Raw genomic sequence first — 122819 nt, 5'->3', positions numbered from 1 at the left:
CTGACTGTACCTGTGTCTTATAAACAACATCCCTGACTGTACCTGTGTAGTATACACACTTTATTCTACATCCCTGACTGTACCTGTTACTTATAAATAACATCCCTTACTGTACCTGTGACTTATAAACAACATCCCTGACTGTACCTGTGTAGTATACACACTTTATACTACATCCCTGACTGTACCTGTGCCTTATAAACAACATCTCTGACTGTACCTGTTACTTATAAACAACATCCCTGACTGTACCTGTGACTTATAAACAACATCCCTGACTGTACCTGTGTGTTATAAACAACATCCCTGAGTGTACCTGTGACTTATAAACAACATCCCTGACTGTACCTGTGACTTATAAACAAGATCCCTGACTGTACCTGTGACTTATAAACAACATCTCTGACTGTACCTGTAACAACATCCTTCTTCGACCATAATTGCATCGAAGAACAAAGTAAATTGTTTGAGAGTGTGTAGGTGGAAGCTGCAAGAATAATTAAACTTTTTATCTTATTAAGAACATTGTCATATGTTTTTGTATCAGTCTCTATCTTTCCTTTCTATTTTAAAAAGTGTTAACACACCGTATAACAAACGTGCAACGGTGGGTTGGGGTCAGGAATCCCGTCTTTCCATCTTTAGTGACCAAAATATACATAAGATTAATAAATTTATTGATTTTACTTTGTAGGACATTGCATAAAATTAGCTGAATTAAGTTGAAGCTTTTTTATATAAAACTATAAAGCCTAGGAGCTTCTTCGCTCCCCACACTTGGTCTTGGTCTCCAACCATATACCGCCCCCTTTCATGTTCAAGATTCCCATATCCACCACTGATATGTGCCCATGCATGCTTGCTAAGGCATATTCAACTGATTTAGACTGATATATAGATTTTTGTAATAGAATTCTGGCACTGGAATGGTTGAAAAAATTACTAATTCCAGTGACGTAGCATCTTCTTTGAAAGAGGAGGCCAGCCAGAAAAAAAAAATTTACTAAAAAAACAGTCCTAATTTTTTTTTTCAAGTATACTACATTACCCGTAGTGGACTATACTTCAAGGAAAAAGTGGGGACGGGGCTGTGCTTTCCATGAACATTAAATTTTCTATGGTTTATACATGTATATGGGAAAAGAGGGGGGCTGATATTATGTGCCTGAAATTCGTCCTAATCAATGAGGAGCCCCCCTTCTCTTACCAGTAATTAAAACACGGTCGTCAACATTCATTATATACCAGATATACAGCTTTGAGATAATTAAAATGTATTTTTACTTCAGGTAATGAATTTTTGGAATCAACATGATGGAGAGTTAACACAATATAAAGATGTTTTTAAATCACGTAAGAAAACGTTGACATAACTTAATAATATATCCACATCACGGAATGGAGTTTTGACATAATGTAATAAAGTGTTCATATAATATAAAGATATGTTCACATTATGTTATATACTTTTTACACCACGTAATAAAGCACTGACATGAATGCAATTTTGACCTCGCATATTAAAAAAATGAAATGATGTAAAAAAAACATTCATTTCACGTAATAAAGTTTAACACAATTTAAACACATAGTCACTTAACAAAATGGATTTTTTACTTCAAGTTATGAAGTGCTGACATAATAAAAGAATGTATTTACTTCATGTAATGCAGCATTGACATGATGTTACATGTAAGATATTTTCACATCATATCATAAAAAATGACATAACGTAAAGATATGTTCACATCTTGTAATGATAAATTGACATAATAAATGCATAGTTGTATGCTATAAGGCAGTGATGGCGTTCCATAAATATGCCTCACTATGGAACGCCTGGACAGTCTTATCATGAGAAAATTAAATTAATGATGTGCATTATTAGTTACACAGTCAGTTAGTGACCTAATACGGATTCATACAGGGTGTGAAATGGAAATCCGTATTAGGCGAGTCGAAGCCGAGTCCCAATACGGATTTCCATTTCACACCCTGTATGAATCCGTATTAGGTCACTAACTGACTGTGTAACGAATTTATCCCGCTGAAGACCTTTTTTCAATATAAAAAAAATATTTGTGCATATTATGAAAATATTAGTTTTAATCCAATAACAATCAACATAAAATATCGTTACAGTTACAAGAAATTTAACTAAACTACCTACGTAAACCGTTTCTTAGCGGGTGTTGCTAAAACGCGGAACGGAAAACGGAACGGAAAGCGGAACGGAACGGAAAACGGAAAATAAATGTCAAGGAAAGAACCTTGATTCGATATGAATCAGACATAAATAGCAATATTCATGATGAAAAAGTCATATTTAATGAAAAATTAACATAAAATATGATATATTTCTGAATTATGCTCCTCTCATAACATGTACATGCGATGGTCAATAAAATACATACTAACTAAGTGTAAACCACTTTTTATTTTCGCGTAATTACGCGAGACAATGCGTTCGCGAAAATTAAAGCATTACTTACGATTATATAGAGGAATAACAACTATTTTCGTGAAAATTATGTCTCGCTTACAAAGAGTCAATGACAACCTCGCGAAAATTTAGTGATCTACAGTATCCATCTGTCAAACGTTTCGTTCAAATCATTTTTTTTTTTCAGAGAATGCTTATTCATAAATAAAAAATCTTTTATTGAAAAAGACGGAAGGAAAAAAGACTAGTAGTATGTATACATACGAGTATCGGTAAAGACAAATAAGAACTGGTTTTGACATACTGGTATACACATTATGCCGCATACATTGGCGAATCCGGGAATCTTGAAATGGGGAGGGGGCAGTTTGGGGTCGGAGTAGGTTCCCTCAGTCACACACATAATAATTATATTGGTCACAAAAAGGACGGGGGTCTTTCTCCCCTTGAAATCCATGAGTGGCATATGATATGCATATTGAGAAATTCAAATATGAATAGCTGCAACATAAGAAAACACGTTTTATTGGGTCATTCACCCCACCCCCCAAAAAAGAAAACACACTTTAATAACTTAATTAAACATATGGACGATATATTAATTTTACTACAGTAAAGATTTACAACTCCATCTATCCAAGATTTTAATTGATAGCAAGCGATTCTAACTTGTATAAAATTTTAAAAACCAGTTTTACAATCGAAGTGTTATCCGGGCTTGTGGGAAAGGGGTGCTCTAATAGTAATCTTATTATAGAAGCGATTATTATCATTAATATTATCAATTATCATGATTTATAAAGATAACAAATATTCCCCCAACTGTTTTCCAGACATAACCTTTATACTATTGAAATGATCATTGAAATCTCCAACACTTTCTGTCTGTTAGTATGTGTAAGAAAATAATACTGAAAGAAATTGGAGCTATGTCATTACTTTGTCAGCGCTTTTCGTAAGAGACTTAAAATGATTAATTAAACTTTTATTGATCATGGAGGGATTAAATATATGTATAAGATATATCGTTTCTGAGAAATTTATTTATTTTAAATGATTTAATCTCAAATAATATAATCCGTTTTCCGTTCCGTTCCGCTTTCCGTTCCGTTTTCCGTTCCGCGTTTTAGCAACACCCTTTCTTAGCCGCCATTTTTATTTACAATAACAACGCTTCGAACGGAATCGCGTGCCCGATTTTCATATTACGCCTCGACGGAGACGTAATATGGAAACGGAGACGTAATACGGAAAATTTCAGGGCGTCACGTGATTAGCTTTTATCCAATCAGTAATCGACAAATTTGTCTGAAGCGGGATAATCATAATTATGTGATGTGCTTTCATCAGTATATGATGTGCTTAATTGTCATTATGTGATGTGCTTTTGTCATTACATGATGTGCATTTGTCAATAATTTAATTCTGGTTGTAACATTGTATTTGATTGGATAAAAAAATTCTTTTATATTGTATAAAATGGGTTGCCTACGTCACAATGACTTGCGTCAGAAACGTATTAATCCGCTGACGTTACATTCAAATTTTGTACAAATTGAAGTCATTTTGTTTGTACAATCATCGTTTTTTCTTACATCAAATGAATGAAAATTAAATTATAAGGAATGAATTTAATAGCTACCCATTTTATACGGTATAAACTGGGTTGGAACAGTTTAAGCTTTTTTTATAAACCGCTTCGCGGTTTATAAAGCGTAAACTGCCCCAAAACACCAAACAATAACAGAGCTTTCGCCCTGTTTACAAAACTGTGTACATTACACGAGTATGCTCGATTTGATAAACTCTGTACACAATTGAATGAAGATACTTGTGAAGGAGTTTTGCTTTCTAACATTTCTACTCTGAATAAAATTATTCTTCTGGATTTAAGTTTTAATGTTTCTCATTAATACACAACAAGATTGGCATTTTCCTAAGGATTAAGAATAAAGTTAAAATTTGTGAAAGTGAAAAGATGTGTCAATCAAACCCGCCAAAAAATTAAAAGTTTCAGTAAATTTTAAATGAAATAAGATTTTTACTTAATTTTTGTGTGAAAATGCCATTGAAATATATAATTCGTGATATTATACAGAAAAAAATTAACTTCAAATCTGTGTCCAAGTACCTTTAATCCGTTTTCAAAAAATAAAATGTAGTTGAAAATAATGTTCGTAAAAACTAATTTTCCGTCCAAAAAAAAACTCTTTTAATGTATGCAATCTCCCAAAGTGGTTCATTCTACCTATTCCCACTTTTTGAAAATCAGGTAGAAAAAGATGATTTTGGGTGGGAATAGGTGGAATTTTTGTGTAAACAAATAATTAACTATGAAAACATAATTATAATTACTGTACAAACATTGATTAATAAACACCTATTCGAATAGAGGACAGGTATTTATTGAATTACAAATGAAATTTTTTACTTATATTTGAAAGAAAAATCGATTTTTAATAGAATTAAATTATATTTTTTCTCCGTTAATTTTTTCTCTCGAAAACCCACCTATTTGAATGCTTTTTTCAATATTTTTTTATCTTAAATTAAGATATTAAGGTGCTTTTTCTTGTAAGACATTATTATTTCAAAAATCCAAAATAAATTATATTTTCTCATTGATCTATGTTTTCATTATTGTCTGTCTTAAAATGTACTAAATACAGGTAAATCTAAAGAGCAGTTGTAATTAATCTAGTTACTGTAAAAACAAATTAACTATCTAAACATCTATTGTTATTTGCAAGTGGGAATAGGTGGAATTGAAATTTTTAAAAAGTTGGAATAGTATCATGTTGTAAATTTTGAATTTACTGGGGGGAGGTTGTAAATGTTGCATTTACCTCCTCCTAGTAAATTCAAAATTTACAACATGATAATAGGTAGAAGACACTCCCAAAGTGTGAAAACAAGTACGTAATTAAGATATCACTATCCGTCACTCTACACACTGACAAGATCGATAATAATTCATAACATAATATTAAAACATAGATTTGTACAGGTAGAGCCGTGAATGCTGTTTATAAAAAATAGTATAGCCATGGATGTTGTTTATAGGACAAATGTACAGTCAGGGATGTTGTTTATAACACACAGGTACAGTCGGGGATGTTGTTTATAAGACACAGGTACAGTCAGGGATGTTGTTTATAAGGCACATGTACAGTCACGGATGTAGTTTATAGGTCACAGGTACAGTCAGGGATGTTGTTTATAAGACACAGGTGCAGTCAGAGATGTTGTTTATAAGACACAGGTACAGTCACGGATGTAGTATAAAGTGTGTATACTATACAGGTACAGTCAGAGATGTTGTTTATAAGACACAGGTACAGTCGGGGATGTTGTTTATAAGTCACAGGTACAGTCAGGGATGTTGTTTATAAGACACAGGTACAGTCAGAGATGTTGTTTATAAGACACAGGTACAGTCACGGATGTAGTATAAAGTGTGTATACTACACAGGTACAGTCAGGGATGTTGTTTATAAGTCACAGGTACAGTCAGGGATGTTGTTTATAAGTAACAGGTACAGTCAGGGATGTAGTATAAAGTGTGTATACTACACAGGTACAGTCAGGGATGATGTTTATAAGACACAGGTACAGTCACGGATGTTGTTTATAAGTAACAGGTACAGTCGGGGATGTTGTTTATAAGTGACAGGTACAGTCAGGGATGTAGTATAAAGTGTGTATACTACACAGGTACAGTCAGGGATGTTGTTTATAAGTAACAGGTACAGTCAGGGATGTAGTATAAAGTGTGTATACTACACAGGTACAGTCAGGGATGTTGTTTATAAGTCACAGGTACAGTCAGGGATGTTGTTTATAAGACACAGGTACAGTCAAGGATGTTGTTTATAAGACACAGGTACAGTCAGGGATGTTGTTTATAAGTGACAGGTACAATCAGGGATGTTTATAAGTGACAGGTACAGTCAGGGATGTTGTATAAAGTGTGTATACTACACAGGTACAGTCAGGGATGTTGTTTATAAGTCACAGGTACAGTCAGGGATGTTGTTTATAAGACACAGGTACAGTCAGGGATGTAGTATAAAGTGTATATACTACACAGGTACAGTCAGGGATGTTGTTTATAAGACACAGGTACAGTCAGGGATGTTGTTTATAAGTGACAGGTACAGTCAGGTATGTAGTATAAAGTGTGTATACTACACAGGTACAGTCAGGGATGTTGTTTATAAGTGACAGGTACAGTCAGGGATGTAGTATAAAGTGTGTATACTACACAGGTACAGTCAGGGATGTTGTTTTTAAGACACAGGTACGGTCAGGGATGTAGAATAAGTGTGTATACTACACAGGTACAGTCAGGGATGTTGTTTATAAGTCACAGGTACAGTCAGGGGTGTTGTTTATAAGACACAGGTACAGTCAGGGATGTTGTTTATAAGACACAGGTACAGTCAGGGATGTAGTATAAAGTGTGTATACTACCTAGGTACAGTCAGGGATGTTGTTTATAAGTGACAGGTACAGTCAGGGATGTTGTTTATAAGGCCCAGGTACAGTCAGGGATGTAGTATAAAGTGTGTATACTACACAAGTACAGTCAGGGATGTTGTTTATAGTGACAGCTACAGTCAGGGATGTTGTTTATAAGACACAGGTACAGTCAGGGATGTAGTATAAAGTGTGTATACTACACAGGTACAGTCAGGGATGATGTTTATAAGACACAGGTACAGTCAGGGATGTAGTATAAAGTGTGTATACTACACAGGTACAGTCAGGGATGTTGTTTATAAGTGACAGGTACAGTCAGGGATGTTGTTTATAAGTGACAGGTACAGTCAGGGATGTTGTTTATAAGACACAGGTACAGTCAGGGGTGTTGTTTTTAAGACACAGGTACAGTCAGAGATGTTGTTTATAAGTCACAGGTACAGTCAGGGATGTAGTATTAAGTGTGTATACTATACAGGTACAGTCAAGGATGTTGTTTATAAGTCACAGGTACAGTCAGGGATGTTGTTTATAAGTCACAGGTACAGTCAGGGATGTTGTTTATAAGTCACAGGTTCAGTCAGGGATCTTGTTTATAAGGTACAGGTGCCTGTAAAATAATTTGTCTATACAAGACAGGTTGCCAGTCAGGCATGAACGAGAATTTAGAAATTGTAGAGTTGTCAGGACAGGTACAGTAGTGGAAGTTTCATCACAAGCAATATTAATTTAATAACGATTTCGAAAGTTATAAATATAATTATTTATATAGCACCGCATTTCCTTAAATATGAACAATGGTTTTTCTACGTACCATATACCATGTATTTTCAATCACAACGCGGTTATATATCGTCCAGTCAGGATGTCAATCATTTGTGGTTCCATGCATGTTATATATATAATTTTTTTCTCTTTTTAGAATTTTTTCTGATTTTCTTGTAACCTATTTTACAACTTGCTACCTGTGTTTAGTAAACTCTGTGTACTTAGTTAGCACATATAAATGAAGGTTTTTGACAGGAATTTTTTTTTTCACTACATTAGATTTCCCGTGTGGCACTTGAAATGTTTGTTAATTATTAACACATTTAATTAATTAAAACGCATAGATCAGTAAATTCCATCCGCATATACATGATTCGGTTTATAAATGATTCATCATTCCAGCACTGAGAATAAAAGTAGGATAATCATGCCGCCAGCGCCACCACCATCACTCCTTAAAAAAAAATGATATACCCAGCTCATATTGATCTCTCATCATATATTTTTAAAAAAGCTTTTATTAATACATCTGTAAATTTTTGGATCCTTCCCTCAACACTGTTGACAGCGTTTGTCTAATACATGTATAAACATTAGCGTTTAATAGCGTTTTGATTGAATTCAATCTACATCTATACCGTAGAAAGTCCTCAGAAATTCTTCTCAGATTACTAATAATAAGACACACTTGCTGTCATGGAAGTTAAACAAAGTATGTAATCTATCATTATTACTGTGCAGCCAGGTGTTGTTAATCAATCGCGGGCATTCGCGGCTAGTTATCAGGACGCTTTGGCGATCACAGCCCTCCACAACGTAGATTTAATTGAAACCAGAATTTTTTTTCTTTCTTCCATATTAACACATTGATTATTTTCATTCAAAAAGCATCCGTAATATTAACGAGATATAATTTAAGTGTTGGTTAATCCGGAAATTTTTGCTCTGACTATTAGTGAACAGGTACAGTCGTGGATGTCCGGTACCAGCAGTGCCGAGTACAGTCGCGGATGTAGGCTGACAGACACTGATGCATAGAAAAGGATTTTTCTGTGTTATGAAATATTTTATCATTATTTCCAGTTTTTGAAGTTAAGTTTCAGTCAAAGAATTAACATGGATTATCTTATTAACATTGATATTGCTCGATGGCAAATATTTCATTGGATTGAAACAGATCGGGCGAAATCGTCACCTTCAATTCATCCATTGAACTGTTGATTTTGTTGATTTCTTTGTAGTTGTTGTTGATATATGTGATGGTTGATGTTGATATATGTGATGTTGACTTTGAAAATCATATCATATAATGTAAATCTTAAGCAGCACGAATGAGGTCAACCCAGCGTGCTACTTTTCCCGTCAGGGAGGGCACAGCTTATGTTGATGTTGGGGGTATGCCAGTTTGCCGGCTGCCCCACTGTTGTGTAGACCACTGTGGACAATACCTGCCAACTCGAATAAAACATTAAACTTAAATACTTAGCATTTGTTTATAATATATAGGTCTTTGATAAGCAACATTTAGAGTATACATGTATTCTCAACTACGGTACATATCATTAGATTTACGTGACAAATTCTACTGTTTCTGCTGCTCTGAAAATCTTGTCTCTGATTTTTCAATTTTAGAGTTTTTGTTGGTCAGGCATGTACCAGTAATGACCTACATTGACATACGCAAGTAACACTGATAATAAATTAGTCAATGAGAATTATGCTGAGTTGAGTTTTTTTGGCAAGGTACAGGATAAAGCTTGATAAGTTCTAAAACATATTGTTATACAGCATAAGATTTGAGGATGCCATCACATAATATGATGAACATGTTCCTATTATATTTGAACTTTGACATCTCAGACACAGATATCTTGAAGACAGTGGGTACAAGTATGTTGAAGTAGGTTGGAATTCAGCTTTCACTTGCCTGGTTTCAAACCTAAAATATGGCATCCCTTCTCAACCTGCAATGGTAAATAATTCCTGCACTTTCCAATATACACTGATTTCAAGCTAATTATTAAATGTGTATGTAATCCTTTAGAAAGTTATTCTAGTATAATAATTCTTCTGTTACTGGACAGGTATTAAATTTTGTTTGAAAAAAAAAAGAAATAAGCAAGGTTTAAATTTAGATATAAAACTGAAATATTTTTTAACAATTTAAGGACAGATGATACAAACAAACTTTTGTCAAAGAATTTGAAAATAACAACTTGGGTCATGTTTAAATCAGTAAAATTAATAACTTTCTTCAAGTACTTTTTAATTTTTAATTCATATTTGCATAAAAATGGAATTTGAAGTGAAAAATATTTGTATAGATTAATAAGGATAGTTTCAAGAGGGCAGACTTTTGAACATCACAGAAGGTTTACAATTTCTTAATATTCTAGAAATTTATTAATAGCATCATTAATTTGCAAGTAAATTATGCCAAAAAATATATACCAATCCAGGCATCCATTTTTTATTTGTATCATCTGTCCTTAATTTACTTTCATATTTTAAGAATGGTTACCTTGAAAAGAACAAAATCTAGGCTGTCCACTTTCTTGCAGAATGCACTTTAACTTCAGTCATGCATTATTGCAGGGAAAGCATTTAAGATATTCAAAGCTGAAATAGCGATTTTTCATTTTTTAGATTGTTTTCAAAGCAAAATAAATAAATAATAATAATAAAAAAAAAATAAATGGAAATTTTAGTACATGTGCTCATCAAATGGATTCATCAATGTAATTATGCCAATAATAAATGATAAGAATTTTATGTCATCAAAATGAAGATGTGAACTTTGTGCTGATATATTGGATCTTTGTCACGCCCATGGTTTCTGCAGAGTAGGCTAAGCTGCAAGGCGAGTTGCAAATTGTAGGGGGAAAATATCCTTGTGTCATTCGCAGCTGTATCACATCCAAATCATTTTTTATTAGTTGAATAACTTCAATCTTTATTCACCATGCACTTTTACAATTATGTCTTTATCCGGAAAATCATTTCTTTCATATCTTACTGTTACACACTCCCAGGCTAGGAGTATCAATTGTAAACTCTATTTATATAACCATTAATTATCAATTATCTAATGAGAAATGGTAATGAAATTGAAACATAATATCAACAATTGATACTTAATTTAAAGCAAGTTTTTAAAACATTTTACTCGCGATTTTATACATGTAATCATTTATGAATTATTTTACTGGACAAGTAAAAAATAACGACTCATTTCCCCATGTGACATCGGCCGCTGCTGCGGCCGATAATAACATCAATGAAAGAAATATATGGAAATAACGAACAGTATTCAAGCTCAAAAGTCAATTAAAAAAATATAAATCTAAAAACAATGATAAAATTGCAAAAATTCACCATATTCTTTATTTATTTACATCTTAGTTTAGAAACAATAGATTAATTTTAAAATTTTTCGTGAAAGCTATGTATGGCGTTTCTGAGCTAAACGAAATATGTAATTAACGACGTTCGATTCTGATATTTAAAGTCTTAAACTGTTTTTGCCAATAATATTTTTAGTTTCTACATACATAGCTTGATTAAAATTCAAATCAAAAAATGGGGATCAATATGCTTCTTTTGGCGTTACAGTACATTTAATATGACCTTTTTGCACTGAAATTTGTGTCTTCATTAAAAATTACATCTTCGACGTTTTCCCTGCAATATTTTTATCCATTTAAAGCACGAAACAAAATGAACTCTAAGTCTGTTTAAAAAAAGACACTTTAAAATGTGACTAAGAAAATGTTTCAAATTGTTTCGCATAATCAATTATTTGACCTTTCTGCACTAATAAAATGTGATTTTTCTGGCATTGAAAAATTAATAAGCAAAAAAATTATCTTAAAGTCTTAAACTTTTTCTGATTTTAAGCAAATAGGTCAAAGTTATCTTGAATATTTAGAAAAGAACATCAAAAGTGGGGGTATATGATGTAAATTTTCAGATATTACTAAAAAAGTGTCCATTTTACGTTAAAATTGGCTCAATTTCGTCCCTGAATTTCAGAATACATTTACCATATTTGTCACACTTTGTTGATAGAATTCATAAGAAAAAATTTAATAGATATTTTAGAACCAGCATAACACATTTCACTGCAAAAAACAGCTTTGTGTGCCACCAGCATGGAAAAATAGGAATTCAAAATTAACAGTATTGTTATAGTTCAAAAGGGAGAAACTGATCATTTTCGTCTCAAAAACCTTCCGTCTCAAAATATAGTCCCTAGTTTAATTCTACTTGAATGGAATCTAATCGCGGTTTTTTCATTGAATATACTTCAATTTACATTGTAGAACTCAGATTTAATGTTAGAACTTAAAAATGATGCAGAATTTTATAAATAAACGACATGAGCAAATCCACTCAAAAGCTCAGGATCGAACGTCCTTAAGTGTAAATTTACATTATATTTGTTCATCATCATCATCATCATCGTGCTTTACACCCTGTGGTGTGTAGGGCAGCAACAAACTTCCTCCACTCTTGTCTATCCTGGGTCAGCCTCGTAAATGATCCTCAGGTCTGGTGCATTGCTTTTATCTTGCTTTCAACTGTCTTTCGCTACTATGTTCTAGGCCCCCTCTTTCTTTTTACCCTCTTGGGTCCAATGCAGTGCTGTTCTAGTTGTTGACTGGGAATGTTTTCGGAGAACATGTCCAATTCATCTCGATCGGCGTTTGGTAATGATGGTATCCATGTCCTCTTGTTAACATCTGCTCAGCAGCTCTTCATTTGTTATCTTTTCGGGCCAGAAAAACCTGAGTATTCGGTGAAGGCAGGTGGATTTGAAGAATTGTATTTTGCTAAGATCTTTCTCTGTTATTCTACAGCACTCCGATCCATAAAGGAGAGTTGATACAACACAGCTCTGGTAAAGCTTCAGAGCTTCAGTTTGGTGCTGGTGCTGTACTGTGCAGACCTCCAGATGTTATTTATTTCTCTAACCACTCTCCTGGCTTTGCCCTGTTTGCTGTGGATGTCCTCCTTTGTGCCGCCCTCTGGAGTAATGACACTACCCAGGTAAATAAAGTTATCCGTCGGGCGTAGTCCCTCACCATTGAACAGGAGCAGGCAATTCCACATTAAGTTAACATATTATATTTGTTATTTCATTCAAATCAAAATTGTCACCGATTCTGAACGTAAATATCTCCATGTTCCTATAGTAAGAAATAAAATTGATTTTAATCTCTGTCTGATATTTTATAAAATGCCGAGTCAGAAAGAAATCAAATTTTGTTTTAAATCTCTGATATCTATGATATGCGATTGATTTAAATTGTGTAATTTTCAGGGAAGTCCTATCTTTATATAAAGTAACAAAAAAATATTGAAAGATCATTTTAATTTTAATTAGTCTGAACTTATCAAAAATACGCCATATTTGACTTTAGATAAGTTTACAGAGCACAATAGATGATAACTTTAAAGATGTATTGATGATATAAGTTATTAACTAAATTTGATCGACTCAATCTTTTCCGTCGTCATTTTCCCCTATTTATATCGAGTGATTACTATCACCTAAACCTGCTGTTAACATGACTCAAAACGCAAAAGGATTTTTCTGATTTTTTTTTAACCGAAGCTGGCTTAAGAGAAATAGGAGAATATAGAATATATGTACACTGTTATATTTCCAGAGGTCCGTGTGTGTGCCCTTTTCACAGATTTGTATTTTTTAAGGTTCATTGATACTCTGAAAAAAGAGATAACTCTTAATGACAGAAATGTTTATCATTCTTTTGTAAATTTGCCAAGTTGAAGTGTCCTTTTTGTCCAATTTATAAAATGCATTTCTTTTGGAAAATCATTAAGGTTCAAGCAACATTTTATATGAGTGAGCAGAGGGTTATTTTAACCCTAAAGAATTTTTGTGATCGATTACTATTTGTTATCTCCACCCGTTTTATTTGTACATGTCAATGATGCTTATTAATGCATATGTTAAGAACATTTACATTTGGACTTTGGAATGCACTTAAATTTAAAATAGATTATGACAACATCAACCTTAGAGTTTAGTGCCATGTTGAAGTATGTTGAAAATTTGTAGGAATTTTGACGACAGCAATATATAAGTGTGTTTTTTAATTTTATTATCTTATGATAATTTATGAACGATTAATTAACAATAACATTTGATATATTTCATGAAGGATATGGAGATAACGAACAGTATTCAACATCAAAGTTCATAAAACAATACAAAATAGGAGCAGAAGAAACACAGCCGGACCTCCAAAACATCAGATGTGGGCTCCCTGTCATGACAAGGAAATAACGGAAAATTCAATTCGGGGTATAAATAATGGACTAACAATTAGTATGAAAAACGTCAGTCAGCCTTTGACTCAATGATAAATTGTGCTGACGACGTATTTGCTGACAAGGTTACTGTATCGACCATAGAATTTACGAAATCATTACTTTAAACGAGACTGCTGATATTCTTGTTTCATCAACATGTTTGTCAAAAGTTACTTCTTTTTAGAAATTGTACATACATAGAGCATACTCTTGCGTATCGAATCAACTGAGATATATAAACTCCGTATACAGGTGATGAAGGTACTAGTACCTAGTATATTGCAGCATAAGTAAGGAAAGTTGACGATTGAAAAGTTAAAGTCATCTCGTTTATCATATAGCTTGGTTGTAAGATTGCCATTAACATCTTTTTCAAGTAAAATGTCTAAGTATGAAACAGATGTGTCAGACTCTGAGTTATCATTTATCTCAAGCTCACCTGGATATATCGTATCCACACAGAAATGGAAATTGCCATTGTTAATAGACAATACGTCGTCGATATATCTAAATGTCGAGTTGAAGACCACAACAAATGTTTTCTTCTTATCACGCATAAGAGTTTGCAATAATTCTGCTGAATTTGAATACAAAAAATAGGTCTGCTTATAATGGAGCGCAATTGATACCCATGGGGATTCCAATGGATTGTTGAAAGACCTGATCTTCAAAAACCACATACATGTAGATATTGTCAATCAGAAACTCAAACATCTTTTTGATGTCAGCTTCAGAGTACTTGTGTATTCAGAATGTGTTAAAACAAAATAATTTTGCAAATGACCAATGACCAGGTATGTATTTACTAGTTCCATTTTCATTGAAAAAGCATCTTCAGAAAAGACAGTTCTCATACCAAGCTTATCTCTAGTCAACTATGCTTTGTTCTATGATTGCGTATTTAAACATAAGATTATGGCTGAATATATCTGCAACATTAATTTTTAGATTAAATATTTCCTTCGATTCAAAATCTTTTTATATCGTAATCGTTAAAATGTCAGTTGTCCGATATAACATTTTCAAATTATTTTTTTTCCAATTATGCTTTTGAATTTTTATTTCAAAGAAAACTGACATGCATCTTACTTACAAAAAACACCACAAAATTGGTTTAGAACGCGGCTAGAGATCGCAAAAATTATGACTAAAAGTACAAGTTTAGAAACAAAACATTTATCATCGAAGATCACGGATATCCACACGTGACACGAATACACGGGTACATTCTGGTAGACCACAACATTGTGTCTCGTGACACTCTTTTTTGATTCTGACCATGTAATGCCTGGTATATTTTCTGTTGTTGGAATATGTATAAGAGACTGCTTTATTTGTTTATCTTAAAAAATAGGCGTTTGTTAGCCGACATCTTTTTGTGTCTTTATGATACGGAATTTATTCAAGACTTGTACATGAGAAGAAAACATTTGCTCAGACTTTTGACTCACACTTACATATACACCGACGATGTATATCAATTTATAACAGTTACTTCCATTCATACGTCGATTCAGTATGTCTCAATGAACTTATAATAAATGACAACAGAAAGTCTTACACATCCATCTGTTTCATATTTGGACATTTTACTGACAATAAAAAATATATGACTAACAAGATGACGTCATTATGCTCTTCCTTCATCAGCATTCTTCATCAATGAGGTAATATCTCTCTACCATCTGTATAGTGTGTTTACATCTCCCAAGCTATTTAATACACTAGAGCATGCTCCGAGTCCAACCAATATTAAAACCTAGGCAGGCTACTGACAGATAAGTTGATGTTACAAGGATTTCAATAACGTTAGCTTCATTTAAAGTCAGAATTTCAATTGTATCCTTGGGGGGGGGGGTTGATGTTGATGCTCAATGTTCCGTCGACCTGAGCAATATATGGGCCTCACGGCGGATGTCAGGACAGGGAATACTTACTCCTCCTAGGCACCGGATCCTACTTTTGGAATTTTGCTGGGGTCCGGTTTTTGGGCCCTTTTCACTGATTGGTATTGTTTATATTTTTTCCTGAATCGATCATGTATTGTTCTCTTCATGTGTTTTATCATTAAAATGGCAATACAATGCCAAGTATTGAAAGGTAACTTGGCTCAAATTTGGACATGGTGTAAATTAACTTTTAGTTATAGCCTCTACAATAGTATTTATAGCTAATATTTCAATGAGAAAACAAATATATTTCTTTAGCTTGTCCAGATTCATCCTAACCCTTTCAGGAAGGATTTATTTCAAATCTATATTTGACGGATTACTGTATGTTTTTCAGCAATATGTATTTTGTTCGAGTCAAAAATTACACAGAGTCGAAGCTCAATAAAAAGGTAAAATAACAAACAACGATCGATTACACAATCCCTACAAACAATGTAAATCCGTGAATAGGACAAAACCTCACTGGATAAATTGAGTCGATATAATGCAGTATTGAGTTCAGTGGATATATTGAGTTGATATAATGCAGTATAGAGTTCACTGGATATATGGAGTCAATATAATACGGTATCGAGTTCACTGGATATATGAAGTCCATATTATATATTTATTATACTTTCATGTTAAATACTAAGATCTGATTGGTTTAGACGCAGTTAACAATCCGTTCTATTACCCTCAGCCTTAGCAACGCATGTGACAACGGGTAACACAACGGTAATGCCACATGCGTGGATATTATGCGCGTACGGTTCACCGTAGAATTCTCAAAACGTCAGTTGCGCGTTTGAAAGAACTGGAATAAACTTGACGTCAATAAAAGCTTGCGTCCGATGTAGCTTACTTGAAAACAACAAACGACAGACGAAACATAATTGCGAGTGCAGAAATAACGAAACTTTACATGATAAAAGACTCTTAGAGTATCAAACAAACAATAAAAAGGTCAGTAAATCTTTTTAGAAGTAGCGAGGAGTTTGAAAGCTTTCTAAACGTGAACGTAAAGATGATCGACGATTTTTTTTGCTGACTTTATTTAAGAAGACATTCAGTATAATAAAATAAATGATTGCTAGTTTTGGAGGGTAACAGTTGAAATTGCCACCCCTCGGAAAATGAATATGCTATAAACAGTGCACTTGCTGGACACGGCAACGGATATTTGAAAGTTTTGTTTAAGCTTTACTTTCTTTCATGATTGAATCTTTAATTACAGTTTATATGACCACTTTTCATTGCCTAGTTTCATAATGAGAAGCTGGAAAACAAGTGCTATTCGAGACACTGCATTTAAAATGATTCATGAATGGTAAAGAATCAGACTGAGTAAACTAGAGTGAAATTAAACGCTTCATTAAAGCTGTTGTAAAACTTGTTAAGAATCCCAAAGTAATATTCACTGAAATATGTGAAATTAATAGCAACCAATGTCTGTTTTATAGACACATGTGCATTTGGTTTTCAATGAAGAAAAATGATATTATCATAAATGGGCATCAAAAATGGGCGACAAAGACTTACAACAACCAATGTACTCTTTGGCAAAATTCAACAAATTATCACTGATGATGCTTGATTAACATTAAGACACTATAGCAAAATTGATAGGCATCATTTTGGGGATAGTTTACATTGTTTTAAAGAAAAATTTGTCAATAAAAAAGATTAGTATTCAATTGTCACCCTTTGTTTTGAAAAATGAGAGAAAACGATAGATCGTGTAAGAATATCTTAACAATTATTTTAAAAAATCAAAAATTGAAGTTATCCACGTTTGTCTGAAATTCAAACAGATAGTGAAACTTCAATCCATTGCTGGTTGATATACATGTACTTTTGACTCGTTATCTCTATATATTCCATTTTCAATACATACTTGAGACCTTTTTACGGTGACCGATTTACATAAACTTTGAAGAAACTAAACTTGAAAGTAATTTGCACAAGATATATGACAACTAATGCCTAAACTTAAGAAAAACAGGAAGACTGCAGCTTTAATTCGCTTAATTTTCGGATATTGATGGCTCATGTATATTTAAACTTCATGTTAAATTGTAGATGTGATATAAGCACCCTGATACATACATCACATTACAACTTTAATAAAATGGCTTGTAAATTACACAATTTTACCACTTAGACCCATTTACTGCTATAAATATACATCAATGTCATACGGCACATGCGTAACCATGCAAGTTCGAGAGGGTTTTTAAGATTATTTAGATTTTAAGGAATCACCTGTATATTAAAGTAGCCTCAAGTTAGCACATCAGTTTGTAATGAACATTTCTTTAAAAATGAATTTGTTCAGTGCGGAAATGATTTAAAACAATGTTCATTAAATATCAACATTTTTGAATGGAATTTTATTTGTTTTTGGTTTTCTTTAACTTGAGATAATTATGAAGACAAAAATATTTGATAAAAAATTAAATTCTTTGTTTATTCTTTAAATTTGATATTCTGTGAATCAACCCCCCCCCCGGATACAATTGAATACAATTATTATTCTTTATCGTAAACTATACTAAATATAAAAGCATGGGAAGTACACAATAAAAAATGTAGCTCAGTAAAATTTCTTTACAGTTACGTAATCCATCTATTTTTTTTTTAAATTTGAACCATGTTTACAGTGTGAAGTAGTACAATGAAAAGAAGACATACAATGGTTCATATGTCATAAAATTTAGATTATTGATTTCTTTCACTTTATAAAATCCAGACATTAGTCTCTTGCCGAAATGAAAGAAAGTGTCAAGTACTACTTACTTACAAACAAGCACAGTCATTCACAGAATGAAAGAGTTCACTTCACGTTATCTTATCGTAGTCCAATTTCTGTGCACTTCACGTCGCAATTTTTGAATTCAAAGTAGAATTAATATTTGGATTATTTGTTTTATGTTTTTAGATTATATGAGTAACATAGTGAAAAAATAAAATAAATTTAAAATACTGTAAAAATATTTCGATGTAAATGAAAATGTAGCAAGTTAAGGCAAAAGTAAAACACACTCTCACACATATTTGTAAACTTTAAAAATTTAAGTCACAATACAGTTTAAAAAAAAATCAGAATATAAATGTTATTCTAAAAGGAAACAAAAGTTAAATAAAAAATAATAATAAAAAACAACATATGGAATATCAGATATAGTGGACTATAAATTCATACAACACCTCTTTTTCTAGTATATACAGTGGTATTTTAAATAGATATTTTTATCGTTTGTGGTCTTCTATAGTGACTCAAGGAGTGAAAACCAACATGTGGCTCCTCCGAATTTCTTTTCATGAGTCCGACATCTTCAAACTTCGAATAATGTAACGTTGAATAAGTGTCTTTACCAGAGCTCACGCTATTAGACCTGAGATTTTTCCATTCCATTTGGGGTTCTGCTGAGGTCTCAGGGTATACGGTATTTGATATTTTACGAGTCAGTTTAGGTTTGGCATTTTTCAATATTTGGGCGCGAATATGTTTGTTTGGCTTGCCCAAATGCTTTCGTATGTCTTGTAATAGCATATGTTTACGATTTGCAAAGTCTAATGTAAATCTTAGTCCCAGAAATGCTTTAATTGGACTGATGTTGAAATCTCGAGGACGTAGCTGTGCGTAATTTATAATTATAATGTTTTTCAAATTCGGCTTCTTTTTGAAATTTTCCCACATATACCGCCATTCAAGACTCTGCCATATTCCATCACTGGTCTCTCCCATGGAATTCCAGGATAATAAAACGATGAAATTTCGACAATTTTCGACATGGTTGATAATTTCCTCTTCTCTCACGTTTCCAACGAGGCTATCCTGAAGAGGAAAGAACACGGAGTATCCTTGTCCTCGTAAATATGGAAGCAGAACGTAGGCGGTCCACCTGACCTGCTGCTGATCTTCCTCACAAACTGTGACGTAAGCGTCAGTTTTGTACCGTAAATTGTTTTTCCTAGATTTGCATGGATTCTTTCTTAGAAGATAGATTTCATAGCGGTAGTAGTAGCAAAGAGCGAATCCGCCGAAGAGTAAAAGTGTGACAATGGCCAGGGAAAGCACTATGTTTCGAAGAAAGTGGTCTTCATTACAGTTAAGAGATTCGAAGTCAAAGTCCATAACTGACACATGACCTGAACTTGTTGCACAGAAAATATTTGACATGTTTGCGCAATGGTTTCTTTTTCGAGCGGATAACCAATTTGGTAGCCACTCAATATGACAGTTGCAGGGTACATATACGTGTCCAAGGTGTAATTTGCAAGGATCTTGGCTCTTGAAAGAAGATGGAATACTCCTGAGTTTGTTGTCTTGCAACCTTATGCTGATGTTTTTATTTATTGACTGGGCAGCCTTTTCTGTTATTTTCTCTATTACATTACCCGAAAGATCAAGATGGGTAATTCTATTCAAATAGCTCACAAAATTTAACTCCTTTATTGAATTATTAGCCAAAAAGACTTGTAGATCATCGTACGGTGGCAAGTGTTTTGGAAGATGAGTAAGGCCCACGGAGTTACAATCTACCACCGTCCGATCTTGACTTGGCTGTCTAAAGCATTTGCAAGAGGTGGGACAACTATTGACAGGACTGGAAATGTTACAGATCAGCTCGTCTAGACCGGACTTGTTTCTAGCCACCATTTCTCCTATCGACATACCAGCAAGGTTTGGCGGAGAGTCGCACGTGAGGTTGAAATAATCCCGCCACAATCTGTCAATCCAGTGTCTTGCCTTTTGTAAGTAAGGTTCCATGTTGCAGTCACAGCTCAAGTGTGCATTTCGGAGATCAAATGCATAATCAAAAAACTTTCCAAGCAGCGTTAAGTCAGTGACGCCTATGTCTGTAAAGTTTATAAAATGTCGTAGAATGTTATGACTTAAATCTACGTATCCCCCGTGACCGTAGGAAATATTTTTATTTATTTTAAAAGATTCTTCGTTAACAATCTGTTCAATTTGATTGTCATTATACTTGAGAGTACAGAAAGTCTTTTCCATCACCATATTTGTACAGTCCAGATGCCGAAGTTCATTATGACTAAAATCGATGGTGAAGAGTTCAACAGAGTTCTGGAGGATCGTATAGGGCTCAATATGATTTATCAAATTATATGACAGATCAATCGTCCTGAGTGAGGACATCCCCGAGAAGGTGGAATTTAAAACGTAGGTTATCTGGTTGTGAGAAAGATCAAGCATATCTAGTTTAGGCAAACACGAAATGTCAGTTACACTTCTGAATGCATTATATGAAAAATTAATTTCAACGATATCGGCAAACAAACACATATTATTTGGCATGAAAGCCAAAAATCCATGTTTGTGAGTTACTCTGATAAATTGTTCATAAACCATGTTTTCTGGCTGTTTTGATAAAATCAAAGCCTTTCCCCTTCTTCCAATGTATTCAATCTCCAAGTTTATCACACCCCTTGTGTCTAGCTGCCAGTCAGTCATGGCTTTGCAGCAGCAGCAGGCTTCCGTCTTTTTATCAGCTCGGTCTTTACAAAAATTTGGACAATACAAATTTGACCGACTGTTATTGGATTTTGTCGTCCACTCGAAGTATCCCGGAAATGCAGATATCACAAATACATTCCAGACTAAGAATATATAATTAACAGATATACCACATAATGTCTTCATTTCACTTGATTTTTTTTTTTTTACATTAATGCACTTTTTTTCTATACATTGAATTATTTTTGTCCCATCTGTACATTCCAGACCTTTGTCACATAACCTGGTTCGTATCTCCTTTTAAATGCCCCACGAAACCCCTGCTGTTTTGATCTTTTGTGTTTGCCAGTATCTGAGTTATGTAAGTTTTACAATAAGCCAAAGAGTTGTTTCTGATAAAAGTTTTATAAACCAGGTCTTGACATAGCATTAATACACGACAAACTGTGATTGGTAGACATGTTCTTTTCTTTTCAAATACGCTTTTGTTTATATAGTTTGTAAGCTTCCAAACCACATAGCTAGTAAAAGAAACACTGTATTTTGCACGATTTCAAAACTAAAATTCATTTTAAAATAGTGTGTTTGATGGATACTAAGATGCCTCAAATTTAAGGGGAAAAAGTTAGAGACTTACTCTTCAAGCACGTTTTTCTGTTTAGAAGTATATGTTCCGATAAGAACTAAATATTAAAATAAAAAAATGAAAATAATAATTACAACTTATTCGTAATTTTCTTATTCATTTATGCAAATATCTAGTAATATTAACGGTCATTTTAAAAGTTATTTTTCCATGTTTTTATCTTAACGATAGATAAACAGTGAAAAAAGCCATTAAAAACAAACAACAACAAAAAAAACAACTTTTGGTGTTTCAAGCTTATCATGACACGTAAAATGTATATAAATTAGATCGAAAAATATCGGGGAAAATGACTTGGTTTAGAAATTGTTCTAGCATTCTAGATAAAAGAAAAGATATATGACTTATATGTATAACAGTTAGGTTTACAGTAAATAAATTAAGCTTTATTCAATGAAAGTGTCAAGTAAATCAGTAACACCCAATTTCGCCCTTTACTTCAAACATGTGGCCTTCACTAAACTTACAATACTATGTATTCGTTTTGCTCAATTTATAAAGATTTAGTTAAATTCTGGATAAGTATTCAATTGCATAAATTAAGTAAATTCTGACATACAATTGAAAAAAAAAAGATGCCTTTCACAAGGGAAGTAAAAGTAAAAAAAAATGTCTTAAAAACTAGACTTTTTAATGTACCCACTATGTAATTATTGTAGTGTTGACAATGGTAAATTTCAAGTAAAATGTGATTTCAAATAATATTTAATTAAATGAAGTTCACTGTAAACCATTCATAAAAATGACAACAAAACATATTTTAAACATGTCTGCGTTGAACTGAGATTGGCTACGAAATCTAAACCATATGCAGAGAAAAAAAAAATGTTATGATGCTAAAATTTAATTTTCGCACAATATCCGATGAAACATATGGAAATAACGAATAGTATTCATGCTGAAAAGTCCATAAAAAATTCAAAATAGGAGCAAAGCAAACACAGACCTCCAAAACATCAGAGGTAGGATCAGGTGCCATGGAGAAGTGAGCATCCCCTGCCGACCCAACACACCCGCCGTGTGCTTCTTGTCTTGATCGGGAATAACGAAAAAATCCGTCTTCAACTCAGGGTGTAAATCATGGAGTAATACTTAGCATAAAAAACGTCAGTCAGCATTTGACTTAATGATAAATGTATTTGTTGAATTGTATCGATCATAGAACTTACGAAATGATGACTTTAAACGAGACTGCTGATATTCTTGTGTCATCGACTTGTTAATAATAATTTACCATTTTTGTACAATAAAAATGTACATACGTAGAGCATGCTCTTGCTTATCGAACCAACTGAGAGATATAATCTCTGTATGCATTTATTGCTGCATAAGAAAGGGAAGCTGAAGATTGAAAATTAAGTTAAAGTCATTGCGTTTATAATGTTTGGTTGTTAAATAATCATTAACGTCTTTTTCAAGTAAAATATCCAGATATTAAACAGATGAGTCAATTATTATTCGCGAATTTTGAATACACGAAAGTAATGCATTCCTTGAAATATCGCATTATTTTTTTGTACAAGTTAGTTAAGGTTTAATTTTTGATAGCAAAATGATACTTTGAATTTCAAATAAATGGAACAAACAAATAAAAGGTGGTTTTTTTTTTTGTTTGATCAGTCTAATGTTTTACCCATAAGCATATTTTGAATTCTTTGGAAAATGCTGAAGTAACATAAAATCGCATGTGATGAAGGTATATTGCTGCATAAGAAAGAGAATCCGACGATTGAAATGTTAAAGTCAGTGCGTATATAATGCTTGGTTGTTAGATTCCAAATGCTGAAGTAACATACAATCATTTCAGCTTTAGATGTTTGTTTGTGTCTAAGATAAAACATGAAATTGTTGGTAAGATAGGAAGTTAACTAATGTTTAACTGGCTTGTTAGAATTTGAGAGAGATTAAAGGCTTTATTTAGTCGGTAAGTCAAACAAGAAAATTCGATAAGAGCTTCTCATTTTCATAACTTTGAAACCTGGATTCAAAATAAAAAAATCCCCTTCGTTTTTTTTATTAAGCCACTGATAAAATATCTGGCACGAGAAAGATATAATTTTAGAAAAAAAAGGAACATGCAATTTCATTTAACTTACTGATATATAGTCAAGGTCGTTTATCTAGTTTATCTTAATTGTTTGTTACCTTTTCAGTGTAATTCAAATATTTTCTTTTTTACGATTTTAACTGGTCCTTATTTGGGGGAATAAAAAGAAAACAGTTAGCATTTTTGTTAAGTTTTCCGCGATGGATTATCCTAAATCAAGTGTTATCCCGAAAAAAATCATTTAATTCGGTATCACTTGCCCTTTGTAAATCCTGGATCAAAGGTACAAGACTTTTACCCAATTGACATACCATACAGATCAAAGTTTCTACGACTTTTGTCCACTTGAATATTTTTAAATTTTATCTTTAACTCCTTTAAAATAACCGAAGAAATAATTGACGTGTTTTCTTAAACTTAAATTGACGTGTTTTCTAAAGCTTTAATTTTTAAAGAAATTAAAAAAACACTCAATGGCTAAAAAGACAATTCATACAAGGAGCTCTTGAAGAGGACAAATGGAAAAAGTGATGGCAACGAACAGTGATCGTTTAGAAAAAAAAAACATAAGTTTTACAAATCTGTGAAATAAAACATCAAACCCTGCCTTCTAGATATTCCAGACGTATAGGATCAAGTGCCCAAGGAAATATAAGCTTCCTCCCTGTCGACTAGTCTCACCCGCCATGGGCCCAATTTATTAATCAAATTAACAGAATATTCTGTAGCCAAATCAGTATTTAAAAAGACAAAGGTCTTACAAATGGTACGGAATATATCAAACGAAATACAAACCAATAAAAAGCTATCAGGATCATTTTAATAACTAAAAGAAAATACAAAATGAAACTATTAAAATCCTTGCAACATAACTTATTTGTCAGTATTCTACCTCATTGTTAAAACTGATCATACTCAGAGCATGCTTTTGAGTATCGAATTTGTTGGGGGATGTAAACCTTTTATACCGGAGAAAATGGAATATTACTGCATTATTAAGGCAAAGTATGAGTTTGATTGTATGTATAAAGTCCCTTCGAGAATTTTTCACTCATATTGAAAAGCCACTATTTGTCAGTTCAGGGCTACAAATTTAGAGATGTACTTAACACTCTCGGGTCTTGATCAGTGATGGATCATTTTAATGCTATCACATATTGCGTCACGGGAACTTGGTATAAATGGTCTCATCCGAAATTCGAAACTGCCACGTAATGATCAATTCCTTACTCCGCGACTATACAGCAGACGCTCTCATCACTGCACCACGCAGGCAACAAGAATATTTGATAACTAGTATCTCGTTTATCATTCAGTTTAGTACTTAGTTAGCCTATTTTGTCTTTAGTATGTTGACATCCGAATTTGACAAAAATTTTGCAGACAAGTGTATTTTATTTCGAGTTCTCTTGAGTCGATATATGAATGGAATTAATGTAAATATTGTTAATTGATGAAATGTCGATATATCTAAGTTGGGAGTTGAATTCCAATTTTGTTTTTATAAAAATAAATTCTGCTTCCTAAGAATATAGAAATCGGCTTTGAAGGAACACAATTATTGTCGATTGCAATTTCAACAGTGTGTCTGAAGACATGTACTACACTGGTGTTGTTAGTGAGGAACTCCAGCATCATTTTCAATTTCAGGGGTTGTCCGCGCGGCGCAGTGGTTAGAGCGTCTGCTCTAGAGTCGCAAAGTAAGGAGTCGATCCGTACGTCGCGGGTTCGAATCCCACTTTGGGACGTGGAGACCTGTCCTTCGTATGAGACCGTATAAACCGAGGTTCTGTGTCGCAGTAGGTGCTGTCACGAAAAAGATCCCTCACTGCTCAATGGCCCTAAGTGCCGCATACAGGATAAAATGTGTAGCTCTCCACCGGCAAGTGGTGGCGTCTCCATATATTGAAAAATTCTCCAGAGAGACGTTAAACAACAATCAATCAATCAATTTCAGGGTAATTTGAATAATAGTGTTTTAACTGAGTAATTCTGTTGATGACTAAACACAACTTTTTGGACGTTGCATTTTCACGAGGTGCTTTATAAAACATTTATTTATTTAAAAACGTTTTTGTCTGAAATTGATCATATGAACTCCGACAACTCGAATATCCTTGGAAAATGATGTCAATTTGGAAACAAAATTATGCCGATATCAAAATGCCACACACATAGAAAAGTGCTACAAATTATGCACTCATTTAAATTGTTTCTGATAATAATGGCGAAAAACAAACTTGACCCATGTAAACTTCTTGAACGATTTGTGAACTTTCCATTCAGAAAGATAAAGAGACACGGTAAAGATGATTAAATAGCATAAAATCCACCCAATTAACCTGCATGCATTCTTTCAGTCCTTATATGTCACCTGCAATGATTACATTTGGTCATATCAAAATAAAAAAAAAACCAGTTAAATGCTCATGCCAGTATTATCGAGTATTTTAAGTTGAATAAATTCTACTGCGCGATTTCATCGAAGTAGTAAAAGAATAAAAAAATTAAACATTATGCCTTTTTTCTCTTCAATCACTGACAAATTCGTGAAAAGCATTATGAGATCCATTGAAGTGGCAAAAAAACCGTAAACAATGTATTTTTGGGAGTTGAACTAAGTTCAATCTCCCATGGTCATCACGCATTTAACATGCGCAGTAATTTGTGTTGATTATATAGAGCCGAAAGCGAGGCTACTGTGTCACATTTACTCCGATGATATTCAACAGAAAACATGCATAAACATCCGCCACAAATAGTTCATGTCATTTTGTCCTGAATTGATCTAATTTTCATAATGGTATACGTAATGATAAAGTAATCTTATTTTGAATATTAGATTTCGTTCAAAGTAAAACTAAATTATAAAGAACCTCAAAAGTTTTTCGTAATGGAACTCATTTTTAGTGTAGCGTCATACACTGAAAGAGATACGAATGATAACTCTACATACTGACGGCAAGCGGTAAATCTAGTCTTCCCGACGCCCGACGGTACCGGATTTTTAGCAATTTCTTTTTTACCGGTGCACAGAATTTATTCAAACTTTTCATGAACATTTTCTTGGTTTAAATGAATTCATTAATGCATGACATGAAAACTTTAGGAAACATTTGTATTTATTACTAAATCAGCAGTATCACCTGCCAAAAATCTAGTACTCTGTTATAAATGTTAAACCCAAAGACGGACACCGATGTTTTCGTAAAATCGCGATTAAAAAAAACAAAATGAAGTATATTTTTTTTTAATAAAAGGAAAACCTCATTTACATACCAGATAATTTGTACGCACACAAACTCTCACATATACCACTACTTTTATGTTTGGTCATAAAATATTTGTTTTTAACTTGGTATTGCTTTTTTCTCTCCACAATATTAAAAAAGATTAAGATCTGACGTACTCCATGTATCATGTTCGTGTAATTGAAATACATTATATTCACAGAGAAGTTTTATATAACAAACATTGATATTATTCCTGCGAAACTGAAATTTTCATAAGACATGGGTAAAGGTGCCAAGGAAAAATATATTACAAATTTGAAGACTGTGAGCAGTGAATTATATAAATGATCAGCCGCATTTAATATGAATATTCGTTCAGTGGTGTAAGAGGATCCTGAGTTGCGGATCAGAGATGGGTATACCTAAAGCGTAACAAACAGATGGACGGAAATCCCGATTAATAAATACCCTCCCGCATTTCAAGCAGGGGGTATTAAAAAAGGACTAATGTAGGCAGGCAAGCATTATGGTCCATGCATGTTTTTGCTATTTAATGTCTCTGAATGTCTTTCTCAAGATTGTTGCAACTCAAAAAATCTTAAACAGTTGTCTGTATTTGAAATAATAGTATTGTTCACTCAACTTCCCGATCAAATATTTTATTTTACACCATGTTCAACTCCGATGAGTGCTTTCAGTACTTTGATTTTTAAAAAGGCATCACGTGTGTAATATGAAACCGACAAACAATGCAGGGCAAGTCATCTTTCAATATATACTTCTATCAATTATTTTAACAACAGTCATCCCACTATTAAAGAAAGATAAACACTGTTATCTTGATCATATAACCATGTGTACCAAGATTTACTTAGCAAGAGAAGAAGAAACAAATACAGTTTCTCCATTGTTTGCCAAAAGCAAAACTGTCAGTTAAGCCATTATGAGATGTTATATACTCTGTATGGTTTATTTAATTTGAAATAAATTGGTTTTAATACGTCATTTTACATGTACTGGTTCAAAAATTAAGATAAGTTGTATAAATGTTGCCAATGTCACAATGACTTATGTTAAAGCGTTTCAATCCACTTGTCATTACTTTTAATACATATTCTTAATTTGAAAGAGAAATTCACTTAATTTACTTAATTTCAATATTCCATGATTTCAAATTAAATCATAAGAAATGAATTTAATAGCTACCCATGTTATGCTGATATAACTTTGGTTGAATCAATTTACGCTTTTCTATAAACAGCTTCCCGATTAGAAAAAAGCAATAATGAAGTAATGTTTATTTTAAAATTGAACATTTTGGACAGTAACCTAGGAGTTAGGAGTTTTACCTTCAATTACATCGATTGGACACATATTCAAGGAAGAAAAAATACTTCTTAGTGATGATGTTTCGGAACTCAGCAGATAACAGGATCGCAAGTTAAACTTAAGAGGCATCATTAGAAAATACGCACTCGACGACATGCCGTGGTAATGCCATATTTCCAGCAGTGGCCAAAAGCATCAGCAGCAGAGAGGCGTACCATGCATGAGTTCAGGCAAAAGTACAGTGCATTATGAAAGATCAACAGAAAGCAAGATCAATAGAACAGGTGAATCTGGATTGAGTGGGACTTACGGTCACCTACCGAAGCCGGAATAAGACGAAGGACAAGATTAGAATTTCGTTCATGCTGAGACTGAGGTCAGTGTATAAAACACTCCAATCTCCTGTAATTTTGTTACAGCTCGGACTAAGCGAAGATCCAAACTGCAGTCAGTGTGTAATAGAAGGAGCAAGGCGCATATAATCTCAGGATGCAAAGAAACGCTGACTCAGGAGAGATATAGATGGCGACACGATAAATTCTCTCAAGGAGTTGGCTAATGTGTGGAAGTGGAGTGGAAGTTGAGAGTGAAGGAAACGACCAACAATGACGGTTACAGTTTGTAAGACAGGTTGAAGCAACGGCTGACACAGGAGAAGCAAGACAGACATCAAGGTTGGATAGAGGTTTTAACTGCGACCTCAGAATGGATCTAGAAAGGAAATTATTTTCTCACACATGGAAACCAACCTACGACCATACGCAGTATTAGTGTTCCAGCATTTGAAGATTTTGGTCGTAATAGAGCTGACCGTGTCTTGGGAATAAAATTGCAAGGAAAAATGAGAGAAAGAGCTTTGAATATGCAGACCTCATTGCAGACATTAAGAATAAAGGATGGAACGTCTGGCTATTTCCAATGGAGGTCTACTGCAGAGGTTTCCCAGGGCAATCGGTCTGCAAGCTGCTTGAATGAGTAGGAATAGCAAAAAGAGCATGCAAGACAAGTAACAAGAATCTACAAGAAGCAAAATTGAGGTCATCCTGCTGGATATGAAACAACCTAGATTATCTGTGTAGAAGTCAAGAATCATAAAGAAGTGGATTGGCAACCACTGCTGACCCACTTACAGGAGAATGGTGTGGTTTATGGTTTCAACATTCGCTTAAGTTTGGAGACTGTCTGATGATAACCCAATAAGCGATGACCAGGTGGATACTTACATTCAGCGAAGTTCATACAGACAGAAATCAAATAATACAGTATTTTAATATAGCATATATTTTATGTTAACTAAAACATGTTTCAATGACTTTCTTTGCTTTAAGCGATAAGCATGTTTTTATGCATAAATAAAATGTTTGAAGGCAAAACAACAGGAGGCATCAAAAACATATTTCTTTAAAATACTTAAACAATCAGATCTACAAAAATGCGTGGCAATCATTTTCCACGTGTTTTGGAAACAAATTTTAATCTGCTGTTGTGTTCAACATGTTTCAATGGAGCATCAAAACATACGGATGACAAGGAATCTTCTATGGCAGGCTGAGGTGATTTATTGACGTAAATTAGAGCTGCAATGACCAGTGCGATTACGCAGAGGCCCGCAACACCTCCACCAATCAAACCATAAAGCAGAGTTTTATCCGCTCCAGTAGGTAACTCTTTCTACGTAAGAACAAAAACAGCTGATACATGTAATTTACTTTTTCTCTAAATGTTGTTGTTTAAAAAGATATTAATATTCAGTATATCTTACCTTTTCAAAGGATGGGCTTGGTTTCACAAGAAGTTCGAAGTTATCGACCGTGGTATTAAAGATATTTCCGCCAGAGAAATCGAAGGATTTGCTTTTCATATTGCCTCGTACATCTATAGCAGTCACTCGTGTAAGGTATGAACAACATGTTCCGCTGAAGAAAAGATGAGGAATGCCACATAAAATATAGAAGGAAAAGAAAACAAATTATTTCAATGCAATAAATACTGAGATTATCCAGAATTTTATTTAAAAGTTGTATAAACAAATAAGATCTTAAATGAAGTAAAATGGAAATCCGATTGCAAATACCTTAATGTAGCTATATAGGAAGTTGGAGTATTGTTGATATAAGAAAAATTAACATTACTGGGTGTCGCATAAAGTTTGCTCATGTTGACTTTAAATTTAATATCAAGAACAGTTGTCCACTTTTGCTTTGTACAGTTATAGTAATTCATCATGTTCTGTTTGCAGTCGTCTGTCTTGTTAATCTCCATGATTTGTGGCGGTTCTATCTTAGTAACCTATCAAGAAGAATTATTATTAATATAATAAAATTAGACGAATAAAAAAATCTGATCACATTCAACTCGGAATCATACCTCAAGAGTCCTTTTAATTGTTTGAAGTGTTGTTGATCCAATATTTAGCTTTACGGTCAATAGCCTGAAAAAATAGCACAATACAAAAATATTGTTTTAAGCTTGGTTGTCTGCTTGTCCTCCGTCTATCAGAAAACCATGAACAGACCATAGGTTCAAGAATGATTACAGCGCTTTATAACTTATGTACTGTTTGTTGTGCCTATAACATAAAAATACAGCAAGATCTTGACTAAAAAGACAGACTGAATAGAGCAGAAGTGCTGGGGAATGAGATAGTGATAATGAATAACCGTGCATATGGTATTCATTCATACTTAGCATGATATAGTTCATCCACTAAAGCCATGTTTAAATCTTCACCTCATTCGTGTCTCAAAAATTATTTCACTGGTCAATGCCATAGTAAAATGGTGTACAAATCAGGGGACATTGATTAGATGTGAAACGGTGAAGATAATAGTAATAGACCAAAAGAAAACATTTAAGAAGGAAAAACACGGACCCTTAAGTGAGAGATGAGATCAGGTGACTATGATGAGTAAGCATCCAATGTTAACTGGTCACACTTACCGTGTGCCCTGTGTATTGATTAGAAAGGCAGAACATTCTTTAGTTAAATTCAGTACAAAAACCAGGGCTAACAATATCTATGAAAAATTCAAATATTATCGAATGAAAGGATATATTTGTTAACAAAGTCAATATACATGGCATATATGTACTAATAAATATTAATTAAATTATATAATTTATGACCATGAAATTTTGTTCATTGGTAACACATCGCCAACACATTTGTAGGACTCCAAAGTGCGATGGGCGACATTTTTCAAAACAAAGTGCGATGGTCACTGAAAACAGTCCGAGTGATAAACAAAAGCCATGTTTTTACAATGAATCACTATTATAATTTATAATTTTCAAATATTAAGAATAATTTTTAATTGTATTTTTACACGAAATCTATTAACAAAAACGTCTTATGACGTCAACTTTTATGCAACTGCGCAAAAATGTAACTGATTAATTTTTTAAGCAATATATGTAAATTACGAAAAACTAGGGTTGTTTAAAAATAAAGTACAAATAAACATTAAATGCAAAGATCATGTTACCCTCATCTTTTAGATATAGGTGCGAAAACTAACACTTATCAGTCAAAAATGTTTATGTTAAAACTATAAGCTCCAATGTTAACTGGTCACACTTACCGTGTGCCCTGTGTATTGATTAGAAAGGCAGAACATTCTTTAGTTAAATTCAGTACAAAAACCAGGGCTAACAATATCTATGAAAAATTCAAATATTATCGAATGAAAGGATATATTTGTTAACAAAGTCAATATACCGACTAATAATGACCATGAAATTTTGTTCATTGAAAACACATTATCAGTCACATTTGTAGGACTAGCCCTAATAGCTCCCCGATGGTGGACACACCAAACGCAATAAGCAATATCAGTAAAAATGTAAGAATTCGATGCCACGCCATGCCTAAGTCCGATTTGTTTAAAATAATTTAATTCTGTTTGTATTCTTGTCTCTCATTGGTTGATTTCCAAAAAGGAACGCATAACATTTTGTATAATTTTTTGGATGTCACCCCCTTGACAACCAGCTGAATCATCTGTATCCATCAATCCCCTCACAGTCCTTCGGATTCCGAAAAATTCCAGATTTAATGAATGTACCTTTAACTTCAAACAGTTGAATACCGCGCGTTAGCGCGGTTTTTACCTCCCCTTTGCTTCCCATCACTTCCGTTACTACGGTGTGTTATTGCGCGGTAAATTTGAACTAATAAAAACAACACAATTTTACATCCCCAAATTATTTTAAAATTAAATTATAAGAAATGACTCTAATTTACATTCTCTAATTTTCCTTTTTCATAATTTCTTATTTCGTTTCTTAAATGTGAATTTAGCGCCCTTAAAACTGCCGTAATTAATAGATGTAAGAGCCGTTTGTGACGTCAAATGACGTTAAATGACGTTGCAAAGTTAAATAACGCAAACAAACATTGCGAGGAAAAAAAATGACAAATAAATTCTTAATGCACATTACGTTAATTTTTTCGTTAATTTTTCAGCGTTGTAGTTTTTCATTAAATTGAAATAAAACATTTTACATTTTGGTATTCCTTAAAATCTCTCGAAAATGCATGTAGTTCCTAACCCTGTATTCTAACGAATGGTGACAAGGTTTCGCCCTGTTATAGCTTTGAACGTCGTGGATTTCTAATGGATTTCATAAGGAAAATTACACTGAATGTAAATATTGGATTTTGAATGCAGGACAACGTCATGACGTCGGACTATTGTGACGTCATGAACGTTGATTGTTCCTTCGCACCATCGGACTTTGGCGTGTCAGACCATCGCACTTTAGCGTCGCGCGTCTCATAGGAAACGAGCCATCGGACTTTCGCATGACCATCGGACTTTGGCGTCCGTAAAGACAGCGTGCCATCGGGGTTTGGCGCAGACCATCGGGGTTTGGCGAGACCATCGGACTTTGGCGTCACCATCGGACTTTGGAGTCTTACATATTTAATGTCAAATTGAAGGCTACAGCAAGCGGTTCCTTCAACTCATGTAGAAGCTTTCAAAATTAATTCTGCTTCATAAAAATATAAAACAGGTCAGCTAATATAGGAGCAGAAGCAGTGCCAATTGGAATTCTAGTTTGGATGAAGACATGGTTTCCGAAGACCACATAAATGTTGTTAAAGAGGAAGTCCAGCATCCGTTTAATATCAATAATATCAACTTCAGAGTACCTGTGTGTAAAATCAGTGAAATTTTTAATAAATTATTTTGTTGATGTTTAATCAGAGAAATAGTCCCCCATGAATCTTGCTTCTTTGACGATTTTTGAGCAGTTTAAATTGTAAAATGTTGAATTTAAATATGTTATAAAAAGTGAATTAGAATAATAGTTTTGAAGTAAGAGGTTCTGTGTGAAATTTTCTGAAATGCTGAAGAGTGACATACCTTAACAGCAATTTATATTTTTGTAAGGAGTAAAAATAGGAGGCTTAGGAAAGCTTTGTTTGATCCAACAATGTATCTCTGTTTCTAAGGATTTTTAAGAAACTCAATATAGGTAAAATAGAGCGAACTCACTTTGGCTGACTGGATTGTTTAAAGTTTTAAATACTGAAATGCAATTTCTAAAAAAAAGAAATTAAAAGACTGAACTGCTAGCATAAGTTAGATTTAGACCTAATCCTTTTGCTGGCCTTAAGGTATCATGATTCATGATCTTTACAATAAGCTCAGGGAACTAATGTCAACTCTAATAATCTTGTTACTTTAAGTCAATTTTGAATTATCACTCTTTACACCATCACCATATACTCACGCTAATGTATCTGATGAGCCTGTCAACCTAATGTTTATTTCTTGACTGCTGTGAGCACCTACTGCCACACTGTGGAGGTAGCTGGATACAAATCCAGGAGGGACGGAAGAAGCACTCACACTAAAGGATTGACTTGTACTTCCTGTGTTTGATATGTTTACCTTCACAACAGTTGATTTTCCAAGGACTAGTTTTTCTGCAATTATTATTAAAATGGTATGTTTATATTTCTTGACTAATAGACTCTACTACATTATAAGTTAATTCTGTACTTGCATGGTAATCAAACAGTACACCAAAAGTTCAATTTTTTTCATTCAATATAGAATATAATACATGAATAAGTATTTATTCTGTATTTGTTGCATGTAAATTATAAAAGTATAGTCTGAAAAATACTAAATCAAATGGCGTGGACTTTGTGCTAGAGTATTAATCATCTGTTTTCTTTAAACTAACACAATGTGTACATGTAATTTACTTTGAATATGCACAATATGAGGTTAAGTTTTAATATTTAATTTAAACATTCAAACATTTCTATTATCTTCGAAGATGATGTCACTTACAATTATAAAAATTACATAAAATAAAGATGACTAACCTGGTTTTGATGAGAACTGTATACTGCCAGTGACGGGAGTGATAATGTCTGATTTCTCGCGAGTAAATATATGAGAATTCAAACTACCGTTGATGCTGATAAAAAACTCCTGAAAATGTGTCCATATAATTCAAATACTATAGTATATTATCAGATATATATTTGATTACAAAGAAAAGAGATGTATTTAAAAAAAAAAATCATTTCTAAATATTGACTTTGTCAGTTTTGTTAATCACCATCCCAGTTAAGCATGGGGTTATACCTGCATTGAATCTCGTGCAGATTCTGTCCTACTTCTTTGTAAAACTATATCGTGTTTGTGTAGAAAGGTGAGAGTTTATATATAGTATTTTAAGACATCATCTAAGAAATACCTCAGATGTAACGATATAACTGGCATATAGAACTCGACTGGTGCCACTGTATGTATCCTTGACCGGAAGTACGTCAAGAACGGCGCCGTCTGGTTTCTTTAGTATAATATTGGTAACACGTGCTGCTGCAGGTAAGCCGGTCACTGTTACACTGATGGTTATTTTGGATCCTGAAATTTTTAATCCGTTTATCATTTTTTCTTCCACAAAGAACACAATATTTTCTGTTAAATTCACAGAAGAGACAGATTTCATTCACTTTTTATTTCGGAGAAAGTAATTTTATTTCAGTTTTTATATTTGCATGCCGTTAAAAAGTTACCAGTAATTGGACTCGTTCCACTTATAGGGTACTGTATTCCATGTACATCTTCCATAAATTTGTATGTAAAATCTATATTTCCACTTCCGCCAACTTTCACTTTCCATGTGCCAGCTCCATTGTTGTGCAGTTTCCACTTTCCCGGGGGAGGATTCTATCAAAATTATTCCGACATGTTTAGAAATATATACAATTATGAAATACAGATACTCAATGTAAAAGAGAATATTTCATCTATTTTCATTCACATTATTCATAAGAATTAGTGATTTGTAATAAATATAAAGACATATATTATGCTAAGGTTTAACCTTGACTGATATAACAGTTGTGCTCCCTATCACGTCAACAGACGAGTTGCCCGAAAATATTTGTTGAGTTCCTACAAAAAATATTAAGGTTATATTGAGTATTGATACTGAATCTATATTTTTTGTACGAAAATGTCATACGTGTTGAAGTTTTACCGCTTGGACGATCAAGTTCGACGTCTGAGGCAGACGATAACCCTTCTATCCGGACCGTCATTAGTGATAAATCCGTATCCACGGCTACTGTGTGCACGGAACCAGACGACATTTCAAATGACGTCACTTCTAAAGAGCTTACACCCATGTTCTTCTGTAAGTAAATCGTAGTCTTTGAAATAAAAAGAAACCTATACATCGGCAATTATTTGTCTTTGAATTCTGAATAACTTTTAAAGCTTGTATCCAAGCTTCAACATCAACTTAAGGATATCCGATCCTCAGCTAGGAAGGATAACTCCAAAAATTCATATTTAATTTTAAATGCATCAAAATGAAGCTAGAAAATGAAATTTTTTCATGCAACAATTTTCATTTTATTCATCTTTATAAAATTCAAGGCTTTTCGAAGTCTTCGAAAAGGCCTTTAAAAAATTGACATTTATACCCTATAAAAGGAAAAAAAGTAATACAGTTTTCATGAAATAAGATTTTCTTGAATCCAGCCTTAGATACAAATGATTATTAGCATGATATGAAATAATAAGTGACTGGTGGTGTCTTGCAATGATGGCAAAAGCCTATTACACTATGTATCATAGAATACATGACGAAAATAGAAGACAAAAGTACCAAATAAGTATAAAAAACCATGACAGTTTCTCTGAATGCCTGGATACCGATCGATTTATAACTTAAAATACATTTGTTGATCAATTTGCAGTTAGAAAATCATTACTGATTTTCCAATTCGCTTTTTCTGCAAAATTATTGACAATTTTCCCTATATAATATGATTAACTTTTATCTTTAACTTTAAAGAAATACTGTGGGTAAATTTACATTACTTTGTGGATTCTGAGATACTTTATGAGTATTTTGGATTACTTAACTTTTAAGTTAATAAACCTGAGGATCGGACTACCTTAAGTTAACGTTAAAAGCGTGTGAATTTGACTCATGTCCATAGTTGCACGCCCTCGTATGTTTCCAAGGGGAGGTTAAAATTATATTTTTCTAGGTTCTTACAAAAGGTCTTTGATGGTAGCCAAAAGTAAAACATATGATTCAGGGGGCAACGTTTCTGTACCTCAGTTCACTGATTAAGGCACTGACCGTAACAAAAGCTCCCAAGATGCTCCCAAGTGAAGATGATGACGTATGTACAATTTTTCCACCAGTTGCGGAAGCTATTTTTTCAAACAAATCTAAGCCTGCAAGGCCTCGTCTATTCCGCTCTTATGAAATAAAGAGAAAAGTTGAGTCACCGTGAACTTAAAATACATATCAATTTGCAATGTAGAAATATCTTAAGATAGTCGTTGTTAACGATTGTATCCTTTTAATAAAGTTGTATAGGAAAAAAGGAGAAAAATTGGCAGCGCTCGCCCACTATTGTCACTTATTTGAGTTTAACCCTCTTATTTGTTGAAGTTTATAAAAATCGAAAAAAAATATTAAGGTGATTGTTCCTACAAATACCTTTCAATTTTGGAATTTTATTTGGAATACCGTGCAAATTTTCAGAAACTTTCAGAGGAGGGCGTAATTTTCTTCCATCACTTTTTCCTCTTAGGAAAAATTGAACTTTTATTCCTTTCTTTTTTATTAAATCAAAAACCTTCTGTAACTGAAAAGCATTTTTTGTTCTTATATCCACGAAGATGAACAGACATGACCCTGGATTGGTTATCTTGATTGCTTAATGAAATAAAAAAAAATATTGGAAATTATATATATGCCATAGAAATTACGCATATTAACAATATTTCAGAAAAAAAAAAGTTTTATGAAAGGTAGAGATTAATATTTGACTTATGCCTATAACAATTGAAATAAAAACTTCAATAGTATTGGCAATTTCCATTACACAGTACCTTTAACAAAGCCTTCCAGGGTTATATTATAACAGCTGATGTCTCCCCTAAGAGCACTTTTTGCAAGCAACCATTGCTTCAAATCTGTTCCATTGTTGGTGCGTCTTACAATTGTGTCTATTAGAAGAATGCAGAATGAATTACTGACATAGAGGATTATACAATCAGCAAATCAGACTGAATATCAAATATCTACGATAAATCACTAAAAAAAGACATTTGTTTGGTCATGAAAAAAGAACAAATACTTAGACCCCAATCATTTAACATTGTCAATATAAGGTTCATCGGTGCATATATGCACCAACAATTAGTGTCTGGTTGACTATATCAACGCTATACTGATTTGCAATATTGATATCCTCACTTGCACAACCAGGATCGTGAAACACAACAGAGAGTCCAGAAGCTAGGCAAGAGTAGCATGGAGTTTTGTAATTCATGCCCATCAGTTCTCTGAATTTGTCTAGCCCGAGGACGGATAAAAGCCCAGTGTCTACAAATATGAAGTATTAATATAATTTTGTTCCTTTCTGGCTCAAATGTTTTCTTTAAAAAAGTAATCATTTTGTTGATAATTTTGATTCCTTTTTAATCAATATATTATTATCAAATATTATGCCGTGTAGCAAAGCAGAAAACCTCATCATTTTGGTGTGATAATATACCTTGTTCAACTAGAAAGTCAATGGTAGCCTGTGTTGCGGCTTCGCCTGCCTGTTGATGGAGATAAAAATGAGGAGATAATTCAGGACTTGATGTCTCCTTGTTTATGCCACCAGTGCCTGGGATCGCTTTACTATTATCGAATGGGCCTCCGTGACTACATTTACCCATACCAGATGGGAATGCCCCTACGAAAAGAGAAAATCCATTCGAAAAAATAAATATTACTTTCATATCATGTAAAACATTATATTTGTAATACTGTATACAGGGACATTTTCGCCCCCGTTTTATTTTCGTCCCTTTCGCCCTATCCGCATTTGGGCGAATTTAAAACGGGCGAAATCAAAGAATACAGTATAATTTCTTAAACAAAACTATGACTGGGCGAATTTAAAACGGGGCAAAATTGTTTGCATGTGTAAAAGGGCGAAAATAAGACGGGGCGAAAATAACCCTGTATACAGTATACCTATTGTTTCAATGTTCTCGGCGCTTCAATTGTAGCATACATCATAATTAAAAAAAATCATTAATGATACCGATTGGTTTGTTAATTCCTTGATTACTAGTATAACCGCTGGTGAGCAGCTGTCCATTCATTTTATTGTTGTCTGAACAAAAAGTTCTGTCAATTAAAGAAAATAAGAAAAAAGACCGTTAATCATAAGTTCTGTTGTTCTGAAAATGGTACATATACACGTAATACGTAACACGTGATATAGTAATAATGCAAATATAATCTCTTCTGACATTTACAAAACAAATAGTATCAAACACAATCTTGTAATCGCCAAAATTAAGAAGGGATATGAAGGATGGATTTCTTTACCCATTGTTTGAGTAGTTACAGTTGACACAGGTAACTTCTTCCGGGTCAGAAACTCTCACTGGTAGTGATTTACCTGGAACGCCTGGAAATATTTTCTATAACATGGAAACAGGCACTCATTTATCTTTAATTCTACCGAATCAAAATTGACGTTGAACTTACCAAGTTCCGTACAAACACGAGTTCCAAACATTTCCACCCAATTTGTATTGCTGTAAAATTCTTGCATTGTGAAGAGATATTGACCAATCAAATCCAATATGACATCCCTGTTTGTTTTAGTTTCCTGTGATTTATAGATTATGTTTTCTCTCAAGGACCGAAGAAGGAGATGACCTTGATAATAAACAAAGAAATAAAGTTGAATAACATTAATATCACTACATGAAAGAGAAGTTTATAGATAAACACTGTGAAAGACAAAAAAAAAATAAAATCTTGACAGCAAGAAAAACTAAATGTCCTAAAATATGGTTTTAAAGTGGAATAACCATACATACGATCTGATTCAAGCAGCAGTTTTTAAAATAAAAAAAAATCAAGCTTCCATTTTAACTCACCCGCAGTGATTTGTTCACAATTCATTGTTCTGACTGCATCGCTCATGTAGGTCTTTTGGGCCAAATTGTTTTCATCAACGATATCTTTGACCGTTTGGACAAAATTTTCCATTTCGTAATTGCCTATTCAACACATAAAAAACACTTACATATAAGTTAATATTAGCAAAGGAACAACCGAGAGACGTGAAGCTTCTGCGTATTTGCTCCACAAACCTCCTAAGTATAGTACAGAAAAGCGAACAAAAGTTGCACTGAAAGAAAAAATAAAACAAAAATACTTCATTTCTTATCCCATTCTGATCATGATAAGAAGCACGCGGCGGACGTGACCGGTAAGCTCTCTCCTCTACGGCACCTGATCCCAAGTCTGATATTTTGGAGGTCCATGTTTGGTCTACTCCTATTTTTTTTAATTGTATTATGACTCTGATCTTGAATACTGATCGGTCTCACCCACTTTGTGCTCCTTGTCATGATCGGGAAAAAATGGATGAAGGATATGGAGATAACGAACAGTATTCAATATCAAAATCCATAAAACAATACAAAATAGGAGCAGAGCAAACACGGACGTCCAAAACATCAGAGGTGGGATGAGGAGCCACGGTGTATAAATAATGGACTTTCAATTAGTCAGCATTTGACTCAAGAATAGATTGTACTTGCTGACAAGGTCATTGTATCGACCAAAGAATATTACGAAATGATGACTTTAAACGGGGCTGCTGATATTCTTGTTTCAACAACTTGTTTTTCAATAATTTACCTCGTTTTAGAAATTGCTCATACGTAGAGCGTGCCCTTACGTATCGAATCAACTGAGTTATATAAACTTCGTTTGCAGGTGATGCAGGTATATTGCTGCATAAGTAAGGGAAGTTGAGGATTGTGAAAATGTGAAACACATGTCTTAAACTCTTATCTTTTATCTCAAGCACACCTGGATATATTGTATCGATATAAGAATAGAAAATACCATTGTTAATTAACAATACGTCGTCGATATATCTAAATGTTGAGTTGAAGGCTACAGCAGGTTTTTTCTTCTTTTCACGAATAAGATTTTGTACAAATCCTGCCTCATACTGATATAAAAAAATAGGTCTGCTAATAACGGCGCACAATTGGTACCCATGGGATTTATAATTGATATTTGGAAGAACTTGTCTCCAAAAACCACAATGATATTGTCAATCAGAAACTCAAGCATCTTTTTGATGTCAACTGTAGAGTGTTGTGTGCACAATCAGAATCTTTTTAACAAAATAGTTTTGCAAATGCCCATTGACAAGGTAAGTACATTTACGAGTTCCATTTTTTGTAAAAAAAAAAAAAAAAAAAAAAAAAAAAAAGAACAGTTGTCAATGAGATCAAAAAGCATGAACTTTAATTTATCGTGGGGATGGTTGTGTATAAAGTTGAAAAGTCGTAAGTTTTTAAATTTTTGATTTATGAAAAATCTTGTGATTTCAAATTGTTCAAAAAGTTCCTCGGAATTTTTAAGTATCCAAATCTGATCTGCACTACTTCTTGAATATATTGCTGCACAGTACTCTTGAAGTTTCTCCTTCACTACTGGACTTTGAGAGGAGCGCTGACTTTTACAGTTGATAGTTTACTTTTACACTAAAACAATGTACAGGAGTTCTTTTACGATATAAAGATTTAGCAAAACATTTAATTAAACGAAAATAACGGGTAACTTAAAATACAAATAAGTCGTTCTTGAAGAGAACGACATTCATCCTACCCTCAACTTCCGACCCTCAATTGCCCCTAGCATAATACCTATGACCACTAGAAAGGTTTTCGTATCTAGTATTCATTCTGAACCTCCTAACATGATACAGATTTAAATGTAAAAGTAAACCGTCAAATGTAAAAGTCAATGCTACTCGCTGTTAATATTTTAAGTGAAGGGTAAAGAAGGAGGATTGGTTGAACATTTACTGGAATCTGCTATTTACCTTTGTTTGTAAGAATGTTTATGAATTTTCGAAATTCAATATAGATATGGTAGTTCAAATTCATTTTGGTTCTTTGGAATGTTAAAAACATTCAAGTATTTTTAATCAAATTCTAGGTATCCGAAGAGGTGGAATATGACTTAGAAACCTAGTATTCTGAAAACAGACTTATGTGGTTTTCGCCATTAAACAGTGATTTTTTTATGTTAATACGTTTTTTCTCAATTTGGTTTCATTTTGATACTTCTCGAAAGATTTTTTTTATTTCAATGTCAACATTTTACCGTAAAGTACATTCCATTACAGTTATCTCTAAATGGAAAACAAGATTCTTTGTGAGACACTGATTCCCCTGTTCTGTAGCTAATGTTGAGGAGTGATTGATTGATTGATTGTATGTTGTTTAACGTCCCTCTCGAGAATTTTTCACTCATATGGAGACGCCACCACTTGGCCGTGGAGAGCTGCAAAGTTTGTCCTATGCTGGGCACTCAGGGCCATTGAGCAGGGAGGGATCTTTTTCTTGCCAGCACCTACTGCGACACAGGACCTCGGTTTTTACGGTCTCATCCGAAGTACCGGTCTCCACGTCCCACACTGGGATTCGAACCCGCGACGTAAGGATTGACTCCTTACTTCGCAACTCTGCGGGCGACTGTTGAGGGTTGAAGTTTGCGAGATGCAACATTGGCGTCGGAAGCAAATTGAAAGTGGGGGGGCTAAGTGTAAAAAAAAAAATTTGTACCTTCACAGAAAACCTGACAAGCAAAAAAAAAAAAAAAAAAAAAAAAAAAAAAAATGTGTTTTGCCCAAACACGAAAATCAATTTGGTGGGGGGGGGGGGGGGGGGTACTGTTGAGGGTTTTTTTTCTCCAAACCACCACTTTCCCAATTAACCTATACTAAGCAAAGTCAAACTCAATGTCAACTGAGTATATATTTGTCAAACAGGCTTAATTGGTATCCATAGAAATGTCTTTTACATAGACTACACCTGTGAAATGCTAACAGTTTAAAAGTTTTGACCAAGGTTAAATATTTTTTAAAGATGGGTCAAAATCTGAGTTCAAGATCAAAAGGTACAAAATATATTTAAACTTTTTGGAAAAGTATTGTCACAATGAATAAAATTTTTATCAAACTCCAAGGTAAAGGTCAAATGTGGTGGTACCTTCAGAAAGTCTTATCACAAGGAGTATACCTGTGAAATATGAAAGCTATAGCACCAGACACTCAAAATTTATGGACAAGACAATGTCATCACACATTAATTGAATTCGATATCATCAATGAACTAAAAACACAAAAAGAATACTGTTTTAAAGAAACTGACGGGCATCTTTCCCAAAAGGAACTGATAACAATGCAACCTACACCATTTTGTTGCATAATCAGATACAAGTAGGTTAAATATAAAAAAGCTCACTTTATAAACCATCCCTATAATGTCAAAGTGAATCAAAGGTACATTGGTATTTTATTTTTACATAATAAATAAAAGTATTCAAATTTACAACCATAGTACGTATTTTCATTAAACTCGTAAAATCCAAATTATGTTTTTCACCTATAATTAATTTTAATTTTTTGATATGGAGAATAGATAATTGTTGTAAATCAATATATGTTCAGTACTTCATCATCTATAAAGTATTTGAGGAGTATTAAGCTATAAATGTCTACAAGATGAATTCGGAAAAAAGTTCATTGTAAAACAAAGTTTTATGATGAAATATGATAAAAAAAAAAGTTTCAAGTTTTTGTATTTTTATTCATTTTAAAATTTATATTGTATATTGTATTTTAATATTCAGTTTCATTTTAATTTATACCACCCACTATTTAAGACATTTTTTCAAGTTCTATGTCATTTTTTTTTATATTTGTGCGTAATGTTGCTTACTGAAGCAAGAACTTCCGATCTTTTAAAATACAAGAACTTAAGGAAATTCTAACATTTGAATAAATTGATTAATTGCAAATAATTTAATTTTAGTTGTAACTCGTCATTTGATTGGTTAAACGGTTTTATCCATTTTGTAAAATACAAGAACTTAAGGAAATTCTAACATTTGAATAAATTGATTAATTGCAAATGAAATAGAGAATTTCCAAATTTGAACACTAAATTTTAACAGCTTTAAGTTAAATTCCACAAATTTTATCGAAGCAATTCTGTGACTTCACCTCTCAATGCAAAGGTGTTTGGAGAAGAAAAAGTATTTGCCCTTTGCCGAGACCATGCACCAAAACATTTTGAAGAAAGCATACGAATTAAAGAAAAATCTTTGGCGAATTTTATAACATTAATACTTACTAAAGAATTGACGCAAAATGTCATCAGGATCGGAAGAGTTGTATTTTCCTGGATAAATGACGTTACTTATGACATCAGCAACAGCCCGGTAGATCGCAATATGAGTGATGCTGGCGTGAGTATAGTCTGGCCGTCCGTTTGTATTTTCTTTAGAAGGTAGAAATGCTCGTACACAAATTATCAGTAAAGAGCAAGCAAGAAAATCTTTCTTCATCTCTTTCAAAATGAAATCTTAATTTATTCTAATACCTTTACGTGTTTTTTTCTTGAACACTTATATTCGATTTTCTTCGCGACGTTCTTTATATACAAACCAAACTTTTCAATTATGGCAACACGAGAAAAAAAACCTGTCACGATTGGTTTATTTGCTTACGAGGAATTATCAAAAAGTTCGTGGACTAGCGCTATAAAACTAAAACTGCTTAAGGTACATGTACATCAATGAATTTTCAAACATTTATCTAGCATAATCTTTTCTAATTATATATAATAAACTATAAATCATCAGTTTATTTTTCAATAAAATGTTGGTGTTTTTAAAAGCAATGATATGTCTTAGCCGGCGCAACCTCGAAAATTATTTGTTTTCTACTTGAGTGTAATGGAGAAAAAAAATCCTTTGATATGAGCATTTGTTATCTAAATATCCCCTTATTTCACTCACATGACATAACACAGTAGTTCATAAAATTTTTAATTCTTTCCTGATTCTCTTGGTTCTAAGAATATTTAACGTATTTTTAATATGAAAAGTCTAAACAATTAACGAGGTTGGATCCTGCTATTTAAAGTATTATACTTTTTTGTCAAGTGTATTTTTAGTTTCTACACATATAGCCTAATTAGAAATAAAAACCAAGATTGTGGTCAATAAGCTTCTATTGACGCTAGAATACATTTAATTTGGCTTTTTTTGCACTGAAAAAAAATCACATCTTCGACGTTTTCTCTCCAACACATTTTTATCCATAAATCATGGGACAAAATGATCTTATTTTTTCTTTTTTTTTATGATGTAAATTGTTAGATATTACTAAAAAGGTGTTAATTTTGTTAAAATTGGCTCAATTTTTCCCTGGACTTTCAGAATATAATTTACTATATTTGTCACTTTATAATGAAAGAATTCGTAGAAAATAGTTAAACAGATAATTCAGAGCAAGCATAAAACATTTCAATGCAAAAAAACAGCTCTGTGGAAAATTAGGAATATTAACTTAACAATATATATTTCAAAAGAAAAATTTTTTCTTCTAAAAAACCTTCTACCACAATAGTTTCTGGATTAATCCTATTTGAATGGAATTTAATTGCGCTTTTTCATTGGATATGATTTAATTTGCATTGTAGAATCCAGATTTAATGTTAGAACATAAAAATGAGGCAAATTTTAGAAATAAAAGTTTTGTCCAAAATCTGCTCAAAAGCTCAGTATCGGAAGTCGGATGTAATGACGACACAATGGGAGAGGGTTTCGTTTTCCAAAATTTTATAAAGATTAATCTTCTGGAAAAATTGGCATACAGTTAAGAAATGTTTAAACGTGCTACAGAGAAGAAAAATGCATCAAAAGTATTTGTTTTCAGATGAAAAAACCCAGAGATATTAATATTGTAAATTTAATGTTCAAATGCTCAAAATTATTTACATAAAAATGACGTTGATAAAGTGTGATCTATAGATATCTACAGATATTGAAGTCCAAAACGCAAATTATGTTGTTTTAAATAAATGACAATTTCACTATTCATTACAGATTCATTAACAATGTTATGATTTAAAATCAGCTGTTCATGCCATTGTAAAGTCATATAAACAAGACGGGTAAAGTCAAGTCTTTACTTAAATCCAGGGAATCTCATCAAAATAAGTAAAAGAGGCTGAGGGAGCAGGCATTGAAAAACAGTGACATTTTCGGACGATATGAAATAATAATTAAACGGCGACAACGCCAGGTCATCATAAAATCTTTTTTTTATTTTAGGATGATTTGGAAATTAATCGACGTATCGAGCTAAGATTTTCAATTTTCCTTCCATTTGTCTGTTTTATGTTCCTTAAAATGTAATCACAAGTTACACTGTATTAATTTTATCCCATCTGTCTACGAGCCTTTCGATAACCCATCGAAAATTTCGAAGAGAAGAACTTTGAACTTTGAAGCACTTTTTAAACCAATGTCGGTACGATTCCTCGTGACATAAGACTATGAAGAAAGGAATTGCAAAGTTTCACTTTCATTGCCTGTGCAAATACTTCATATAGATAGAAAACAACTAATCAATAAAATGCATAAAGGCAGCATTGTCTGTAAAATCAAGATGTCTAAGCAAGAAAAGATCTTCTCAAATTTTCATTGCTGTTAATATTTGAAATCCTAAGAATGATAAAATATGCATTTTTAACGTTTTCCTTTTGGAACATTAAAGCCCAGCTTTAGATAAGCAAAGTTATATTTTATATGTCTGCTTGGTACATCTTTGATGAGAATACAGCTGTATGTATGTTTCAATGTTTCAGACTGCACATAATATTTTCTGTAAGAAAGTTAGCTTTAGGATAAGGGATATTATATGCCAAAAGTGGGGGAAAGGATAAACTCTATGATTTCAAATTATTCTCTCAATCAAAGGCATTTGGATATTATTGAAAGCCATGAAGTCCAGTGGTTCAGAGAAACCATAAAGGCTGATTACGTCAAATTGTAGCGAGTATCGACGTCAATTCATGCTGCCGTTGTCAAGTATTAAAAAGATTTGTCTTCGCATGCCATTTGACTTATTTGTTCCTTGCACCTGAGATATTACGATTGGTACTCGCGATATCACTCGACTGAAAAGGCTTCCCTTTTCTTTCAATACGGACTGATTATGGTATCCCACCACAAAGAGATTAAGGATTTGTCCTCGTACAAATAAAATTTAAAGTGTAAGGATAACAAACAGATGTCGATCTCATAAAAATAAAAACAATACAAATATGTGAACGGGGCATAATTCTAGAGGTGGGATCAGGTGCCGGTGCGAGGAGTACGCACTCCATGTTGAACGGTCACACCCGACGTAGGTCCGATGTATTGATCAAGTAAATGGGACATTCCGTACTCAAAATTAAGAACAAAACAAAGGTCCGACCATAGGTATGAAACAAGGCAGCCAGAATACAACTCAGGTATATATTACATTATTTTCCTAAAAAGTTCATTATAACAACCATTTAATTTACGATCGTTAACTTCCCTTACCTATGCACCAAAATACCTTCATCACCTGCACACGGATTTTATAAACTTAGTTGATTCGATACGCAAGAGCATACTCCACGTTTGAACATTTTCTAAAACGAGGTAAATTATTGACAAACAAGTTGATGAAACAAGAATATCAGCAGTGTCGTTTAAAGTCATCATTTCGTAAGTTCAATGGTCGATACAATGACCTTGTCAGCAAACACATGTACATTTACCATTGAGTCAAATGCTGACCGACGCTTTTCATCCTACTTGTTAGTCCATTATTTGTACACTGAATGACGACGGATTTTTCCGTTATTTTCCGACAAGGAGCACACGGCGGGTGTGATCGGTCGGCAGGGGATGTCCACTCCTCAATGGCACCTGATCCCACGTTTTGGAGGTCTGTGTTTGCTATGCTCCTATTTTGTATTGTCTTATGGACTTTTGATCTTGAATACTGTTCGTAGGGATGTGCGATTTTATCGGTATACCGGTATATTACGATTTTTTGTTGCGTGATACGTATTGTGATACAGAGGTCTAAATACCGGTCTTTAGGTACATGTTATAAAGTCCAGAAATTATTCATTTTTTAGTTCAATATTTCAAATTACAATTACAGAAAGTGTAAAAAATGTTGTAAAAAGTGAAAAGAATGGCATCTTACTGTCCAAACATAATTGATTTTATATACATAAAAATTTCAAGAAAGTAAAATTTCGTTTTTCTAGCATATTTTTTTAAAGAAAAATAATGACTTTTCATATAAAATAATTGTAAGAACTGCTTTTAAAAATATCATGATATTATCGTGATATTGTGGGAAAAAATCGTGATATATCGCGATACGAAATTTTTGGCGATACCCATCCCTAACTGTTCGTTATCTCAATATGTTTCATGCTTACTTTAAACGGGGTTGTTGAATCCTTGAAATACCAACTTCTGTTTTAAAAGCCTGTCCCTTTTGAAAAAAACTGATTATACTAAGAACGCGCCCCTGAGTAGCGATAATTTATACTGGTAAATTACTTTTTAAGTAAGGGAAGTTGACGATGGAAAAGATTGAAATTTAGTTGTAATTTGGCTTTTATCGTCTTTAGTCAGTAAAACATCCAAATATGAAGCAGATATGACATACTCCTTGGAGTCTTTTATTTCAATATCACTAGGATAATTCGAGTCAAACTACGTGAAATACTTCTGTTATTGATAAAATGTAGTTGATACTCCTGAATGTCGAGGTGAAGGTCACGACAAGTTTGTCCTTCATGTAGAGAGTTTTGAATAAATTGTTCATGGGAATATAAAAAAAACATGCAAGCTTCGTTATAAGCTTTTGTAGAGGCACCTTCGGAATTCAAGCAATTCTTTGTTCTCCAAAGACTACATAAATGATGGAAATGTGGAACTCCAACCTCTTTTTGATATCAACTTCAGATTTTCAGAGTGAATTTTAATTTGTTGATGACCAATCACAATATTTGAAAATGTTTGAGTACTGTTTTTATTGGAAAGCAATTGTGTATGATATAAATAAGCCTATTTTTTTCATGAGGAATGGCTATTATTAAGTTTAGAAAAGTCGTATGTTTTGATGTAATGTACTCTTAAAATGGTAATTTTTAATTCCTTAAATATTTACACCATATCTAGAGTGTGCTGTAGCACAGTTCATTTAAAGTTTCTCCTTAACAGTAGTTAATAGTTAATATATCTGCATGGAGTAAAGATAGGGGCTTGATAGAACATTTACTGGACCGGCCAATATAAAAGAGGCAGTCTCGCATTTACCAAAGCGATTAAGGGTGACTCTTTGCACATCATCGATAAAGCTCTTTTGCACTCAAGATATCTAAATATTTTAGGTTAGTTATTACGCATTTACTCACCGATTAAGTTGATTTCATACACATCCAAAAGACCTTGCACTAATCTTGACAAATAAGGGCACAATAATATTTTATTTTGCTTATCGTTATGTGTTATTTTTAGGCGACGAAATATTTTCTATTCATTTAAAATATCTTTGATATATAATATATATAAATTATAAAACGTAAAAGCTTCATAACACCACTTTTTCATTGGATTTGAGGCCGTATACACGAAAGCCTCAGTGAGTGTGCGGCGACAAACGCCACCTCACCGTTGTAAACAATGAGTACAACAGCCAGAGTCAGTTATAACTTTTGTAATCTGGGCAGTTAATTTGTCTTGAACATATTTCGTTCATGAAAACGAACTTTCAATATCATATTTATTCTGATTCGGATTATATATATGAAAGAGTTATGAACTTTTTTTGGTGAATAAACTTTGATATTAACGAGGAAAATATTTCAAAATTGAACTCGGCTTCACCGTTGTCAATATCAATATTTTTCTGGTTTACTGTACGTGTACATAAATTGGCGTATTCAAAATTTAGAGCAATCACTGGGAATTGAGTTGTTGGCGTATTCATGAATAAGCGCTTCAAACTTTCGCGCTGTATATTGTATTCTTAGCAGTAATCATGAATTCCCTCATCAATTTCTGCGCCAAAGCCGCTAAAATATGAAGCCCACTTTTTCAAGAACATGTACAGTACTCGTATTTCACAATAGCAGGATCACAATTTGGCGCCGATTTTTCAATATTCATTGTTTTCTGATGATCAACCTTTGGCGATTGGCTTGACGTTTTGATAATTTTATGCATATATATTTTATCCACGTTTGTCTTTTTATAGCAATCCATATTTATTTAAATATTCAAGACCACACTTGTAACGTAAAATCGGTTTTAAGCCTCACATAGGTACGAGTATTTTCCCCCTCATTTGAGGTAGTCCGATCCCCAGGTTCCAAAAATCAGGCCTTCAAAATTTGAAAATGTTACAAAATGTATCTGAATTCTGAAAAAAATGTTTTTACCAACGGAACTTCTTTAAACTTCATCATTAAATTTAATCATATTACATGAGGAATATTAGGAAATCTCTAAACACTTCAAATAAAAACACATGTGCATTTTCTAATTGAAAATAAATGAATAAATATATTTAAGGAAAAAAAACTATAGATACCCAGGCATTTGAAGAAAATTGTATGGTTTTTGTACTGAAATGTTACTTTAATTCTTCTATTTACTTCATTTATGCAATAATGTGTAGTGTATAAAGCATCTCCTATCAATGCATAACTTCATAAATCACTTTCTATCTCATATCTTGTCGATAAACTTTGGTATCTCAGGCTAGATCAAAGGAAATGTGATTTCTTTCAATGCTTTCAATGATTTGTAACACTTCTATGGTGTACGAATATTTTTAAAAGACTTTTTGCAAAAATAAAAATTGTTGCATAAAAAGATTTCAATTTCAAGCTGCTTTTTTTACATTTTGAATTAAATAATAAATTGAAGAATTGTCTTTCCTGGCTAGGATATCCTTAAGAATTATATACATGTATATATACATGGATATCCTTATATATATATATATATATATATATATATATATATATAGTGGCAATTCTAAAAAAAAAAATCGAAGATAACATATAATTTGATTTCAATATTTACGAACATTCCAGTACCATGATTTGATTGATTTTTCTTTTGGAAGCCTACACACTCCCTTCTTTCTCCAGTTAGCTGATTATGATGCTTCATTTTGAATTAAATAATAAAAAAATTTAAACAAAAAGCATTTAGTTAATGATAACAGTACTTTTAAAATATCTCAGCTTGTCTATTTTTGACGACTTTGATTTTTTCTCTTCATATTACATTATGCAATCGTCACATTTAAAGAAATCTAAGCTCCAGTAAATCAAATATTTCCTTAATATTATAAACATTTACATTTATTTCAAACATTTCCTTAATATTATAAATATTTACATTTATTTAAAAACCAGTTACTAATTAATTTTCAAAAAATAAAAACCAAAACACGTTTAGAATATCTGCAATAGCTTCAAAAGTGTATCAAATTTTTAGTATTTATGCTGTGTTTGAGAAAAATTAAGGCCTGGTATCTCAAAGATTAATAATTAATGTTTAAATATTTGGCAAGCTATTTCAATTTCTTCACAAGTAAAAGCATCAACAGTGTAATTCTGCATTTATTCTCACAGTGGACTATTACTTACTCTAACTCATGATTAGATGTGTTGACAAATATTTTGCATTATTTGTGCTCCTTTTTTTTCAAAAATTCAAATGGATTGTTTTAATTTTGTTTGATTTTGCAATCAAGGTTAGGGATCACTGGGTCAAGGAGTTTTGTAAGATATCTTATCTAAAAATAAAATTACCCGTAAATTTTCCAGTAGTTGCTAGATAGCCCTAAAAAGTATCACATTATTAAGTTTAAATCTTGGTAACGAGGTTGCTCGGATGAATGATTAGATTTTACAGGTAAAATATTAGCTGATTTCAATGTTTTATGAACCCACATGTATGTGTCAAAGTGTTCTGTTGTAAATAAATGCAATACATTTCTTTACTTTTCACTATTTTTCAGCATGATATTATGCTAGATGAAATACTTGGAGATGACGAACAGTATTCAAGCTCGAAAGTCCATTAAAATACAAAATAGGAGCAGAGCAAACACGGACCTCCAAAACATCAGAGGTGACATCAGGTGCCATGGAGGAGTGAGCGTCCCTGTCGACCGGTCACATCCGCCGTGTGCCCCTTGGCATGATAGAAAATAAGCGGGAAAATCCTCGACAATTCAGTGTGTATATAATTATAATGGCCTAAAAATTAGTATGAAAAACGTCAGTCAGCATTTGACTTGATGATAAATTGTATTTGCTGTCAAGGTAATTGTTTTGACGTAGAACTTGTGAAATGATGACTTTAAACGAGACTGCTGATATTCCTTAACTTATCTTGTGTGATTCGTATCGAATCAAGTAAGAGATATAAACCCAGTATGCAGGTGATGAATGTTTATTGCTGCATAAGTAATGGAAGATCTCTTATAAATGTATAAATATTCTACATACTTTTCTTTCTAATTGGAACCGGAAACCCCAGAATTTTTTTCTATTTTTTTTAAGGAGTGAATATTATTTTTTAAAGGCGGTTAAAACGTAGGTTTTTAGAATACATCAAAAGAAAAATTTAAATCGAATACAAATAATCATATCCTTAAGGTAGAATATGGAAAGGCATTAACTAATTTATCTTGTTATTTATTTAGATAATAGCTTAAGATAGTTATAAATAACCAAATGTTTTTATTTACAGTTTTAAATGTGATTGATTGCAAATGGTTATCGTTCATAGTACAGCCACTTTACTAAAAGTTCATTGCATGCTGTCTGTGACTTCTCTCTATTTGTTTCAGGGATTTCTTGTTGCTCCTTCTTTGTTTACTTTTCATTGCTCTCTTTTCTTTTAGTTTTATACGTACGGCAACCATTACTATGACAACAACAACAATTAAACAAGCTGTCCCGGCACCAATCAGTTCCAAAATCACAGTGTAGTCTAGCTCGGATTTGTTTGACACATTTATCTGTGTGTAAAGACAAAACAACATCTTCAGTTTGAGGAAAAGCAATTTATTGACAGTTTTTCAAAACATTTTTTGTAAAAGTTCCATAGAGAGTCAGTCCTTGACTGTCCAAAAAGCATTTTGTCACTCCACAAACCACTTTACCTTTCCAGATACAGGGGGCTTTTGAAGGAGATCGATGTTTTCAACTGTAGTGTTAAAGAAATGTCCACCTGAGAGGTCGATGAATTCCGTTTTCATATTACCCTGCTTGTCTACGGCTGTCAATTTTGATACATAGGAACAGCAGTTTCCTCTGAAAATAAACGATCGATTTTTTGAAAACTTATAGGGAACTGTCATAGGTGTGCATTGCATATCGCCATTGTACAACGACACCAAGATCAAATTATATTTTTTTCTTCAAATCTTAACGTTTATCAAATAGATATCAGACATGTATGATGTATGTAATTTCTTAACAAATCAAAAAAGTCTAAACAAATACTTGAAGCGGCCTTCACTTGACGTTAAGATATACCGACGACGTTTTATCAATTAACAGTACTTACTTCATTTCATATGTCAATTAATTATATCCCAGTGCATTTGAAGAAAAAACATAGTCAGTTTCAGATTTTTTAAATAGGGACTAAAGACTTTTAAGGACCATCTGACAACTAATTTGAACGACAAACGAGATGACTTCAGCTCATATCTCGTCTTTTATACTTATTTATGCAGATTTATTCCAATATCACCTTCGTATGGTCTTCGCATTTCTAAACCTTTTCGATAATGAAAAACATGTCTTTAATACCATCAGTTTTATGCTTAGGCAGGCAAACATGAGATAGGTTGGGGTTGTTGAGCTTCAACAACCTCGTTTAAAGGCAATATTTCGAAAATTATATAATTTTGATAATGGGTCTTATTAACAAATATAACAAACACTTGGTCAAATTTTAACTGATATGGTTCATACTTAGTCATACTAGACTAGGGGTAAAAAAATAACGGGTAAAACCATTTGATTAATTTGTGATTGGATGTAATTCTATGCAACTAAGGTATTAACTTTCAGCCTTAGTAGTTATATCTCGTTCGACATAAACCAAACCACCACGAACCATTCAAGACTCTCTCTCTCTCTCTCTCGTTTTATAAAGCACCTTAAGGTTGCAACGTAGGTCGACGAAGTCGCTGCTTTCTTTCTTGATATAAATTGGATGTCACTTGGTGTTACATATAGCTCGCTCATTTTGGCCTTGAATTCTACATTTAGGACAACAGCCCAGGTTTGTTGTGAGCAGTTGAGGTAATTCATCATTTCCTCTAGACAATCAGCGGAACGGTTGATCTGGGTGATTTCAGGGGGTGGTAACTCTGTCACCTACCAATTTTGTATAAATTCAAACGATAATCAACAGAACAATAAAATACATCCATGGAATTGACCTCGTGTTGAACATCCTATCTTTTAATGATGAGCAATTACTTCATAAACAAATTAAAAGAATATTATACCTTTATCATCTTAAACTTTGTCATATTTAAAATGAAAATTTATTGAGAGATTTCTTTACCAAGAGAGTAATAGATACAAAGCATTCAGTGTACCGTGAGCGTTCTTGTGATCGTTTGTAAAATTTTTCAAACAGAAAATATTACACTTTGACCATACACTATCCTTTATGACGGTAAAATAAGAATTGAAGTGATGTGTTTTGTTATTTTTCTAATGAACTTTCTTACGCTATTGTCAGATTCGGAGCTGTAAGTATGATTTCTTTTTCCTGGCTTTTATGGGCTCCGACAGACAAGGTCTGAAAAGATCCAGTGTTGTAGGGACAGATTGTCACTGATAAGTCTGATTGACTGTCTAGTCTAAAACAGTAAATATAGACGAATTAAATTGAGAACAATACAGAGACAATGCAAAAAATTCAAAATATTTATCGCTATATTGAAATAAACTTGAATCCTAAAGTCAATGTATTATTAAAATGTTTGCACCTGGTTTAGAAGAGAATTTTATATTCCCAGTTACAGGTTTGATAACACTTGACTTCTCTCGGTTGAATGTGTCCGAGTTTATACTTCCATTAATGCTTACATAAAACTCCTACAAAGACAACACGCTCTAGCAAAACATGACTCAAGTTTTAAAATTAAAATTGTTTCAGTTACATCGCAAATGTGGTTTTCAGACCTCTGATGTGATGTCATAATATGCATATATGTCTCTTTGTGAGGTTTTTGAATTGTCCGTCACAGGGAGTATGCTGAGAATAGTTCCTGTTGGTTTCCTAAGGATGATGTTAGTTACACGAGCTGTTGATGGCATTCCCGTGATGCTTACACTTATGACCACCTTTGTACCTGCAACATTTGCAGAAAAGGACTTTCTTTTGGAATTAGATTTAAATTTTTATGAAATATCAATGAAATATCAAGCAGCATTTCTTTTAAAAATACTTGTAAATACTAAATTAGATAGTAGTTTTGCTTCAAAAATAGACATCTTCACTAGCCAAGGGTTTCCGATCAACTACTGAGTACTCACAATCTCTAGGTTTTGTGAGCAGAATAACGGATCAGTAACCCATGAATAGCGAAAAATCGCTGCAATGAATAAGAAAAAAGACTATTTTTGTGCCTAACGATGTTTCTTGATTTTGATTCCTTTGGATTAAGTCAAGCTTCAAAGTCAAGTAAGACGTATTGCACATACTAGTATTTTGTAATAATATGTTTAGATTCTGTCAAGTCAAAAGAATTATAAATGAGTGACTCTCCTAAAAGTTAAATATTTGCCTGTTATAGGACTTGTTCCAGTAATGGGATACTTGAAACCCATTATGTTTTCCATAAACTTGTAAGTGAAATCAATTTTCCCGCTTCCGCCTACTTTCACTTTCCACGTGTTTGCTTCATTGTTATGAAGTGTCCACTTTCCTGAAGTTGGGTTCTAAGAACGGATAATATACATAAATTAAAAGATTTTTACGAACGTCAACATGTTCAAAAGGTAAGACACTTCCATGTTTATCTACTTGTACTTACTGGAATGGAAAGCACTGTTTTGCTTCCGATAACATCTATTGAACTACCGGCTAAATGCTGCACTGAGCCTATAAAATTTTTAACATATAATTATAGATGACTATAGCAAACATTTTTAAATAAGTGATTACTAGTATGAATTTTTCTAGAATTTTTCTTATTCAAATAATAAGATAATTTTATTCATTGTTTACCGTCAGGTCGATCCAATTCTAAATTGGAAGCATTTGAGAGTCCCTCTATTTTTAATGTCATCAATGACAGTTCCGAATCTCCATTAATCGTGTGTACAGATCCAGGTTTGGATTCAAAAGATATCACCTCCAATGTCGATACTCCCATGTTTTTCTAGAAACAATGACAGCAACTTTATTATTTTAATTTTAATCTTCCCAGAATGATTGATAATTGGGGTATTTTAGGTATGGTATCAACCTATTCTATATGTATTTAGCTAAGAGTTTTCAGTCTATTGAAGAAGGTAATGTCAAATGCATTACACCTCAACAAATGATCCAAGAATACTCCCAAGAGACATGGATGACGTATGAACAATTTGTCCTCCTGTTGCAGATGCTATTTTGTCAAATAGATCCAGTCCTGCAAGACTCCGACGAACCCGTCCTAGAACACACAGGGAGAATGTATAAATCAATACATCAATACAGAGCTTTCTTCAAATTTTGGTGTACTTTGAGTTATAAATAAATGTATTCAAATGATTACTGGATACATTCTCAAACCGTACGTATATTAAGATATTTTATTTTAAAAATGACTCGAATACGATGTTGATATACAGTTAAGGTTTAAAGTTGAACTTTCTTAACATTCATTAATAATGTCATAAACGAAGGAGAAAGGAAAATGACGAATGTTTTATTATAGAGCTGGATCACACACCTGTCGTCCTTTTGTTGTTATTCGGAATACATTGGACACTATCGGGAACACTAAAGGCAGACCGACGTCTACGCCCGCCACAGTCGCCTCTCAGAAAGTACACAAGTTTTATATGTTTGCTGTTGATTAAATGTATTACTTCTCTCTCCCTCTCTGGATCTTTTGCGTCGGCATCAGTGAAGAAAAATACACATGATCCAGGATTTGCTGCCTTCAGAGCTGAAAAATAATGATTAAAAAAAATGAAACCACCTGTTTATTCTAAAATAAATTCTTAAGGACTACCCTAATCACATGGGAGGGGAGATTGGTTTTTCAATTTAAATACATTCAATGGTTATTTGTATAAAGCTTTCATTAGCAATATTTCATACTCAAACCAAGTGGAGCCAGTCAAGTCAAAAACCTACAATATGTTTTATATACCGGTTTTTTTTTTAAACTGAATAATATTAAACAATATTTTATCAAGAATAATTTCTTTTTTATTCAATTAACATAAAAGTATCCATTAAAAAAATAGTCAAATGAACTCTATTATTTTTAGTCAATTATGCACCCTATATTTGTAAATATTTTTTAGAAGTCTTTGTCCAAATGTTTTCAATCTTCAATATGATGAAGAACATAGCCAAATGATTACAAAAAATGATTAAAATATATACTTTCCCCCTCTAACTAATGAAAGATTTTTACCGATTAGGCTATTTTCCGATACTCATATTCTTGACCTTTTTGCACTTACACTGGATTTATAATAAAATGACTGTTTGGGGTTACTATCAGATTAAATATTTATCAGAAACTGTACTTTTATTAAAAAAGATCATATTTTATAGAAAAATTGTAATCAAACACCAAGAATATGAATAGTAACAAATAATTGTTAAAAGGAATGCACATTTTCATTATAGATATCACAAAAATTACACACGATCAAACGATCTACAACACGTACATCTTTGACTTATTTCATCAAGATAACACTATATAGCTGGCAACTAAAGATTTCTGATTTATGCATAAAATATACCATAAATTAAAAGTGCGTACATTGTATTTAATTACAAAATTTTCAACTTCTAAAAGGTGCCTATTTTTCTCTTATTCCAGAAATATTTTGCCATTAACCATTATAAGCTAAAAAATATATGTTGAATTAAGATTATGTTGGCATGATTGAATCAATTTCAAAATGTATTTTCTACCATTTTTATTGAAGCAAATTAATTATGACAATGCGGTTTAACACATTTACCAGTTATGATGTCATACGAAGTAGGTTCTACGTTAAATACATTCAATGGTTATTTGTATAAAGCTTTCATTAGCAATATTTCTCTACTATATAAGAACCTAAAACAGTATATTAAATTTATGCGAATAAAATTTTCGCTATTTCAGTTCTAGTTAATGTTAGCATGTCAATTAGTAAACAAACAATGCGCTTGCTTTAACCCTCTACTATATAAGCATAGAGAGACAACAAGCATCTGTCTTATTTAAAGAAAAGTCTTTGATTAAATTAAAAAAAATGTTCAAAATTAAAGTTAATATTTACCCATTCTTATATAAATTGGTTACACGCACATCATGTAAAGTCAATAAGTGTGATAATATATCAGAACTAAAGCACTACCATTCACGAGTCCCGCCAATGCCATTTCTGGACAGTCACCACCACCATGAGCCACCATTCCATGTAGCCATTGCTTCATCTCCGATCCATCGGTTGTAACGCGGAGGGTTGTATCTGATAAAAAATTTAGAAATTTTAGAATTTGTACTCACCCTTGTTTTCATATATATACGCGAGCTTATTTTTATAAATATATAATACTGTATTCGGACAATGGAAATAGTTCATACGCGGAAAACACGTATATGAAACTGTGTAAGTAGGTTGAAATATAAAATTCTATGAATCAAAAGGCATAGCTAGCCAACTGTCTTTTGCTATCTGGTTTCGTTTGTCATCGTGTGTCGTTCGATAAACGTTCATATTTGAACATTTGAACTTTTCTCTGCCAATTTCAACTATTTTTGGCATAAAACATCTTGGTTAAAAGGGAACAAAAATTATAAATGCAATCATTATGCAATTATGCAATCATATAAAATCTTTACTCCTGGACATCAAGCAGTCAAATAGTTGGCATGAATGTAATAAGCATTGAGTCGTCTACCTAATTTGTGAAATTCAAGGTCCAAGGGTCAGGTGTTCTAGTGCTAGGGCGGAGTTTTATAAATCATATAAAGAAAGTGTATTATTTCTTTGAAAATCTTCTTTGCTCCTGGATATCAGACAAATAAACTCTAAGTATAGTTACGTATGTATAGTCAAAATTGTGAATTTCATCCCCCTCGGTTAGGGGTTTGGTATTAGGATAGGGTTTTATTGATTATATGGTGAAAATGCATTAATTCTATGAAGATCCTCTGTGTTCCTTGGTATGAAACTAAATAATTACATATAAAGTTGTGATGAACAAGGCTGCCTCTTTCAAAATTGGAATTTTCGAGGCCATAGGTAAGTGGTTCTGCAGTTGAGTAGGGGATATATAAATTATATAATGAAAATACATCAATTTTTTGAAAATCTTCTATGCTCCTGGGTATTAAACAACTTATTACATACATACGAGCGGGGATAAAAAGTTCGTATCTCTATATTTACAAAACCACAATTCAGATCAGAATGAAATTTGGCTCGCATAGAGTCATACAAATGTTCTGTAAATAGCATATGTAATAAAACGTTTTGCACCATGTTTTTGTCGTCACAATGTGAAAATGACGTCAATATGTAGATCACTCGTGACAAAAAATGGTTGACTCAATCGTATTCGAGAAACGAACGACTGTAAAGTTAAACGCATATCTTGAAAATTCCTTTATAGATGTTTATGATAATTTGTACACGGTTTATGACGACAAAAGACTTGCCAGAACTTTTCTCTTTAATTGGATTGATTGTTTTAATGAAGGAAGGGAGATGATTAAAAATGATGTTTGTTCTGTTGCCCAGTGAAAGCAAGCTGGTTAAGAGACTTGTCCTTTGTTTAGCAATATATTATAAAAGATTGCCAACTTACAGTTAAAAAAAATAGTTGAATATCTTTACAATAATATAATTATTAAATCCTTAAGAAATCGTTTAACTTAGACTTTAAACATATAAAATATGATAAAAAGAAGGCACCCATAGTTTATCCACATTGAATAAATGACGCTCCAAAGACAGGGGATTTGGGTTTTGGTCACCATGCTCATTCTTTAAAAGGATACCATTATCCACCCATACTATTCCGAGTCTTGGCCATTTCTGACAAATGGACTGTTTTTGATTTAAAAAATAACTTGCATGGTAAGAAATATGAGTCCGGAAAATTTTTAAGCTTCTGTGACAGGACGCTAAGACGCATGCCACGTGACTGCCTATATCCCGTGATCCACGCATGGGCAGAACAATAGCAGATGCGCATTAAAATCGGAGAGGACTACTTAGAACAATTTTCAGCACTGAAACCCTATATCATTTCTTTTTTGGAAGTTATTCAATTAGTTCGCGATCTACATTGTATTTGGTCACCCTTCGTAGTTATGATTAGCAGGTGTGCCTCTTTCAATTAAAATTGCGATTCTCATTGCCCCTAGGTGAGGGGTTCTGGTGTTAGGGCGGGAGTATATAAACTATCATGGTTATTATGTTCCCCAAACGAAGTTGGGGAACATATTGTTTTTTTCTGTTTCTTAATTAAAATATTTTGTCCGCGAGTGATCTTGTAAACTACACATCTGACTTAGGTGAAACCTTTTTAGGGTCAGTAGGCATGTTATGTAGATTTGCGGAAACTTAGGTCATTTTGCGCGCACGTGCTTGCAAGAGCGCGCACGTGCAACACGTAAAATGACCAATATAAGGGATATAGCCGTAACTTTTCTATTTTTTGATGAAATGTTTTGAAACTCATATTGTAAGGATACATTAGTAGTACAGACAAGACGACATGGTCAAAATAGCAAGATATCACGCGCATGCACGTGCGCTTTGCTCTGATTGGCTGAAACTAGAGTCTCAACATCTTTCTTGTTTTTTGTCATAATTCTTTGAAAGTTTTAACATAGTCATACATTATGAAGATCTACAGTATGATATGTAAGAATTATCATGAAAGCACGTGCATACATGTGTGCTGCAATCTGATTGGCTGAAACTTAAAATGCCTATAACTTTCTTGGTTCTCAACAAAACGGGATGAAATTTAGAATATGAATAGATTTAATTGATTCCCAGATTATGCTATTTTCAAAATTGAATGCAAGGACATGCATGCACGTGCGCATGCGCAAAAGCAATATTATATTTGAAGAATACTAACATTTATATTTGTATTATTTTTTTTATTCTCATTATATATAAAGATATGTTAATCGTTTAGCCAACATGCCGTGATCATCTAGCATATGTATGAACGTGCGCGTGCTTGCAAAAGTTAAATGAGATTTAGTTGATATCATTTTTACTTTTTTATTCTTAAATGAAATCCTTTGATACTGAGCAAATAAAAAAGTCTTACAGGAATAAGGCATAAAAAGGGATCTGGAGAGCGTTTGGGGAACATCTGTAACGGTCCCCGTTACAATTAACACTAGTTTATAACCATACTTAGCATTCTAAGTGTATAGTTATAATGAGCAATGGTGCGTCTTTCAAATTTGTGAATGTGAATGTGAATTATGCTTCTTGTTTAAAACATGAACCAACTTCAATGGTTGAAAAGTAGTTATATGATGCCCAGGCACATACCGATATAAGGCCCATGGGCCTCTTGTCTCTTAACAAGTCATGTCTAGGTCTAAATATTTTTATGCAACCTGTCGTTTGTTTGAGAAATGATAATTTACAAAAACATACGTTCCTCTCAATAGGAATCAATAACTAGATAGCATTCAAGACCGAAAAGAGACATTAGCATTTCTTGTAGACATATGTAGGCATACTTGGATCATTAAATGTGGAAAGTATGAAGTTGGATGGTCCACTTGATCCAAGAAGAGATGCTTGATTAACGATATCTATGCTATGCTGAGTTGCTTCTCTTATCTCTCCACTCATAGACCCTGTATCGTCTATCACAAAGACCACAGAGAGTCCTTGAGCCAAACAATTGTAACATGGGTTTTTGTATGCCATCCCTAGCATTTCTTTAAATTTGTCGACTCCAAAAATCGAAAGCAGTCCAGTACCTTTATAAGAAATAAAATGAATGCGTTAAAAGTAAATTGTAATATCTGTAATCGTAGAATAAATGATAAAAAACGTTACCATTTCCAATGAAAAAATCATAGGTAGCTCGAATGGCTGCCTGGCCCGCCTGTTGATGTAGGTCAAAATGGGGAGATAACTCAGGACTTGATGTTTCCTTGTTTATTCCCCCTGTTGCTGGGATATCTTTACTCATATCGTTTGGACCTCCATGACTGCATTTCCCCATACCGGAAGGAAAATTACCTATTTGCAACAATTTTCATACCGTATACATTGCAAACCGTAAAATTTACATTATAGAAAATAAGGTAATTTAATCTTTAAATTTAACAAATAATGTAATCAAAATACCTTATCTTATCACGTTCAGATAACATATTCAAAGAAAAATGGCTAAAAATCATTGATTTACATAAGGATTTATGAACCCGTTTCTAAGGAAATGGATTTCACTGGATACCAGTCCCTGAATACGTCCATAATAATTTTTAATTGTGTTAAAGCATTACGTAGGACAACATGTTTTAAATAACAAACGCTTTTGAAAATATAAAATTTTTACTTTCCATTCAATGCTCGATTCTTGCTGATTTTGACTCTTAAAAATAACATTTTAAAGGGATCCATGTTACTTAAAATATGCTCTTGTGAAAGGAAGATCTGAAACAAGACCAGTAGAATATACATGAAAAATAAAAATAATTTCTTACAGACTTTAATAGTTTCAACACTATACCTATCGGTTTGTTGATGTGCTGGTAGCTTGTGTAGCCACTTGTTAGAAGCTGACCATCTGACCGCATGTTGTCAACGCAAGAAAAGTCCTTAACTCTAAGAATCAAATCATAATTTAACAAATACCAAGAAGTACAGATCTGCAACCCTTCAATGATTGAAAATATGAAATATTTTTTTAAAACATGATTTAAAAAAATGAATAGAAAATATCATCTTACGCTTCCTTGGAGTAGTTACAATTCACACATGCTACCATACTGGGGTCAGATACCTTTAGAGGAAGAGATTGGCCTGAAATACCTGAAAGACAGCAATTATCCAAACTATGATTTTTTTTAAAAAAAGTCAAATTAGATAGTATACAACACATTTACAGCTTTTGATCAATTTGACTAGCTAGTATCAAGCAGATTTTAATAAATGAACGAAAGCATAATTAGTTATATTTATAGCTTATCTCGATTTAAATGACAAGTTGTTGCTTTTTTAATAATTGAGTATTCTTAAGACTTCGAATTATTTTTTTTCTATAGTACAGTGTAAATAATTGTAGGAACATGTTTGAATACATTCTGTATTTCAATTTTAGATACCGAGAATCATCGATATTTTACCTAATTCTTCACACACTCGATCTCCAAACATTTCTACCCAGTTTGTGTTGCTGTAGAACTCTTGCAGTGTAAAGAGATATTGTCCAATCAGATCTCTGATAGCATCCCAGTTAGGATTAGCTGTTTGTCCTTGATGAATAATGTTTTCCCTTAGAGATTGCAGAAGTAAGTGACCTTAAAAAAAATACAAAAGTACTCAAAAATTATTTAATAGGTAACATGAATTAAACGTTATAAACTTTATTGAAGACGTAGTTCTGATACTTTTTTTCAAATATTTAAATATTTTTTTATTCAACAAGCTAGGTTACAAATTAAGATGTACGGAAGAATGGTATGAAAGAAATCATTGTATGCTTGTTTCAAATATAATACAGATATATTTGAGTTGTCTTTTCGGATATTATTTATATACTGACCAGGACAGATGAAAAAAAAAATGAATGCTTAATACAGTTATTATGTGCTCTTAAATACTAAAACTGATAAAAAAATTCGGTTCATATGAACCTGAAGCACATTTGCAGCTCTGTTCTGCAGCATGCTAAATAATAAAGAGGGTGTGTGTGTGTATAGAGCATTTATTACAAATGCCAAATGAGATTACATATTTTACAATTTCAGAATGCAGCAGAAGATGTTGCCCCACACCTTATACAAAAGAAAAATAGTACATACATGTATATTTTCTACAACAATAACAATAGAAACATTAAACAAAAGAAACTAGTACATGTATTCTCTACAATAACAATAGGTATGGAGGATTTAGGGGTGGAGGTGGGTAAAATTTGTAAACCACATTTTCGGAGCCAAAAGTTATTTTGATAAGGATAAGGCTAATAGCCGTAACTAAAGGGCTCTTAAGCCTAAAACCCGGAAAATCCCCTCGGGACCCATGGATTCACACAAAATGGTGATTGATAAAAATACGCAATTTTGTACGTATTTAGATCACATAAATTCCTTTATATACATAAATACACCTATTACGTATTTTGAGCAATTTTGCTTGTAAATGTTGAGAAAAGAAAATGATAAAATTCTTGTAAATCGATATGTACAGTTTTTTTCCCAGGATAGTTGAAAAAAAATGAATGCTTAATACTGTTACTGTTACGTATTTTGAGCAATTTTGCTTGTAAATGTTGATGTAATAAAATTATAAAATCTTGTAAATCGATACAGCTTTTTTGTTTCTATTAAATTCCTAAATTTGTTATTGTAGTTTTTTTTATGAATACCATTCTGAAATATACATTTTGTATAGATGTTTATAGATGTATTTTAATAATGAACAACTAATGAATAACATTAAAACTGTCAATACATTCTGAAACGTATTAAAACCTTCTGTGGATAATTTTTAAACAAATATTGGAAAGTGCTTAATGTTTATCTAGCTAGAAATAAGAAGTTCAACTTATTTAACAAATGCATATGTAAAAGCGTTAACGTAAAAGAAGCAAATGATTAATTTGAATAATATTTTGATTATGATTATCTTCCAGATACCCATTGTTTAAATTGTTATTTATCTCGATTTGTTATTACAACACAGATATTAGTTTATTGTTTTGTTTTTACCAGCAACAATCTGTTCGCAATTCATCGTCCTTGAGGCCTCGTCCATATAATTTCTCTGCGCCATGTTGTTCTTATTAACAATATCCACAACCGTTTTTGCAAAATGAACAAGTCCATCGTTGTCTTTTGAAGAAACACAAAACAAAACAAGAAAAATACAGTATATGTTAAATAAATTGTTAAATAAAATGTCAAAACTTTTTAAGGTAGGTCCGTACTTCCAAAATTTTATGTCAAACTAATAATTTTTTTAATTTTTAATTTGAATACCTTAGATAAGATATCTTTGCAAGTGAATTTTCATACAACATGTCTCAGAGTACATACCTCCAAAACTTCAACAGTCAAAATTGATCTTAAAGAAGTGATATATCATATTTCATTTAGCTATGCACCAAATCTATGTTGAAACTTATGAATATCAAAAATATTCATTTGCCAAGAGAATATTTTAAATCTTTACTGGAAAACGTTAAATTGATGTTGAATCTGCCCGAGATAAAAATCTCATAATTTCTTTTATCTTTAATATTTCTAGGTCCATAAGGGCAGTTAAGAATTTTGTGTCTGTATATTACTAAATAACATATAGTTCTTACGGACAGAGTGCAAAGTGTTAAAATTTCCTTGAATAACGATGTTAAATGCTCAATTCCATTAAAATAAACAAATACATAATTGCTAAATTATTTTCAATCATCCAAATAGATTTTTTTCGACAGATAAGTGATAATCAGAATTTTATATTGGTGTGTAAAATTTAAACCGGATCCGTAAAAGTATGGACCATCCTTAAGAACTCTTAGCTAAATTTTACCAAAATCAGTTATATATGAAACATAATCAGACCTGCTATATTTTGAGAAGTTACATGTACATAATAGTATAATGATAATATCCATTACTTATTGGACTGAATCAGAGGATTAAAGTACAGTTGTAAAAAAAGTGAATAAAGGCAGAACAAAATTAAGAGAATTTTAACAAAGAACATTTACCGAAGTATTTTGCTATGGTGCCGTCTGGATCAGACGAGTTGTATTTTCCTGGATCGATGACGTCAGCTATAACGTCTGCAACAGCATAGTAGATACCGGCCTGTGTGATGCTGGCGTGGGTGTAATCTGGTCGTCCGCTTGTACTCTCTTTAGAGGGTAAAAATGCTCTCGTTATATGGAGGCAGTATCCAAATGAAAGTAGAAAAAACAACTTCATGTTAACTGTTAATATCTCTAACAACTGTTTCAAAACCAGTGTTATGATCTTGATCCTGGTGCGGTTTAAATAAATCCTGTAAAATGAAATTTGTCTACTTTTATATCCACTGTTCGCGTACCTTAAATGTCTATGAAATGATATCAGATATTTTATTGCTCCTCAGATATAAGGCTTCCAACAGTGCTTGCAGACCGGGCCTGGTGTCATGCAAAGACATTTTTCCACGAACTCGTCAAATTCACAGAACTTTATGTAATATTCAGAAAATGTCAATAGTCTTTTTTCTGAATAATCGTGTAACATTTTGTTTTGATTTTATCTCATTGATCATTTAAGAGTGCTTATTTATATGTATGTTTGTTTTCTATAGAGTTGCAACATTATTTGATTTTTTGTCGGACACAACATTATTTTAATACTTACACAATTTCCACTAAATTTTTTTCTTTAATTGAGATTGTTGAAATCCCTATAACATTAATTTATCTTATCACTAATCTGTCTCGGTTCAAAAAAATTATCGTTCTCGGAATATGCTTTTGATTATCCAAAAAAGTGGGGAGATATTAACATATCAGTATATTGTATGTACTAGATAGGAAAAGAAAGTTGACGATGGAAAAATTGAAGTCATCTTGTTCGTTCACATAGTTTTAATTTATTTGGTTTTGAAATCGAAATGTAAATAAAGAATTGAGAGGGGAACATTTTCTTCGATTTAATTTTCGGACTTCAATAGAGGATAATTAAATTTCTTTTAGTTTAAGTAAAAATTCATCCTGAATAAAACAAAGTCTTCTGTCTTCTCTGTAATTGCAGATTTTCTCGGAAATACAAATGATCATAAATTCTTTTCTGCTTGTGCAATTTTTTTTAAGTTCATAAATTTTAACCATTTTAAAAATAATTAGTGTTGTTTATTTTTATTTTTTTTTTTAAATAAGAGCAATCAAATCTAGCAAATAAAATTTTACTGCTTTCTCAGGAAAAAAACAAAAACAAAGCAAAACATTGTTTTAAAAGGGTTCTAGGTGATGTGATCATAATATATGCTTTGTTATACAATTGCTTATGAAAACAAAGCAAATCCCTTCACACCCAGTGACTCCAGAACTAAATCTTTCTTTAAATAAAAAGATAATGATTGTATTTGTGTGTTCTTTGGCGCTTAAACTTTCTCTAGTTCAACTTGTTAAAAGTAAACATAATATCAATCTTTAAAGGCAGATTCATGGAGGTGCGATATGAAACTTTCATTTATCATTTTACTTAATAGCTAGTAATATATTATAAATGGCAGCCAGACATATTTTATTAAAACTACATCAATACCGAAGATACCTTTGAATTAATCATCATTCTTATGTTTATTCAGATATGTGACCGTGCAAATACACAATATAATGGCGTTGTAAATTTGATAAAAAACGAAAAAAGTTCTTAAAACATTCGTAAATTTAAAAGAACATCTATTTTCCCTTAAAAACCACGCTTTATGATATCACAGATAACTGCCTTTTAAACACAAACAGTACTTCGGAAATTTCCATTTTGATTAGTCACCAATTAATGAAACATATGAAGAAAACAAATGGTATTCAAGATCAGAAGTCCATAAAACGATACAAAATAGGTCCGTGTTTTCTCTTGAATAACCAGGGTCCATTTTATGCCCTGTTTACAGGTTTTTATTGTTTGTAGAATTTTTGAGATCGATCACAATTCGTTATCCTTTTTCATCTAACAGGTGTATTTGAAAAGTCGGACAGATGAAAAGAAATATTTCCATCTTATAGTCCAAATCTGATTTTAAAAAAAAACCCAGATTAATTTAATGAAATTGAAAAGACTCAAAATTATTCTTGATTACTGTATCTAATGTTAAGCTTATAAAGCCTCTAGTGACGTTCTTCACACATTGCCTTCAACTTTTTTAAACAAGACTCAAATGAAACGTAAATGAACTCTTTTTGTACGTATGATTATTAGATTTTTGGAGTCAATAAGTATGTTTTATTCTTGAATTTTAATATAATATAAAATAATGTAATAAAAAATTCCTATTTTGAAATTACATAATGTATTTACTAGCTATCAAGAAAAAAACTGTCAACTTTATCATCGATATTTTAGAGGTAGACTTTGTATTGGATTTACTTTGAAAGATCTGAAGTAGTGCTAGACGATTCACTGCAGGACTTTCTTTTTTATTCCCGACAACCATGGATCTTCAACCTCAAATAACATGTCGATGATAACTCCCTGTTTGAGTACTTTAAAACTTAATAAAACAATGATATCTTTGTTAAAGTTTATCTGACGTTTTGCAAGATCAATAACACAAAAGAGAGTCCTTATTTTAAATAAATACGATATTTACTTAAATAAAAGAATTACATGAAAAAAAAAATGAAAACTTAAGTCATTTTCAAATAACCCTTAATTTTTTGTGTAGTCTTGTAGAAATTGTTGTTAATCAGATAATCTTTTCATTTGTAGGTATGTTTTCGACATTTGGAATGATTTATTTTGTTAAAATCTACCTGCATTTGTTTGCTTCTTAAAAGTCACTGTATCTTTTAAAGGCACATATATCACATTTTTTTTTTACTTTTAAATCAATTTCAATTGAATTTTCTAAAAAAAAAAAATGTCAATCAATATCACAAGCATTGCCCTACGCTTGATTTTAAGTCGAAATATCATAAATTGATGAACAAAATCATGAATCATATCAACAATGTCTCGATCATTTGATTACTTTTGCATTTGGAGTAAGGATATGGAAATAACGAACAGTATTCAATCTCAACGTCCATTAAACAAATATACAAAACAAAGCAAGCAAATTCACGGATATAAACATCAGAGGTGGATCAGGTGCCATGGAGGAGAGCATCCCCAATTTTATTTCACACCCGCCGTGTGCTCATTGTCATAATCAGGAAATAACTTGAAATTTTCAATTCAGTGTATAAATAAACTAACAATTGGTATGAAAAACGTCATCAGCATTTCATTCAATGATAAATTGTATTTGCTGACAAGGTCATGTTATATTTTAGAACATTTCTTTAAAAGATTTAACCCGCTCACTCCTTGATATTTGTTTCATCAACTTGCTTGTCAATAATTTACCTGGTTTGCTAGAAATTGTTATCTTGTTTGAGAGCATGCTCTTGCGTATCGGCAATTTTTTGACTGAGATATAAATACTCCGTATGCAGGTGATGAAATGTATATTGCTGCATAAGTAAGGGAAGTTTTCACGATAGAAAAGTTAAAGTCATCACGTTTATCATATAACTTGGTTGTTAGATTACCATTAGTGTCTTTTTCAAGTAAAATATCCAAGTATGAAGCAGATCTGTTGGACTCTGTGGTATCTTTTATCTCAAGCTCACCAGGATATATCGTGTCGACGTAGGAATGGAGGCAGTTTTCTTGTTTTAAAAAATATGGAAATTCTGCTGTATATGAATATTAGAGAACAAAGATCGGATGATAACGGAGAACAATACGTGCAATTTTTCCCAACAGATTGTCTGAGGACTTTGACTCCCCAAGACTTTGTAGATATTATCAACGGAGAACTCCAGCATTTTTCTAATATATACTTCAGAGTAACTGAGTGTAGAATCATAATGAATTTCAACAAAGATTAGATTATAGGAGGCCAATCACAAGTTATAAAAATGTCAAATTTGTAGATAATTGTATGTTTAAAAGGCGCCTCTTTATAATTACTTTCATTTTTTGCTTTTGAATTTTAATTTCTTTTCATGCATTATTAGCCAAAAATAACGTCCTCGTCATTAAAATTTTCTTACGCTAAATAAAAGAAAAAAAAAACTAAATAAAATTACAATTTGTTTAATTGTAGTATATTTTCATAGTAAAGTAACACTTAATTAGACCCCCCGAAAATTTCTTTCAAATGATCATCTAAATCTTATTTCATTCTTTCGTCAGAAAAAAAGAAACCTTGAAGTTAATCCATTATGTTCTTTTAACACTTTTTTTCTAAGAAGTTCTTAAATTACAGAACATTTCTTCCAAGATTTAACCTTTTATTTGCATGTCATTTTACAGTATTTCCAAATCTTGTGGTTTGCTTTCAAACAATTATCTTCTTTGAAGGTAAGGGGTAAAAGGCATCAAATACAGAAAATTCAAATATTAAAAACTTTTTCTATTCTTAAGAAGAATATTTCATTGTATTGAATGTTTTATCTCTGCGATTAGTATCTTCATTCTTTCACAGGAAAAATTTATTTCTTTTATGTGTTTTACTAGTTTTGGATTTAGGACTTCGTGTTCAGATTAGAATATTAAAGAACATGCTCTCGGGTATTGAATGAACTAAGAGACATAAATCCCACATCTCAGTGATAAAGTCTCGTGCGAAAGACCTGCAATTCTCACTTCAAAATGCGCATGGCGAAGGAAAAGTTGCTACCTATTTTTGATTTGGCTTGAACTCACGCTTTTCCAAGCATGGATCGATATCGGAGTGAGCGCTCTACAAACTTATTATATATTTAAAAAAAAAATAAATTTGCTTCATAAGAATTATAAAACAGGTCAGAAAATAATGATGCACAATTGAATTAATCCATCTTTTAAAAAAATAAATATCCGAAAAACATTTTAATAGGATTCATACACATTATGTGGAAAGGTCTTAATTATGTAATAGGTCTGGTATAGAGATAATAAATTAACTGTGTGAAGGGCATGTAATAAAAAAAATATTTTTTTAATCTATGTTCTTTAATTACCATGAATAATCACCAAAATCCAGGGAGGAGATCTGACTGTTTCAGTGACAACTGAGATACAGGTGAACCCCTGAGGAAATTGACACAGCGCGTGTCTACAGGTAACTGAAATAAGTACACAAACGTTTCTCATTTACTCCCATACCTCACAAAATGCAAGGCCAAATGACAGGTAAGTGCATATGTATCTATTCTATTTTTCTTTTCATTTTTCTGAATTGATCATGCTGGAAAATGTTATCAATACATTAATACATTCCACTTGTTTCTTTAATGTACATAGAAAACACTTGCTGTGGCCTTCATGATGATATATCAAAATTTCAAATAACAATCGAATTTCCACAAAATGCTATGAAGATGTAATCAATACATTTAAACTTATCATTTATGGCAAATCAGCGTCATGTCATCATGTCATTCAACCTATTATGTTACTGTAGCATTTTTTTAATCTCTATAAAAGACACATCTTTTCCTATTTTGATTTATTATTATTATATAAAATACAATGTACATTCTATTAATATAAAGCATTTTTCCGTTCCCCGATCAAGACAACGGCGAGTGTAGTAATTTAAATACATGTGTTGATGGGTTTTATGTTTAAGTTATAATGTTTCACATAACAAATTTAACTCTAGCCTTATATATATGAAACATCTTGTACTTTAATATATATAGGGCCTGTGGGTTCACATCTCTCTGCTGACCATACAGTCCCTCTGATCCTGAAGTAGGGATGACCACTTTTTATCCGGAGGGACATTTTTGCATGGCTATTTAGAAGATTTTGTTTCTCGGACAGAACAAATAATTATATTTTCCCGAGGATGTAATCTGTCGGTAAAATAAATAACATAGCCAAATGTGGGACACTAAATGTTTTTTTAAATAAATGTTTTGATTAGGTCAGTGTAGAATCTTAAGTTTAAGTATTAACTAGTAACCCAATGAATGCAATTAAATGAAGTGACAATTATTAAAAAGTTGAATATAGAGAACACTGATATTAGATATTGAATTAAAAAAGATAGACAAAATAAGCATTTCTTTTTTGTATAAATGTTATAAATTTTGACTGAAAAATGCATTTTAAAAAGCTTATACATTTAACCCCCTCATTTAAATTATTGCAGTTCAAATAAAAAAAAAGAAATAAAAAGATACAATGTAACAGGATGTCAACTTTCTTATATGTTATGTTCCAGGATGACTTTTCTACATGCTGAAACACAACAGGAGCCGTTTGAAGTTCACTTTTATGGCCATTTTGATAATGAACATAATTAATTAAGGTTGTTTTATGAACATGTTTCTGTGGTCCCTAATTAACAACATACATTTCCATGACATTAGGTTAATGAACAATTATCTGAATAAGCGTAAAGTTGTCAGAAAAAAGGACAGATACAAATAGGCGCCTATTCTGAATCCTTCATCGTATACATATAATATGCTACTTAAATGACACGTAAAATTATGTTGACAAAACATCTTAAATGAATCAAATTATCTTTTACGCAGCATTTAAAGTTTTTTTTCTGTTGTATTATTATTACATGTTTACAGTAATTTAGAAACGTCTAAATTTTTATTACTAAAATGAAAATTTTAGATGAGAAATAATTTTACTGCTTCGTGTAAAAACATAATTATTATTAAATCAAACTGAGTGAAAAATAATATAATGACTTGAAATATATATTTCTAGACTTCGTTTCAGGTGTCTATGTACTGTTATATGTTTTTGGCGGATCCTTACCTTTAGTTAGATCCGCACTATTACCTGGCTCGACACCTTCCTCCCCTAACCCGGCCCTTCAGAAATGTATGGCCAGGGCTGGATACTACAACATTACAGACACACCCACAAGCTTTAACAATCCTTTTGCTAAGGCTTTACAAAAATGGTGCAGGCAAGTAGAATCTTTGAAATCCAATGTTACTAAAACTAAAAAAATGAATAAAGATATCTTATCTAATAAGTTGCATTAAGAGAGGGTAACTTTATTCAAATTTATAGAGTAAAAACTCACATAAATAATAAAATTATTATCCGAATTTTTGTTCCTAAAAAGTTTGGTATTTAGCTACATTCAAGATTAATCTTCCCCTTTCTATGCTAACTTTTTAAATATCTGTTCATGAACACAAAAGATATTGTAATAAGAAATTACAATACTTTTTTTTATTCCTGATTTTAATTTGTAATTTTTATGTTTTGTTTTTATATTGCAGCGTCTATAAAGACGTGGTACTATGTGCTGAGAAAGCTATAAAGACCAACGTCCTGTCAAGCCCGGCTGATTGGTTCTTCTCAATGATTTTTAATTCCTCGATAGCCAATGAAACATCTAATATCATGTGCCAGAAACTCAACAGTAAGTCATTCTCTAAAACAGACTTCAAGTTCTTTAGTCTCAAGAGTCAACGACAACAAATCATTTGAAAGTGTTTTTCGACAAAATTATCTACATTTTGACATTAAATATCTTTCATTTTAAAATCTTTGATTAAAAGATAGCTTTCAAGATTATATAATTTCCCTTGGAACTAATTTCTCAGTGGTGTAAATATGATGAATAAAGTTGCTTTAAGGTTATACTTTTCTTAACTTTGTAGAATTTACTGTTTAGTATTGGAATCCGGAACTAGTCTCTCTTCTTTCATCTGTCCAAAGACAAGGTTTTTTTAAAAATGCTTTTCCTTTCTAAACCCACTTTACTTCACAAGTTCAAAAAAGAAAAGTTCATAAAATCTTTACACCATCGAACCTTGTATTTTCATAATATTTTTCATGTATTTATTTTAATGAAATAATTTCTTTGGCCATATTAACCTGTGCATCTGGTATTTGCAGATTAATCGATCAAAATTAAAAAAAAATAACGCCTTGCACTTTCTAATATTTCCTTTTCAATGCTCTTTATAAAAGGTCTCTATTCCTCTGATGGAAAACCTTTACGTTTTAGACTACTGTTTCCTTCTATTATTATTAATGCTCCAGGCAAAGAAAAAAAAATAGATGAAGGTGCATAAAATAGAATCACCTTGTTTAGCAGTCCCCTATGCAGAAATTCGTAGACATATTGCCTTAGAAAACTATAAAGAATCATAAAAACAGTTCTAAAGACACCTTCAAAATATTTCACGATATACCACGCCTGTATATGTGAAAAACGTGTGGACAATGATCGATTTCATAGATACTTCAAGCATGCAGTAAAATCTGTGAAAATACATAGCATAAATACTAACCTCCAGAAATTACAGAGTTGGGATCAGTTGCCAGGAGGAGTAAGCATTCCCTGTTGACTGGTCACAGCCACCGTGAGTCCTGTGTATTGATATAGTAGACGGAAGTTTAATTTGATAAAGAAGTCCTAAACATTTGTATAAAAAGGTCTCTCAAAAAACGGCGCATTGGTAGGTTTTATTAGCTACTACGGTCATTATAACGATCATAACATTTACGAAATGCTGACTTTAAACGAGGATGTTGAGATCAAGTTAACATAATCAACTTATGTAATACCCGGTAAGTCAGACTCAATTTAAACATTATTCGTACTTGGAGTTCTTGAGTTGAAAATAAGTTTGGAGACTTAAACACAATTTGTGAGTGAAAGCGAAATATTACTGTAGTAAATAAGAAATGTTGACAATTGATAATCTGAAGCCATCTCAATTTAGTTGTAACTGGCCTTTTTAGTCAGTAAATCATCCATATATAAAACAGATATTGCAGACTCTATGGTGCACGTTTTCTATTTCAAGTTTTACTGGACACAACGAGTCGACATATAAATAACTATACTTATTTACGACATATGAATATGAACTATAATTAAGGCTTCTGCGATACTTTGAATGTCGAGTTGAAGGCTTCGGCAAGTGTTTCCTTCTTCTCTTGTAAAAGACTTTCTGCTTTATGGTAATAAAAAAAGGTAGGTTAAAAAGCACAGTAAGTGATCATCGCGATTTCACCAGTTTGTGGGAAATTTGATTTGCAATAAAGAATTCCAGCATCCTTTTCAGATCAACAGAGTAGAATCAGAGAAATTTTTAAGTTATTTTGTAGACGACCAATTACAAGATGTGAAAATTTCCGAGAACTTCCATTTTATTGAAGAAACAGTTCTGTATGATTTGAAAAAGCCTAGTTTTTATTAACCGTGATGTTTAATGTGTAGAAAAGTTGAACGTTTTGACGTTATAGACTTATAAAAAATAATGATTTTCAATTTTCAAAAGTTCTCAAGTGTTTGAAGATTCACTTTTGACTTATACTACTTCTAGAATATGTTGTAGTACAGTGCATTTGAAGTTTCTTCTTAAAAGCCGTTAATATTTTGGTAAATGGTAAAGATAGGGGCTTTTCTTTTAATGGCATTTACTGGACCCGACAATATATCTTTGTTTTGAAGGATTTTTATGAAGTTTAGGAATCCAGTATAGGTATGCTAGATCAAACCCATTTTGATTGACTGAAATGTCAATTTGAAATGAAATGTGAATTTGAAGAATTTACCCTTGGAAAGTGAAAAAGGAATTAAAAATAAAAGTTGAATTGAAGAGCCTTTAAAACACAAATGATATTGTTACCAACCTTCTCTGCTGGAATCATTTCACATATACTTTGTACAATGTACTATATTTAACTATAGTTAAAACTTTGAACTTTAATCAAGATTTTTTCATATGAGATTTCGAAACTTACTTTCCCTAGACATAAACATTTTATTATGATATAGGGATTAGAAAATATGTTGGTATGAAAGTAATAAATAATATTCTCTTTTAATATTAAAGATGTCCATGTATGAATTTAAGAGCATGAAATATTAGTATTTGAAATTCAATTTGATTTACTATAATAAAACTTGAACGCTAAAGTTGACTGTAGTAAATATGTTTTTCCCTACTCAAATAGAATTTGGAAAAAAATTGTCTTGCATGAGGCGAGTCCAGGAAACTCGAGCATTAAGATGTGTGGATGCCTTGACAAGACCTATAAAGAAGGCAATGATGAAGATCTACAGCGGGAACATCACCTCTATGGCGTCTCTTGCACAAAAAGGTTCTTGTCTGTAAGTCCTTATAAATCTTTGTCAGTCAAAATAAATGAAATTTAAATTTCAAAATTTAGCCTCGGTAAATAAATATCTTGTTATTGGAATGAAAATTTTCAAAATACTAGTAGTTTTGAGAATTTTCAAAACACCCTTTTCCATTTGTTTTTGCATAAAGACTTGCTTCTAAATGCTTGTAAATGAGGATTTTTGTTTTACCATTAATTGACCTTTTTTTATTCACTCAGCATATCTGTGGCAACAGCGACATGTTTTCGAGAGAAAGTCAACTCCTGTAGAAGCTATCTCAGAGATTATATTGGAGCCTACAATCTAATTCTTGGAGGAAAATGTCTGGCCATTCTCCAATCTCGGGACAGAAACCAACAGAAAACTAACGTTACAGTGGTCAAACAGTCGCCAGAACAGGAATGGATGTCCACCATCCAATCACTGCTGAATGAGAACGACCGGATCAGCCTATATCCGGGTATCAACAGAGACATCAAAGACACAGAGGCTGAAATTAAAATTATTCCAGATTTAACATCAGAGAAGCCCGAGGAACAAACCACGACTTCCGGTTCTCCTTTATTGTATCCTAATATTCCTCTTATAAATATTCAAACTACCAGGAATCCCTCGGATATGTTGGAGAGAAATGAATCTACGTGGACATCATTGAATGTTTCAGAAAAAGATATCGCAATTCGAAATTCGTCTGAGCAGACTCCTAGAAATATACAGCAGAACTTTGAATCAGAATATGATGTAGACACTTATACAGAGTTTGGTGCAACAACAGGCAAGGTCGTTACAGATGATGATGCGCTGTTAGCAGACGACAAGTCGGGTGGAGGCAATGTCGTTTTTCCCAGCTTCAGTACCCTGGTTCTTGTTATAATAGCAATTTTTATCGTTTACTGGTAGTATTGATATTTTATTTTTTTAAAAACTGTTTTTATCTCTGTTCATTACTTATGATGTTTTACCCTTTTTTCTTTTTTGAAAATTCCTTATTAAAGATTTATAGTTCAATATTTCGTATGGTGTCACAAGTTTCACGTTTATTCAATGTTTAAGAATTATAGCTTACAATGTATATTTTTGTGTTTTATTTACCAGTAATTGTAAAAAGAAATGATAGCTGTTGGGAATTTTTCAGAGAAAAATTGTTTGTAGAGAGACAAATATTATTCAGCATGAAGAGACTCTCGAATCGGAAAAATTTTGTCATGAATTTAATTTAGTTCTGAACCAATTCTAAATTTTCAGAAATTTTTTGATCATTATGTTATGTACAGTGTATACAAATACATACATTGTACATGTATATCTAGGAGACGAAACAGTTTTTCTACATGACTATTTTACGTCGCTATTTTTGAACAGAAAATTGTCCATCCGAAAAGTGCTCGTTTGTTGCATTTTTCTTTCATCCTATTTACATATTGCTTTTATTATTTCAAAATCATTAGTGCAATACTTTTTGATATGATTACTGATGTCCTGTTTAAGTTGGCAGAATCTCAGGCATTTTCAAGAGGAAATTAATTCTATAGTATTTATTACATGTAGTATTTATTAACAACTACCATTTTTTATTTTACTTTTTTGTATGTTTTATTGTTAAGTTAAAATGAAGTTCATAAGATATGGCAGCATTTCATAGTTCACAGAAATGGTAAAGACGTTTATTGAAACCTGTTCTCTACCTTCTACATGCTTAGCCATTAACTATTGTGCAAGTGTGTAGGGAACGCCTTTTGATAGTATTACATGTCCCTTTATTTGCATGCCACAGCAGAAGGTTAACGAGCTATAATTACTTTTTACTATTTTCTAGTTGTTTATGAAAAGATGATGTATACAAGTTTCATGTTTTTGTAAACTTCTATTTTATAAATTACTTCATTATTATCTGTGGCATTTTACAAATGGTGTGGTTAAATTTGCAAATACAATGTGCAAATGTACAATGTGCAAAAAAATTAAGAAGAAATAAATTTCAATATTTGTTTTTAAGTTAACACGCAGTTATCAATTACTCATATAATTTAGAAAACACGCTGATTATTTTGTATATACATGTATTTCTCGATGAAAAAACTAATTTTGCTGTTTTTTTATAGCCATATTACAAGAGTAATGTGATAAAAGTATTTGAAATTATACATAGAAACGACGAACAGTAGTCTAGCTGTAATATCCAATTAAAAATTCAAAAATAAGATCTGAGTTAACATAGAAAATCCAATTTAGGATCGTTGTGCCTTGGAATTCTTGCAACACCGTACGCCTTGCAGCCTCATACCGGTCCCAGGATCGTCTTAAGCCACGGTCCGGAGTCCGCATATAGCTCCCTCCTACAGAATGGGAGAGGATCGTACATATTTTGGCCGTGATTTGCGACGATACAGCCCCAGTGGAAGAAAGATATTCAGGCTTTGAGTGCCTCCTGGCACGGAGAGAATTAATTAAATGCCTCGGAAGAAGAAGCACCCCCGGAGTAATCCATAGATAAAGTAGTATAAATTTTAAAAAAGGAGATAGCGAAAATGATCTATCTTAACAAAATCTAGAAAAACAATACAATTATGTGAAGAGGACATAAAAACGGACTCCAGGAAATTTCAGAGGAGGAATCAGGTGCCTAGGGGTAGAAAATCCTGATTTTGTACGAGGTTATTGATTCAAAATAATCTCATTTGACAGTCTACATCTCGGGCAAGAAATTGGCCTCTGTTCATCATACTATAGATTGAGAGTATATCTATGACTTAAGTGCACAGTATAAAATTTAAAAAAAAAAGACACTTGTATATTGCTACTTTTCTTTGGTATGGTAAAATATAACACATGTTTTGTTTGTGAGATTTAATCCTTTTAAAAATATGATTCATTGAAAGTCAGAATGACATGTCCTAGTCTCCATAGCAGTGACAGACGCCATCTACACAGTGAGGGCGGCCATGGAAACAGTGAAAGCCGCAGTCATCTTGGCCGGTACACACTGTAAAATAAAATGTGCCGTCATATCATACTAGTATACTGATTAACAGAAACGGGTGAAGTTAATCTGTTTAAAAATGTTTAAACTGTTCAAACTGTGTTAAACTGTTTAAATTTTTTTTAGCATATTTTTCTGTATACACTGTACGAGAGCTGTTCAATAAATGAAGTCCTGAACTCTACGACAATAAAGAAATCATATGACAATAAACTTGATTTTCTCTCATGATTGAATCATTAATGAATTGATAAAAGTTTTTGCGACCACTTTTCATCACATATTTTCATTGAAAGAAGCTTAAAAACAAGGGCTATTCGAAACACTGCATTAAAAATGAATGATAGAGAATAAGTAAAGTAGATTGAAATTAAACGATTCATTAAAGCTGCTTTGAAACTTATTAAGAACCCAAAAGAAATATTCACTGAAATATGTGAAATTTAAAGCAATCAATGTGTGTTTTATAGACACCTACGCAGGTGAATTGAATTTTAAATGACCAAAAATGATATAATGGGCATCAAAAATGGGCACCCCCTCCTTGGCGACAAGGACTTGCAACAACGAATGTATTGTTTGCCAAAATTCAACAAATTATCCCTGATGATGTCTGATTGACTTTAAAACACATAGCAAATTTGATAGGCATCATTTTGGGGGTAGTTCACATTTTTTTAAAGAAACACAAGACAGTAAAAAAGCTTGGTACTCAATGGTCACCCTATGTTTTGAAAAATGAGTGAAAACGACAGCGTGTAAGAATATCTAAACAATTATTTTTAAAAATTAGAAATTGTAGTTTTCCACCTTTGTCTGAAATTCAAACAGATGCTTGAAACTTGAATCCATTGCTTCAAACCCTCAAAACAAATTAGAAATAAGATGCACTTGACAAAAAAAAAAAGCAAAGGTCTGCGAAGAGCAAAGAATTGCAAGAGCACAAAAAGGTTTATATGCTGTTTTCTTAAATATAAGTGGTCTTGTTGTTCAAATTCTTATTTGGGGTGGCAGTTCAATTTCCGAAGGAGTCTAGAATTTTGCCAAAAAAATCAAAAAGTTTATAAGAGGAAGGACCAAAAATCAGAAATCCACTACATTTAATTTCTTCATGACAGCGTCCAAATCCACACTCCCTGAAAAGTAAAAGAGTTGGGGATAAACAGAAAGTCAATGTTTTGTCACACCAACAATATTCGCCAGATCGTTCACCTTTTGACTTGTTTCATTTTCCAAACTTGAAAAAAACACCTTTCAGAAAGAAGAAACAAGTCTAGGAAATCATAGGATCTGCCATATTCCAGTATACGAAGGGACGTACTCAAAAATGTGTTCTAAAAACAATCAGAAATTGGATAAAAATGTTTCGGGCATATGTTTTAATCAAAAGTGAATATTTAAGTGAAATCATTAAGACTTAATCATTGAAAAGCGTTTTTGTTTTTTTTTTTTCGAGGACCGAGGACATTATTTATTGAACAGCCCTCGTATATATGAATGTGTTTGTGTTGTCAAACAAATTCTTGTGTAGATACTTGTGTATGTTAAGTAGAAAGTTTTAACCTTCAAACCCTATTTGAATGCCAAGAAGAGTTTTTCAGTAATGAACGAATACTTACTTTTACCGGTGTCTTCGGTACAGGTGCCTATACAAAACAGCCATACTTACTTTTACCAGTGTTTTGGTACATATTCCAATTCAAAACATCATACTTACTTTGACCGGTGCTTTCGGTACATGAACCTTGTTATGGGCCAGAATAACCCTAAATGCCAGCAAAGATCAATCACACAGTTTAAACTTAACAATAATTTATTTACAGTAATATATACAAATCAAAAAGTACATAATTACAGCAAGAATACATACAACAGAGTGTCAGTCTCTTTGTATGCCAGTCTTACTTGTACACCAATGTTATTTTTACGAAAATGTTTTCATGCTTACAATTGACAGGGTATTTATACATTAGAAAATTCTAGAAGTTGTAAATACATGATAATTATTACAGGAATGATGATATTTCTGGACATACAATTCAAGAATGTTCTGGAAAAAATGACCATACATGTTGACCACTCTGGAATGTTCGAGAAGTTTCTTAATGTTACAAATTATATACATGATGAAACAACACAAATACAACACACCTCACAACAAACCTTTACAAAACAACCATACTTACTTTGACCGGTGTTTTCGGTACAAGTGCTTATACAAAACTATCATACTTTGACCGGTGTCTTCGTTTACAGGTGCCTATACAAAACAGTTATACTTACTTTGCCCGTTGTTTTCGGTACAGGTGCATATACAAAACAATCATACTTACTTTGACCGGTGTTTTCGGTACAGGTACAGATTCTGTGGATACAGTTGACTGAACCCGTTGAGCAGTGAACTAGGTGACAGTCGTCGTCATGGTTACAGTTTTCACAGAACACTTGTAGAACAGATAAAAATTTCAAATTTAAAGCAAATAAAAAATTTTTCGTGGCTTTGCTGAAAGATTTCGGTTAAAAAAAGGCACTATTGTGTTCTATGACACAACAGCATTACCCCTAAAAAATCTTATCAGATTTGATCATAAATAACAATGAAGAGAATATTATTTACTTAAAAATTTAAATTGTGTAACATTAATTACGATGAATTTATAAACTTCACAAAAATATTTGAATTATTTTTACACAATTATTTTACCTGTGACAAAGAAAAGAGCCAATATGATAAATAATTTCATCACACTGTCGGTAACACTCCTATTCAATGATTTACAGTTTAGTTTAGGTCTTATCAGACTTTACTTTCGAGCGGTTATTGTTATAGATTCTTATCGTTCACGCGTTGACTTCAACTTTGTGCTCACTTATCGTGATAGGATAATGTGTATTATCAGTTAATCACTTTATTGGATCACAACTTTGGTTAGAACATATATCAGTTAATATATTTATACATAATACCAAAGAGTATTTTCTGCACAGAGCAAACACGTGTATATTTCACAACAAGAATATATGAGAAAACATGTAAATTAAAGGATCCAGTGAGTGCAAGAACTAATTGTCAGTTAAATGTCAAATGCGTTTCTGTACAGATTGTGTAAAAAAAACAAAACAAAACTTTTTTTAAACACAAAAAGAACCAAAAAACCAAACCAAAAAAGTGATATCTCGGAAAAATAAAAGCTTTGCTGAATCGAAATCACGCCCTAATCTGCAAATTTTAATTAATACTTGAAACCATTTAGTTACTTGGTTAATCTATCCAAAGAAAAGAAAATTGAGAAAACGACTCAAACTTCAATCATTTTATTTTCCTTGATCTGTCCAGAAAAAATTAGGTTTATACAAAAGATCTTCAGTAACAAATGAATATATTTTATTTAGTGCTCCATATACATTTATCTAAGGATTTCTTGATATTGCACAGCACACACAAAACAGAATTAAAGTCACACTACTGAGGCAACGCAAATCCCTGGGGTAGTTGATGGCTAGGGAGGGGATTCAACCCACCCCCTATTCCACTGCCAAGTCCATTACAGATATCAATATAACACCCAGGACACAGTCTCCCGTTGAATTCAAAGAACTCCCTTTGGCGACACTCTGGGGGTATGAGCTGTAGAGTACAGGGTCGGGCGGGGCACCTCCCGCCCTGTGAATAGGACCGCCTCCCACCGGCATAATTCCTCCTCCCTGACCGGTAACTCTGACCTACCAGCAAATTAAGATAATTTCTCTGATAATAATGAATAATATGGTTTATTTTATTACAATTGGTGGGATATCTCATTGTTCTTCTTTGCATGTCAGTAAAATTTTATGCTAATCACAATTCTTATCAATTGATTTTTAAGAGTTGATGTAAAAGTCATCAAATATGAAACACAAAATGCAAGTTTATTATTAGATTGAAAAATTAACTTTATTACGTGACAAGAAAAAGAAACGTAATCAAGTATGAAAGTGTATATTCCTTGATTCAATAAAAATATCCTGGGGTTTTTTTAGTTAAGGGTAGGAAAATTTTTTTCCGGAATTTTTTTTTTTTTTTTTTTTTGGAAAAAAATTAAAGAAGTTTAAATTTCTGTGCTTATGATTTAATGTTTAATTTTTAAAATTTTATGGCTCACAAATTTTTAAAGAAAATCTTACCTTCTGAAAAACTCCAGGAAACTGTAATAAATACGAAAATAAATACAAAGAATTTCATTTTTGGCTAGTGAATTTCGCTTTTTTTTCAAAACCTGATCTAAGAAAAAACGTTCTCTTCGTAAATGTGTGAGATTGACACTGGTCAACCTTGGACAGAAATAGGAGTATGTCAAGAAAAATATTTCCTTAAAGTGGCACAGGTCATCAATTACCTATAATGTCGTCAGGAAAATGGTGGTTTAACGGACCTTGACGATTAGGACGTACATTGTAATTAGTAAATAGTTGTTCAGTGACCTTGGTTTTTTTGGTCAAAAAAAGGTTTAATTTAATGTTTTCCAGATTATCATAAAAAATCCAGAAAGTAAGTAATAAGTGTGTCCCTGGCTGTCCTACAACGTCAACAAACAATAAATAATCTATTTTTATTAACCTTTCAACGTAAATCTTGACCAAAAAACCGACCATCATTATTTCACCTTACCGCGGTGATTCCCCAGACTTTGACCTGTCAGATTGTACGTCAAATGACCAGTGTGCATTAACACAACGGGTCATAAAACATAACCTTAGATGTGAAACGTGTTGTGTATGACGTATGCCTTTTTTTAACCAATGACAATTTACATTGGTTCCTTAATCTTTGATTCCGCATTAAAAAAAGGGTAACTAAAAAGTATATATAAACAGGGGCCTAAATGGAAATCATGTATAACAAAGTCTTGGTGACCAAAGTCCACTATGAAGTACCTGCTTCCAGTCTGCATTTTTCTTATCGCCCTTTTTGTTGTTGAAGGTAAGATGTTCCTCCTTATATAGTAAACAAAATGTTTCCAATCGCTTTTAAGTGATTTTCATAATCAATTAAAATTAAAGATCTTTTACTGATATTTTTAACATAATTATCTAAAAAGAAAAATACATAGAGAGTGTTTTAAAACTATCAGTAAGTTTTTTTTTATTTATATTCAATAATGTTTACAAAATATTATATTCATAATAAACAAAAACTCCATCGTCAAATGACTAGTCTGTCTCTCGAATAATCTTAACTTTTCATTTTCAAATATTACAGGTAGGCGATATGGAGAAAAAAGACCTATAATTCACCCAAAAGGCCCTATTGGACTCCCAAAAAAGCCAATTGGAAGCAAAAAAACCATTTGGAAGCAAAGGAATCATTAGCAGTAAGAAGAAGGTGGGATTCTTCGATGGTTTCCATAAAAAGGGAATTTTTGGCGGATCAAAGAAAGGACTTAACAAAGGAATAATAAAAGAAAAAGAAATAATTCCCGGAAAAGGAGGAATTATTCCTGATGCAAAGATTATTCCGGATAAGTCTGGAATAATCGGATGTCCCCCAAGACCATGTCTACAAACACAAGAGTTCATCCCACAAGAATGTCGTAGACCCCAATTCTTCCTCCACAATGGCCGCCAATGTCCCGACTGTGATATTGATATCTGCACAGGCGGATCCATTCTTCCTGATAACGGAGGGGTCTTGGGAGGTGGGTTAGGACCGAGAGGACCTCTTGGACCAAGAGGAAATCTTCCTGGGGACCTTGATTGGCAGAGAGGTTTTGGAAGAAATTTCCCAGCTATTCCAGGAGGAATAAATGACCCAATAAATGGCGGATTTCTCCCAGATCCTCGATTTGGTGGTCAGTTTGGTCCGGATCAGTTCGATGGAGGACTGGGGGGTATTGATCAGTTCGGACTAGGAAATGGCAGACAGTTTGGTCCTTTACCAAACACTGGACTAAATGGACTTAACGATCGCTTCAATGCTGGATTCGGTGATTTTGATCCGTCATGGAACACTGGAAATGTTGGAGATTTAGGTGCTTCCTGGAGCGGCGGATCTATACCGACCAACAGGCGGTCTAGTTTTATCTAATTTTTGCTTTCTGTGATATTTCTATTTATATGACATGAACTTGAAATCCCTCTTTTTTAATAAAACATGTTTTTACTAAAGCTTTGCTATGTGATTTCTTTTTCTGTGTTGTTTTACTTAAATGTATAGAATATATTAAAATAATTTGGACATTTCCCTTTTTATTCGGTTATCTAAACTTATTTCCTTTAAATAAGTTTAATCAAGTTTTGAATGACTAAGTGGTGACGTTTTATGAAACGATTAAACGATTGCTTGTCGTCAATTTCATTGAAAATTGCCGGTAATTTAGATCCACCAATCGTAACCGCCACCTTACTCTCGTTTTTGCTATTTCATAACTGTTTATTGAAAATAAAAGAAGACTTTTAACTAAATGTACGATACTTCTGTAGTGAAATATAAATATAGTTTACGGACATCGCTTAGTATCTAGTATATTCTTAGAAGAGTACGAAATCTGGTGCAACATTTTTAGAGGTTATTCAGACAATTTATTAATTAAGTATAAATAAATAGTTACAGTTTAATAGTTTATTTTTATGCGCCTGGAAGATTTGGTTTCTTTTAAAGAAAAGAATAGCTGTTCCAACGAACACATTCCTTTTTTGAAAAATGGCCCATTCAATGGCCAAGATAAAAAGCAATTAACATCAATGAGTCAAGTAGCAAGAAGTGTGATAGAAATCGTTCCATCAAAATGGCTATCTTTTAAGGAAACATTAATTCGTGATGTGATCAATTGAGTGGCTTGCATGATAATTTGCATAAATGCCGAATATGCATGAAATTTTCATGCAAGCCAATCGATTGATCATCGTCATGAAACCAAAAAAGCTGGCACTTATTCCTTATACATGTATTTACATGCACTTGATTCCGCAAATCCATGTGCTCTAAGCCCCGCTTCTGTTTCTATATGTCCCGCCCCGCACCTGATTTTTTAAGCGCCTATCGATGAAGCAGTATATTTATGTAGAAATAAAGTACAATTACTATTTGTAATTTTAGCTCGGACAAAGACATTGGACTTGTAAATATATAAGGTATTGAATGTCCTCAGCGCAATAAGCCTAAAAAGATAGTGTTGTTTGAAACAGAACAAAGACGTATCTGTTTATTTTAATAGCACAAGAAAAAAAATTAATTTTAGTTCACAGCTACACCCCTACTGGCTCCCACATCGCTGGGATATCACCAAACCTTTTGGTAGTATCTCTGTCATGAGAAAGAAACCGAACGCTAGTCCTTTTCAATTCTGATACATATATCGATGTCACATCCGGGGCACAACTTCCCTTTGTATATAAAGAAGGACTTCCGGCGACACTGTGGTGGAATGAGTTGAAGAGTACAGGCTCGTCCTGGGCACCGGACCTCTGGCAATTCAACAATCAGGTACTTTCTACTTCTAGATCTAAGTCTCTGACCTGTGTACAAAAAAATGAACAAAATATTTATATTTATTTTAATGAAGCTGAATGCGTAATTGTTTGAAGACAATTTTGTAAAGAGAAGGGAATTGCAAAATCCTCAAATAAAATATGTTGAAATTAAGAAAAGTATAAGAGCTAAAATAAAAAGTTCATTCAAATAATACAAGTCAGGAACATGCAAACATAGACCTCTATAACATCAGAGGTGGGATCAGGTGCCATGGGGGAGTGGATATCCCCTGGAAAACTGGCCATGGAAAAATTAGCCGACAATATACCGGTATTGGAATGTGTTAATTTTTATATTAAGATAAAAAATCACAATCTAAATTTAAGATGGACGTATGTTTTAAATTAACTATAATAGTGTTTACATTTATCGTGAAAATAGAACTATTTGATTTAATTTTTAAGTAACAATTACGTCAATATATAATGATAGTAATGTAGTGAAAATCATTAAAAGGTACTTGCATAATTAAACTGGTTATTATTACAGTCATGCATTAAACATAGACAATAATATTATTGACAATATTATTGTCAATAGACAATAAACATTATGTAACTTTCATAAAAGGTAGAATCTTACCTTCTGAAACAGACACGGCAAAAGTAACAAAAACAAAAAATATTACTGAAATTTTCATTTTTCAAATTTCTGCCGAAGGATCTTTTTTTTAACAATTTACAAAATTTTGAATAACCACTTTCCTGCTGATCAGTTATGCCACAAAGAGAGTCAAGCCAATTCTGCTTTCTTTATGCTTGTCACAGTCTGTCTTTAACATCACCAAAATGCAATTGCAACAGACCATGGAGTCAAGGTCCACTGACCGGTCACTGTTACAAAATATGAATATAATATAGTAAGTAAAGGATGTGATTAGAGAACAATATGCTGATGCCATGGGAAAATTAAACAAATCAGAGAAAAATGATAACGGAATTTATATTACAAAAATGACCCATGATTTGAATTTATAGAAAGTATCAAGATTAAGAAAACATTTTTATCCTTGACGATTTATTTCAATAAGATAAACTTAAATACATAACAAGATATAAATCTTTTTTTTTCAAAATCAAGAATAAGTTTTAAAAAGCAAGGAAAAAAGGAAAAAAAGTATAGGCTTATCAAACCCAGGGAAACACTCTTGTAAGCATGTACTTAAGACTGAAATCTCAATGACATTAGATGAGTTTTAGTAGTGATCATTTAAATGGATATTCGACGAAATATATATACTCCTATATAACCTTGAAAAGATATTGATAAGACTGGACGAAAGTTAACCTCTATATTCTCTTGCAATTAACAATTCTTTAAATAACTAAAAAAAAGAAACAGAATTCAAAGAGGTACAGTTAGTACTTTCAAGACAATTTTCAATCCTTGTTGTATAAAAATAACTTATATACTAAAATAAAAAAAAAACCCATAAATACCTCATCAAAAAAAAAAAATACTATGAATTACTATAGTAAACTATATTTTAATATAGTATCAAAGTTTTTTTTTCCAATATTTGTAGTAAATAAGTTTTGAATTTAACTATGAATTTAAAAGTGTCATATTTTATGTTCTATAGCTTATACATGCATATATTCAATATTAAGAAGACATATTACTTGAAAATTAACGTTTTATTTCTGAAATTTACATCATTGGTATAGAAATTTTAAATATTAAAGAGTCAAAAAATATCAAAAGTAAAGCTTCATATTAAATTAAAGTATGAAAAAAAATATATTGAGATAAATAACAAATAGTATTCAAGCTCAAAAATGCATTAAAGAATACAAATCAGGAGTAGAGCAATTATAGACCTTTAACACATCAGAGGTGGGATCAGGTTCCATGGAGGAGTAAGCACTCGGGACCCCCTCCTCCCCTTCGGCCGGTCATGTCCGCCGTGGGTTCCTTATCATGATCGGAAAATATGAAAACATTCGTCGGCAATTCAGTATGTAGATAATTTTGGCCTGACAAATAGATTGAAAAACGCCAGTGAGCAATTGATTTCATGATAGATTGTATTTGCTGACAAGGTTAATGCATCGACCATAGAACTTATGAAAAGATGACTTCAAACGAGACTGCTAATATTCTTGTTTCATCAACTTGCTTTTCAAAAACGTAAATCCTTTTAGAAATTGTTAATACTTAGAGCATGCTCTTGCATATCAAATCAATTGTTAGATATAAACCCGCATGCAGGTGATAAAGGTATATTGCTAAATAAGTAAGGGAAGTTGACAATTGAATAGTTTGAGTTATCACTCTTATCATTAAGCTTTGGTGTTAGATTATCATTATAGACTTTTCTAGTATCCTAATATCTAAATATTAAACAGGTATGATGTGTCAGACTCATTCTATCAAAGTTATCATTATAAACCGAAACGCAAAAGAAACGCAGCATCCTATTTTAGGTGAAAAAAGCTGTGATTTTTGTGCATTGCAGTCTTACAGGGCTGTAATTGGGTACAGTCCACTAATTGTCTTCCCATAGGCGACAATGTTAACGTTTCTTCTCATAGCGATGTCCCTAATTTTCGTTCAGCAATAAGTGACCCCTCAAATCAAAGCACATCAAGTTGTCTTTCTTTGGTTAAAATCTCGAGGTGGCATGTCAGATTCATTTTACGGCAAAGTGCGTCTGTCTGCAGGAACCTCTGACAATGAAAGTGAAATTAGGGAAATTCTCTATGGCGGTATAGTACACAAAATAATTCAGCTAATCTTCTTGATAGATTACATTTGCCAAGCTATTCTGTTAGGAAAGATAGACCTTATCAACAAGTATTAGGCTCACTTTAGTAAATAATCACATTTTTTTTTAATCAAGTCTGAAAATTAAGGAATTTGTAATTTTTTTCTGCACTTCTTTCTTCTCCTACCCTCCTACCGATTCTTAAATAATTAGTGGGATGTACCCAATTGAATTGCAAGGAGGGGCGGATTGTTTTAACAGTCACGTGTTACTTTCTAAAGTTAAAACATAATCACTTAACATTTTTATCAAATATCCGATGGTTTGAAAATTGTGTTTCTAATAGTCTTACTTTTTTCATTTTTGAAAATCATTTGATAAAAAATTCAATTATCTGTAGAATATAACCTGTTGCGTTTTTTCTGCGTTTCAAGATATATATAGCTAACAATGGTAAACTATTGATAACTGAAGTAAATTTTTGTTAAGGTTTGATATGTTAGGCAAAAAAAAAGATTTTAAACAAGAGGCCCAGGGGCCACAGCGCTCACCTGAGCACATCGGCTAGGAAAAAGCACATATCAGATCAGAACTGAAAGTTTACTGAGGTGGGGGGGGGGGGGGGCTTGAATTTTAAACACCCCCCAGGGGTTCATGATTTGAACAAACTATAATCTACACTACCTAAGGATGGTTCCATATAAATATCACTAATCATGGATTTGAAGTACTTGAAAAGAAGATTTTTAAAGGTATCCCTATATATCCCTATTTATCTAAAACTTGGGTCGGCCATTTTGGCCCATCCCTAGTCCCGGGGGGTCTTGTTTTGAACAGACTTGAATCTACACTACCTGAGAATGATTTCACATGAGTTTTATCTTTCCTGGCCCAGTGGTTCTTGAGAAGAAGATTTTTAAAGATTTTTCCTATATATATTCCTATGTATATCTTGGGTCGGCCATTTTGGCCCCACCCTAGCCCCGGGGGTTATGGTTTGAACAAATTTGAGTCTACACTACCTGAGGATAATTTTACATGATTTTTATCTTTTCTGGCCCAGTGGTTCTTGAGAAGAGGATTTTTAAAGATTTTTCCTATTTATATTCCTATGTAAATCTTGGGTCGGCCATTTTGGCCCCACCCTAGCCCCGGGGGTCATGATTTGAACAAACTTGAATCTACACTACCTGAGGATGATTCCATTTGAGTTTCATCTTTCCTGGTCCAGTGTTTCTTGAGAAGAAGAATTTTAAAGATTTTTCCTATATCTTCCTATGTAAAACTTGGGTCGGCCATTTTTGCCCCACCCTAGCCCCGGGGGTCATGATTTGAACAAACTGAAATTTACACTACCTGTGGATGATTCCACATGAGTTTCATCTTTCCTGGCCCAGTGGTTCTTGAGGAGAAGATTTTTTAAAAATGCCATTAATTTTTCTCTAATTCATAATCATTTCCCCTTGGAAAAGGGCGTGACCCTTCATTTGAACAAACTTGAATCCCCTTTACCCAAGGATACTTTGTAGCAAGTTTGGTTGAAATTGGCCCAGTGGTTCTTGAGAAGAAGATGAAAGTGTGAAAAGTTTACGACAACGACGACGACAACGACAGACAACGGACAAATTTTGATCAGAAAAGCTCACTTGAGCCTTCGGCTCAGGTGAGCTAAAAACTTAAGTTTCTCAACGGTATTTTATCTCTCTGATTTTTTTTATCGTAGTTATTGAAAAATTGCAATACCGGAAATAACAGTTTAAGTCATGCGTAGGGGTGGTACCAATTTAGACCTCATCTGAACCTCTGACGACAAAATCGGGTTTTCAAAGGTTTATTGTACATCTGTCTGAACATTTGCAAAGGGGGAATGGTTTTCCTGTCAGGTATAGTGTAGGATGATGAACTTTCGATGATGAAATCATATAGATCGCATAAATAACATAAACCTGCAATATCTTATAGCTTGATTACACAGCAAATCTCAACCAAGACTTTGGAATACCAATTTGATTATGGCAGGGACCTAAAATAAAATGGTTCGCGTCTCAAAGAGAGTATGTAATTATTCTTCTCTAAATAAGATGGAATATCAGTGAATTTGTTGAATCTAGAGTACGAAAGAGTCATTCAATAATCACCGAATCTTTAATATATAAAATAAAGCTGTAAATGTGTATCTGTATGCACATATAATTATGGATAATTCCTCTTAATGACTTAATTTTATTTCATTTTTTGAATAGTCAAAGTAAAAGTTTCGTTTATTTCATATCTAACAAATTATTCTAAATTATGCATATGGAAGTTTTAAGACAACCATGAAAAATATCTTTATATAAAACGTTTAACTTTCTTAAAGATAATACAAAGTTTCTTCATTATTTTTTTTTTTTAATTTTCTCTTGACATCTCCCATATGCATTTTTGATTTGTCTTAAAAATTAAATATCAATTCAGATTTAGAAATTACAGGTTCAAGCTATTACAATAAAATATGGAGATAACGAACACTAATCTAAATCAAAAATTCACAGAAACAATGTAAATCAAAATCAGAGCGAAAAAGGACCGATTAAATCAGACGTTGGATCAGGTGGTGCCATAAAGGGAGTAAGCATCTGCATACGGAGTTTATATATCTCAGTTTATTCGATACAGAAGAGCATGTTCTACATATGATATGAACATTTTTTAAACGAGGTAAGTTATTGACAAGTTGATGAAGCAAGAATATCAGCAGTCTCGTTTAAAGTCATCATTTCGTAAGTTTTATGGTCGATACAATTACCTTGTCAACAATTAAAATTTATCATTGAGTCAAAAGCTGATTGTCTTCTTTCATACTGATGGTTAGGCCATTATTTAAACATTTTGTTGTCCTCGGATTTTCCCGTTATTCTCCGATCATGACAAGGATCACATGGCGGATGTACCGGTCGGCAGGGGATGCTCACTCCTCCATGGTACCTGACCAAATCTCTGATGTTTTGGAGGTCCATGTTTGCTCTGCTCCTATTTTGTATAGTTTTAAGGACTTTTGATCTTGAATACTGTTTGTTATCTCCACATATTTCATTCATCACTCAAGCATTTTTCATACATTAACATGCTTCAGTAAAAACAAAATAGCATTTAAAATTCCAAAACAATTCTTGAAAAAAAAACCAAGTATTTATATTTAATATGAAAAGTCTTACTCTATTCTGGTTGACCCCCCTTTTCCTATGTACATCATGTTACAATGTCATTTTGGTGGTGGGGGTGGGGTGGTCAGCTTTTAACATAAAACAAGCGCAGTCGTTGGGCAGGAGAACTGAGGCACATAAAAAATCTAAAAAGATATTCACGTCTGTGTATGCAGTATTTTTGTTACCTTATCTCCCTACAAAACGTTGAACATTTATGATGATTTTTACTTCTGATAAATTTATATGAGATTAGGAATTTGATAATAAATATTGCATTTTCTTAACACAGACATGCTTTTCTTTAAATAATATCACAGAATATATCCAAGAATTGCCTCGCTTGTCATAAGTTCTGCTAAATCAACAAATACCATTCATGATAATACCGCCGTTCGGAAGGCGAGGGGGTATAATGATTTATTTAATAACGCTTCACTGCATGCATGTGGAATAACGGAACCTCTTTCCTTTCGTTTGTTTATTTTCTCATGTTCTGATTTGATATTATACGTTAATTTACTATAAAATGAACAATTTTAGCATTATAGTTACTGGATATTTATTCTTTGAAGTCCATTTCTCCTGAAGTTAAAATAGAAAGCAAGTGTATATTTTTCTAGCAAAGGCTATACATTATATATATGTTTACTTATCCGATAAGATAATGTCATATATGATAATCGGGAAGTCCGTCCGTCTAGCTGTCATTACGTCTTGACGTCTAGCTGTCAGTACGTCCGTCCGTCTGTTACGCTTTGGAGTACTCATCTTTTATCCGCAACTCTTATTTTACCACTGAATGAAATTTAATGAGACGTTCACAGAATCTTGGCTACATATTGCCATTGTGACCTCCTTTTTACTTTTTGAACGGACACATATATTTCGGGTTTCCCAGCTTGAGTAAAACATGGACACGGCTATTCTTTTTATAATATTGAAGGGTACTCATCTCTTATCAGAAACTCCTCCTATTACTGAATGAAATAAATGATACTTTCACAGATTTTGTTATTACATACATGTAATGCCATTGTGCACCTCCTATTTTACTTTTTGATCTGACACTTATTTCTGATTTCCCAGATAAAAAAATTCACTTTGCCATTATAAGCATATGGGAGGCGAGGTATCATTTAGTGTCATTGATCACGGTATCTCTAGTTTGTGTCATACCTTTCATATTATTATACCCCCGCTTGAAAAGTAGGAGAGTATATAGTGATGGGGATGTCCATCCGTTTGCAAGTCCTTCCGTCTGTTACACTTTGGTGTATAATGGCAAAGTCCACGTTTTGCTCTGCAAGACACAAAATAAGTGTCAGATCAAAAATTAAAATGCATGTAGGAGGTGCACAATGGCATTTTGTATTAAAGAATCTTTGAATGCATTAAATTTTATTCAGTGGTATATGTAGGAGGAATTGCGGATAAGAGATTAACATCCTTCATTCTTTTATAAAAAGAATGACAACGTCCAAGTTTTGCAATGGGAAACCCAAAATATGGATCAAAAGGTAAAATAGGAGGTGTACAATGCTACTGTGTAATAAAGATTCTGTTAAAGTCTCATTAAACAATCGGTGGTATCTTTAAGAGAAGTTGCAGATAAAAGCTGAGTACCCTAAAGCGTAAATGACGGACGGACAAACATACCTATTGCTATATATCCTTCCACCTTTCAAGCAGGGGTTACAAAAAAACACTTGTTTTGAGACCACATGCTCGTGATAAAGGTAAAACACAGGAAACTCTATTATTGTACTATTTTTAGCCATTTTAAAAAATGAACACCAGAAGAATTTTTTTAATATAATATTTATGTTTAAAAGTGATCCATATGTTGCATATTGATGATTAAAATTCCATAGGATCAGTATCCCTGATTTGGCTTCAATGTTTATTTCTTCAACAGTGGATGCATAACGTCATCATCCTCACATACGTCATTATCATCACAACTGCTCTCATTTCTCTTCAAACCTTCGCTCAGACGACCACTCATGGACCGGTGTTCTTCGCATTTAGTATTGTCGGAATGCAGCAAAATGTCTGATGTGCACGTACACACAGCAGAAATTTTCAAAGTTTGATCTTTGTACTTACCGCACACTCTACACGTGAGTAAAAAATTAAAGTCACCATTTAGTTCATTTTCGTCTTCAATACTTTGAGATCTTTCCAGTTTACTTTTTACAACTTTGTGAATGCTTGTATCAGAGAAATGTTTTTCATTGTTGTTCTCCTTTTGAGACTGTTTGATTGTCGATATGTCACCATTGCACATCACATTACGATCCTCGCTTTTGGATTTTGATAAAGTAGATTTAGGATTACGTAATGTTGCATATGGCTTGATGTTCAACGTCCTAGGAACGTTTGGAAGTAATCTTTTGTCAAACTTAGGTTCATATCGCCTCGTCTTATTCATTTGCTGGTCTTTCTTAAAATTTATTACAAAGGAACTCTTTTGTGTATTCTGACTCCTACATTTTTCTTTTGAATCATCATTTGTATCACACTCTGAGACAACGTCCCTATCTTTATCAGAAGGAATATTTTGATTTGGTTTGATATTTTCATCTGTTTGATTTGTTTGATTTAGCGGACAGTCATGTGTTACATTGCCTAACACAACATTTTGTTGCTGAGTATTTTCACTTTCTGTTTCAGAGCTTGCAGTGATTGTTTCTGTACTTTTACTTTCAGTTTGCTCTTCAGAGCTATTATAAAAATGCACCTTTTCATTGCTTTCCAGAGTTTCTTCCTTTGATTCATCAGGAATATCATAAATGATTCTTTCCACTGTTGTGCCAGAATCTTCTTCTGGATTAGATTCACAACGGCGCATGCTTAGTCCTTCGCGCCGTCGTTTAGAACTCGTCCTGTGTGATTCCCGGAAGGACTTCTTACTGCTATTTCTCCGGAAGTATGCATTCTCCATTTCATTTGGTTCTGAGCAAGACTTGGTACTCTCCCTTCGATCGCAGTAGGAATGACTGTCAGTGTAACTGACTTCACGTGAGACCTCATTTATAATCTCGCAAGTGGGAGAGCATGACACGTGATGGTCAATATCGTCCATACTGTCGAATTCAAAACTTATCGGTGGAGATGAGTTCTCAGATGGCGTAATGTTGTTCAAGGAGCACTTAGAGTCCTTCTCTACGGTATCCATTGAAGAAAAGGATGCGTTATCCACTGGATCCTGGCGTCTCAAGAATCTTTTGATGGCCTTCAGCCTCCCCTTAATGATTGTGGGCGTTCCTGGATCACTATCGACTGTGCTCTGATGTGACAGAGACCTTGCCTTTTTGTTTTTCTTATGAAGGTCTGAGGTTCCTGCTACTGTCCACACCCTGTCGGTGTACCTCAATGATCTTGTGTCCTCTTTAACTTGGACACCGGTCTTTCCCTCCCATTCCTCTGATTTGCCACGACGTAGTTTTGGAGTGGCCAATAGATTCCAGAAACTGGATCCGTTTGACTTGTGTCCCCCAAGTGCACCAAGGGCAAGACTGGCAAAAGATCCCATAATTCCTTTTCCAGGTTTTACTGGTTGTCGAGCTGAAAATATATGAGATTAAATTTCTGTCAGTTGTTTCAAGATTTCATCTGCATGTACAAATGCAATTCTCATTCAGATTTATTTCATAATTGAAATTCTTTACTAATTAAGATAACTTTACCAATAGTTTGTTGAATTTTCCAGTCATCAATTCCTTCAGCCAAACAAAGCCTACGCATGGAATCTATCTGTTCCTAAAATATAATATAAAACATGAATTAATTTCGTGTATTTGGGATACCATATTTGCACATAGTGGCCATAAGAAATTTACAGTAAATGTAAGGCACCAGGACATTGGACAACCACACTGATTTAATTTTTTCTTTATCTTAAAAAATTCTTACGAATAAATAGGTTAATTCAAAACAAAAAATATAGAAAACTAGTTAACATACAAACTTTTTGACTCAAGATTTATTACAGACTAGAAAGTATTTTTTCCAAATCAAAAAACATTTTATATTTAATGTAGTGCTAAACTGTTTTTCTGTGCAGGATATCGTATTTGAAGACTTTGCGGGAGTCCCTAATCTACAATAATCTGATCAGACGACCGAAGTGAAGATTTCCCGGGCGCCGTGCGAGATGTCGGCTGCTCATCTAAGTGTTCTTTTATGTATCTGTCAAGTTTCATTGTGTGCACTTAATAGATTTAATTACTATATCAGTAAACAATATTCAAAAACAAAGAATCTTGGAGTGATCTGTGGGTGGCCTGAAAATTTTAAGTCAAATCAATTTCCTTAATATCTTAGGTTTATGAACGGTATTGAAAGTGTGCTGTATGTGTTGATAGGGCAACTTAGCGCGTGAAAACTGTCAAATTTCAGGAGATGCGAAATCTGGAAAATGTATGCTGTTTCAAATGTTGACCTTAAACTACATTTTGGTAGACAACATATGTTATGTTTTAGACATTTATAAAGGTCACACAGAACGGGGCCAGAAAGTGCATGTGTCCGACAAATGTACGCGATTTGATATTTTTCCAGTTCTTATATATATATCAAATGATATTGCTATCACAATTAAACTTACATTAATATTTCATTCAGTTTCTTAATTATTTATTAAGATCTTTTAGAAGTATTTTTTGTTATATCACAATCATAAAATTCTTATAAATCTGTGTTAGTATTCCGGATCTCAAAATATTGACTGGACCCTCTGAACCTACATGTAAATGTCCTTAACTTGTGACGTATTCATAATCAGTACTTATAAAAAATATGATTTAGATTTTTTAAATAGATAACGCACTACTGAACTTATATACATGTAAATGCCCTTAGCTTGTGATGTATTCATAATCAGGTGAAGTCCTAATGGAACGATAATGAAGAATAATTGTAAGAATTCTCATTATTATTAAGAGCTCAAAACAAATTAGTTTGCAATCATATATAGAAAGTACCAAGATATAAAATACATTTATGCATAAAAATTAAGTCTTTTCAGTTGGTTGATTTAATCGATATCCAAATTTCTTAATCATCAACAGCTATCCATAATTACTTTCTAATACTGACTTTGCTTCAAAGTATTTGATATTCTTCTGGATTCATGGACTTAGCAAATGAAATAATAAATAGTTGTATATTCACTTTATTTTGGAGAAAAATTCTTATGGATAAAAGCCCCGTTCTCTTGGAGTAACCTTCTTTTTCAGAAACATTAAAAACCTACAATTGTTATTTTAGTATGCAGGATTTTCTTGCTGCTAAAGATTAACAAATCAAAGAATGCATAAACATACAGTGTACTTGTCCTTGTCCTGTCGGAGTTGTTTGTTTTCTTGTTCAACTTTCTTTTTCTGTGTGTAAAGAAGTTTTAATCGGAAGTGTTCGTGATCACGTACTGCAACAACCAAACCTGGAACAAAAATTCATTTTCCTGTATAAATGAAATATAATCGATACAAAAATTAAACACTGATATTGTTTAACAAAATTTTTACCATCATCAAATACAGTATACATTCTAAAATGAAATATAAAGGTGACTAAAAGTGATGACTCTCAATTGTCCACTTAAACAAAGTAATTGGGAGCATAGCCATTAAAGACCTTTGAAAACAGAGGTAGGATCAGGTACCATGGAGGAGTAAGCACCCATGTCACACTCCCTGTGTGCTCCTTATTATGATCAGATAAACGGTAAAAAAAAAAATCCTTAGACAATTCTGTCTGAAAACATCTTGCTTGAAAGACTTCAGTCAACATTTGACGTAACGACAAATTGTATTTGCAAATAAGGTTGTAGAACAAAATTGTGATTTTCAATGAGCTTCTTGATATTCTTTTCCATTCAATTTTTTGTCAACAGCCTAAATGGTTTTAGATTTTTTTCTTAAGTACATCTATAAACCTGTGAGACATAAATTCTATGTGTAAATAATAACGGTACATTGCTACATATGGAAGTTGGAGAAAGAAGAGTTAAAATTATCAGTATACCACATAGTTTAGTTGTCAATCGGCGTTTTCCCTGTTAATATGTACAGGGAATATAATGTGCTAATATGTTTCTCTATGAAACACTTGTGACAGACTCTGTGGTGTATTTTATTTTGAGTTTTTTTTAAGAGTCTGAGACCTCTGCTTCATATTTGGTTGTTTTTGTTTACGATAAAGGCAAACTAACAACTAAATTAAATGACAAACGAGACTTCAGCTTTTTCATCTGCAACTTTCCTAATGAATTGCATGTCCGCTATTACCTTCATAGGGTGTTTAATTACTTCTCCCAATTATTTCAATTGACAAAAGCATTCTCTGAGAACGAATATTTTTGTGAAGCCTTTGTTTTGAAACTCTTTTTGACTACGGAATGCTCTGACTACCTGAACAACGCATACAACTCTCATGGACTCAAGGGATGCTAACTCCTAGGCACTTATTCCACCTCTTGAATTTCAATGTTTTATTCCCTGTTCACGATTTTATAATTTAAAGCCCCAGGGATATGTATGAAATAAAAAAAAGAGAATCTAAGAAATCCACAGTTTTTAAAAAAATGAAATACTAAGTATATCATTGTTGTATTTGATACGTAGTATTATATACATCAATTTATTTTTTGATGTAATTCCTGTGTGAACAGAATTCCTTATCGTTCTGCACACGGCAATGACATAAGATTTGCTGATTAAGATCATGCAGAATCCGCTCTAGACGTTCGATCTGTTCCTTTCCGCCATGTCTGTGATTTCTGACGTGCATGTTGTCATTATCAGATTTCAAAGTTTGATAAAACAGTTGTCGGTCAGTGGAAAGCTGGTCTGTGACGTCAGACATTGTCTTTGATGCGAAAAACCCATATGCTTTTTTGAGATATTTTAATTCCTTGTGTCAATTCAATAGCTTTTAAGCTGCAGAGTCGATTTTTCTGAAATATTTCGTAACATCTGTGGTCGTCTTAATTAAGGAATTTGCTTTTTTATAAGTCAAGGCTAGCTCTTCTACGTATTTTATATACGATACATCTTTCGTGTGACCATCAATAAAATGTCTGCATGCAATGGTATTGTGTTAAATAATATTGAAAGCATGCAGACTGTGTAATTTTGTTTTTTCAACAGACAGAATTCGACGCTTACTGTTGACAACTCGTATCACTCCCCATGGCAACATAAATGCCAGGATGAAAACAAAGTCCTGAATGTCGTCAGCCGCCATTCCATTTACAAATACAAAGTCCACTGTAAACGAGGCTAATACTATACAGGCATCGAATACCTGTAAGAACATAATTATCATGTTTACATTCAATAATACCAGAAATGAAGACATGCTTTACAGTGTGATGAACTTTAAAGATTAATATGAAAAGAAAAAAGTATAAATATTGCACCTGTAGATGACTATAATAAAAAAAAACTTCATTTGAAATCTTTTTGAAATTCGTACGACAGATATAATAAATATAACAGTACAGCTTTGAAAATAGACAATATCCATATACTACTACAGTACCTATTACCTTTAAACAACCTTGTATAACTTTGTTTTATCATATGTCATTTTTTTTAAAATGAATTACATTTTAATGAAATAAAGTTATTTTCATGAAAGTATCTAGTCAAAGATAAAAAAAATATTCTTCTGAACTCATAAACATACAATGTGCGTTTTTCCTATGTACAATGCTTGTCAAAAAGTTGAACCCTATGCACAAGTAACAAAGTTAAAAAATCAAGATCGGGCTACTACTAACTTTTTTAAGCAGCTGGCTAGAACAATGCCTAAAACACATTGATTTACGTTAAGATTTCACTTTCTATTTCTGTCTTAATCTATTGTCAGTGTCAGAAATCAACCTGCTTCTATGAAAAATATGCTGCAGTTGGGAGATAGTAAACGACATTTCGTCCATTCGAGCCCTTCAATAGCCACTTTTTTGTCAGGGGAAGACATCTCCACTATGTTGGATAGAAAGATAAATATGACATGACGTACCTCTAACTTCTGGTTAAAAAAGTGCTTCCCAAAGCAGACAACCTTCAGGGCAGTCTAAAAATACATTGATAAATATGAATAAAATTGATAGATACCATCCAATTCTTGGAAGAAAAGAGATTGAGTGCTATGTAAACAGTGATGCATTATCGACGAGAGGCTCAAATGAATTTTGTTATCAGAATGTGATGAAGTACTGTATTTCTTTCCCAAGATAAAATATATAAGCATACTGCATGCCTTGTAAAAAAGCATACTGATTGAAAATGAATTTAAACTGCTGAAAGAAGTTTATCATTGTTATTTCTGATTCAAATTCTGATGATATTCTCTAACTGTTATTTTTATTTTGTTTTAATGTTTATGTTTTATATCCGTTTCTTATTTAAACATCCTTCAAAACAACCATTTCTTTAAAAGCACTTTTTAAAAAGTGATTTCTGAATTGCATTGATGCTTTTTTCAATAAATGCCAAAGAAAGAAAAACATTGTGTAACAATCTGATCCAGATTTTGTTTTAGATTCCATCTTAGTTCAACAATGTCTTGCGAAGACAAGATACAGCAATCAAATGTGACTTTTAGATGAAAATCATGACAATATCTTTTTAACGCTAGCATGAAGCCAGTTGGTTGAATGTGGACAAATATGAACATTTTCATCTCCATCTCTTCAAAGTATACTTTGATCAAGTAAAGATTACATGTATTTGCCAATGCTCCATTGGTACACCCAAGTGACTAAATACTTTGCTTAATCATGCTACCCTCATCAGTGACCTTTCTATCAACTATCGCCCCTTTTCTACTACACACAAACATGATTTTGGTCGTTTTCTAGAATGTATCTTAACTTTATTTTACCTCAGTTAGAAGCACCACTACAATGAAGAGACTGAGACCGTGGAAAGCACTGGCAAGCTTTTCTTCGATACTACTGGGCTCAAGTTGATTTCCTGTTGTGACGTCATCATTTCCAGCTGACCGCCTGGCTCTCTTCCTTGAAGGATGATCTCCAGGTTCTAATACAAGTCTCATGTCTAAATTACTCTCGGATGTGTTTGGTCTTTGAACAGCCGGCACTATTGGAAAAGAACTGTTCACGGTTTTTGGTCTAAATGCCGTGTTGTTCTGTTTTAAAGGCCATGTTAACTTTGCTTGAAGAACAGTGTTGTAAGCTATTTGTAGGCCCTGCCTCGTATCCTCTACAGAAAACTTGTCTGGATATCTTAGAGATAAATTCTGTTGGAATGTTAGGGACATTGTTTCGGTATCTGTTATGATATCTTGAAAGAAAAAAAAAGACAATCGATTACAAATGACATTTTATAACATCTACCATTTATTTTGAATTGATCTATTGATTTAAACTCAACATACTTTTTACATGATGTAGGTCGAGGACAAGTTCACCAAGAACGAGGGCACAATCCACAATGTTTAACAGCACTATCATCAACAAAACATATTTACTGCGGAGCACCTTGCTGCCTTTGAAGCGCCATCTGTAATAGAAAATTAAAATTTAATAGAACCATCTGTTAAGTCTGCTAACCATCTAACGACTATGAAAATCATGAAAATCAAATGCGTTTAACCTTACACTGATTCCTCTTCATAAGAAGGGCAAATGAACTTCTCAAACTGTATCTTAGTTATAATACCACCTGACAAATGTAAGGTTCTTTGTACCTAATGTTATTTTTTGCACTGCATAAACGTTATACTTTTGGTAATATTTTCCCATTATCCATAGATTTACACATACATTTTTTTTAATTTTTTAAAAATTGTTGTTTTATTGAAATGAAATCTAGAACCGTCAAAGAATGCCAAATAACAGTTTCCTTCTGAAAATTGGTCGTTTTATTGATAAATGTGTCAATGATCAAAAATTGGAAAGGTACACTTACAAAGTGAAAAAAATTAATGCTATTTATAGTTGTATTAATCTTCACTGTTAAAACATGTTAACTTTTTAAAATTATGGGTTGATTAATTTTTGTCCCTCTTTTGTCCAGCAACTCTGTGATGACTGAAATGTGGCGTGAAGATGTGATGTTTGAAATATGGCATAAAAATGTTTCTCCTACACTAGTATTTTCTATTGGTAATAAAATATAAATATGTTAAATGCATATTAAAAGGCATACTCCATTTCCATAGCATGCATATTAATTCAAGTAATTAGAGCCATAAGAATGATCGTCATTTGAATGAATAATCATTCATATGAATGAATAATCATTCATATGAATGAATAATCACTCATATAAATAATCTAATATACCGTAATGTATCAATTTATTCTACAGTAAAGTTCATTAAAAATCTTTGCCTTCTAGAACCTGCAGTGGTGGCATGGCAATTTTTACTATATGTGTATCATAATTTTTTTGTGTATTCTAATTCCAAGATTTTTTTTCAGTTTTAATCAAATTCATGAAAAAATGTTATAAAATGTTCTAAAATTACGTGATTATATTTTATTGAAAATATTCGTAAAGTATTTTCAAAATTTAAATAAAATAATCATTATGGTCACTACGTTAAACTAGCTATAGAAATTAACAATTTATCACTTTGTTGATGGTTAGGACATTCCCAAATAATAAACGTGTGACAGTCTCATAATTCAGATATTAAAGTCCCCTAAACGCCTGTTATAGGACAAAGAGCTCCAAGCGATCGCTTGAAGTCATTTGGCAAATAGAGTCAGTGTGATTCTGCTAATAGACTTTTATTTTGTATTGGGTCGTTTTTTACCAGCTTAACGCCTGATGCCCCGTCATATTCAATAAAATCTCGCATATTCAGAGCACTGAAATTTGGGTCTGTTTCCATGTGACTAAGGACAAAATAATGGAATTGAATGGTATTTATTAGCTTTGTTTGGCCAAAAACCATTAACAGCAAATTTCCATTGACAATACATGATGGTCAGCTGTGTTGAAGTCGGCTAGCAATATGGAATTTTCACAGATCTCTTATTATTTTTGTTTCTCAAAGATTGTAATAAAATCTGAGATATAAAAACATCACTATAAAATATTTTTGAAGTATATATGTATCCATTAGGTCTTACACGTAATTATAAAATTATATGATCTCCAAGGAATATTTCTCTATTGTTGTATATCATGCATGTCACATGTAATAAAAACTATTACACCTAACTGTATATACATTTCGAGATATTTCACCAGAATTCTTAATAAATCATTCAAATATTTATATTAATTGTTAAACATGCTTGTATAAAATTTTACGTCTTTTATGCCTAGAGACTTCTGAGAGATTACCTATGTCTAGCACAGAAATCAGCTTTCATGATTAACTTAAGTTTTTTATGCCTACCTGTAAGATTTAGCATTTTAATGACTTCTTCTTTAAGATTTCAATCAAACTTGTAATTAAGCATCTTTTAGCAAAGGAAATTAAGGATTGTTCAAAGAGAGAGAAGTGACCTTTACAAAATGACCATGATAATGACATTGGAATAATATAATGTAGTGAAATTATTAAAAATGTTCTATACTTGCACCACTGAATCAGATGATGTAAGAAGATCACATGTCTTTGTATTATGAAAATTCATCTTTGATTAAACAGACTATGCCGCTACAGAATGAAGTATAACTTAAATATAAGAATTTGCAGTGTGTAAAGAAAAAAGCATGATGCATAAACAAAATAGACAAAGAACAACAAAGAAGTCACAATTCCTATATGTATCTAGTTTTGACAGTCAAAAAATTTAAAACAGAAGCTAGAGGTAGTATGAGCATTAAGCTCAATAAATGACACCCCTAGCCTCCAATATAATCACAATGGCAAAGTCCGTGTTTTTCTCTGGGCTGGGAGACCCGAAAAAAAGTGTCAGATTAAAAAGTAAAATAAGAAGTCAGAATCTGTGAAAGTTTCATTAAATTTTCAGTGTTATAGGAGGAGTTGCGGATAAGAGATGGTTACCTTTCAATATCATAGAAAGAATGGCAGTGTCCATGTGTTGTTCTGGAAAACCTTCAATATGTGTCGGATCAAAAAGTATTATAGAAGGTGCACAATGGCATGATGCAACAAAAAGTGTCATTAAATTCCATTCAGTGGTATAAGAGGAGTTGCTGATAAAAGATGTCTACCCCAAAGCATAACAGACAAACGGACATCCAGATCACTATATGCCCTCCAACTTTTCAAGCGGGGTATAGTAATACCATATACAGGTTAACTCTAAATTACAACTTTATCCCCATAGTCATTTATTACAAAAAAAATTTCTTTTCATACAGCTCAATTTCAAATCTTTATAGGTAGCATCTAAACTGCATTTCTCATTCTGTCCTCACCTGGTAAATTAAGCTCATTAAACTATCATTTTAGGAGATACTTCTCCAAGTCTAGTCAAATTGTGATTGCCATGGAAGAGCAACAAAGAGGCACGATGTTTCAAAATATTACAGTCAAATGCATATATAAAAATCAGTTTTATAGATTTTTTAGAACAAAATATACTGCAATCTCCTTGGCGCAATGTTAATACTATATGAAAACTAGTCAACAAAAATTGGTTTCATTATTGCTTACCTTTAATGTTTTTTAATTTAATTTATAAAAACTTGATTATTTTCTTCTGATTTTAACTTTGAAATCATTTAGTTTGATGGATTTAAATTTTCAAAACTTCACAAATATCTACAACAAAAGTGTATTATTATCAAACTAAACAAAATTTAATGCACATGCAGTAAATGTAAGGAAGTATGGGCAAAATATTGGAATCCTTCAGAGTTCAATGTTAAGTACACTATTTTCAGTTGTTTACATTGAATGGCTGATCCTGCATATAACCAATTAAGATTTCTCAAATGTTTATACTGCTTGTTTGTAATCAGATAATGACCACATGGCGGGCTTGTGTGTTTATATCTTCACGATGCATTTGATCGAGATAATCAATTGTTTTTAGCATGTTTTGACACATACTGCTTACTAAGTTTGATTTATAATGTGGATCTTTATCTTTATGTACTATCATATTATAAACAAGTAACATGTACATGTAGTAGTAAACAGGAAATGGTGGAATTGACTAATAGATACTTATTTTCCTAGATCAGAATAACAAAGGTCTCTGCATGGTTAAACGATCAAGGAGTCTTGGAAGGAAAAGGGTACATACATGTATTTAGTTATTAGATACTTCTAATTCTCTTACCTATTATCTCACAGAAAAAGGTATATTTAATATAAATTTTGAGGGTAAATGATTAAATATCTTACACACTGCGGAAAACCTGAAAAAACTAGCTGTTAAACTTGTAAGAAAATGACGCCCTTGGTATTGTGGGTCTCATATTTCAATAGACGGTAAGTCAAAAAATTGTCTTATATTTTTTTCTTTTCCTTGGCAGTATACAGAGTATTTCTGACCCTGAATTCTTTAATTTCTAAATATGGTAGACTTAATTCTTATAACAACAACAAGAAAGAAAATTGTTTAAAATTAAACAATAATCTAAGAAAAAACCCAATGAGGCTTATGTTCTTTTTCCAAGAAATAATTCTTTATTTACAATGCCCAAAATCATGATTTTAAACGAGACTGCTTATATTTTTGTCTCATCAACTTGTTTGTCAATGATTAACCTCGTTTGAGAAATTGTTAATACGTAGAGCATGTCCTGCGTATTGAAACAACGTCAGTTTATTTCCTCTCTCTCTTGTGCAGAATTGGAATATGACAGTCATAGAAAATTGTAAGATCTAGTACATTGATTTATTTCTCTACAAAATACTTAAAGATAAAAAGAGAAAGAAACAAAATTAACCTATTTTAATTCTGGATCAGAGAAAAATTAAAACTTGTTTCATCAAATAACAATTCTCAAAATTGATAATGATGCTTCTCTTCAGATCAAGGTTGTCTAATTCCTTTATATGAAGTTCTGTCTGAAGAGGTTCCGATATAAATGACATGGAATTTGCTCAATAACACAGAACCCCTCAGGCTGTTGATCTGGGTAATTACAAGGCCATTGTAAAGTTGGAATTTACGCTGTGGCAGAAGTGCATTCTTGGAGTTTGTTTATTTGATGCCAATTGGCTATCATGTAAACATCAATGAAGACTATAAACAAAGCAGATAGTTGAGATTCACTGCAGGAGAAGGTACACGATGTTAAGAACCAATAAATTAAGTAGAAGGCAATTTTGCTGTGTATTGAATCTACAAACTACATTTATTCGGCATACTTTATCAATGGAGGAAAATAATATAACAAAAAGTCAAAAGTCTGCACTATTTTTCTATCTTCTTTGAGGAAAAAAACTCCTCTAAAGCAGAGTTTATTTGTTAAGATATCGTAACAAATTAATATAACTCTGAAAACAAATATTAAAATGAAGGATCCGAAATTTCTCTCAAGGGTCAAATTGAAATATGGAGATAATGAACACAAATATGGTTTAAAGTAATACTTGAATAATACAGATCGGAAGCAGAACAATCCGTAGACAATTCAGTGTCTAAATAATGGTCAAACAATTAGTATGACAAACCTCAGTCAACTTTCGACTTAATGACAGATAGTATTTGCAAAGAAAGACAAAGTCATTGTATCAACCAAAGAACTTGCGAAATAATGACTTTAAACAAAACTGCGTCGATATTTTTGTTTCGGCAACTTGTTCCTCAATAGCTTGTCAGCTGTCAATAATGAATTATTTTTATATAAAAGTACTTTTGCGTTTCCAGTCAACTGGGAGACATAAGACACATATGTAAGTGACACGAGTATACTGCTGCATATGTAAGAGAAGTTGAGGTTAGAAGAGTTAAAGATATCGTATTTATCATAAAGTTTTGTTGTTAGGTTACCACTACCAGATAACTTCTTTTATTGATAAAATATCCAAATGTAAAACGGATGTGACGGACTCTGTTGGACCTTTGATTTTAAGCTCACTAGGATATATCGAGTTGACTTATATATGCAAGTAACTATTCTTAATTGTTAATACGTTGTCGATATAATAGTATCTAATTATCAAACTTCAGACAACAGCAAATGCTTTTTTTTCTTCTCATGTATATGGTTTTGAATGATTTAAATCTGCTGCAAATAAATAGAAAATAAGTTCGCTAAGAACGAGGCGCAATTTGTACCCAAGGACATAAATATTGTCAATCAGAAACCCAGGCATTTTTTAATATCAACTTCAGAGTACTAGTGTGGCCAATTAGAAAGATTTTTAACACAATAATGTTGCAAATGACTATAATTACAACGTAAGTAAATTTACGATTCCATTTTTATTGAAAAAGTAGCTGCCAATGATATCAAAAACCCTTACTTTAATTTCGTCGTGGGGAATAGTTGTGTAAAATGCTGAAACGTCGTACATGTTGATATTATTAGTTTTGGTAAGATTTTTCTTAAATTTCCTTTGAAGTTACACAACCTCTCGAATACATTGTTGTATCGTACTCCTGAAGTTTCTCCTTCATTGTTATTAATATTTTACTGAGGAGTAAAAAGGATTGGTAGAAGATTTTAAGAAGGTATCTTTGTTTATAAGTTTAATCTACACATTCTAAACATTTATGACGCAAAGTATTTCAATCATGAAGAATGTTTACAGAAGTCTCGACTTTAATAATGTAATTAAGGTATCGAAAAGTGCATCATTTTTTTTTTTTTGCTTTAAAATCTCATAAAAGTTATCTAACACACACATTCATTATGTTCCCCAAACGAAGTTGGGGAACATAGTGTTTTTACTCTGTTTCTTATTATTATTATTATTATTATTATTTTTCTTCTTCCTGGCTTTGAATGATCTTGTAAATTTTAGGTGAAACCTTTTTAGGGTCAGTAGGCATATATATATTTTTTGCGCGCACGTGCTTGCAAGAGCGCGCACGTGCAACGCGTGAAATAACCAAAATAATACATACAGCCGTAACTTTTCTATTTTTTGATTATATGCTTTGGTACTCATAATATAAGTATATATTAGTAGTATGTGTGACATGGTCAAAATAGCAAGATCTCACGCGCATGCACGTGCGCTTTGCTCTGATTGGCTGAAACTAAAGTTCCGTCATAATCCTTTGAAATTTTGAACTTAGTCACACAATATGAAGATCTACAGCACGATATATAATGATTTTCATGAAAGCACGTACATGCGCGTGTGCTGGCAAGAGCGCACACGTGCAACATGTGAAATTACCAAGATAATGGATGAAGCCGTAATTTTTCTATTTCTGGATGGAATTTTTTGAAACTCACAATGCATGAATATAGTAGTAGTATTGGCAAGATGACATGGTCAAAAATTGCAATTCTTACGCGCATGCACGTGCGCTTTGCTCTGATTGGCTGAAACTTCTCAATATCTTTCTTGTTTTACGTCACAATCCTTTGAAATTTTGAATTTGGTCACATATTATGAAGATCTACCGCATGATATATAATAATTATCATGAAAGCACATAAATCCACGTGTGCCGCAATCTGATTGGCTAAAACTATATATCTTTCTTGTTTCTCAACAAAACAGGATGAAGTTTAGAATATAAATAGGTATTATGGAGACCTACATGATATTGCTATCAAAATTGAATGCAAGGACGTGCTTGCATGCAAATGCGCACACGCAATGCGTAAAATGAACAATGTGTTTGAAAAACGGTAAAATTTATATTTTTATGACTTTTTATTGATTTCTGGAATATAAAGATATGTTAATGGTTTAGACAACATGTCATGATCACCTTGCATGTGCTTGCACGTGTGTTTGCGAACAATGCGTTAAATGACAAAAAAGTGATATCATTGTAGCTTTTAAAATTCTTTTATGAAATCCTGCGATACTAAGCATATTGAAAAAAGTTTTAACGGAAATTTGCACAAAAGGGGAGTTGGGGAGCGTTTGGGGAACATCTGTAACGGTCCCCGTTACAATTAGAACTAGTTATAAGTTGCTTTACAAAGCATACGCAGTATTTATTTTATTTCTGAGGAGAAAAGGGAAAAGATTGCTTTTTTCTGGAAATGTAAAATGTTGGACATTAATAAAACATTTAATTTCCTATTAAAAAGAAGGCATGTAGTTTAAATTAAGATAATTCACTTGGATTCCATGTTGATTTTCCAGGAATTTTTTGCTATTTTGCTGGATATGTAAATGCTGGACATTAATAAAACATTTAATTTCCCATTCAAAAGAAGACATATTGTTTGAATCAAGATAATTCACATGAATTCCATGTCAATTAGAGACATTGTACCTATAGTTGCAGTTGCTTAATGTTACTGAATTCAGTTTAATTGGTTTGTTTGATAAAATTCTAATGTGTTAATATTTGTCAGAAATTTACTTCGACGGCGTTTCTAGTGTACAAACATGCAGAACGTGTCCTAGTAGCAGTTTTTTTTTTTTTATCTTTTTGTTAAATAGATTTTATTTAAGAAGAAACATAAAAACACCCTTTTCCATGATTGCCAATTTCCCCGTTTGAACAAATGACAAGGGATGGTAAATCTGGAAAAAGTTTAGTTTATCGAGTCAAATAGTGTCAGGACGGAATCAGGACAACTCGCCCCCAAGACAACTCGCCCCCAACACCTGTTAAGACAACTCGCCCCCAATTTAGGACAACTCGCCCCCATTCGCCCCCACTGTAGAGACAACTCGCCCCCATTATATTTTATTGTGTATTGCAAGGAAAAAACGACATATATTATTCCATAAAATATATTTTAAATGCAAAATTAATTTATGATTTATAATTGATATTTATTATAAGTAAAATAAAATTAATATTTACGATTGTGTGTGTAATATGTTGTTATTTGTTTGGGTTTTTTTCATATATATAAAGTAAAACAGTATATGTGTAAAATATTTATTATTTCCTTAGACTTTTTTCTTATGAAATAAAGCAAATAAATGCATTTTGATTTATTTATTTAGATTTATATCTGTAGATATGTCGAGGTAAATCAAGTACAATGTTCTAAGTTGAACAATCTTAATTATTTAATGACATATTAATGATATTCCATTGACGACGGCTTTTAGGAAACTTAATATGAAAACTGAAATGAAAACGTCAGACAGAATTTTAATGAAATCCCCAAGCTCACATGTAATTTGGAACTTCAAAGTGATGATCAATTAGGACAAGCAAGCCCCGAAAATTACGTATATTTAGTTGATCAAAAATTGGCTTGTCCAAGCTCCAAAGCAGCTTTAAAGTAATGAAGAATTAGAGCATGCAAGCATGCAAGCCTCGAAAATTACGTACCTATATACAGATGATAAAAAATCGGTGTATCCAAGCTCCGAAGCAACTTAAAACTTTAAAGTGATGAAGAATTCAAGAAAGCTTGAGTTGGAAACAAATAATTTGACATGGTCACTATATATAATATTATATAAAAAATAAACATTTTCATTAAAAAAAATTATATTAATCGTATCTTCTCCTTTTTTAAGCACAATGTTACATGTATAAGCATAATGACAGCATAAATGCAAATATTGATGAATTTAATCTAAAACATATTTCTTTTTCAGGCATCTCACGTGAGGAGAAGAGTACAATTTTTTAGCGTAACTGACACCAGAAACATTTAAAATAAAAATAAATATCGAAATAGTATAAAAATATATATATTAAATAAAAGAAATATGCATTTATATAAAAAATATCGCCCCCAATTTGCTTTCTTAAAGCTGAGGGCGAGTTGTCTTAGGGGGCGAGTTGTCACATTTCTAAATTGGGAAATTGTCCTGAAAAGGTGGCGAGTTGTCTTGGGGGCGACTTGTCTTGGGGGCGAGTTGTCCAGCATTCGTCAGGACACATTTCTTGTGGGAAATCTAAGGGGTGTTCCACCTTCGTTCCACAATAAAATATTTTCGAAAATCTCAAAGTAGAGTTTAACTAAAGAGATTAATTTTCTACTCCAACAAAATCATCAGATTATAGCAACTAATTTGTAGCAATTCATATATAAGTAACAGGAATCGCCATTCAATTCATCGCCATTTTCGCAATACCGCCATGATTTCCCAAGAACGTTTTTCCTGCTATATAAAATTCTCTTTATAACGCCAAATTCGCATACCGCCATCCGCCACCTTGTTTTCACAACAAACGTCCATTTTTAAGTGTCAATCATCTCGATAATACCGCCACAGGTGCATGTGGTCAGTAAAGCGCGGCTAATTGGTTGACGCTATCCCTGTTGTAAAGCATGCAAAGCCTGTCAAGGTACAAACAATTAAGTAAACAATTATTTTAACATGAACTGTTAAGATAATTTTGTTTTCTGTTTGTTAAATCATTTAGTCATGGCTTCGCCACGAAAGCGGTCGTTGTAAAGTACGCCGATAACGATATTATTTTGATGATCTCTGCCTTTAAAAGCAATGCAAAGTTTGCTTAAAAAATAATCATAAGTCAGAAATTGTGAACGTTTCATTAACAATGAATTATAAACAAAGAATTTATTCAAAAACTTATTTTACGTACTGTAGGCAAAATATCACGACGATCGACCCAGCTTTTTTTTCAATATCAGACGTGCAGATTTACATGCATATACTTGTACTTGTCTTAATTTCATAACTGAATATTTTGTTTTAGCGAAATTGTACATTAAAAAAATTTTCAAATTTAGAAATATGTTTATATATACATGTGCAAAAATTGAATAAAATGGTATTTCAAAGAACAATAACTCTATGTCTTATTTCCTAAGAGATGGAAAAAAAAAAATCGTTATACCGCCATGAAAATTACAAAAGGTAGTTTATCTTAACTGTATCTCAATAGCACCCAAATCAATAATGGTGGTCATTTAGTGAAAATATAGGATTATTTACTTCTGCTTCTTGCAACATACAAAGCTGATGAGCTTAAGTAGAAGAAAGATTAATCACTTTTCAAAAGATTAGGTTTGTCATTGATTTTCTTTACTGACTTGACAACATTAATATTCCTGGTCATAAGAGGGTCCAGTTTTGTTTTCCTCCATATTTTAAGTTGAAATCCATTTTTTATTGCAAAAATTAAATAAAATTAAAATATCGAACATGAAAAAAACTTCATCTGACATCTTTGTGTCATATTAGGAAGTTTCAATACAAAAAGACGTTGATTGCAAACTCATAACTTATTTTTACATTAAGAACAACCACTAAAAAAACTAGACTTCAGACATAAAAATTGATGGCACAAAGGCATAATCATTTGACTTTAATGCAATAAATTTCGCAAAATCTATGGTCGATACATTGACCTTGTTTGCAAATGCAAACTGATATTAAGACTGACGCTTTTCTTCCAAATATTTATACCATTGTCATAAAAATTAAATGCTTTTGGATTTACCGGTTAAGCCGAGCATGATAATGAGCACACGGCGGGTATTATTTGTAGACAAGGAATGCTTCCTTTTTCATTATAAATTATCCCAATTTTTTTTCAGAAACATATGGAGATAACGAACAGTATTTGAGATCAAAAGTCCATAAAACAATACAAAATAGGAGCAGAGCAAACACGGACCTCCAAAACATCAGAGGTGGAATCAGGTATCATGGAGGAGTGAGCATCCCCTGCCGACCAGTCACATCCGCCGTGTGCTCCTTGTCATGATCGGGAAATAACGGAAAAATCCGTCATCAATGCAGTGTATAAATAATGGACTGACAATCTGTATGTAAAACGTCAGTCAGCATTTGACTAAATGATTTGTATTTGCTGACAATATCATAACAACTTACAAATGATGAAAAGACAGCTGATATTCTAGCATTTTACTCAACTGTTTGTATAATTTACTGAAATTGTATGTTGAGCATGCTCTTGCGTATTGAAACGAAGAACTAGAATATTGCTGCATGAAATGATGACTTTAAAAAGTTAAAGTCATCACCTTTATCATAGAGCTTTGGTGTTTGATTACCACAAACGTCTTTTTCAAGTAAAATATCCAAATATGAAACAGATGTGTCAGACTCTGTGTTATTAAGAATTAAAGGTGTGCAAAAATGAACCTGGTTTGGGGACTAATTTTTATATAATATTTATGATTTCAATATTTCTTCTCATGATCTCCTAAAATGTATTCTATATGTATTTAATTGTAATATTTTGAAAAAAAATATAGCTCTTTGTTGCTCTTTGTATCACAATTTGATCAGAATTGGGTGAGATGTATCTCTAAAAATGCTGCATAAGTAAGGGAGGTTGACGACAGAAAAGTTAGTCATCACGTTTATCATAGAGCTTGTTTGTTAGATTATCATTGAAGTCTTTTTCAAGTAAAATATCCAAATATGAAACAGATGTGTCAAACTCTGTGGTATCTCAAGCTCACCACGATATACTAGTATCGTATCGACGTAAGAATTGAAATTACCATTGTTAATTGTCAATATGTCGTCGATACATCTAAATATCGGGTTGAAGCTAGCAAGTGTTTTCTTCTTTCACATAAGATTTTGCACAAGTTCTGCTTCATATGAATTCAAAAATAGGTCTGGTAATAACGGGGTGCAGAGATTTGTATTGGATTTGGTCATAATTTGTACTCTTAGATTATTATTGACTCTTGAGAATGATCACTGTTAGTTATTATCTTTAATATATTATCACTGAAAAATATCAATCTTCCATTGCATTTGTAAAGAACTTACGACGACTAAAAACAAAAACTTTAATTCATAGTAAAATTTTAAAATGAATCTGATTCAATTAGCTAGCATCAAAATATCTTTTTAAAAAGATTAAAACTATTTTCAATTTAATGTAAGTTAGAAAGTTAATTGTGAGCAGAAATGCAGAATTAGTTTTAGATATCATATACATCATATATCTTGGCTTGAAAAATTTAGAGGTCGAAAATATATTTTTTTATTATGAGTAAAAGGAGATGAATATAGATAAAGGAAAGGAATACAGGTGAGAAATTTATAGCCTAAATTTCATTTTTACATAGCGCAATTTGTTAAAAATTCTTTGTGCCATCTTACAAAAGAGGCCCTACATCAGAAGCCATATTAAACCTTTCTACTAACACAATAAAGGGAAACAAATTTGAAGATTGTATTATTTTGCTGTAAATATTTTATAATAATTTTAATGAGTTGTGTGGAAAATGGGTGAAAAAAAATAAACGTGTTATTTACTTCTTGCTTACAATCAACGAAAATAAGATTTGGTCTTATCATAAATCTTCTTCTAAAGAACTACTGCTCTAAACAAGACACAGCTTATTTGAAAATTGCATTAAAATGTTGTTGTTTTTTTTTTTTTTTTGTTTTGAACATATTTTATTGAGGAAATCAAACGGATTGAAAACAAGTTCTACACAACTTACTAAGTTCCTTTCCTTACATTAAAATGTATTTGGAACTTTTTGTTCAACTATTTTGTATTGTTTTATGTTTTGATGAATACTGTTCCTTAATTATCAATACAACTTACTAAGTTTTCTCAGAATATACATGTAAAATGTAAATTCAAACTTGTTCAAATCTGATCTTGATAAGGTATTAATCAGCATTATATTATATAGGAAGAAAAGTGTGAAAATCACATTCTCAAGGACAGTAGGATAAAACTGATCATACGATAATAAGTGAAGTAAAGATTCATCACATTTGAGTTATAACATGGCCCCTAAAACGAGTGATTCTTTGTTTTCCTCCAGAAAGTCCATTCCATGTTATGTAAATACACACCATATTTTGATGCGCAAAACTGTTACTTTTGCATATCAAGAATGTACAATAAAATTAATATGTTAACAGATAAATATCTTTTGATTACTAAATATGATTTTGTGAAGCAAATTCGGGATTTTGTACAGATTCTTAGTTTACTTCATATCACCAAGACCTGGAGCAGTGGTCGTATTTGCATCGATCTAGGATTAATATTGTTAATAATTTCGTGCCCAGATTTGATCTGTGCTAATGAAATATTGTTTTTATTCCCAAGGAGCAACACTTGATCAATTTGATCCATATTATTGTGCATTGATCAGAAATATACAAGAATTGGATACTCATATAACTGAAGAAATCATGTTGTCTACCATGAAGAAAATAATCGACCTTATGGCAAATAGAATTTGATAAAAATAAAATACTAGTATATCAGATCATTCACCATACTAATTGGCTTCGAATTTATATTAAAAATTCCAGAAAGACAAAGTACAGATAAAGATCCCCGTGTATGAAAAAATACAGATAAGCAAGTGTCATTTAAGAAGAACAATTTATAAAAGACATACATGTTATTAACACATGGAGAAAATACTGACGAACTGTATATTACGTTTTGGATATCACTTGTTCTGATATGTAAGAAATAAATAACTTTCCAATTGCTCTTGTTCTATGAAATTAACTGACACAGAATTCAACGGAAGTGGAGCAGAATGGAAATCAATTTCAATAATACACCAATTCGTACAGTGTAATCAAGCGAGGTGATAATGTTTTTATTGGCGTAGGAATCTTCTTATGATAAGACTGTTTAGATGTTATGCACGAGGGTGATGAGGATTATTGATAAGGAGGTAATGTTTGTACTTTAATCTAGAAACGCTGTTAATTGCCACGATATACCAATAATTATTCTTACAGTATTCCATTATTCTTCTTTATTTATATCTGCTAAAAATCACGCCTTGTAGATTTTTATTTGAAGCATGAAAATTTACTCTGATTAAAATCGCTGATCTCAACTTGTGTTTCAGAGAAGATTTGTATGTAATATGCAAAAACGTCATTTTAGTTGCTAATGTATGACGGATTTTCTGCATAATCTATTGAAAACATGCAATTCAAATATCATCTTCCAAAAGATATCATTCCATAGCTAGTCGTAAGAGATTCTGTGAAAGTAAATCTGCATAACATCTATCTTATAAAAATTTTAAAAGATAATGACTGTAAATCTATTTACCATCTATCTTATATACAATGTAAAAGATACATGATAATCAGAGTTAACCAGTTGAATGTAGTATAAGCAGGTTTTTTTCCTATGAAATAAGATAAATCTTTGTTTGTCATAGAATCAATGTTTGCTCCTTGGGTTTTGTTTAATGTTTGAAAGCCTAAGTCAGCATGCGGTCGATCCCTTGTCTCTTCTTATAAAGAACACAACATAAAAACCCAGACATTACACAACCGTCCTTTTTTGTATGAAATGTTTAAAAAAAAAGTTTGGAACATCTCCAGAAGATGGAACTGCTATACTAGGACCAATAAGACCAGTATAGGTGTAAGGTGTTCTCTTATTCTCTTTTTCAAAACAGGAATCATGTTTCAAACGGCACAGCTTCAATTTGTATTGCAGATTTTTGCATACAGCAAAGATCCTTTCGAACAGCTTTTTGCGTACAGCAAAGATCCTTTATTTATTTTTTATTTATACAAAGTGAATGGGATCGGGCAGCAAGAAAAGCCTATGTTAGCCCTCTCCCTTTCGGGCAGCTTTTTGCGTATAGCAAAGATCTTTTTTGAACAGCTTTTTGCATACAACAAAAATCTTTTTTGAAAAAAAATCATATTTCAGAATATCATTTTAGAGTACCATGTCCTGCCCCCAATTATTTTGTAGATGCATTGTATACTTAGGAAAACGTGGCAATTTTATAATAGCTCTCCCTCTTCAATAAAGTTTGATTGCCCCTATACTTTTTCCTTGTCATGAAAATTTTGCAAAGTAGTGCGCTCAATCTGAAAATGTTTATCCCCCTCCCCAAACTGAATTGTTTCCTACTTGCCTGTATGACTGCATCAAATTCTATTTGCATTTTGTTCCGATTTTTATCTTCTAAAAATATATTCTGTAAAAATTTATCTACACCTGCCCTTTAAACAGGTCTTGCTAAATGCATCCGGAGAACCTTTTTACGGGTCTTTGTGATATACCCATAGACTTCATATTTCGTCACCATGTCCGGCGATGCTTACCTGGCGACCTGTACAGCTTTATGGTTTCATATGCAGAACTGGCCTGTCCACTGGAGTAGGCCTTTACAAATGTTAGCGATCCAGCCGCTAGTTTCTGAGAAAAAAAAACAAAAGATTATTTTAAGAAAAATTTGTAAAAAAAAATTAGCTGCAGAAACTGTAGTCTTTGATGAACTAAAATATAAAACCATATCGCTACAATTTCTGCAGCCAGTATAAATTGTGCGCCAAAATATTTCATGTTTGAAACATACAAAAAGCATACATATTTTAAAACTCAGGGTACACATTTATTATGTCATGATATGTCGCGGTACATTTGTACATCTTCAGTGTGATAATACAGTTCTTTGTAAGTAGGAACTTCCAAAATCCGTTTCTGCTATGAATATGTTTACTGCTGGAATAATCAACTCAATGCATTCAAAGTCTCTTATGTGTATAAGCAGGATAAAAGTTAAAATAAAATTAAGCATAACTATATATATATATGTAGGATTTTCAGTGAATAAAGATATTAACATATGGTGAGAACAAATTTAAAAGCTACAATAAAACAGTGTTAAAAGCGATAAAAGTAGATTAAGCTGTAATGAAAATATGATTTAATGTATATTGATTCCTTAAGGACTAGCTATGATCCCTGACAAATTTGAATATTTTGGATGCACGGACCCTCCTTCGTCTCTTGAGGTGTCAGTAATATGGTACTGAGACCGGAAGTTTTACTTGAGCTCTTCTTCCTGCAGAGGTGCAGAAAGTGTGACCTGTCAGTGACTTGTTGGGCCGTATTGTAATCCGATTGGAAGCAGCATTAGAGTTTAATCATTGTGGTCTGGAGACTTATAATTTTATTGTAATCTTCTCCTCAGCGCCTGATATTCCTGCGGGCAGTGTGAGAGGCCAATATTAAACAAGGTTTTAGAGATGGCTACAGGGTCATTACTTTGAAAACGACAATCTATGTACTAACTAGCAAAATTGATATTATTGATAGAAAATATGTACTAATCTTATTTTAATAGGGTATGTGAAGTGAATATATGATTTATCCTGTGTTTGAGTTTAAAAGAGTAAAATGGAAAAGATGGCCAATTTGTAGTTAGGTTTAAGATGAAGATGATATCATAGTAGAGTACTGGACTGGCAAGCCAGAGGCCCCTAAGTAGAGGAACATAAAATTTCTCTAGTACATCACATCACTAACCAACATAGGCGTCAACATATTTTAACATTAAACAGCTGTTAAAAAGTTAAAAATATAACTGAAATTGGATAAATCAAAGTTATTCCTAGGAAATGAACAATTTCAGTAAAAAGAATTTATAATGAGATTGACACGTATAAAATCGCAGAATTTTAACCCTTCTGGTGTAAATATTTACATGTTTGAAATAGCTGCTTTTCATGAAACAAAGTGCATACGGTTTTCCACACCTGCTATAATTTCTAGACAATGTTCTTTGCTCTGTTTCTGGGTTTTCTTTGTTTATATTGGTTTCTTAACGGATATCTATACCATATAGCTGGATGCAGGATGCGAATTTTATCTTCAGAAATAAAATTTCTTAACAGATTTTGGATCTGTATATATCTATCAAATTGTTTTAACTATGAGAAATATATATCTGTTTCGAATAGATAGTCATTTGTTGAATATCTTTATAAAATAAATCAATTGCCGTCAATTTCTAGACTAATGGTAAAAAGATCAACTTTCTACAAAGACGGCATGGGGTCACACATGCTAGAATGGACCGTTTGAAGCAATGGGCTAGGTAACAGGAAATGACCCGTTTAATGTAATTGACGATTCGATTATTGGTATTAACAAGCTCTATCCGGGAGTTATAACGCATCAACATCTGTCGCGCTCTGCCGTTCCATAAGGCTAATTTGAAATTTCCGTCGGAAGCTAATTGTTGAATTTCAGAAATACATTAACGAATCAATTATATTCAATCAAGTTGTATTGAATCATTTAATTCTAGATTGCGTCAACAGCTGAATAGACTTATTTATTAAAATATATAAAGAAAAAAATCATGATAAAATTTTTCTGGAAAAAAAAAGAATCTGCACACGACATATAAATGAAATAATGTTTTGAAAACTTCCTGGAGAAAAATTCTCGTGAAACACTTTGTTAGTGAAAAAATAAAAATAAATTAATAGGATATACGTTCCTTAATATTGGTATTTGATCTTGAAACGTCATATTTTGGACGAAATATACGATACATTTATTTTCAAATGCAGGTAATATTTGCGTAAAATTATAATTTTTTCATTCGTGTTCTTGTAAAATGACGCAATTTAAAAACTAATTCATTGGACAAAAAGTTACCTTCAAACTGCTTCCTTCCTTTGCCTTTCCTCTGCCCATAGAAATCCATCGTTTGCTCATTTTCTATGCCTTCTAATTAATAATTCGGCCAATTTTCTTCTGCAGACATAAAAGCTACATTTATTAGGATCAAATCCCCCTTTTCACAACTCACTCTTTAATCCGTTCAGGTAATTATCCAAATCGCGCATGTTTGCCCATCTTCGCCGTATTGTTTATCTCAATAGAAAAGTAGAATCCCGAGCAGGTTAACCTCAAAATAACATAAAAACAGGATAAAATGGATTAACGGTTTTTGCGGACTTATCTTCAAATCAGGTTGTGATAAGGCACACTTGCACTCGTGGTGTAGGAATTGCAATATTGCAATTTCGTGTCTTGCTAGCTTGTCCAATAGTAATGAACGATTTCTTGCACTGAAGAGTAACACAATCAATGGAATTAAACGCGCCAGGACAAGACGTTATAAATGGTTTAAACTGTTGAAGTTTGGGATGTTATACTGAACGTCAGAAAACGTGTCGATAAATAACTGAAAACTGACACAATATTCGAAACATCTCTGGCACATATAAATCAAATTCTTCTCAAAGTGAAAAATTCCAACTACAAATGGGTTGGTCATTCACCTAGAAAAGGATGTTATTATAAGATTTCTTTGGTAGTTAATTTTAGTGGTGAGGACAGATAATCAATTTCGTTTTTGGTCATTATAATAATATTGCTTTCGTATATTAACAACGCAGAAAATTCATATCCTTATCCTTGGTGATGATCATGTGATATACAGATACGAGGGGTGTTAGAAAAGTTCGCGGACAAGTTCTATTGTGAGCGCGCTATTTCCACGAAACCTGTCAAACTTTCCTGATTAAATCTTTACCTTTATTCCAATAAATGTACAAGAATTTGGTGCTCTCCGTTGATTATTCAAAAATATACAGCTTTTTTATTTTGATAAAACTTGCTTCACGGAGCATGCTACATTTTGTCACCTTTACATCACAAAGACTCTTTATTAAAATTAAAAATTGCACAATTGTAGCGCAAAGAGATTTATGATATTTTACCTGCCGCTAAAGTATTCATAAAACGTCAGTGGGAGAAATGTTGAACTAAATTGGAGAAAATAGCGGTTTATAAATGATCAATAAAAACACAGCCAAAAAACGGAACGTCATTGAGTGTCAAGCACTGATAAAAATTATGTAAGCAGACAAAATGTCACAAAGATTAAAATGTTAAAGATGCTGTCAATTTTCTACACCTAGGGGCAAGTTTTCAACACAAAGAAAAGGATTAACATTTTGAATGATTAACTCCATCGAAAGGGATACTTCAATACCCCCGTATTGCATGGACGTTGCGTTGCGCCTACATGGTTTTTGCATAGTTTCTATACCTGATCGATTTACTGCATAGACTTTCTTTATGATATTAATAATATCCAAATCAGTACAAAAGACATTATAGTAGAAAAGTAACATCTCTTGATATAGATATTCAATTTTAAAGTAGAAAAAAGATAAGAAAAATCTGAAGAAATGAAAGATTTATAGAACTGTGACAAAGCTTAACGGGTTGAAATCTGGTTGTCACGTTGCCTTACGTCAAGTGATTGCTCCGTGAATCCCATGACCTTATGATAAAAATCGTTGTAAATTTTCAAAATTTTATTTTATGGACCTGATTTTTTACATACCAATAAAGAAAATGTGGGAATTTATTCACACATAGGTCATACTTCACAGTACACAATAGATTTTTTGTAATTCAATGTGTCCGCGAACTTTTCTAACGACCTTCGTACACTGTACTAGGCTTATTAAATGAATATACAAGTAGTTGTACTAGGCTTATTAAATGAATATACAAGTAGTTGTACTAGGCTTATTAAATGAATATACAAGTAGTTGTACTAGGCTTATTAAATGAATGTACAAGTAGTTGTACTAGGCTTATTAAATGAATATACAAGTAGTTGTACTAGGCTTATTAAATGAATGTACAAGCAGTTCAGTTCAAAATAGAATTTAGTTCCATGTGAACTAAAACGGTCCACTTATCAATTATTGAGAAAAAAAATACAATACAGCATACCGTTAAAGAGATAAATCACAATCAAAAAATATCACATTGCCAGGGTAACACAAAGAAAACAATACGATGATTTTAAACTCACTAAAAAGGACATGATTTGAAATTGTCAACCGATTCTGACAAAAAGTTGTACCGATTTATTATAAGCTTGTCAATGGTAAATCCCTTAAAATAACATGAAAAAAATCCAACCGACTTATAGGCGAACCAACTCATAACTAATAGTTTACAATTTGATAAATTCAGTGGCGTAGCATCGTGTTTGAAAGTGGGGGGGGGGGGGGGGCAGCCAGAAAAAAAAATTTACTTACCTGAAAAAAGTTGACAAGCAAAATAAAAAAAAAAAAGGAAAAAGTTGCCCAAAGTCCAAAATCCTATTCTAAATTGTCACTTATTCATTTTAGTGTTTTTGTATACATAAAAATATTCACCTACCTACCCACCTATCCACACGTTTTATGTCAAGTCGAGAGCGGACAAACAAACA

General features: G+C 32.5%; 5 protein-coding genes across 5 annotated transcripts; 2 read left to right on the top strand and 3 right to left on the bottom strand.

The window, feature by feature from the left end:
- Positions 1-30146: 30146 nt before the first annotated feature.
- Positions 30147-66688, bottom strand: LOC134257104 (uncharacterized). Its single transcript, XM_062739746.1, has 36 exons — positions 66351-66688; positions 65353-65475; positions 63766-63939; positions 63370-63451; positions 63150-63244; positions 62471-62656; positions 62146-62391; positions 58781-58894; positions 57142-57360; positions 56741-56862; positions 56433-56586; positions 56239-56306; positions 55990-56143; positions 55385-55554; positions 55242-55297; positions 54928-55059; positions 54793-54820; positions 54345-54565; positions 53338-53488; positions 52976-53193; positions 40364-40401; positions 40148-40270; positions 38758-38943; positions 38457-38585; positions 38090-38206; positions 37329-37450; positions 36213-36366; positions 36057-36127; positions 35746-35899; positions 35424-35593; positions 35047-35155; positions 34443-34638; positions 31071-31134; positions 30778-30992; positions 30466-30619; positions 30147-30374 (listed from the first exon to the last, which is right to left on the bottom strand). Exons 1-36 carry the CDS (start codon positions 66565-66567, stop codon positions 30147-30149), a joined length of 5160 nt encoding a protein of 1719 aa, XP_062595730.1. The 5' UTR covers positions 66568-66688.
- Positions 66689-71469: 4781 nt separating this feature from the next.
- Positions 71470-78410, top strand: LOC134257118 (uncharacterized). Its single transcript, XM_062739759.1, has 5 exons — positions 71470-71523; positions 73078-73270; positions 73593-73735; positions 76288-76444; positions 76675-78410. The coding sequence occupies exons 1-5, from the start codon at positions 71505-71507 to the stop codon at positions 77354-77356; spliced, it is 1194 nt and encodes a 397-aa protein (XP_062595743.1). The 5' UTR covers positions 71470-71504; the 3' UTR covers positions 77357-78410.
- Positions 78411-79264: 854 nt separating this feature from the next.
- On the bottom strand, positions 79265-82266 carry LOC134257159 (serine protease inhibitor Cvsi-2-like). The gene is made up of 3 exons (XM_062739803.1): positions 82141-82266; positions 81770-81880; positions 79265-79439 (listed from the first exon to the last, which is right to left on the bottom strand). Exons 1-3 carry the CDS (start codon positions 82178-82180, stop codon positions 79351-79353), a joined length of 240 nt encoding a protein of 79 aa, XP_062595787.1. The 5' UTR covers positions 82181-82266; the 3' UTR covers positions 79265-79350.
- Positions 82267-82932: 666 nt separating this feature from the next.
- LOC134257103 (uncharacterized) lies at positions 82933-85508 on the top strand. The gene is made up of 2 exons (XM_062739745.1): positions 82933-83057; positions 84741-85508. The coding sequence occupies exons 1-2, from the start codon at positions 82933-82935 to the stop codon at positions 85498-85500; spliced, it is 885 nt and encodes a 294-aa protein (XP_062595729.1). The 3' UTR covers positions 85501-85508.
- A 9174-nt stretch (positions 85509-94682) lies between these two features.
- Positions 94683-102508, bottom strand: LOC134257137 (uncharacterized). The gene is made up of 7 exons (XM_062739783.1): positions 102250-102508; positions 101734-102155; positions 100870-100923; positions 100011-100149; positions 98169-98284; positions 96531-96603; positions 94683-96408 (listed from the first exon to the last, which is right to left on the bottom strand). The coding sequence occupies exons 1-7, from the start codon at positions 102323-102325 to the stop codon at positions 94742-94744; spliced, it is 2547 nt and encodes an 848-aa protein (XP_062595767.1). The 5' UTR covers positions 102326-102508; the 3' UTR covers positions 94683-94741.
- Between the last annotated feature and the right edge of the window lie 20311 nt (positions 102509-122819).

Source organism: Saccostrea cucullata, unplaced genomic scaffold (genome assembly GCF_032062105.1).
Source record: "Saccostrea cucullata isolate Sc308-1 unplaced genomic scaffold, CSIRO_AGI_Scuc_v1 ctg14, whole genome shotgun sequence".
Taxonomy (NCBI): Eukaryota; Metazoa; Mollusca; class Bivalvia; order Ostreida; family Ostreidae; genus Saccostrea; species Saccostrea cuccullata.
Note: the sequence above shows the minus strand (reverse complement) of the source record. Positions and strands in the feature narration are given on the sequence as shown.

Bases quoted from the DNA above. Each gene is read 5' to 3' on its own strand.
- LOC134257118 (XM_062739759.1), top strand. The intron at 73,271-73,592 runs GCAAGTAGAATC...TTTATATTGCAG, and splicing joins GCTTTACAAAAATGGTGCAG to CGTCTATAAAGACGTGGTAC. The intron at 76,445-76,674 runs GTAAGTCCTTAT...TTATTCACTCAG, and splicing joins GCACAAAAAGGTTCTTGTCT to CATATCTGTGGCAACAGCGA.
- LOC134257103 (XM_062739745.1), top strand. From the start codon at position 82,933: ATGGCTAGGGAGGGGATTCAACCCACCCCCTATTCCACTGCCAAGTCC. The intron at 83,058-84,740 runs GTATGAGCTGTA...CTCCCAAAAAAG, and splicing joins CCTTTGGCGACACTCTGGGG to CCAATTGGAAGCAAAAAAAC.
- LOC134257104 (XM_062739746.1), bottom strand. From the start codon at position 66,567: ATGAAGTTGTTTTTTCTACTTTCATTTGGATACTGCCTCCATATAACG. The intron at 56,863-57,141 runs GTGTGTGATCCA...TGTGTGTTCTAG, and splicing joins TAACAACAAAAGGACGACAG to GACGGGTTCGTCGGAGTCTT. The intron at 30,375-30,465 runs GTAAGATATACT...GTTCTTACGTAG, and splicing joins CAAGCCCATCCTTTGAAAAG to AAAGAGTTACCTACTGGAGC.
- LOC134257137 (XM_062739783.1), bottom strand. From the start codon at position 102,325: ATGATAGTGCTGTTAAACATTGTGGATTGTGCCCTCGTTCTTGGTGAA. The intron at 102,156-102,249 runs GTATGTTGAGTT...TTTTCTTTCAAG, and splicing joins CGACCTACATCATGTAAAAA to ATATCATAACAGATACCGAA. The intron at 96,409-96,530 runs GTAAAGTTATCT...ATATATTTTCAG, and splicing joins GAAAATTCAACAAACTATTG to CTCGACAACCAGTAAAACCT.
- LOC134257159 (XM_062739803.1), bottom strand. From the start codon at position 82,180: ATGAAATTATTTATCATATTGGCTCTTTTCTTTGTCACAG. The intron at 81,881-82,140 runs GTAAAATAATTG...CTGTTCTACAAG, and splicing joins GGCTCTTTTCTTTGTCACAG to TGTTCTGTGAAAACTGTAAC. The intron at 79,440-81,769 runs GTAAGTATGATT...TTTATTTTACAG, and splicing joins TACCGAAAACACCGGTCAAA to TGTGTACCGGCCAAGATGAC.